The 133,846-nt window shown below is 44.0% G+C and overlaps 10 protein-coding genes, 4 non-coding genes and 1 pseudogene across 19 annotated transcripts; 12 read left to right on the plus strand and 3 right to left on the minus strand.

The window, feature by feature from the left end:
• Positions 1-8,527: 8,527 nt before the first annotated feature.
• LOC133912448 (eukaryotic translation initiation factor 2 subunit beta-like) lies at positions 8,528-12,999 on the plus strand. 4 transcript variants are annotated; one of them, XM_062355177.1, is made up of 10 exons: positions 8,561-8,700; positions 8,881-8,986; positions 9,297-9,402; positions 9,483-9,538; positions 9,632-9,683; positions 9,766-9,866; positions 10,215-10,360; positions 10,475-10,617; positions 11,474-11,559; positions 12,767-12,999. In XM_062355177.1, exons 2-10 carry the CDS (start codon positions 8,975-8,977, stop codon positions 12,842-12,844), a joined length of 780 nt encoding a protein of 259 aa, XP_062211161.1. In that variant the 5' UTR covers positions 8,561-8,700; positions 8,881-8,974; the 3' UTR covers positions 12,845-12,999. The 4 variants fall into 4 exon arrangements, with proteins under 4 accessions (XP_062211160.1, XP_062211161.1, XP_062211162.1 ...); XM_062355178.1 differs by having other exon boundaries at positions 8,562-8,700; positions 8,881-8,929; XM_062355176.1 differs by lacking the exon at positions 8,881-8,986 and having other exon boundaries at positions 8,528-8,700.
• Positions 11,986-12,066, plus strand: LOC133913879 (small nucleolar RNA SNORD34). The gene has a single exon (XR_009909119.1). It is a non-coding gene; the product is annotated as a small nucleolar RNA SNORD34 (small nucleolar RNA).
• Positions 12,138-12,222, plus strand: LOC133913877 (small nucleolar RNA SNORD34). Its single transcript, XR_009909117.1, has one exon. It is a non-coding gene; the product is annotated as a small nucleolar RNA SNORD34 (small nucleolar RNA).
• Positions 12,303-12,387, plus strand: LOC133913876 (small nucleolar RNA SNORD34). Its single transcript, XR_009909116.1, has one exon. It is a non-coding gene; the product is annotated as a small nucleolar RNA SNORD34 (small nucleolar RNA).
• On the plus strand, positions 12,488-12,570 carry LOC133913878 (small nucleolar RNA SNORD34). Its single transcript, XR_009909118.1, has one exon. It is a non-coding gene; the product is annotated as a small nucleolar RNA SNORD34 (small nucleolar RNA).
• A 362-nt stretch (positions 13,000-13,361) lies between the features above and the next one.
• On the plus strand, positions 13,362-14,271 carry LOC133912450 (photosystem II repair protein PSB27-H1, chloroplastic-like). Its single transcript, XM_062355180.1, has one exon. It carries the CDS (start codon positions 13,441-13,443, stop codon positions 13,936-13,938), a length of 498 nt encoding a protein of 165 aa, XP_062211164.1. The 5' UTR covers positions 13,362-13,440; the 3' UTR covers positions 13,939-14,271.
• A 9,269-nt stretch (positions 14,272-23,540) lies between these two features.
• LOC133912451 (serine/threonine-protein kinase AtPK2/AtPK19-like) lies at positions 23,541-27,834 on the minus strand. The gene is made up of 7 exons (XM_062355181.1): positions 27,680-27,834; positions 25,261-26,262; positions 25,076-25,158; positions 24,878-24,998; positions 24,583-24,756; positions 24,361-24,468; positions 23,541-24,042 (listed from the first exon to the last, which is right to left on the minus strand). Exons 2-7 carry the CDS (start codon positions 25,918-25,920, stop codon positions 23,743-23,745), a joined length of 1,446 nt encoding a protein of 481 aa, XP_062211165.1. The 5' UTR covers positions 25,921-26,262; positions 27,680-27,834; the 3' UTR covers positions 23,541-23,742.
• A 3,325-nt stretch (positions 27,835-31,159) lies between these two features.
• On the plus strand, positions 31,160-35,817 carry LOC133912452 (uncharacterized). Its single transcript, XM_062355182.1, has 7 exons — positions 31,160-31,644; positions 34,375-34,455; positions 34,601-34,675; positions 34,823-34,867; positions 34,982-35,071; positions 35,166-35,267; positions 35,382-35,817. Exons 1-7 carry the CDS (start codon positions 31,213-31,215, stop codon positions 35,547-35,549), a joined length of 993 nt encoding a protein of 330 aa, XP_062211166.1. The 5' UTR covers positions 31,160-31,212; the 3' UTR covers positions 35,550-35,817.
• A 1,243-nt stretch (positions 35,818-37,060) lies between these two features.
• LOC133912453 (protein ENHANCED DISEASE RESISTANCE 4-like) lies at positions 37,061-41,105 on the plus strand. 3 transcript variants are annotated; one of them, XM_062355186.1, is made up of 4 exons: positions 37,061-37,499; positions 37,628-37,751; positions 38,379-38,624; positions 38,982-41,105. In XM_062355186.1, exons 3-4 carry the CDS (start codon positions 38,504-38,506, stop codon positions 40,763-40,765), a joined length of 1,905 nt encoding a protein of 634 aa, XP_062211170.1. In that variant the 5' UTR covers positions 37,061-37,499; positions 37,628-37,751; positions 38,379-38,503; the 3' UTR covers positions 40,766-41,105. The 3 variants fall into 3 exon arrangements, with proteins under 3 accessions (XP_062211170.1, XP_062211169.1, XP_062211168.1); XM_062355185.1 differs by having other exon boundaries at positions 37,648-37,751; XM_062355184.1 differs by lacking the exon at positions 37,628-37,751.
• Positions 41,106-50,080: 8,975 nt separating this feature from the next.
• Positions 50,081-51,034, minus strand: LOC133911023 (uncharacterized). The gene has a single exon (XM_062353251.1). It carries the CDS (start codon positions 50,912-50,914, stop codon positions 50,465-50,467), a length of 450 nt encoding a protein of 149 aa, XP_062209235.1. The 5' UTR covers positions 50,915-51,034; the 3' UTR covers positions 50,081-50,464.
• A 10,645-nt stretch (positions 51,035-61,679) lies between these two features.
• Positions 61,680-69,678, plus strand: LOC133912454 (phospholipid-transporting ATPase 1-like). The gene is made up of 9 exons (XM_062355187.1): positions 61,680-62,079; positions 62,568-64,483; positions 65,460-65,787; positions 65,929-66,784; positions 66,993-67,116; positions 67,737-67,956; positions 68,428-68,886; positions 68,963-69,250; positions 69,378-69,678. Exons 2-8 carry the CDS (start codon positions 62,737-62,739, stop codon positions 69,162-69,164), a joined length of 3,936 nt encoding a protein of 1,311 aa, XP_062211171.1. The 5' UTR covers positions 61,680-62,079; positions 62,568-62,736; the 3' UTR covers positions 69,165-69,250; positions 69,378-69,678.
• A 21,236-nt stretch (positions 69,679-90,914) lies between these two features.
• LOC133912456 (uncharacterized) lies at positions 90,915-95,284 on the minus strand. Its single transcript, XM_062355190.1, has 6 exons — positions 94,924-95,284; positions 93,147-94,080; positions 92,693-92,788; positions 92,249-92,385; positions 91,594-91,766; positions 90,915-91,212 (listed from the first exon to the last, which is right to left on the minus strand). Exons 1-5 carry the CDS (start codon positions 95,121-95,123, stop codon positions 91,640-91,642), a joined length of 1,494 nt encoding a protein of 497 aa, XP_062211174.1. The 5' UTR covers positions 95,124-95,284; the 3' UTR covers positions 90,915-91,212; positions 91,594-91,639.
• A 6,097-nt stretch (positions 95,285-101,381) lies between these two features.
• On the plus strand, positions 101,382-103,051 carry LOC133911024 (transcription factor WRKY45-1-like; annotated as a pseudogene).
• A 2,640-nt stretch (positions 103,052-105,691) lies between these two features.
• LOC133912457 (vacuolar-sorting receptor 1-like) lies at positions 105,692-112,253 on the plus strand. Its single transcript, XM_062355191.1, has 12 exons — positions 105,692-106,433; positions 108,133-108,816; positions 108,958-109,046; positions 109,141-109,210; positions 109,278-109,361; positions 109,452-109,528; positions 109,636-109,717; positions 110,139-110,221; positions 110,304-110,370; positions 110,631-110,762; positions 111,621-111,730; positions 111,852-112,253. The coding sequence occupies exons 1-12, from the start codon at positions 106,130-106,132 to the stop codon at positions 111,954-111,956; spliced, it is 1,887 nt and encodes a 628-aa protein (XP_062211175.1). The 5' UTR covers positions 105,692-106,129; the 3' UTR covers positions 111,957-112,253.
• Positions 112,254-115,559: 3,306 nt separating this feature from the next.
• LOC133912458 (probable LRR receptor-like serine/threonine-protein kinase IRK) lies at positions 115,560-119,403 on the plus strand. The gene is made up of 3 exons (XM_062355192.1): positions 115,560-115,773; positions 115,874-117,511; positions 117,613-119,403. The coding sequence occupies exons 2-3, from the start codon at positions 116,070-116,072 to the stop codon at positions 119,072-119,074; spliced, it is 2,904 nt and encodes a 967-aa protein (XP_062211176.1). The 5' UTR covers positions 115,560-115,773; positions 115,874-116,069; the 3' UTR covers positions 119,075-119,403.
• The last annotated feature ends 14,443 nt before the right edge of the window (positions 119,404-133,846 follow it).

Consider the following 133,846-nt stretch of genomic DNA (forward strand, 5'->3'; position numbering starts at 1 on the left):
GTGTTCACCGACACAGAGCGTGGACCCGGTTCACCGTGAATTCTTTGCCATTTGTCATGAGCCAGCATTGGATGACCTACCTCCTCTGATATGGGGGTGGCTCGATCTTCTTAACATAGAATCCTTGATAACAGATGCGCTTCGACGAACACATTAGCTGAACACCATGTGCCAATACACGGACCTTCAACTCTTTGGAATTTGCCCAAACACACCAGAAAATAATTGTAACGAGACCACGAGCGTCGTTGCCAAGACACCAATTCCCAGCGGAATGACACCTTGACCTTGTATTGCAAAACGATAAACAGTGATTGCCTAATTCTCTCTTAGCTCTCCTCGCATGAATGCTAGTATGAAAGAACAAGTGATAGCTATGTTTCAATCTTATGCATAATGTGGTCTAACTTATATGGACGCACACCTCTAACTTATATAGACTCCTAAGACATCTAAAACAGGAAACTAACTCATTATACAACTTGGACTCAAATAATGAAAGACTAAACTTCTATCATCGCTTTCTTTTTGATATTGTGGTGCAAACGAAAGTAAACAGAGGCTAGCACTAGATCCATTGTGTGGGCCATCAAATAAGCTTTCCAACGGGTACTCACATGTCCGAATTGGACTTCATACATGAGAGATATGGACTTCTTAATCCAGGTCTGCTGCTTGTAACGAGATCAATCCAAATTGAATTCAAACATTCCTAATATTCAAACTCCATGTTAGAAACGACTTGAATCTGTGTCAATATGAAAATAAAGTATGCTAAATATTTGTAAGCCCATAGAATAGCCAGATATCATCCAATAATGCCTTATAAGCCTTAGACTTTTCATGTTTAGCAATCCCCATGTATTGTCTTGATAACCTGCGCAACATCCTATGAAACCGCCATAACTCTTGATAGTGTAGCGAAAATTGTCTTATTAGGCTATGATTGTGATTTTGGTGATTAATGACAATATAGTCATTAGGCTTAACATATTTATCAAGAATATATGTTAGTAGGTCTTATAGATGCAATACATCAAGAAACCATCGCAGCCAGGACAAAGTTTTATTGAATTGGAGTCCCATGAGAATTGACCTCACTAGATGGTCCGATGTTCAGGGGTTGAACTCTCCAGAGTATTTTGTCCAGAGGCAAAGTGAAGGCTGATGACTTCATCAAATGGTCTGGTGCTTTATGTGTTAAACTCACCGGAGTATTTCTAACAAAGGGAGAGAAGACTAAGGACCTCACTGGATAGTCTAGTGATCAATCCACCGGATGGTCCGATGCCTAGTCTGTGCACACCGGAGCATTTCTTGCAGAGGTGACTGCAAATGTTGAAAAAATGGAGAACAATCCACCGGAAGGTCCGGTGCTCTAAAGATGAATGCATCGGATCATTTTACACATAGAGGCTGCAAAGGCTCGTATGGCTCAAGATAACTCACCGGAAGGTCTGGTGATGGATTTGAAAGCACACAGAAGTGTTCGGTGTTCACAGAGCCATTGAATGGAGTTCCAACAGCTAGTTCATGAAGATATACTCATCGGATGATCCGGTTTTAGTACTACTGTTCTGACCATGTCATTCGGTGTTAATAACTTTTTTGAGCCAGTGGAAAAATGGCTAGTTAGCGAGTTTGAGGTTGTAGCATACTGCTGGAGTCTAGAGGAAGCTCATACACACTTGAGAAGACATCTATACTTAAACTGATCATCCAAGATGATTAAGCACAAGATTAGAGAGTGTTTCGTGCTTATAGACCTAGAGTGAGTTGTAGCTAGGTGTCATAACTTGAAGAAGGGATCAATGAGTGATCCTAGCTTGTACCGAGAGGTACTCCAGCGCCTTGGAGTCTTGGTGACTCGTCGGCATCTTAGACCTTGGTGGCTCAAGCTTGTTGACCCTCCAACTTGGTGTGGAGCGATGGTAAGACACGTGTACGAGGACGCAGAGACCCTTGCCTTGGTGGCTCAAGCTCCGAAGTGATCACAACGGCAAGTGACCGGAAGAGAGGCTAGTGGTGAGACCTTACCTTAGTGACTTGGTGGCTCATCAGACTTAAGGCCTTGGCTTGGTGGCTTGGTGCCTCAAGAATCATGGCCGGGTGCCGATCAGAAGCATATCCATGGAGCACATGGAGTAAGGGTGGCATTCATGCCATTGATACCACATGACAAAAATCCTTTGTGCCGAGTTTATCTCTCTACCTTATTTACATTTTCGCATTTACATACTTGCAATTTACCTTACTAGAGTAGGTTACATACTTCTTGAGTGGTATAGTAGACACACTAGATAAACCTAGAACGCATTTAGATAGCAATTATGATAGATTTATCTTGTGAAGCTTTTTGAAGCTATTTTGGTTTAGGTTTCTAAGTGTCCTAATTCACCCCTCTCTTAGGATGTCACCTTTCCTCACAATAGGTATCAGAGCCTCGTGCTCTTAATAGGTTTAATCGCTTAGAGTTGTGACGTCCGAGGTTGAGATGGATACCCATAGTGCTCCACATTTTGATGGCATAAATTTCTCCCGTTGAAAAATTCTAATATCTTATTATTTGCAAGCCAAGCGTTTACATGTTTGGAGAGTCACCGAGGAAGGGATGAGACATCGCATCACCAACAAGGAGAGGCAATTAGATGCATTAGTAAAGAGTATCATTTTATCATATTTAAATGTTGATGCATTTAATCGTGTTTATTCTTTCACCGATGCATATGATATTTGTACTAGTTTTATTGAAATACATGAAGGTACAAAGGATGTGCGCAATGAGAAATATAATGTGCTTGTTACTAAGCTCAATAACATTAAACAATTTGCCCATAAAAGTACTAATGACATGTACTCACGTTTCAATATTCTTATCAATGAGATCAATGAGCTAGGTTTAACGCTAATTGACAATGATCAAATGGTGAGAAGAATACTTCAAGCTCTTCTTCCAAAGTACAAGTTGATAGTCTTCATCTTCTACGATAACAAAGATATCAAAAAGATGACTCCAAGTCAAGTGCTCGATAAGATCATCACCCATAAGATAATCATGAACATGGAGGGTGAAAGCCTCTTCCTCATTCAACACTAAGAACATTACTTCCACAAGCAAGCAAGCACCATACCCACACATGAAGGCGAATATGAGGAAGCAAGAGCAAGAGTCAAGCTCAAGCGAAGATGATGGAGATGAAGATGAAGATGATGAGAGCAATGAAGATGATGAGAAAAACACATCAAGTGATGAAGAAATGGACCATGAAGTTACCAAGCTCATCTCTCAAGTGGAAAAAAACACCAACAAGATCATTACCAAGATTAATCATCGAATCTTTATAAAAGACTTGATCAAAACAATTGATCGCATCAAAAAGAAGAAGAAGGCTAAGAGAAAGAGGGAGACAAAGAGCAGAGCTTAAGAATTTATAAGCATGGAAAGATGGGTGAGTAAAGATTAAGCTCTTACTCAATGTCATCATCACGCAAGTCATCATCGTGCAAGTCATCACATAAGTTTCTTTTGGCCAAAGGTATGGATAGCGATGTAAGTGATGATGAATCCGATGAGGATTCTCTTTTATATGATGAACTCCTTCATTTGATCAATGAGAAACAAAAGGCCCTTAAGATATAATCTAAAGAACTTAAGAAATTCAATACCCTCAATGACATTCATTATTGAGCAAATTTAATTTGCTAAACAAAGAGTATGAAAAGCTTAAGACAAAAATTGAGTGCATTGAATCTCAATCTAAGGCCCCTTTGGAGCAATCTACCTCTTTATTTAATTTTAGTCCTAAGGTATATGCTTGCACTTCTTGTGATGGTTTAATTGATTTATCTATATCATCCCTTTACAATGAGATATGTGTTGAGAATATTTTTTAGAACCATCTAATGAACTCATTGCATAAGAAAATGATGAGTTTAAGCAAGAAGTGGAAAAGCTCAAGAAAGACTTGGCAAGATTAAAGGGAAAGAACCATATCCAACCTCCTCAAGAGAACCATGCTACCATGGTGAAGAAAATTACGGAGGGGTCCACCGTGACATGCTTCAAATGTCATCAAGAATGTCACAAATCCTTCCAATGCAAGCAAGTCAAAAAGGAGACTAATGAGAAGAAGAAAGCAATAAACCTCTCCAACAACATCTCCAACACCTACAGCAACCCTAACTACAAGATCAAGGCTAAAAAACCACTACAAGCTCAAGAAGAAGAACAATGGTAATGTGGATGCACACATAATTGGGAGAAAGAATTGGAGGTGGGAACCAACCCATTTTGGTGTCAAGGAAGTCATCACCAATATGAAGGGGTCTTAATTGGTTTGGGTTCAAAGAAGACTTGAAGCACTAGGCGGCTATGAGGATTTGGAGACTTGACTCACAAAATGAAGTGAAGATTCAAGCAAAAAAGTCAAATGTATAAAATTGGGCGCTTTGATGAAGATCATGATCATCATATACCTAAATCCACATCCATAGGTAATGAGGTAATGGTAGCTAGACTTTTGTTCATGTTTTTTGAACTATTGCCTTATCTAGGATTGCATGTGTATATTTTAATTTATTGCAATTTCTAGTGTAGATTTTCATATGGTAGCTTGCTTGTGTTTATCTCTTTTTTATGAGTAACCTACATGGTTTATTAGTTATAAATTTCTTTTATGGCACTAGTTTCACAATTGGTATTTTTCATGTGTCATGATCCAATCTATAGGATAAATCCTCATTGTTATTAATAATAAGTGCATATGTCTCGTAAGTATTCAACACTTGTATGTACACATTTAGGAGAGTATATCCTATGGGTTGTGAGTTTAAGACTAACATGTGTTGCTAGATGTATCTTTTGTTCTCTTGAAGAAATCAACAAGTCCTTAAAGGTATACAATGCTTAGAAGCTCCAATTGGTATTATTGTCAATTCATTTCTATATTTAAGCTACCTCCATGCATGATATGACTTAAACCTCCTACCTCTACTTATTGTCTAGATGTGCATATATTGCTATATTCCTACAAGTAGTATTCACAAGTGAATTTCATTGTATGTATGCACACATAAAGAGGGAGTTTAGATTATATCATGTTAGTTTCATGAATTATTATCCTTGTTTGTCTTTTTAATTGATATCAATGTCTTCTATCCTTACAATTGGTATTTTTCATTGGATCATGATTTATGAAAGATCTCTCCAATGTGCTCTAATGCTTTTCCTCGAGTTCAACATATGTTTGTAGCCCTTTTTGAGATTGTTGACCAAGGGAGAGAAGTTTGATAATCAAAGAAAGAAGCAAGATATAAGATGTTTAGGAATGTCAAAGTTGACAAATAAGGAGAAGAAGAATATATAAGAAGGAACATGAGACACCTAGGTTAACAAAGGGGAGAAGTTCTTGCGTGGGTCGATAAAGGGAGATAGTGACAATGTAGAAAGAGGGAGCTACAACAAATGGGGACTAAATGGTAAGAACATGCATCTAAGTAATGTGGTAAGGCTTTGTGATCTTTATACTTGATATCATTTATTATTTGACACTTGCTTTGGTTGTGTTATCATCAATCACCAAAAAGGAGGAGATTGTAGCAAAAATGACCCTATTAGGTTATAATTGTGATTTTTGTGATTAATGAAAATATAGTCATTGGGACTAACATGTTTATCAAGAATATATGTTAGTAGGTCTCATGGATGCAATACACTAAGAAGCCACCGCAGTTGGAACAAAGTTTGATTGAATTGGAGAAGTCATAGGAGAATTGACCTCACCGGATGGTCCGGTGTTCAGGAGTTAAACTCACTGGAGTATTTTATCCAGAGGCAAAGTGAAGACTGATAACTTCACCGAATGGTCCGGTCCTCTGTGTGTTGAACTCACTGGAATACTTCTGACAAAGGTGGAGAAAGCTAAGGACCTCACCGGATAGTCCGGTGATCCGCACTGGGCAACACATGAGTATTTTCTGCAGAGAAGAATGCAAGTGCAGAAGACTAAAGATCAATCCACCAGATGGTTCGGTGCTTGGTTTGTGCACACCAGATTATAGCACCGGAGCATTTCTTGCAGAGGCAACTGCAAGTGTTGAAGAATGAAGAACAACCCACCGAAAGGTCCGGTGCTCTAAAGATGAATGCACCAGAGCATTTTACATAGAGAGGTTGCAAAGTCTCGCATGGCTCAAGATAACTCAATGAAAGGTCCGATGATGGATTTGAAGGCACACCGAAGTGTCCAGTGTTCACAGAGACATTGAGTGGAGTTTCAATGGCTAGTTTCTGAAGATGTACTCACCGGATGATCCGGTGTTAGTACTACTATTCTCAACGAATTATTCGGTGTTAACAGCTTTTTTTGAGCTATTGGAAAAGTGGCTAGTTGGTAGGTGTGAGGCTATAAATACCCCTCCACATAGTGATTTGAAGGTGTGGCATGCTGCTGGAGTCTAGAGAAAGCTCATACACACTTGAGAAGACATCCAAGCCACCAAAATACTTAAAGTGATCATCAAATGTGATTAAGCATAAGATTAGAGAGTGTTTAGTGTTTATAGGCCTAGAGTGAGTTGTAGCTATGTGATATAACTTGAAAAAGGGATCAAGAAGTGATCCTAGCTTGTACAGAGAGGTACGCCGGCACTTTGGAGTCTTGGTGACTCGCCGGCATCTTACGCCTTGGTGGCTCAAACTTGTTGACCCTCTGACTTGTGTGGATGAGCGGTGGCAAGATACGTGTATGGGGACGCGAAGACTCTTGTCTTGGTGGCTCAAGCTTCTAAATGATCACGACGGCAAATGACCGGAAGAAAGGCTAGTAGTGAGATCTTGTCTTGGTGACTTGGTGGCTCATCCGGCTTGAGGCCTTGCCTTAGTGGCTTGATGGCTCAAGAGTCATGACCGGATGCCGACTGAGAGCATATCCTTAGTGAAGCTAAACTTGGACTAGGGGTGACATTCACGTCATCGATACCACAGGATAAAAATCTCTTATGCCGAGTTTATCTCTCTATCTTATTTACGTTTCCGCATTTACATACTTGTAATTTACCTTGCTAAAGTAGGTTGCAATCCTTTTAAGCGGTAGAGTAAACACACTAAATAAACCTAGAGCACATTTAGATAGAAATTGAGATATGTTTATCTTATGAAGTTTTTTAGCTATTTTAGTTTAGAATTTCTAAGTATCCTAATTCACCCTCCTCTTAGGATGTCATCGTTCTTCATAGATAGGATTCTCCAAATCATATGATGTTTGATCCATTAGAAAGTAGACTTGATATGCTTTCCAAATAACAAACTTTTGTAGCTTGGAACCCTCGGAAAATGCGCACACAACTTCGGCAAATTGACGAACAGAACTGTAACCCATCTAACAAAAATTTAGTCACCTATTCCTCATCATTCTCCCTTTCTTCAAATCAAGTCATCCTCGACTCGTGCTGGTGGTTGAAGCTTTGGTAGATGATGAAGTTGACGACAACAATGACAAACTCAAAATTGTGACTAATTGATACGATGTAATCCGATCTTCTAGATAATGTGAAGTAGACGATATCGCTAGCTGAACACTCGCGCCAATGCACGAATCCTCAACTCTTCGGAATACGTCCAATACACATTAGTAGATGATCGTCACGAGAAACTAAAAATAACAGTAAAATAATTCTACCAATTGGCCCTGGAATCTAATACCATATGATACGAAGGCGTCCTGATCTTATATCTTGATCATTAGGTGATGGTGAAGAATGTGTCATAAGGTTGTCCGCACACCCTCCTTTTGTGTGTGTTCATGTATTGGTGTGTGTGAAAGAGGAACCAACCAGTTTTCCTTAGCTGGGAGGGGATGTTGCCTTGAGATGAACAAATTGGGTTGTCCCGTAGCCTCACAAGCCTAACAGTGAAGTTACAACCACCAGGCTATATTATATTGTATTTTTATCAAACCCTATGAAATGTCAACTCAAATGGCTTGTGAGATCGGCATACCTCCTTTGAGATAGCAGATATTTCAACTCACATAAAAAAACTTTGAACTTCAACATTGCCACTTGGAACTTGAGAAGAAAATTAACTTCAAACATTTGAGATAGCAGATCCACAATCATCCATGTCACAAGATGAGTAGGTAGATCTTGTGAGATCGGCACACCTCTTTGCTATCTATGGCTTGGATTGTAGATAGCGACCATGCGATTGGAAGGTGCTACGTGGGTAGAGGTATAAGTGGGTAGTTTCAAGTCATCCTTTTAGTTTATTTTTTTCTCAGTTTAAGTAAGTGGAATTATAGAAATACATCTTTAGTTTAACTTAGCAAGTTTTGGGTCGACTCAATGGGAAAAAAATAAAATTTAAATCCCTATGTGCGGCAAACGAAAAGAGACGGACAAAGCAGAGGAACACAATCATGTGTGACAAAGCAGTTCGAGTTGAAGCAATGACTCCTGAAACGCATTACAGCCGTTGGATGACAGCGAAAATCTAAAAACTCTTTCTCCGAGCGTTGGATCTTAGCCCTCCCCCAACATCGGCTTCTTCACTTGCTTGCCGACCCCGCCGCCGCGCCCTGTCGTCTGCTGCTCTCGCGCGTGCCGTCTAGGTTTCCAGCCGCCTGTGCCAGGAGGAAAGGAAGGCTAGCCGCGCCCATGGCGGATGACGAGCAGGCGGAGAGGAAGGGGGAGGTCGCCGAGGTGAGGGAACCTCTTGCCCTTATCTTATGCATAGCGCATCCGGTTAGGTTCGGTTCCGATTGGGCGGGTGTCGTGCTTGGTGTCTGCGTGAGTTCGTCGGGATTTGGCGTGAATCTACAGCCACCGGATGGCAGGTTTGGTTTACGCCCTGTGCTTGAGCTGTATATGTGGAATCTGCAGGAGCGGATTAAGCTGCTGAATCGGAAGGATATGGTTGTTTTGAAGTTGGGTGAGTAGCGAGATGTGATGGACTGCGCTGTTCGTTCTACTGAGCATGATTAAAAATGTACGTGTACTCGATGTCTTGTGGTTTGTTTCATGGGTGTGAAACGTACTTATACACTCATCTACTTTTGAAGCCACGATGCTAGAGGTCTTTTATTCTCTGAATACTCTGTAGAGCCTTCCTGCGTTGTTCTATACTTGACGTATTGGGATTATGTGTCGTGCAAACGTAAGGATGCAAAAAATTTGTAGGTGGGCCACAAGTAGTGTTTATCGCTATACTCCCTTACCAACATTTCATAAATCTGACTATCCGGGTTTCTTTTTTATCATGAGCATTTATATTGATAATGTTTGTAACCATTTTGCAGCTTACTCCTTTTGATCCGACCAAGAAAAAGAAGAAGAAGAAGATTGTGATCCAAGATCCGTCTGATGAAGTGGATAAGTTGGCAGAGATCACAGAGAGCTTGGCAGGTGTGCCTATTATCTGTAGAAAGGAATTACGAGTTCACAATGGCATCTTTTAATGATATGTTTTTTTTTTGTTTCTGCAGTCACCGAGTCTGGTGAGCCAAGCTTTGCTGGCATGAAAAAGAAGAAGAAGAAACATGTGAGTTTATTGTTCTATCATTATTTTCTCCAAATAGTTTGACTAGTAATTCTTTTCTGCTATGCTTCAGTTTATTAACTGTGGGAATTTCAGGTCGAACTTGATTCTTCTCTTACTGAAACTGGAGATGGTGACGACACTGTAGGTAAATATACTGCTCACTCAATTATTGTGTTTTTGTTTACCTTTATTCCATTCTTTGCTGTAGTTGAATATCTGTGCTCCAGATGATCAAGTTGAAGAGAATGAAGAACTAGAAGGGATTGTGCTTGGTGGTGCCACCAGATACCCTTGGGAGGGTACTGACAGAGATTACAAGTATGAAGAGGTACTTGACGTATCCCTGTTCAAAATTGCTCATTAACCTATAATTGACAGATCATGAATAATACTGAATATTAACATAATTAGTAATATATTGTGTCTTATCAAGGGTCTAAGGTAGAGCCTTCCTCCTATGTCATGAATTGGTTGTCTCTAGAAGTCATGTTATTTATGCTGCGGTGTTGATTCAGAAGCATTAAAATGTCCTTTTTATGTGTTTCTTCATTTAGCTTTTACTTCATTATTTTCCTTGATGCTATCAGTACAGAACTGGTATCTAGTATACTTTTAAGTTTTAACCAGTATTCAATTATGTTTTTTCTTGGTGGATCTTCAATCTGTTTGGTCACAGCTGCTTGGAAGAGTGTTTAATATTCTGCGTGAGAACAATCCAGATCTTGCCGGTGATAGACGAAGAACTGTTATGAGGCCCCCTCAAGTTCTTAGGGAAGGAACAAAGAAGACAGTTTTCGTGAACTTCATGGATTTGTGCAAAATGTATGATCCCACTTTCATTCGGTTATCCCCATCTGTTTGTTTTTTTTTTTCTCGGAAAATTTGAAAAGAATAAAATAACCATGAGCTAAAAGCAAATGATTTATCTCTTTCCAGAATGCATAGGCAACCCGAACACGTGATGATGTTTTTACTTGCTGAGATGGGAACAAGTGGATCCCTTGATGGGCAACAAAGGTTGGTTATCAAAGGAAGATTTGCTCCGAAAAACTTTGAGGCAATACTAAGGAGATATATCAGTAAGTTACTGATATTTCGTGACTCTCTGACTTATGTTCATTTTTCATTTGTAATAGATGAGTTTCTACTATATCAAGAGAGGTCGAGGTAGACCAAATTTGACATGGGAGGAGTCTGTAAAGAGGGATCTGAAAGACTGGAATATCACCAAAGAACTAGCCATGGACAGGGGGGCGTGGAAGTTAGCTATCCACGTGCTAGAGTCATGACTAGACTTGCAAGATCTTATGGGTTTCATCTCTAGCCTACCCCAACTTGTTTGGGACTGAAAGGCTTTGTTGTTGTTGTTGTAACCTATAGGGCCAGCCTACTGTCTTTGTGATTCCTTATCCACTTATGCTGTGCTGTTGTGTTTTGCTACTCAACGGAATCCTTCCAATATTTGTGAACTTTTCTGTGCTGCCTCTAAGTAGAGGATCTTAATTGATTAATTACTATAAAAAGATGCATTGTATTTTGAAAAGACGGTGCAGTGACAAAGAAGTATTAGTTTCTGATATATTTCTCTAGGATGTGTGAACTTACCATGGTTGTTGAGTCATAACTAGGTCAGCACCCAATTATGAACCTATTTCGAGACTTTGGCACAAGGATTAAGTGAAAAGGATGGCTTAAAATGACCTCAGCAATCCTATTTCTTTCTTCTACCCCATATATACATTATTTTTTGCAATGAAAGAGGAACAGGACAGAAGGTTAGGAACATTTGTATCTGGGAACGGAGGATTAGTTTATTGTCCCCTTTCAACTGTGGAGATTCGACGCAAAGTTTTCCCATTTTCTAAGATATGTTGGATTTTTAATTATCTAAAGTAACTGAACTGTCTCTATCCCGTGCAAATTAACTCTTTTTAGACGAATATGTCATATGCAATGGATGCAAGAGTCCGGACACCATTCTTTCTAAGGAGAACCGTTTATTCTTCCTTCGTTGTGAACAGGTAAACTGTTACTTATAGATTTGCATGCCCAATTGTGTCTAGTTCCAGCTTGTGAAAAAGTTTGTCGCTGAACATCATTATTCTTTTATCTGGAATTTTGTCTCTACATTTCTTGCTGCACACACCCTATTGTCCTAGTCAAAACCTTGCCTTGCTTCACTAAGCAATTGGAAATTGGAATCACTCTGAGCATAGTCTGTCCAAAGGCATCTAGTGCCCCCACAAGAGCATTGTTTCTGTGTCTTACACAGTTTAACCTACTTTTTTTTGGAGAGGGGGGGGGGGCGCTCCAAGGAATAATATTATGTACTTCTACAGTAGGGGAGGCATTTACTGCAAACCATGGGCTGGCTATGATTGTGGAAAACATTGCATTAGCGATGCCATACCCTGCATCATAAATTACTGCAGGATGATTATTAACAATTTTGCCTATGATGACTTGCGAATTGCCTACATTATCTGATGAATACCTTTGTGATGATAGTTGCAAGATCTGAGGCTTGTAATGGTGTCACCTTGCATATTACGAATCATAATAGCATTGGTCTCTATTGTTGTGTGGTGTTTGTTGTCTACTTTGCCTGTGATGACTTGCAAGATTAATGCCTACATTGTCTGATAAGTATCTTTGTGATAATAATTGCAAGAGCTGAGGCTTGGAACATGGTCATAATTTAGCTTCTTGCATTGCATTTTTTCGTCCAAAGTGATTGGTACTATATTCGTTTTGCACTTTCTGGAGTTGCCTGTGATGAGTTGCAGAATCATTGCCTACATTGTTTGACAAGTATCCCTATGATAATAATTGCAACAGCTGAGGCATATACAGCAGACTCATTAGATTTCTTTTGTCCCATATTTGTTGTTTCTAGCTTAAAAAATGCTACGTTGTTTTACTTTTAGCATTCCGCTACTTGTTCCAGGCTTTACCTATGATGAGTTGCAAAATTCATTGCCTACATTGTTTGACCAACCCTGTGAGAAAATTGTGCAACGTCTGAGGATGAAGTAACACCATGTTAGTATTTTTCTTGCTATAAAGTTGACAATCTATGCGATATAAGGTTGATTGGTGTCGGTTAACACCAGTCAAAACACAATATGAAACTATGAAACTATGAATAAGTGGTTGTAAATTGCATCATATTGGCTATATCCAAATTTTGTAATCATACTAACTGCTGAATCTGTTTACCTTGCACAGTGTGGTTCGTCGAGGTCAGTTGCTCCCATCAAGGCTGGATTTGTCGCCCAGGTTGGCCGTCGGAAGGCCGGAGCCTAATTTACCTTGTACTGCTCGGATACTCTTTCCCCGATCAACACAACGCAAACTAGTTTGCCGGTCGACGACAATTACTGTCCATTTCACTGTACCCACCGTTTAGTGGATTTTCTGCTGTTCAATATATTTCTATTGCTGTTGTGAATTTTAATTTACTCGATGAGAGGATTTATGTCGCTCTGGTGCTTGATCTTTTTAGACGATGGAATAGCATTCTGGCCTCTGCATCATGGGATGCGCAGTCAACCCTGGTTTTCTTGGTGTTTGCTGTTGTTTTCGTCGAAAGCATATGCAGATCTATTTTTTACGTTCGTGTTATTAGAGCCTGTCAGTCTGTCACAATTATTAGCCGTGGAATGCACCGTCAGATGCTTTGGGGGTTGGAACGTGCAGCTGCCATGTACCATGGCTGCCCTATCCAAAATCCTGGGAGCCCATACACAGCCTCCCAAGAAAACAGGTCGGGGATAAGAGGATAAGCCGACGTGTCGCCCCCTTCCCGCCCTCCTGGCTTTCGCCCTTCCTACCTAATCCGTCACACAGCTCACTGGCCCACCCTTTGCTTCTGTGCCACGACGAGCTCACATCGGGAGAGAATGAGGGCCGCGTCGTCCCCCGTCCTCGCCGCCCCCTCTGCCGCCGTCGTCGTAAAGCCACTGCCTCGTGCCGCAGCGACGGCCGCGAGTGGCGGCAGCACCGGCAGGCGCGACGTGCTCGCGGGGACCGGCCTGGGCGCGGCGCTGGCGCTGGTCCTTGCTGCGGCGCCGGCGCGCGCGGCGGACGAGGAGTACGTCAGCGAGACGAAGGAGGTGATCGGGAAGGTACGGTCGACGATCAGCATGGACAAGGCGGACCCGAACGTGGCGGACGCGGTGGCGGAGCTCCGGGAGCTGTCCAACTCGTGGGTGGCCAAGTACCGGCGGGAGAAGTCGCTGCTGGGGCGGCCGTCGTTCCGGGAGATGTACTCGGCGCTCAACGCCGTGTCGGGCCACTACATCAGCTTCGGCCCCACGGCGCCCATCCCGGCCAAGCGCCGCGCCCGCATCCTCGAGGAGATGGACACCGCCGAGAAGGCGCTCCTCCGCGGCAGGTGAGGTGAAATCCGTCCAGTGAAGCGAGACCCAGCGCCGCGCGCGGTGAATTTCTGGCAGGAACGCGCGTGCGCTGTTGCAAAACCGATGCCTCTTTTTTTGTAACTATCGCCATGCATGTATATCGACCGGATGGAGCGTGTCATGTCATGTGTGTCGAATTGCTCGGAGTTTGAGGCTGAGCTTTGTGACTTTATTTCACTCACTTCTTGTATCGATCCTGTAAGACTTTGTCCATCGGCTACCTTGCTGGCATCGTGAGAATACTATTTGGACCGGGACTTGTCCATCGGCTGTCCCGGCGGCTGCCATTCTCGGTTCTTATTTTCGTTTTCAGCTTCGTCGCGTCCCCTTGTCCCTTTTTGGCCTAGACAATGCCCGAAACTTCACAGGAATGGATCGACGCTGGCATTTTGGCAACCGGCATGAGGCAGGGTTCGTGAGGTGCCCTTGCCGTAAGGGTCACACAGCGCTGCACACAGGGCAAGGCGCAGAGGAAGTGCCGCGTGTTGTGTACTTGTTGGTTCGCTCCCTCTACATCAGGGTACTCGGCTCTGGATTCCGGCCGATCTTTTCTTTGGTTCTTTACATCAACAAGCATTCTGTACGCAGGCCGAACAGAGAAGTTGCGACTTCGAGTTCGTTTCATAACGCCAAGCCTGGAAATCTTCTCGTCGAGCCGCGCTCAAAGCGATGTTTCTGATAGCTTGCAAGGCCATCCGAAAGAAGAATACATCGGTCAACCGTTTTATGGAGGTGTGATCATTCAGCTCACAGGCTGGAATCGAGAGTCGCCGAGGCGGATCACTGAACTTTTTGCCGGCTCGTGCAGCGCATTGCCTGCTGATGTCAACAAGAGATGCAATTTGGCTTTGTGGTGGCAAAACCCTGATGCACTTAGACTGATCACTTATACTCTTACTTCTGTACTATAGAAAAAGAGCGATGAATCGAATAATGTATCGGTTGCGATAAAAGTTACTAGAATTTAGAACAGAATACAGTTACAGAGACTGCATGTGGTTTAAGCGACCAAATGCTATTACATACATAATAAACATTCTGCTTCTGGTGCAAATGCGGTTCTTTCAGCAATCTACCAACTACTACATCGTGCTGAAAAAGAAAGCTTCTGAACACTGGGAACCATCACTGAGCCACTGACTCGATCAGAAACACCAGCTTCAGCTTCTCGTGTCACACGGGGCCCACTGATCTGCTTCCACACCTCCTCTTGAAACCAGCCTCCTCACGTCTCCAGTCATCCGCAACCGCCGTCCTCTTCCTCACATGGCGTCCGTCGAGGTAGCCATCCAGCACATGCATTCCTCCGATGGCATTGACACCGTACGGGCCAACCGGCGCCGGGGCAGGAAGCGGAGTGGTGGTGGCCACCCTTCCGAGGTCAAATCTTGGGTCGCCGTTGGTGGGGCAGTTCTGGATGAAGTGCCCAGGGATGTGGCACACGTACCCGGCCAGCGGCGTCCTCCCGTCGCTTGCGCCACGGCGGCCGTAGCGACGCTACCCTTGAGACGGGTGGTCGCCCCACTTGAGCTCTGCGGCTTCGATCACCGCGCCGATGGCCCTGGCCTCGTAGTCCTCGGAGCTCGAATTCGACGTCACGGGCGAACTCGACGAAGCACAATCGCGCGTCCTTTAGGAGATGGCGGCGGCGACGAGGCGACTGTGATTGTCTCGGCGGGAGGCCCGGCGACCCAGCGCACCAACACCGTGGAGCTGCGCCGTACCAGCGCGCTGTCGTCCGCGTACTCCTGCGCACGTCGGCGATCGCGACGCCCTCCCTGGGTCCGCTGCCGCGCGTCCGGCCTCGGCCGTGGCGGGCGGTCCCCATGATGAGTCGCTTCAGGTCGGCGACGGAGATGGAGGCACTGATAAAAAACTAGATTTAGGGGTGGGTTATAACTTATTTGTATATGCGTTTAACTAATCTTTCTGTGTTCGAAATTTTGTAGAAATAGTTGATTTTTATAGACGTAAAAGAGATTATCTGTGAAAAATTATTATTATAGATAGTTTTTTAAGTGAATTGTCTGTGATAATAGATTTTTACAGATGACTTTTTTTAATTGCTTATAGAAAGGTAGATTTTCATAGGTATGCGATATAAGGATCTGTCTGTGGTATATATTTTATTTAAAAAATAATGAGTATATATTTTATTCTCTCCGGATTTCAACATATTTTTCAGATAAATTTTAACATCACAGATTTCAACAGTATTTGAATCAATACAAGTCTAATATTTAACACAAATATAAAATTATTCACAAGTATAATATTTTACATCACAAGCCAAATATTCAACACAAGTATTCTTTCATCTCTCACTCACAAAGCCTTAGATGGCTAACTAATTCACCTCCGAGATCGAAGAATCTGCCACTCTTATGGATGACTTCATACATGATGAATCGGCACATATCACGTTGGACGTTTTGGATATCTTCGTCTTTGAGAGAGGTGTGGGTAGGTTCGATCATCCGTGCCTGAAATGAAAACACAAATTAAAGAGCTAAAACACTACTGATAACTGAAACAGAACCAAATAAGAATGTGAAAGCATAATAATGACTTACGTCCTCGGGGTTCGTTGTGTACCTCCCATTTACCCTAAGAAACTGGTAAACACAATATCCACAAAGAACGGTGTCGAAATCTTGCTTGTGGTACTTCAAATAAAAACTCAACGTATTCGTTAGTTCAATAAAACTCTTCATCATAAATAGTGAGATACAAGCATTAGAGGTGTGTAATTACCGAAAAATATGTACGAACTGCCATCGTATCTGGCTTGGCCGCATCGTGTATCCCACCTTTCATTACGTACCACTTGTAGGCCCTATTCGAATGCCAATAAGTAATTATCAATTTATAAATGATTTATAAGAATTTTATATATGGTGATTTTCTTTACCTCTGTATAACATCGATGAGATCTTGTTACGATTTTTGGGGAGATCGGCTGAGTCAAGGACTACGAGTTTGCTCGACTTCGGTATTAACATTATACAAATAAAGTGATCGCTATATGAATCTTTATGTTAGATTCTTGATCGACCAATTAAATTGAATACTTATGTTAGGTTCTGTACGTATCACATTTAAAGTTGTAGGAAGCCATGATGTAGTTCTTGTCTTGCATTTCTAGCATAGCCCTTCCTACGTAGGTTAACATATCAAGCCTGCATGATTTGGTTATTTATCTTATGATCCTTGCTTTCTCCTTGTTACTCTTCCCTTTAATCCGGGGGTCATCTGTCCTCAACTTCATGACCAAGTTAGGCTGAAAAATTCATTGTGGATCAATGAATCCGACCAGTATATTCAACTTTTCTGTATTGTTAAATTGCATTCTATAGAACAAGTCACTAGTCATTAGTTTCCATAGCATATATTGGTAGATATATGAACATAGGGATAGATTGTATACACTTACAGCCTACAGGCACCCAACGCTTATGAGATTGATGTCTAGTTTCTTGCGGCAGAACAAAGCGTGTATGTCCTTAAAATTCAGCATGACATAGGAGTCTTCGCTTAGAAAAATGTTAGCGGGGACAGAAGTAGTGATTATGGAGAACCCCGCACGACATACCCACTTGTACCATTCGTGGAATCTCCTTATCTTCCATGAATCTTCTTGGAGTTGAAACAATGGCATAAATGGCTTGTCATTCTCATATTGATCAGGAACATCTAGTGTAGGCAAGAAATCCAGCTAACGAGTACTTAATATTTTGCCGGTCTCTTTCGCGAGATTGCCCTTCGCTGGAGATTCTGGAGCGGATGATGCCTTTACTTTGGAGGACAGAAGCCAGCTCTTCACCGGAGATGTTAGAGTCTTTTCATATGGGGTAACCATAATAGGGACTCTTCGATGGTCAGGTGAAGAATCCGGAGGCATAGACGCTAGAGGCGGAGATGCCGGAGTCGCAGACACTGGAGGCGGAGGTGCCGGAGTCACAGACGATGAAGCAGGATGTGAAGATGCCTGAGGCGGAGATAATGGGCGTAGGGGGTGAAGGTGCCTGAGGCAGAGATAATGGGCGCGAGGGCAAAAGTGCCTGAGGCAGAGAGACTTGGCTCTAGAGCGGAGGTGCCTGGGGTGGAGAGGCTTGGTTTTGGGGCGAAGGTGCCTCAGGCAGAGATGCTGGGTGCAGAGAGGCTTGGCTCTAGGGTGGAGGTGTCTGAGGCAGAGATGCTAGGCACGGGGGCAACCGTGACGTTGGCGATTGTGACTTCAAACGGCTGAAGATGATATCCCGTCTGGGCCACAGAATGAAGTTGCCAATAGCCTCATCGAGAATCTTGATACCCTTAGGTGTGCTGATGTCTAGCTTGTACTTTATGAAAAGTGGTTGTATTGAGTCCACTTGTATCTTAGCGTAACCGGCCAGAAACGCACGATCTGGAATGGCCTGGCCCGTGGCAGCCTCAACAGTGAAGTCTCCCTTGCCGTCCGGAACATGTAGCATGCAAGGGGTAGCCTCTGTGATATCATCCACAGGGCGCCGGCACGAACACAGAGAAGGTCTCCACGGTGCTCCTGTACCGGTAGTACACGCCATCCTCGTCGGCCGCTGGCAGGGGCTTCACTGCGGTCACCAGGGAGCGGATGGACGAAGCAGGGAATGAAGCGATGCGAGAGAGAGAGAGAGAGAGAGAGAGAGAGAATGCGAGATGATGCGAGGAGTGGGGCGGAGGGGTGCACCCGTCCAGCTTTTATACAGGTCGACACGAAACCAAGTCGGAGTCAAGTTCGTGTGCCTGTGTTGCGTTCGGAGCTCAAAATTGGACAATTCGCGTTGTTCTCCCTATGGTGGAAATGATTTGAGCAAATTTAGAGAATACCATTGTAAAACTCATAGAGTTGGAAGCTATCATTATAAAGTTTTTGAGCCACAAAATACCATCCCAAAGCTATTTAATTGGAAGATGCTCTTGCCATTAATTTTTTCATCAAATCTGAATGGAACGTGAGTTTAGCAATTGGAATTTTTCTGTAATGATCAAATTGTCCTTCCAAAGCTAAACGCAGCATGCCACCACCCATCACCTAGGTCGCCCTGTCGCCATGCCCCTGCGCCCATGCCTCCCTGCCTAGCCAGGGCACCCCTAGCCCATGCCTCCCCACCACCACACAGCCACGTACCCGCCCCTCCCCTCCGCGCCTTGCCACACCCATCCTACCGTGCCTTGCCACACCCAATCGCCAACTCCCGCCATCAATGCAGTGGCAAGGAGGATGTGATGAGGTCAAAGTTCTGACTCGGCCCCTAAGCCCACGGCTCCCTGCCTAGCTGTGACGCTCCTAGCCAACTCCTCCCCACCTAGCCGTGACGCCCCTAGCCAACTCCTCCACGCCTCCACACAGCTTCCTACCGCCCCTCCCCACCGTGCCCTACCCCAATCGTCAGTGCCTGTCATCGATACAGTGGTGAGGAGGACGTGATGAGGTCGAAGTTCTTCACTCCTAGCTCCACCCGAAGTGCGGCTGGTAGCTTGAATGAGACCGGCCCTATGAGTCTAGCAAATTCCTCCGATGGGGATTTGTTGGAGTGCTACAAGCTACAAGACTCCAATTCGTCGTTGAATGCCTCAAATGTCTGGGTTCCAGAAGGGTAAGCACATTGCTCTTGTTATTTTTTGTAGCTTTCACGGTAGAGTAGACTGACAAATTGTGGTAGGATGCTAACTCGTGCACCGATTTGAACTTGTTGTAGGATGGATCCTACAAAGGCGTACAAACTAACGATTAGAATGGGTTTGCACATGTCGAGGGAGGATGATTGTAGGGTTCAGTATAACAAAGCCAAGATAATCAAAGAGGTGGTTGACAAAGATGAGGTTTCTTTAGTAGTAATTGTTGACTTGTTGAATTAGAAGTTCAAATGGGGCACTAAGCAATATCTATCTTGTTTCTTCCGAGACAAATGCATTGCCAATCTGAGAGGTATAAGGACTGATGCTGAACATGATGCCTTTGATATGTAATTTGTTGAACGTGCTACTCAAATAAACGTGAATGTGATGGACATTGGGCCAAACTAGAAGGGGGAGAGGCTGCTTGGCATGTCTTTTGTAAATGCAGTGTCATCTCAATTAACCATATCCTAACAAGTCAATAGTGGTGTTGAGAACCCCTCGGATGAGGCAATGTAACTTATCCTAGACACCCAACAGATTGACCAATGTGATACTGGTCCATCCAAAGGTGTTCTTAAGAAGAAGATCTCTAAGAAGGCAGCCCCTAAAAAGGATGAGAAGAAAGATGAGAAGAGTGGTCCATTCATGAATGATGAGGATTATGTGGGAGTAGATGATGAGGAGATGTATAGTGTAGCTAATGAACAAGTGGTCGATGACTCTGGAGATCCAAGTAGGAAGGAGGGAAATGAAGTTGATGTGCAACCATGTCTTGTTGTTGATGTAAAGGAACCAACTATTAAAGTTGAACAAACATTCCATGATCAACTCTCCATTAAGAGAGCTATTAGGTATTAAGCAATATTGAGCGAGTTTGAATTTAATATTAACTATAGTGACAGCACAAAATTTGGAGCTAGCTACAGTGTCGATGATTGCAAGTGGAGAATTCATGCTTCTAAACTACAAGATGGGCATAGTTTCCAGGTATATTCATATAATGCTTCTAAGCTATAAGTTGATAGTATATATATTGAGATCTCATATATATTTGCTTCTTGTGTGCAGGTTAAGGTACTAAAAGAATGTCATAGGACACAAGATGGCCTCCTACAGTTGGGTTGCTGCTCATGTCAAGGATTGGTTGGTTGAAAATCCTACACTTGGTACAAAGGAATTGCAGAGGAGGATCAAAGAGAAGTATAAAATAGAATTATCATATTTCAAGGTCTGGGCTAGAAAAGCGGTTGCACTTGAAAAAATTCATCGGACATGGGTGGAAAGTTTTAATAAGTTGTACAACTTCAAGGCGGAGCTTGAGAAGAGATATCCAGGAAGCACAGTGGAGATTAACTACAAGGTTGTCAAGAGAAAGTATATGTTTAGCAAAGTGTTTGTGGCACTCAAGCCTTGTATAGATGGATTTTTGCATGGGTGTAGGCCTTATTTCAGTGTTGACTCAACATTCTTGATAGAAAGTATAAAGGATAGCTAGCTTCTACAACTGCAATAGATGGCCACAACTGGATGTACCCAGTTACATATGGCGTATTTGGTTAGAAGCTAAAGAGAACTGGGAATGGTTCTTGAGTAAGTTGAAGCTTGCAATTGGGTCCCCTCGTGGTTTGGCTATTCATACTGACACCGGCCATGGTGTAACATCAGATGTTTCTAAGGTCTTCCCAGAGGCAGAGCATAGAGAATGTATGATGCATATGTGGAATAATCGGATCAAGAAGTACCATGGAGATGTAATTGATAAGAATTTATGGCCAACAGCTAGAGCCTTTGAAGAGAATGTCTATGATTGGCATATGTCGATGATCTAGGAGGCCAATTTGCAAGTAATTTCATGATTGCGAACCAATCATCCTCATTTGTGGGCAAGGTGCAAATTCAATGGCATATGCAAGGTGGACTACATAAACAACAATATCTCTGAATCATTAAACAACAAGATCAACTCTTGTAAGGGTCTCCCAATTACTGAGATAGTTGATAAACTTCAACGGTTGTTAATTGGGAAGTTAGAATTGAGAAGAAAGATAGTGCACTTGCAACAAGTGGCAGCTCATTAGCAAGCTTTGTAGTCATGCTATAGCTGTGATATGCTCCAAGAGGACCAAGTTTGAAGACTATGTTGATGAATGTTACTCAAGAGATAAGTTCAAAGCGGCTTACACCCATACCATACGACATATACCTGGCAAGTCCAAGTGGGCCAAGAGCAATCATGAATTCAAGTTGCAACTTCCTAAGTTGAAGAGGCCAGATGGTAGGCCTAGGATACAAAGGTTCAAAGAAGGATTGCAATTTAAGAAAAAGCACAAATACAAGAGGTGTCACAAGCTTGGCCACCAGCAAAGGACTTGCAAAGAAAATGTTCTAGATGGTCATGAGGCAGCAACAATTCTTGCTATTACTAATGGCCAAACTACCAATAAGAGGTATAATATCTATACATCAGTCTTCCTAATAAGAGGACTACAATATCTACACATCATTCTTCCTAACACATGTTTTCTCTTCTCCAATTTTTGCTTCACAGGAAGAGAGCAACTAAGGGAGCAGAGGAGAACAAAACTATCAAGGTCAAGAAAAAGAAGGCACCCAAGAAAGCAAAACTTGATGCAACTAGCCGCCCTACTTCCCCAAGGTAAATCAATGTGCTTATGCATTTTTTTTTTCTCTTTAAAACCAAATGTGAAATTTTTCTGTTTTACATGTGTGCAGAACAAGAGCAAGTATGAGCAAGGAGGTGGTAGCAGTGGCAGCAATGACTTCCTCACCTTGCACTCCTAATACAGCTCAGACGCAAGCTAGTGCTAGTCCAGGTGCACTCGGAGTAGGAAGAGGGCCCTTAGTGGAGAATTTGCTACTATTTCACCATGACCATCTTTTGTTGTTCAACTGTTGTGTTCATCTTGAATGCGTGTGAGACTATGCTCTAGTTTATTGTGTGTGAGAATTTGTGAGACTATGTTCAGCTGCTATGTTTCAGGTTACATGTATGTGATTATGTGGTTACATTCAGCTATTATGTATGTGATTATGTGGTTACATTCAGCTATTATGTATGTGATTATGTGGTTATATTCAGTTATTATGTGTGTGGCTAAGTCATGTGTTTAAATATTATTTTCAGTATTATTCTCATATCAAATTTGCTACTACATATATGTTCACATTGAGATATTGCCATGTTGAACCCATGTTGTATAATTCGTGCCAAAATTTCTCAAAACTATAGCACATCACACACATTCTAAATAGAGGTACTTTGATCTTTTCCTTCCTATTTAACCCTAAAACTGACGGGAGAAGTAGTTTTCAACTCCAAAATCAAATTGATGGTATTTTGCCGCCCAAAGACTTTGTAATAGTAGTTTCAACTCTGTGAGTTTTACGATGGTGTTCTCCAAATTTGCCCAAACGATTTTTTCGAAACAAGCTAAGCGTAACAGGCTCCCCAGACGCGAGCGCCGAGGCGCCACGCTTCTAAACCTGAAGGAAAGAAGCCGCCATCCTCTATCTGGCCGGCGCTGTGGAGAAGACGACAGCTCTTAGCTCGGCTTGCCGGGGAGTGGCTTCGTGCTACAGTAGTACTAACAGAGGGCATCTGGCGCCAGTGCAAGTGCATCAACTTATCAATGTTCAGGCCTTCGTGGTCACATGTCTCGCACATACCATGGTGCTGCTTGACCTGGCTTCATAGCTTTCGTCTTCTTTTTCCATTTTACGTAATCCATGAGAGATCATATATGTCCGCGCACATGTTCCAGGATATTTTGCAATAGTGAAGATGCACAAGCTTTGTAGCCTGTAGGCAAAGAACTAGAACAAGGAAAAAGAACAATTAAGAGTTGATATTATGCAGGTTCAATTTGATTTTCTTTTGGCAAACATTACACATTGTCACATTCCCAGCCGTTCTTGCGGAACAGATAAAATGTGCCTCCCAATAACACAACAATAAGGTTACACTTACATCCTTAACGTCTTGAACAAAGATATAAGGGGTTCCACATACAAACAGAAACTACAGAAGTAGAAAGTTTCACGCGATCCTCGTACATAGAAATTGATCAAGACAATTCTTAAAACTCTGGATTAGCATCTTGCAATCACTGAAGTACTGTTTCAGCCTAGAGGACTCGGCTTCTGAAAGAATGGCGCCGGCCTCACGTAACTGAACCCCACGAAATTGCTGTCTACGGCGACGGGGCTGGCCACTGGAGAGTCCAGCACGGGCATGCTCGTCCAGCACTCATCAAAGTTCGCGATGCAGGTCTTGCCAGCAACATTCGGACGGAAGCTTGGCTGGATTTGTCGGGCCTCCAGCTTCTTCCAGTTTACTGATTTGAACCACTTATGGTTCTTTATTTCGTCACTGCCGCCTCGTCCGCTGCCCAGCCGTCTGCCGGCTTCTTTGTGCAGTAACTGAAAGAAATAACACAGGGTTTAAGAAATTTGAAATGGTGATGTTAAGATGAATCTCTCAAGAGAAACATGTTGCAAGACGAGTAGCACAAAGGAAATCTAAATTTCAATCCAACTAACAAGGCGGCAGTTATATCCTAACAAAAATCTGGGGCTCCACAAGCAATGCATGTTGGCATTCTTTTTCTAGGACTTGAGATGTTTTATTTTACCAGCTTCACATTCTGGTCAGAAGCTCAAAGCTGTTGACTTTGAACACAAACACTAAGCTGACTAAACAAAAAACATGGGGGCAAGGTGAACATAGCAGCAACTTACGCCTTTCAACAGAGAGTGAACTTCGCTAGACAAATACGTTGGCAGCTTTATCTTATCCTTCACTATTTTCTGCTGAACTTTATCTCTGTTTCCACCAACAAACGGGGGCTGCCAAATATTGCAGAAGAATAAGCATAAAATAAATAAAATGATATATCAAACAGATAAGTCATCTACGAAGCAAGCACTCCTAGTCAGAAGCTTCCTGCACAAACAACTCACCTTGCCCGTAAGCATTTCAAAAAGAAGGATTCCTACACTCCACCAGTCTGCAGCCTTATCATGACCTCGGCCCTGAATAATCTCTGGGGCCATATACTCAACAGTACCACACATTGAGTTTGATCTAGTATTTTCATCAAATTCCTTTGCCACGCCAAAGTCCGTTAGCATGGCCTAAAAACATAGACATGACAGAAAAAAAAATCAAAACTCTAATTAGTACATGAAGGAAGAAGGTGATATAGGAGGGACAGAGGATATATTATCAGCAGAGGATATATTATCAGATCCTTACATGGCCATCAGCATCCAATAAGATATTCTCAGGCTTCAAATCCCTATGCATAATACCATTGGCATGGAGGTGGGCTACAGCAGATACAATTTCAGCAGTATAGATGCGTGCAAGCTCCTCCCTACCAGATAAAAGTAGCTTAATTAAAAGCTAGTACAACTTGATAGGCACAAAAGTGGAACTATGAAATTAAATTACCTAAACAAACCCTGTTGGTAAAGCTGGAAGAAGAGATGTCCCCCATTTATGAAGTCCAGGACAAGGTAAAGTCGGTACTTTGTCTGCCAAAAAGTGTAATGCTTAGTATGGCAACAGGATACTAATAAAAGTATAACATCCAAGTTTGGCACCAAAGAATGAGCACACAAATGGCAATTGCCTACCTGAAAGGAGTACCTCAACTGCACTACGAAAGGATGATCAACTTTTGTCAGTATATCTCTCTCGGCTTTCATGTACTCTGCATGATTCTTCTCCAAAATCTTGTCCTTCCTCATAACTTTCATTGCATATATTTCTGAAGTGCCTTTCTTTCTCACCTGATAGACTTTGCCAAATGCCCCTTGACCAACAAGCTTCAAGACTTCAAAGTCATCAAGTCCAACACCCTCATTCTCCTTTTTTGCATCATCAAGCTCTTCATCACTAAGCGGCCCTTGGTTAATTTGCTTTTCTTTGGTAGAGCACTCCGAAAGTTCCAATGAGCTCTCTGTCTCGCGCAGTGTAAGCTTGCTAAATGGCAAAGACTGGCTAACAAGAGATGATGGACCGACAAGAGAATGAGATCGCTTGACAATGACCACAGGGTCATTGTAAACCTCATCGTTGGACTCAGCAACAGGTGCTGGGCTGTCTGGAGTGAGAATACTCACTTCGGTGGGAGTCTGGACTGCAGTAGGTCCAAAAACATCAGAAAAATCGAACTCAACATTTTCAGAAGGGACAACATCTGGAGGCCCCCCTGGCAGAAGTACCTTCCCTCTAAAGAGCTTGGGGCCCTGAACACGAGCTGCTGTAACAGAGGTTACCTCAGAGGAAACCATGTTCAAGAGCCCAGGATTCAGCAGTCTAGAGTTGTGATGCCTAGAAAGTCTTGGGCCACAATTTCTGCTAGGGAGGCTCCCCACAACCACTTCCCAGATTGACAAGGATAACACCTTACAGGGCAGCTGTCTAAGGGAGGCTCCCTCCACCAAACCCCAGGACAACGGAAGATGCAGGGCTGCGAACAATGGCCTTGAACAAATGGAAATTATCAAAGACAACTGGGAACCCAAGGAATCCTGGAAGGAGGCAGGGTGGGAAGCTGCCGTTGTTTCCCGTTGAACAGGAAACTTTGGATGCCACTGTTCTTCCTGAATTCATGAGATCAACTTGTCTATTGGCTGCAGGTAGAATGAAAATATAGTTAGTTTCACAGAACGGGCAGCTTGCTTGATGAACATTGAGAAGGGAAAAATAGAAAAGAACTTCAGGCTAGGATGGTTGAACTAGCATGAAGTTGGTCACAGCTTTCAGTACAGAACGCATGAACTATCAACCACGAGATTACAGCAGACAGTAAAAAGATGGTAAAAGCTCATACTGTGAACCTAAAATTCATGATTTACTGGAAGCAAAATGCACTCTCGGAATAAATATACCTCGCTATACTTTTATTGCTACATTATGATTTTGGGCAAGCTATGATAAGTATATGCATGAGCAAAAAGCAGGAAAAAAACAGTGATTATATGGTCAAGCGTGTTCGTAAGAAGATTCGCCAGATTTCAAACATGTACACAAGAAGAAATGCCAATCCTGTATCGCTTTTTTAAATAAGGACGAAAGAGCACAAAACTAACAAGCAACAAAGAATCAGATTCTATACAGGGAAATAAATCGGAACAAATCCTTCTGGAAACAACGAAAAGATAAGGAAGTCAGCCAATTAACTGTTCAAATTTACGAACTATCTAACAACTAAAGTGCAATAAAGGGGCCCTTTGAGACTTTCAGTGTCGATCCCTTTACAGTAAACCGGTAACACACCAGGTTACATTGATCAAAGACTGAAACTGTGAAATGGCTTCGTCAAAGCAATTTGCTATCAGCCAAACCAGATTGGGCAGGTGTCAAGCTCTAAAAACAGCATTCCAAAATTAGCCACCAAAACAACCAATCCAAGGCCAACAGCTCAGATCAACCAGTAATAGGAACTCGCCCAACCCAAGTCAGCTCTGGAAAACGACCAACTCCACTCCCAGTGCCTAATCAAAGCCGGCGTCCATCAAAACAGGCGTTCCTAACCATGCACCGTTGTTCCAAGCGAACTCGAGAGTCGAGAGCTCAAAATTAACCACCTGGTAAAGCACATCCGAACCTTCCTAGAGGTTACACACAAAATTAACCTATGAAACCTAAGTTCCCTAGTGGAGATGCACAAAGATCAATCACCAAGCCGCACCGAAATGAAAAATCCATACCCACCGGCTAAGTCCCCAAATCCATAACCATCCTCCCCGGCCGCCGGGGAGCCACAGGTCCAAAGAACAGCAATCCCTACAGATCTAATCACACACGCGACTCCCGTGCCCAAACAAGCACAAAGACAACCCCCGAGAGACCTAACGCGCACCACACGGACGAGCACCTTCAGATCGGCCAACCACAATTGCGCCAAAAAAAAATTGGGGGAAAAAACAGACAACGTTTACAAGTCGGATTCGCGCCTGGGGAAGGGGAAGCGGGAACCTGGACAAGGGGAAAGGAAACGGCGGCGGGGGAAGGAAAGGATGGGCGCGGGTAAACGCGAAGACGAACCTTTGCAGAAGGAAGCAGGCGGCGAGGGGAAGCGGCGGCTAGCGGTCGGCGAACTCCTGCGACCACGCGGCGAGGGCTGTAATATAGCAGCGGCGCGAGGGATGCGGGGCTCCGATAGCGGGGAGGGGACGCGTGGCCGGCCCTCATTGGGTGGGTTCCTAGAGCGCAGATCTTGAAAAAAAAATACCGGCGAATATGCGGAGGGTCGGCGGCCACTTGTATTGGATGGGGCCCACTGTCAGAGAGGCGGCACGCTGCCACGCCTTGTAGCCGTGCAGTCCGTTTTCCTCGCGGCGTCGTCTCTCTTTTGTGTTTGGCGCCAATACTGTTTTGCTTTTTTCGATTTGGTCCCTAGTCGCTCCCGTGCTTTCAAGCCCTAAAACACCACGTAAATAGTCATAAACATTCTGGGAAAAAAGGAAATGTGATATAGAGTGTGCTAGCATCAAGCACAAAAAAAAAGTGAAAAAGTACATCGACTAGGAGAAACAAAATACAAATGTTGGCAATTGGAAAAGGATAATAGCCGTTTGATCATGGTGGGTAGGTAGCCGTTTGAGCAGTTCACCAAACGTCTCCCTCGTCAAAATGGATCCAGATTACAAAAACTCTACGTGGAAGAGGTCGTTTTCTTGTAGTAATCCACAAAATTCCAACGGATCATGCCATCTCTCCTCCTAGCTTTGCTTCTTTGCAGTTCAGTGTTACTACTTGTTAGGCCGTGGCGGCGAAGGAAGCTGCGCGGAGAGGGAGAGCCGTGGGAGCTTTTTTTTTTATCTGGAGCCGTGGGAGTCGGGACTCTAGGGAACATGAGAACAGAGGGAAACGAAGTATATTAACCGTTAGGGACCAGCAAACCTTCCATCCCCTTTACTTTGCGGTGACATTTTTTTTTCTAATTTAGACTGTTTTTAAAATATAAGTCGAACACACATAACTTTATACATAATCTTACGTTGCGCGAGCACATATTTTTATCACTAGACGCACCCAACTATATATATATTTAATTTAAAAAAATGCATGGTCTAAAACTTAAACCTAATTGGATAGTTCCAAAAAAAAACTCTAACGGTTGCTCACTTGAACGATTTGTTCACGGGTGATTTGGACTTTGATGGTGCTTCTAGGTTGCACTTTGAACGAGTTGCTCACTTGTTTTATTATATCCTGATTTCGTTTCCGATTCCTTTCGGATTTGGATGGATAACGGGGATATCTTGTGGCCACGAGCTCACGCCAATGCGATGTGGGTCCACCGGCCAACACGAAGTATTGGAGCCGCCCATCTGTTAAACGTCTTTTCTTTGCTTTGAAAATTGCATAAATAAAAAGGCCTAATTCCCCTAACGGTTGCGTGAAGCAGCTAGAAACTAGAATGCTTTGTTAGCACACTATTTTGTATAGAAGCAGTGTATGTCGCCATGGATAAAAGATTAATATACTTCAGTGGAGAGATATTGTGGTAATGCTAGGTGCATATCAGCTACAAATGGTCAGGTGTTTTTTTTAAATGGTGCAAATTCACTATAAATTTATTTTGTTGACTCTAGCTAGATGTTGGACCACCATTGGGTAGTTGAAATTTTTGATACGTGATACGTGTAACAAGACGGAGAAAAATTATACGGCATCGCTGCCACCTCGGATTATACGGCATCGTCTCTAGAAAGAACACACGTGTCACACACAAATCTTCAAGCAACTAGCCCTCAAGATCCCACTCGGTCCTACGTTTCCCTTCCCAGGTTGGCCATTTCCTCTCGCGCACGAGCAAACGTCCTGGCCGCTGCGGCGGCAACCGAAGGGCGGCGCGAGCGGGGTTACGTCGTCTTGGTCTCGTCGGCCGGCCGGCCAGCCAGATGTCTATTCTCAGCGCTTCACCTGCTGTGTGAGAACCACGTTCCATTTCGACTCATGCAAACGCCAGATTCTTGTGATTAGATGAACGAAGAGATGCTAACTAAATGCAGCAAGTGATGCTAATTAAATGTATGCAGTTTGTTGGTTCAATTACAAGTCCATGTCCAAAAATGCGAACGTCCTTCTCGCCATCTGCTCTTGCTACTCCAAGAGCTTGCCCTTCTCTGTTCGTTGCCGCTGCCGGCGACCGGCGGAGGGCCTTTGTACTCAAGCACTCAGGCGACCTCTCGTAGGAAGCGCGTGCGGCATGGGCTAGGCATGCAGCTCGGTGGCGAACCACTTTTTACCTCGCTGACCTCCTTCTTGGCAGAACAGAGCAGAGATGACTAAATGGACGGTCTAGCCTGATACGATATGGATCTATTGAGGTACGGTTCGTTTAGACCCGTTAGTTAAACGGGTCGTGTCGTGTCGGTCTACGTGCAGCGACTTCAACCTAAGTACGGCCCATTTAAAGCCGGGTTGTACCGTGTCGGCCTGCGGCACGGTAGACTCAATGATTTTTTTTTTCCGTCAGTCTGCAGAAAATTAGAAAAAAATCACAAGAACTTGTTTTCACTCGGAATCGAACACATAACATTCTACTTAGAAGTCAAACACACTATCATTGCACCACATATCCTATATGGTATTAGATCTAAACAAATTATATAAAATACTATAAAAATATGAACAGTTAAACGGGTCGTACCGTGCCGGTCCATCATGCCGCGGCTCTGACCCAGGAACGACTCAAGTCGTCGTGCTATGCCAATCCGGGCCGTTAGTCATCGTGCTGTGTCGTACCTGAGCCGTGCCAGCAGTATCATACCTCGGACCAGCTCATGTTATATGGCCCATTTAGACATCTTTAAAACAGAGACACGATGCATGTGACTGGATTGAGTGAGACGAGAGGGGAAATGTGGGAAGAAAAAAGATAGATGTATTTGTAACTGCTTCTCTGATTTTTTATTTTTTATAAAAATATCACTCGAATAAGAGTTTTATAATTTTACAATAATATTTCGAGGAGTGGTTTCTTTACCATTATCAAATAGATACGGCGGCGAGAGAGATTGAGGCTGGAATATTATTGCTTGCCACGTGGAGTCATTCTAGGGGCGGTGCCATAGAGGCTAGTGGCACCAGTGCCGTATAATTTTTCTCCGTAACGAGACCGTAAGAAAAAAAAATGTCGGCACAAAGTTGTACCGAGAAGAAGTATTTTGAAATAAAAGATAAATTTGTAGAACTAAAATTCTTTTTCAAAGTGGCGTAAAGCCAGGACTCAAATTAGTGATATAAACAACCGAAGTGATTACCATTCAAAAGTGGTTCAAGATTTGTTTTACGGAACCCGGAATGATTCAAATCATGCACGATCTTCTTATCCTCCTTGTTCGAACAAAAAAGACGCGTCCTGTCACGAGAAGCGTATTCTCATCTGCCACAACAACGCCTCCGTGCTTCTACTGAGAAAGCATGTCCTATATCCGTTTGCGCATGCAAGGACACGCTTCTATGTTAAACCCGTTTCCATTCAAGGACACGCCTATGTGTAAAATCCGTTTCCCCATCCTCTCGTCTGATCGTCTCCACTATCCACCAATCAACCAACCGTTCCAGAGATGTGCTCCTGCGCCGGCGCGCGCCTCCCCCGCCTGCTCTTCAAGCCCGTACCAAGCTCGAAGCCCAGGCCCGCGCCCCCGCACGGCCCTACCCCAGCCCGGCACGCCCTCGTCGCCGCGCGCGCGGCTGCCCGGGACGACGCGCCCGCGCCGCCGTCCAGCTTCGACTTCCTCGCGCTGAAGCGGGAGCTCGAGGCGGAGGAGGAAGAAGCGGTGGCGGTAGCTGTGGAGATGAAGGATGTAGGAGAGAGAGACGGAGATGTGAGCGAGGTCGATGGTGAGAGGGAGGCGGAGAGGAGTGGGGGCATGAGGAGGAGGCGGCGGCGGATGCAGATGGCGAGGCGGTCGGCGCTGCTCGCGAAGCAGGTAGTAAGCGTGCGCTCAGCGCGGAGCCTCGGGTTCGTGTCGCAGCTCTGGGTCGACCCCGCCTCGGTACGCCGTTGCTCCTTTCTACTATGGATGCATTTGTTTCGTTTGGGCAACAATGCAAGCTCCTTGCTGTCGGTCTGGCTCTGGGCAGTTTTTGAGACGCGATTACCATTTACGTTTTACAATATCGTGTTGGCATGTTGCTTGAGTTGTTTCCTTATCTTGTACGAATGCCAGGGTTTACGATCACAGGGTTATGTGCCTACCCGAGACAAATCTTATGATGTTTGGATTGGCCTTAACTCTGATATCTTTAGTGCAGTTGGTAATGTTCTCTGTACATATTTGTTCTGGATTAGTTGGCATTTGCTGACTGCTAAGCTCAGTGTCCTTTTTTCGTACATTAGTTTGGTTTCTTTCATTTATCGTGTATTCGTGTCAACTAGCAGGGATTTTGCATATAATGGTGTAAGTTGTCATGTGTCTTTGCTCAGGGGGTGGGAGATGTTCAAACGGTCTAAGTAGTACTACAATTAGAGCTTAAACAGTTTTGGTTCCTAATGGAATAGGATAGAACATAGGTATAATATGTCAATAACGGTTGAACAAAAATGTTGTAAAGAATATATATGTCTTGATGTAAATTCTAATGTGGTGTTCCACTGCAAGTAAGTGGTTCTCTTCTGGATAGTCCACAGGATTGGGAACGAGATCAGCCTCTCTTGCTAGGTTGAGAGGATGTAAGAAATGGATGGCGCCAGTTGGGGATAGGCGTTGGCAAGCAATGGTTTAGGTTTTTCCCTAGTGTCTCTTACAAGTGTTCACCACTTATCGGTCTCTAATAGACCATAATTTTTATTATAGGAATATCCCTAGCTTGGTATAAACTGAAAAGCAGTGGTTTTGTTATTCGCAACTTACACAGACCCACGAACCAGCTAGGGTCCTGATTGTAACTTACACAAAGAAAAAAAAGAACATCTACAACAAAGCAAAGATGATGATAGAGTATAACACTGAAATTCATGCTAGGACTATAGCTGTATAGCATCTTCAGGTTAACACACCTCAGTCAGTTGCAAAGCTTAGCTAGCCGATTCATCAGTATCGATCATTAGTGCTACGTGTTTTTTCGGGTTCACCATCTCTTAAAGCTCTTCTGTAGGGATGGCAACGGATCGGGTCGGGGTCGGGTGAAGCAAAACCACGTCCGACCCGAAACCCATCAGTCTAAACCCGACCCGAGCCCGAAATGACACACGGGTGAAAATTTAGCATCTGAACCCGCACCCGTCAGGTGCTCGCCAGGTTTTGGGTGCCTGTCGGGTTAGGATTCTAATCTATGCCACGGGCGCCATAACGGGGACCACAGGGTCCTTGGGTGGCGCCTGCATCTTCTCCAACATCTCCGACGGGAGAGTCTCGATGATCTGCTATAGCACGGCCTTAATGCCCTACACCGCGCCTGCTCCTGCTGCCGCTCGCCACGCCAGCGTCTTCACGTGACCGTACATCGAGTTGGAGATCTTCTGTGGCGGCCAACTCCTCCTCGGGCGCCTCGCGCTGTCGCTGCGAACGATGACGAGGGTGACGTGCCTGCGGTTGCCGACGGCTGGCACTTCTTGCTAGGGACGCAGCCGCCGCCCTTGCATCTCTGGAGGCCGTGCTAGTCAACTGTCGACTCTGCCTCTCTCCCTCTTCCTCGATCCAGCTCCCGGCGTAGATGAAGGGGGCGGCATGAAGGCCGACGCAGAGGGGGCCGTCCAGAGGGGGGCCGGCACACAGGGGGGTCAGCCGGCCGGCGTGGCATGGAGGTGGCCAGAGGGGCAGGTGGGTAACATGGTCGCGTGGTGGTGAGGCTGAAGGGGCGAATGAATAAGGTGATGCCGAAGGGTCAAATGGATAAGGTGGGTGAGAGCGAGAGAAGTTGATCTGCTGTCGCGCCTATCTCGGCCTCTCGGGTGCCCACGGGTTACCCGCGGGGGAAATACTAAATCCACACTTGCTACAGATCGGGTACCCGACCTGCCAGACCCGTGGGTAGGATTTAGAACCCACGGGGACCCGAACCCACGAGTTTGGCTACCATCCCTACTCTTCTGATATCCCTGAGTTTATCATTTGTGTGTATATTGGAGAAAATAACTAACAAGTAGTTGAAGTAACTCGGCAAAAAATATAATGACGGTGAATATTTGTAAAAAAAAAACTCGATCAACCTAGGAAGAACTAGGTAGCATTATAAATAAGAAGAAATAAGCACATAAATTCGCGTTGAAGAGAACTCGAACTTGGGTGGTCTAGACGTACATCTACACCCTCAATCAACTGAGCTAGGTTCAGGTCCTTACGGTGAAGATTTGAAATTTCACTGTTACTAAAAATTACGCTATTACTCCAAGTCTAATAGATCCATAGTAACTCTGCAATGCAGACATCCCAACCTTTGATGTTGTTATCCTAGTTTACAATAATAGAATAAATTTTGGAGGGAATCTAGTAGCTGTGGTTAAGATCCCCACAACTAAATTGATGAACCCTAGTTTACTGTACAGAGCACAGGCTGCACTTCACCTTCCCCCTTTTTGAGATATTTCTAAGGATCAGCTGGTTCAGATAAAACCTTTTCCTTGCAGCGACCACAGAGTCATGCAACCGTTGCATTTGGGATGATTCAGGCATTATCATACAGTATGACAATACTGTGCAAGAAGTAGTAGATTTCATTCTTACATTCAATTTTTAAGACAATGCCACCTTTTCTTTATTTTAACCCATCCTTTTTTTCTTCAGTGGGTTGTTGCGTTGGTTGATGTGAGGCCAAGCTTGCTTTCAGGAGAAGCAGAGAAATTCCTTTTTGAGGACATATATCAGGTGAGATAATAATGCACGCTCGATTGCTTTTCCAATATAGATTTATTCTTGTTATCCTATAAACATATGGAAAAATTTATTCTTGTGACTAGTGCAGCAGAGATCCCTATCTAACTGATGTGCAAGGTATGGATCCATTTTGTAGGTTGGAGATGTGGTGCTTGTTGAGGATGAGTCTGTGATCGAGAACGAACTTAAACTGGCTGGACTGCACAGCTTGGTAAGCTAGCTTTCTAAACAAGATTTAGTTACCATATTCCATCAAACTATATTTTGTTTAGCTAATAAATCAGTAATACTTAGTTCAACCCCTGCAGACTAATCATATTCTATCGTTATTTAACATGACAATAATTTTACTTGTTAGGTGGGCTACAATGTTGTAACTTCCAGGCGGCGCAATGTTGGTAAGGTGAGTCCATGTGATCTTTAAAGAGAGGTAATCTGCGTGGATTTCATTTCCAGTTTGCATTGGAAGAGTCTGCTTAAATACGGACGTTTTTAAGCTCCCTTTTCCATTCCATAGGTGCGTGGCTTCACATTTGACATCAACTCAGGCGCTATGGAGTCTCTTGAGCTTGACTCATTCGGGCTCTCTATTGTCCCTTCTAGTCTGGTAATTTGATTTGTAACCTAATCTCATCCTACATATAAGCTTGCTGAATACTATTCTGCTGCTGTCTCAATACAACACTTGCTTTTGTTTGCAGGTAAGCACATACTGTTTATTTGTGGAAGATGTGCTAGATATAGTCTCTGATACAATCGTGGTGCATGAAGACGCGGTCTCTCGGGTTCAACGGTTAACACAGGTATGCGTTACTGACTGCTTCTGATACAATCAAAATCTTAATAAGCCTTGAAATGTGTTTCTAATTGAAGAAAAAAACATTGTTGAGTGAAAGTGTTCGTTAATTGAATGTTAGGGCATTTGGGGCGCTCAAAACATCCGCGGATCTGGTCGTGAGATCGACGAGTACAGTAAATTTGTGAACAGGAGAAGACGAAATAGTCAGGGAAAGTTCGGTGGCCGAAAACTCCGTAGGAAAACGAGGGATCCGGAGGATGAGTGGGAGCTGCCAATGGATTATTGACACATCGTACTAGCTGCAGCTTTGCAGGACGAGAAGAATTTCCCCTGCTACTATTCTAGTTAGTGCCATTTTTCTTGCTGCAATAGTCAATACTAGGATATGGTTTGAGGATCACGATTCACGAAAGGGTGGCCCTTTCTACCTGGTCATCTTTTAGTCGCTTTGGTCCAGTGGGTTAGTGAAAAGCGGAGTTCATTTGTCATGTAATATGATGGAGCCCCGTTTGACTTCGTCGACGCTGAAATGCATAACTGTAATCATTTAGTGATGCAGTGGTATACTGCCGCCTACGTTTTTTTAGAAGGTACTGCTGCCGACTGGTACTGGTAGTATCTTGTCTCTCTTTCTGTTGCCTCTTGTTCTTTAGCTAGTGGAGGCCCATACGGACTGGTGGAGTCCGCGCTTGCGCGTGACTACCGACCTCAGTTTAACTGGGCCCTGCATTTTTGGCAGTAGTGCAACAACCAACCAGATTAGTCCTGGTGTGAAAGCATTCTTGGGTTTGAACTTTGAACTGTGGGACCTGGTGAGCGAATGACAGCGTCGCCTCCTTTACTCGCACCAGATTCCGCTGGCCAATCGATGGCAGTATGGCACCGACCGTTGTTCGCCAAAGTCAATTCTGACGGCGTGCAGCAAAGATCACCATCGTTCAACAGTGCTCGGTGCTTGCTGCTGCTGATGATGATCGAGCGGAGAGCAGAACGGGGACTATCGTCGTGGAACCATGGAACTGTAGGTGCACTAGAGCTGCCTCTACTCCTGGCGTTTGTCCGTCTCATTATCTTCCCATAGTACTTTTCCTTTCACGTGACGTCAATGCCGATCTGAGATTACTGTAGCTGAACTGAAGGCGAGCAGATGCAGTTGTCGCCGATAGATCATAGATCCCATGGATAAGACAGCGGTGGTGCCGGGAAGTTGTTGCCGGCGATAGGATCCCAGCCTCCATGATCGTGCGTGCACATGGGCGTGCCCTGCCAGTGCGAGGGCGTGAGGTCTCCCTCTCACCAACATTGCACGCCTGATTTATGATCGCGTTCTACAAACTCCCAGGCTCCCAGCTACCTCCTCTGCTTGCAGCTTCTAGTAGAAAAATACTCGAGCAGCAGCTCGACAACACCGGGACGCTATAGGAAGGGTTCTTTCCTGCGGCACACCGTCTGTTCTCTCCCTTTGATATTTTGGAGAGCGGGCGGCAGAAATCGGTTACCGCCATCATTGCCTCTAGTGGAGAGACTACAGAGCGCCCGTGTCCCATGTGAAGCCACCTACGTTTGACTTTCGCGAGACCTGCACTGGTATTGCTGTACCAACGACCACGGGGCAGATGGACGAAGAAGAGGAAGGCGACGAAAGGTGAAAGCTGAGCCGTGTTCGCAGTCGGGCAAAACCGTGGGTCAACTCTCGGTCTCCCTCTACCTCTCGCCCGCCTACCCGGCGCAAACCGTGGGTCAACTCGCCCCAACCGGTCCGGCCACCCCTCCCCCCCCCCCCCCCCCGGCCGGAGTCGTCGCCCATCCCCTCCTGTTATTTTACCGCGCACAAGTTTGACCATGGACGGAGGCTGCCTAGCTCCCACTTCATTCTCCTGGTCCCCTTCGCTGGTTCGCCTTCACACGCGGAAAAAGTCTCCCTCTCCCCACCCTGTAGCTCCGTTCACATTTCACGCCGGTGACGGGGCTCTAAAGCTTCCTCCACCCCCAGTCAACTACTCTAACCTGACCGCGCCAAAGGGAGAGTCGTTTTTCTTTAGTGTTTCGGTCGTTTTGCGCGGTGAGTGCGGCATAACTTCCAAGAACTGGGGTTTGGAGAGGGGAGGGAGAAACAAGGGGGAGAAGACAACAGGTCGTACCGATTGATTGGGGCTGGAAAGTAGGAAGAGACTGAAGAAGAGTAGAGGAAAGAACGAGGAGGAAACATCCAGGAGCTAGAGACGCCAGAGGAAAGGTGAGTTCTTGGCCTCTCTCTCTCTCTCTCTCTCTCTCTCTCTCTCTCTCTCTCTCTCTCTCAGGTTGTTGTCTTTCCGAGTGAGGGTTCTTCTCAGTCAGGTGTATCTTGATTCGTTGAGAACTCAGAAACTTCAATTTGGAGGCAGGAGTTCGCGCGACAGAGTTTCTCTGTTATTCTCCTCTTTCTTAAGGCGAGCTCAAGATTTTGCGAAAGGAGAAGTACTGAGGATTCGGGAGTTCATAATGCTAGGTAGATGATTCCTTTGTTGTTTCCGCTCGCTTCTCTCTGCACATGAGATCGCATGTTCTTTCTTCTTCCACCCTGGAGATCCTACTTGGAGTTTTCTGAGTGTTTTGTGCTACCAACCAACCATCATGGCCACGTTAGTTCAAGATGATCATTGCTACGTCTCTGTTCAAGTAATTTGTTAGTGGGAGGCTACGTGTTCCGGTGAATTAGGTACTCTGACCGGTCTCATGAACAGAAGAGGCCAAAGTGGTTAGGACAGTCAGTAGCTTTTGAAGTCTAAAAATTCAGTACCTTATGATTTATTGTTTTCCTAACCACTGAAGTTCTCGATAATGATTCCTGTTATGTCTTTCTAATAGGCCAAAACGATTAGTTGCGTACTGATTTCAACTTTCAAAGCCAAACGCAGTGGCTGGCATATGCGTAGAATCTTTGTTGTGGCAATCTTAACCTTACATTTCTTTTCTTCTTCGGAAGCTAATCCTATTTGCAATTTTGCATACGGTGCTGCGTTTCTTACATCTTATTTTCTGTTGTAAAGAGCAAGCAAATTTCCATGCTACATATCCATCCAACCAAGACTGCTAACCTGCTACTATTTTTCCCTCGAAAATTTTGCCATTGCAGGTGAGGTGGCAACTGGTGTTCGAGCTTGGAAGACATCCTTGACAGGCATAGCAGTCTTCCGGTAACTGCTATCTACAACCCGATAGCTGTGTGCTGTGGGTGATGCTCTGGATCTTTCTTGATCGATGGCAAGTGCAAACACAGAAGGTTTTCGCCTTGTGAGATGTCCCAAGTGTTTTAATGTTCTCCCAGAACCGCCCAATGTTACGGTCTACAGGTGCGGTGGGTGTAGCACCACTCTTCGAGGTAAATTCGAGGATTCACTGGACTAATAAGAACTACTCTCTCCGTTCAGAAATAATAGGTGCATTTTATTTTGAAAAAGTTAAATTTTATGTACTTTGATTAATATTGAATCAAATTATAAGAATATATAGCGTATAAAAATTACATAACTAGGTTCACAATTAAAAATGAATTCACACTATATAGGTTTTATAGCTGTAAATGATATACTTTGTAAGAAAATCTTAGTCAAAATCTAACTTCAAAGACTAAGCCAAAAAAATACATCTACTATTTCTGAATAGTGGGAGTAGCTAGTTTCTATCATCTGGTTGCTCATTAGTTTCTGAAGTGCCCCTTCTTGTTGTGCTCATGCAGCTAAAATCCGTGCCGGCAATGGACAACAAGCGGCCACGAAACAAGTTCGGCAAGACTCCGACAATTATTCGGTCGCCACCTCTGTGAGCAATGGGGTGCCCCCTCAAAACAAAGACCAGGCATCCAGTGGTGCTGCCATGGCCAATTCCTGCATTGCCGATGCTCCAAGCGCCGAGCATGACAGCAATGGCATAAAGAGCAATGAGAATGGTGATGTTTTGCTGGCTGAGAGGAATGCTGTGGAGGTTGAAAATACTGAGAACAAGGATTCTCACAATTTTGACGACCAGTATACCAATTCAAGGATGGAAGGTCCTGCTGAACTGACACACCCCAATCCAAATGGCACATGTTTAGATCCCGGTGAAGCAGAAAACCACACAGTGGAACAATCTGCAGATAATTCAGAGTCTTGCACAGCAAGAGAAGATGATGATACGGAATGCCGCTTAAATGCCTCTGAAAACAATATGCTCTCTCCTGAGAGGAGCAAAGTAGCAGCCGTCAGTATGCAAGATTCTGAGCAGAAGGGAACAGGCGAAACCGAAGATGCGGCAAACACGAAGAATTATCTTGTAAGGGTACAATCTCGATCTTGTGATCTCCGAGCATCAGGTAACTCACTTGATTTCCATTCTGCACGGACTTCCCTTCAGTCAAAGAGCTTCAGGGCAAGTGAACCTCTTCAATCAAAGATCATGAACACAGTAGATGAACTGAAAGGTGACCTTTCTGAATTGTTCAGTAAACCTCCAGATTGCAAGCCAAGGGCGTATCCTCCACGTCATTCCAAACAAGATGGCTACAAGTCACGTGCAACCATCACATCCAGTGCACCTCTTGCAGCATATCATCCTGCTGCTAAGCATTCTAGCCATGCATCTCGCCTAAGCAGGTCCGGCCAGGTTGCTCCTCGTGGACTACCCTCACTGCGATATCGCCGGCACAGGGCTTACTCATACCATCACAGTGTTCAAATGGAAATGAGACCCTGCCGTCATGAATGCTGCCATAGCTGCCGACCACCGTGTTACAGATCCTGCAAACAAGAACCTGAAATGCACGGGCCACCGGTCAAGGAGATCAAGCGGCGGCCTCCCCCCAGACATCACTGCCGGCCAGTCCTACGAGGTGCTCCATTCGTCATTTGCTCTAACTGTCTCAATCTACTCCAGCTGCCCACTGATTTCGCCGTCCCAGGCAAAGGGGCGCGCAGGGTCAAGTGTGGCTCCTGCTCTGAAGTTCTCTCCTACTCCTACAGGGACCCCAGTAGGAAGAAACTGCAGTCACCATTCGGGGGTGATGAGTACAGCACAGATGGCTATGAAATTCACCAGGCTGCTGATGGACAACATAATACCGGTTTCCATCAATCAGAAGCAAAACCGGTGTCCTACTCTGAAGAATATGGTCTCTCGTTCGGCGTCAGCTACTCTACCAGCACCGAGGACGGACAGCCTCTGCATGTGTCAAGGAACTCATCTTTCAACACCAATGATGAAACAAGGGCCAAAGATGGTAAACTTCACCGGCTGATGGGGTACTCTTCGGCCAGTGAGCTGCTTCGGCACTCCCCTGACCTGTACGAAAGCTTTGACAGGCGAACACCTGATGCAAGAACACATGTCGACAGGAAGGGCAAAGGCATTTGCATGGCCAACGATGATTCAGGTGAGCAGGACAGTGCAGTGAAGAGATCAAAGGCGAGGAGTGTTGGCTTGCCACTCCAGGGAATTCTGAAGAAGGGGATCCATGGACTGGAATCCCTGAAACTCAGGTCGTAGTTAACACGGATTGGTTCGCCATGATTTCGACGAATTTAGGAAAAGGATAGCATACACGACAGGTTTAGATTTTAGAAAGAGGTCCAGCTGTTGGCCTTCTGATGGGTATTTTTAGTAGCTCGCATTCTGATCTGTGCGTGCGTGTTATCTGCAATTCATTTGTGTGTAAAGATGTTTTGTTTGCAATTTTGTGTGTTCTTTAATGTGTGTAAGGTTTGCACCCGTGCAAGTAGTCGATGTTGAGGATGTACATATATTAACGATTTTTTGCACGGTTAATTCGTGATTTGTTTGGTTCGATCTTGACAGAGGAGATTGTTGCCTTTGGCCTTTTGGGATTTGTGACGCTGGCCTCTTGTATGATCATTCCCCATTCTTATGATTCGTCTTGCTCAGTGTTCTGTAATCTCTGATCTGTATATTTCTCCACCTGTTCTTTCATTTCCAAACGGCGTTTATCCCAGAGAGCGTCTGGAAGTCCAACCTCTGCCGGAGAAAATTTGCACAAGGTACACGCACGAAATACTGTTCCAGACAGCAGCCGCGCCGACGTCGGCCTGGTGGACGACACCGGCTCCTCATGCCAGTCATCGGCGGCTGCCGGTTGGCGCCACCAGCATGCTGCACAACCGCAACGCGAGCGTCCTCGTGCCCAAAAACTTAACCTGTGCTAGATGAACGCCGGAAAGGCCACAAGCTAAGACTCGCAACTCTTCCGGCTCGTGACTCGTGAGGTTGCAAATTTGCAGGCAGCTGAAGTCCGAACACCGCCGAACTGCTGGTTGTCGGTCGAGGCTGCATCACGTGGACGCAGGGGCGGCGACACAAGCCCCACGGTGGCCGAGGCTTTGGCTCGCGAGCAGAGGGAGACTGGTGGGAGTAGGCAGGGATGATGGTGCACTCGTGCTTGACTTGGGCGGCCGGCGGCCCCCTTTTCCGGCGGGAACTTAGCCTGAACATGCGACGGTTAGTGTTCGTGTTGCGGCAGTTGGTGCTGTCAGCGCGTAGTGTTCTCTTTCTAGTGTAGGCATCCTGATCCTACTCGTGGAGAAAATTTTGGGCAATGTGTTGAGAACTATTGTAATGTAAATGTAAAGGATAGAGATGAAATCGAGATTGGATTTCATCTGTATATTTAATTGTATTGATGTTACAGATTTATACAAATCCAAAGGACACGTTCGTGTCCATTTGGGAGGTATCTTTCCTGAACAAGTGTCTGTTCGCGACATGTAATTGATCACTAGGTATTGCTTCATAATACTTCTCCTTGATCAATTTTGTCATTTATAAACATTACACAAAAACTCTTTAAAAAAATATGAGGCGAAATATAATAATATGCCATTAAAAACTCCTTTAAAATCTAGTGAGAAAAATATTAGAGAAAAATGATATGACATATATGTACACTTGTATTGATATTGCCTCATTAAAAATCTTATATGATAAACTATTTGAAAAAATTCATAAAAAAGGAGTGCAGTTATTCATGATCTAATGATGATTAACATGTTGTAAATTAGGATTTTACTCCCTCTGAACTTTGCAATTCTAGTCGTCTCATACCAATTCCACGAACATTCTTCTAGAATGTAGATATTGGTAAGGACTTTGTGAATAAATCTGCTAGATTTTCACAAGACTTTGTTTACAAATATTTATCTCTCCACTTTTTTTTAATTCATGGGAATAAAATAATTTAAGAGCAATGAGTTTTATGATATTACTTTTTATATAACATGTATATATTTGAGCAATACAAGCTGCATTATCTTCATAGATAATTATATGGAATGCTGATGAGCTTATACCACATGATCCTTAAATATGGTTAATCATTTTACAAAGTCATACATATTCATGTGATACTTCATATAAAGCAAATATTTTAGAATCATTAGTGGAAGTAGCCACCAAAGTTTGCTTTGATGACTTCCATTAGAAGGTTGTGACACCATGTAGGAAAACGAAACCGGTTTGTGATATGACATTGTGAGGATCAGATAAATAGCCAGCATCGATATATCCTATAATGGTCATATGTTGATTTTTCTGATAGAAAAAGCAAAAATCTCTTGTACTTGAGAGATATACGAGGATATTCCTTAAGGCAATCATATCTTTTTGTTGGGTATGCGTTGTATCTAGCCAATAAGTTGACTACAAATGTAATATCAGGTCTGGTGCAATCTACAATATATATTAGTACTCCGATGATACTTAGATATGGAACTTTAGGTTTCAATATTTCTTCATTATCACCTCTAGGTCTTAATTGATCTTTATCCATATCAAGGAATCGAACTATCATAGGTTTTTTAGATGAGTATGATTTATCCATATTGATTTTTTTAATTTTTTTAAGATATATGTAGACTGATGTACAAGTATTCCTGATGGAAGGTGCCCATTGTAGACCTAAGCAAAGCTTGGTTTTACCAAAGTCCTTCATCTCAAACTCCGTATTAAGATGATTGATCATCTCTTTTATATCTTGTGTAGTTCGAATAATGTTGAGATTATCAACATATACTGAGATGATACAAAATTCAGTTTAGAATTTTCTTTATGAACACACAAGGGCAATCATCATTATTTGAGTAATCATTATGTAGAAAGAACGCACTTAGTTGGTTATACCATATTTTACCTGACTGATTTAAGTCATATACAGTGGCTTGTTAGTTTTTCACAATATATGCTCCAATTTGACTTTGGATTCAGAATTTTAAGCTCTTCAGGGACTTTTATATAAATATCCAAATTGAGTGAAACATATAAGTATACAATCACCACATCCATCAGTTGCATGGATAAATTTATTTGTACTGCCAATAAAGATATCGGAATGTAATTCACCTCATAACATGAGAGTATGTTACATCAGAATCGATATCGGGTCTTTTGCATAAACTCTTGTGCTACCAGCCTCGTTTTGTATCTCACCACCTCATTATTTTCATTCTTTTTTCGAACAAAAGCTCATTTTGCTCCCATAGGCAAGACATTATGATTAGTAGATATTATTGAGTCAAATACATCCTTTTTCTTAAGTGAGTGCAATTTTACCTCAATTGATTCCTTTTATTTGATCCAGTATGAGCACTTGAGGTACTCTCGGATTGTTGGAAGCCCTGCAAGAGCACGAGCCCCTGTCAATAGCTTATTTCAAATAATAAAAGTATCATATCCACAAGGAGCTGAAGGTTCCCACGAATGCAATAATCTATGCTTTTGGTATTTTATAATAATACGAAGGAAAATAATAACCAAAATGAATGTAGCAATGATATTAGAATGAGTAGAAATGCTGAAATTAAACAACTACATAGGTAAAAATGAAAGTAAGTAGATAACAACAAAAGTAAATTCATTGAAATAAAATATCAAGAGAAAATATATAGGAAAGGCGCTCTTGAGATGTTGGTTGACCCATCCATAGAGCATATGAATTCAACCATGTACCACTTTGACACTTGAATATCGTTATGAGGGTAGAGCCTTAGGTAGTGGGCCTTTTCTGGGTTATCCACTCCTTATAGTCCTCGTTCATGACCGTACCATCGTTGTGCAAATGAATTTAAGGGAAGTCCTAGACTATAGCCTTAAGTTATGGGTCTTTGTTAATCCCCTGAATTAGTGATCAAGGATGTCAAGGCTAGGGCTATAACACGTTCGTCTATCATCTCATCACACCCATCGGTGATTTTCTCCAAGTCCTCAGTTGACGTTCGCACAATCCACATGAAGAAGAATCATAATACAAACATAATCGATTCTCAAGTGGATCCTCAATCTACATCACGTTATCCTACACTGGGATCCCCTAAACTCAAGAACTAAATCAACTACTCATGCATAAAAGAACACACACTTATAGGGAAATGAAATTGAATCATGATCTGAATAAATGGAGAAATAAATAATATACATATTGTAGAGAAAACCGTTCCAATAATATTAAAGATTGCAAACTCTGGATCGAAGATGCAATCTTTATTGACAATTCCTATGGATGGATTGGTAGAGAATGGAGATGGAATGGTTATGGAGGCATGACGGGGGCTATGGTGGTGTATCCTTTGAAAAAACCTTTGAACCTCCTTTGGATATGATCTTTGTCGCTTTATATTGAGTTTGTGGCGGCGTAGAAGACTTGGATCAATCTAGGGCCATTATATGATATTGAATTTGTGGCACCAAATGATATGCAGTTGGCCTGATTTGGATAAAATCCATGGCGTGTAAAACCGCATAACCCCAGCAAGATGTTGGTAAATTATAATTCTGTAGGTGTGGCCGTGCAATTAATTTGACTCTCTTAATAAGAGATTCAGTTAGGCAATTATGAGTATGTTACATAAGTTACTTAAAGCTCCAAATAATACCTAAAGCCATACAATAATCATTAAATTCATGTGAAGGAAATTTAGCAACTTTATCCATTCTGATATATTGTTTCTTGTGATCAGGATAATTGGCTCTTAATTTGATAATTTTAAGCAATTATTTTGTCATAAGCATAGTTACTAACGATGAGTAATATAGAAATAACATATAGCCTAGAGTTTTTCATAATTCTTAGGGCATATCTTTATCTTCGAGAAGAGAATCCCTGGACAAATAAAAACCACATGCAGATACCCAGGATATCTCGTAAACAGATAAGTTTATTTCTAAAAATGGAAATGAAGACTCTAGAAACTGTATGACACCCTCTATATATGCATAGCCTGGGGACCCTATGGAGGAACAATTCGAGCCAAGTCAGAACAATTCTGCACAAACCATTACACGCCATTGAAGCTTGCAGAACCTCTACATCCACGAAGCCTTTCGTAGTTGGATCTGTACTTGCATCTCCCCTCGACTACATGCAAGGAAGGTGCTCGACTAGGTTAGATTTATCTAAGCTAGCCATGCACCTCCGTGTAATAGTCTCAAGGATCAATATAAGACAAACATGATATATAGTTATTATCCTAAGGGAGGCATGAATCTATATAAAAGCGTATCTATGTGTTCATTTGATTCATCTACTCGAAATATCCCCCATCTTTTTTACAAGCTCGTAAGATCAGCGGTTCATTAATCGTCGATAGTTCTGTATAGATAAGAGACACACATGCCACAATTTTGTAGATGTATCAGTGAGCACCATAAATACTGAAATAGTCCAGATAATGGATGAACAAGATCACAGATATCCTCTTTAATGTGTTCAAGGAAATTGAGTGGTTCATTTTTAATTTTAAAGCAAGAGGACTTCAAAATTAATTTCCATATTGCACATACGGTGCACATAAAATTTGATGATTTCGGAAATTTTACAACATTTATATTATTATTAACATAATTATCAATAATTTTTCTCGTCGTCACTAAACCAGGATGACCAAGGCAATCATGCCAAATCTTGAAATTATAAATATTCTAAAAATATTATTTTGTACGCAACATGTGGTACGCAATTGATATATGTATGATATAATTCAGATGATAATGAAGTAATTTTTCTCCTCCATCTGATTGCCTACTGGTAATTTCTATATAGAGTAAGAGAAAATTCAGTATGAATTTAACTCATATACAGAATATATATATATATAACAAATGCATTAAGTATCATGTCTGGCTATGCAGCCCCGATATGGATACGAGGATATGCCATTTTTCTAGAAAACCCGATACGTGAAAACATTTTACTATTTTTTTGAAAACATAAATAAGTTACTCCCATATCGATGGAGGTTGCATCAGCACACCGCTTGAAGTTGCCATCAAGAGTTACAAGAAGGCGGTTGCATATACAAATAAGTGAATAAGACATTTCATATGGATAGATATGCAATCAACAAGAGAAAAGACCTTAGAGGCCCATATGACCAAATGCACATATATTCAATATGTTGTAATGATGCGTACTCCATCGTTAATATAATAGATTTAGGAGCAGACAGTACCAAATGCGGGCTGCACTAACCTATATCAATTTCATTGGAGGTACATCTTCAGACAATACCAAATGCGGGCATATGTGCTACTCACCAGGGCAAGTTCGCAATCCTATAACAGATTTAGGGGTGAGTGGGCAACTCACCAGATCTGGAGGGAGGCTGCCAGCTGTAGGATCAAAGAGCCCGACCAGAGGGGGTGAATAGACGATTCTAAAAATTCTAGCAAGATATAACCGATAAAGATGCGAAATTAAAAGCAATCGGTCACAACACATATGAAACCGCTAAAATCTATGCCTCAATGAAAGTGATCGATTCTATGTCTATATCAAGGTTCGCAACCTAGGGTGACATGTAAGCAATTATAATTCTAAGAATGTAAATTGCTCAAAGTAAATAAGCTTAAGTAGGCAAACCACAAAAGAGACACTGGATTTTTTACCGTGGTCTCGAATACTTGCCGGTCTCCCCTAATTCATGTTGAGATGGGTTCAAGTCTTTAACCGCTTCTCTATCAAGTATGCAATTCTCACTACAAGAAGAGACTCACCATGAGCAACTTGACCTTGAGCCGAATTAATCTAATGAACCACTCACTACCTCGATTCCACTAGACTTGTATTTTACTACTTTGGTAAGATGTGCACAAAACCTCTCACAATTACATCGGGCCTTCTCACAAGCTTCATTGAGAAGATTATCGGATCATAACACCACCACACCATCTAGGTGTTGACAAACACCAAGAGTAACAATTCAAGACGAACTTGATTCTTACCAAGTGTCTAAAGCTCAATCACTAATACAAATGCACTTGATTATTGCCTCACAACCCTCTCTATATGCAACAAATGCACAAATATGTGGAGATGACTTCACTTAGCTTAAGTATGCTCAATGGGGCAGGAGTACTAGCCCAAGCCATTGGACACGGGGTATTTATAGGCCACAACCCAAAATGTAGTCGTTATCCAAAGTCTGACTTCTCTATGCATCTGGCGATCAGACCGCAGTTCACCTGGCGGTTGAACCGCTACTGGACTAACTACTCTAAAACTAGTCGTTACAGCTTTTTCACTTTTTCAACGGTCACATAGACCCTCTTAGCAGCCATACCGCCAAGTGACGGTCTGACCGCCATCCTCTCCAGAAAAATGGAGGTTCTCTGCAAGCTCCAGCGATCAGACTGGCCTCCTTGGTGGTCAGACCATCACCCGATCCAGAGAGATGACAGTTCTATGTTAGTTTCAGGAGTTAGACCCCCATCTTGGCGGTCAGACCGCCAACCTGACGGTCAGACCAGAATTCTTGGCAGTCGGACCGCCACTCCTAGAATAACACTGCCGACACTCAGAGGAACAATGATAACTTTTGACCCTGATGTTCGATTTAGGTGATCTTAGACTCTACGAAAAACTTATTCAGAGGGTTACACACCCTAACTGATTGCTTGATCTCAAACATATTAAATCAAACCTAAAACATAGTCCAAAGATCCACCATAATGAAAACTACATGAACATTAACCTTTTGCAAAACAAATTTGCAACCTAAATGCTACATACGATCAAGGGTTAAAGCATTCATTATGACAACTTAAAAAACACCTTTGCAAACTTACTGATATGCCACATGAAGTAGGAACATGGACTTGAGCTATTTGCAAAACCGATTTGCAAACAATAGCATCCTACCAAAGAGAGTATGCACATGCAAGATTAAGCTTATTTATCAACACATGGTAAAACTCAAGCAATCGTCTAGAATCCTCTTAATAATACAACATTTATCCTATTAATCTAGTCATTTCTCTTCTCTAATGACCATTGACCGGCAAAAGAAAATGTCTTGTATTCTATATCTTTGTCTTGAGCTAGTCATCCCGTTGGACTTGACAAACACATCATCCGAGTCCCGATGCTTCTTCTAGGCTTGTCATCAACTCTTCACTTGAACTTGATGCCGATGTTCATCATCGCTTCCTATATCGATCCTCTCTTGATCTTTCCGGAAGCTTGATGAAATTCACTTGATTGCTTCCTATGACCAAGAATGAAAGACTTCTCTCTTTTCATATCGTCTTCATCCAGTTCACCACCGAGGTGTGAATCTCAAGCATCAAGCACATAAGTTGTTCACCAAGCTTGTCTTGATCTTGCTCTTCCAACTCGGCACATTGAATATCTCAATTCAATATTTATCTTCAAATAAAACCTAACCTCAACTTACTCTCAAGCACATAGCACATGGGTTAGTCTATAAAACTCAATTGACAATTTCATACCTTTAGTTACTTGATTTCCACAAGTAGCTTTAGTCTTCACGTTTATTATCAATATTCTTAAGACCATCCTCAAACTCTGAGGTCTCTTATTTTCTAGTTTCTTCTTCTTCACATGAGCATCACTTGCAGCTCAATAACCTCGATGCATATCTTTTGGTCTTATGGCATTCCTCGATGAATCCTTGCTCAATCCTCCATGCATCACCTATGAAAATAACATACTAACAATTTTCAACACAATTGTCAGTCCATAAGTATTATCATTAATTACCAAAACTACATTTAGAGGCTAGGTGCACCTTCACTGACTGGAGCCATGGGCAAGCGGGGCGGCTTCTGGCTAGAGTTATGGGTGGGCGAGGCCGTTGCCGCCTGGAGGGTGGGGCAAATGCTAGTTAGCGGCGCGGGTGGCCACCAGCGTGGTCGCTATCGGTGATGGTGAGAGGCACTGTGTGCTGGCGAGATGAGAGAAGAGTCAAAAGGGAGGCAACTGGTGAGATGCGAGAGGGAGGAAACAAGAAAGCCGATATTTAGGGATTCGAGTGTGCCAGCACCACAACTATCGAGGTGAAAGCGATGGGGATGCCTCCGATGCTGATCCATTGGATATGCCATCGGTGGTGGCCTCTTCTCTTCGGATCCATTGTCATTGTTGAAGGAGGGATGATTGAGCCTCCTGGGGGGTTACTGCTACTAGTGTGACGATAGGGTCGACGTCGCGGTTGCTTCCTCAGATGAGGAGGATGTTGCTATTAGCGAGGGGAAGCAGTTGGTAAGCACCACCACGGTTGTGGCTACCACGGAGGGGTGTGCCATTTGCGTGCCACGGGTGCCGCCATCGGGATGGTGCACCTGTATAACCATTGTGATGAGGTCGGTGGTGCGTTGGCGTCACAGTGGGTGACGATGTTGGAGAGGAGGAAGAATGCAAAGTATGGCTTCTTCGAGTACCATGAGGGAGGTGAGTACGTTGTAGAATGGGTCGTCATCATGCTCACCCTTATATGGGCCCATTAGCGGTAGAACAACGTGGCTGGTAACAAATGCAAAGAATAGAGATGAACTCGAGATTAGATTTTATCCATGTATTTCATTGCCTTGATGTCTATTCAGAGGCATTCCTCCTCGTGAACGTGTGTCCTTTCTGGTTGATCACCCGTCATTGTTTCACTCCAAACAAAGAACCTGTAGCTACGGGTTTCCCACGCCGTGTGAACTCAACTTTGGTGTGCTTTATCCATCACAAATTTCGTAGGTTGTGTCACGAGCTTAGAGAACACTCCTCACGTGGTGTATCCGCGTACAAGTTTTCCTGTATACTGTTACGCTGTTTGAACGTTTACGGCACGACGCAGTCATTTACAAAGCCGTACGATTGCAACGCAATACACATACACGTTATGTATTGCGTTCACGCAGAACACAGGACCGTACAACATGCGGGATCAACTCTTTTCACCCTAGCTGCTGCTGCTGTTCGCGCGCCGTTGCTTCAGCCGGCGCGGCACCACCCTTCACACCGTCATGATCGCCACTGTCGCCGTCGCGGCGCTGCTTGAGCGCCCGAAAGACCCGTGAGCTCTCCTCGAAGATGCGCGCGCGGCAGTCGTAGTCCGTGGGCCTGTGCCCCTCGTCCTTCCCCGCAATGGCCTCCTCCTCCAACACCTCCAGCTCCTCCGGCGCCAGCCCAGCCTCGACCTCCATCTCCCCGTCCTTCCGCGCCTCCACGGGCTCCGTCCCGCCTCCAACGCACGCACGGGCACGCAGCGCGAGAGCCACGCACCCGGCAGCGCCACGGCTCGTCGTCGTCGCCCAGACCTGGCACGTCCCCGGGCGGGGCGCGCGCGGGCCGATCGGCGCCTGCGCCTGTGGCCGCGTGGGCGCCAAGCCGGAGCCGGGCCGCATGTCTCGTGCGGAGAACGGTTGGCCTAGCACGTACTAGTGACGTAGGCACTCGCACCGTGCCGTGGACGTGCGACGGTCGGTTGGCTTCGGCGGATGCGTACGTCTGGGTTGGGCCGTTGGGGCGGGAGAGCCCGGGGGATGCTGCTGCAGTGCTGCTTTATCCGGGGGGGGGGGGGGTGCAAAGAACCGAAGATTCCGGGCGCCTCGCACGCGTGGCGGGGCCGGGAGACGCGTGGAGCGACCACGCGTTGGGTCGGGGGAGCTGGCGGGGTGACTCGCGCCGAACGGGCGGATGGGTCGGCAGTTCGGCGTGGGGCGCACTGTGGGACAGTGGGACGGCGTTTAGCTGTGCTGTCGGGAGGGCGGCGGACCGTCGCATGGTGGCGTCGGCGGCGAAGCGTGGCACTGGAAGATTTCGCTTCTGCGGTGCGCCCGCACGGATGGAACGGGACTTTTGGGGTTGGGTGATGCGCGGGTGTCAGCGCCTGTACGCTTTTCTTTGCATCCTCACGATTTCCGCCAGGGGTCTTCCCACCTTTCGTGGCCTAATCGCGCGGCGATCAGGTGGCCTTTTCGCTTGCTAGACACAAACCAGCTCGTGGTTGATGTGCTACACTTTTCACAACGAAAAAAAAAATCATATATAATACCAGTTCAAAATTTTCAAGCACAGAACTTCTACTCGAAAACGCTGCACTCCGTCGTTCGCGAGTGCACGGCAATCCATTATGCTTTGACTTTTAAGGGAACAAAAAGCACCGATTCGCAGAAAGATACGTGCAGGTCGCTGGGGCTGGAAGAATCCACATTCTGGAACATTCAGCTAGTGCTACATGAGTATTTCGAGAAGCAATGCAGGAGAAAGAAGATGGTCCCAACCAAGCGACGACGACGCGGTCGAAAAGGATCCACGTCGGCCAACGTGCACGCACGGGTTCCCGGATCTTCTGTAACCTGTCTACTGTAGTACTCTAGTAGTCTACTCCCCACTTTGCCCCCGCAGAAATTCCACTCATACTTACTGTATTTGCAGGAAACAAGTGCGCACGAAATTCAGAGACCAAAGCAGATAATGTGGAAAAAAATCATCCTTGATCGAGCCTTTCAGTAAAACTCCCTTCGCATTTGAATATTGCAAAGTTGAGCTTGAGCTAGACAACCATGAGGCTGGACTGAATCTAGACAACAGTCGACCTCTATCGTGTATTAGAAATCTCTCTAAAAGGACTGAACCTAGACAACAAATTACTAGCGTATCAGAAACTCCGTTTGGGATCCAGGTTGGAGCCTTGGAGGACCTCCGGGCATTGGCTACCTGCACCCAACTCGTGGAGCCGAGTTTGGTCGGGGACGGAGACGGTGGTGGCCCCACGGATCAACTTGCGGAAACCTCTCTTCACGTCGCCTCCAACCATGGAAACGCGAAAAAAAAAGAAGTTAACAAATCTGAAGTTTGCAATAGAATATGCATCCATCTAGATCTTTTAAAAAATTTGATTATATCTCTTAATGATTTTTTTAATTATATACGAGATATAATCCCTCATTATATAAACAGATAAATAAAAAATAATTAGTTTTTTCTCCAATATTGTGTCTCCTTTGTAATTATTCTTTCGAGAGATCACTGAACTACACTTGGTAGCAGCAGTTTCTTAATACATTATCAGCACGAAGCTCTAACAGAGACCAAGCTAGCTGAACGAATCTACCTGCGACCGATCTGCATTGCATCAACATCGTTGTCAAGCAGACAGCTCATAGCCTAGGCTATATGCCCTACGACACGAATCTGTTTCGCAAGAATTGAAAGATACGATTGATTCTATACGTGTTCTTGCAATTATTGTTTTTGCTTTGGATCCGTAGATCTACATGAATCGTATAAACAGTACCACGTATTGTATGAACAGTAGCATGTATGTATGAACAGTAGCATAGGATAGATATGTATGACGTAGTACATCTGGTGGGGCCCGCAACCGCTAGCTGCCCTCAAGCATAGAACACGGCGGCCCGAAGACCATCGCCAAAGATCGAAAAAGGAAAGAGAAAAAATGGGAGGAAATCAGCGGCCTTCTCGTCAATGCTTGCCGCGTCGACCGCAACCTCTACAGGACCGTGTCGCCGCCCGCAAGTGACCGAGCCGCCTCCTGCTGTGTGAACAAAGCTGCCATGAAGCCGCCACAGGCCGTCGGCACCGCTCCGCACCAGCCACGCTGCATTCTTGGGCTGACAGCGCTGTCCGGCCACTTCCATTCGTTGCCGCCCCTATCGCATCACCGCATGAAGCGTGCACCACCGCACTGGCCGTGCATCGACCGATGGTCTCACTGGAGCCACCTTGCACCAACCACACCGTCACACACCGCCTGAAGCAGCGGCGCCCTGCGTCTGCATTCACCTGTACGAAAGTCACCGTCACGCACTCTCCTCTCCGCGCGTTGTGCCCTATGCCACCCGCATGCGACCGAGCCGCCGCCAACTATGCATCGAGCCTTGCGCTAGGACGTCGTGCGTCGTCTACCGCCAGTCTGAATGGCAGCTAGGGTTTCCAAACCCTAGCCACCCCTTGAATAGAAGGCATGTGGACCAAATGGGCCAGGCCAGGCCAGCTAGCAGGCCGGCCTAATGAAGGAAGGAAAACTGAGAAAATAGAGAAATAAAAGAAAATTCTAAAATTCTGCTTTTAGCCCCTCGATTTTTCTTTAATTGAGTGCACCCCTTGTATTTTTTGCATTTGGGCCTCTGGTTCTCCAGACCGCCAGGAAAAGCATGAAAAAAGGCTTGAATGGTACGATGCCTCCGTCACCCCAGAATGAAAGGGGTGATCTCGTAGTTCTTGGTCTATGAAGGTAGATCGGCAGCTACTCCTCCGATGCGAAAGCCAATTTCTCGATTCAATAGAATCCCAAAGAGGTGCATATGGTACCCAAATAAGGATAGGATAGATATATCAAAAGCAGATCTAATTACACCTATTCCTAATCCTAAATAGAATGTCATAGAAATAGGAGATATAATTTATATGGATATAGAGGCTAATTTTTCGGGAATTTTAGACCAAGGTTATGATAAACTAAGATTTTCAGCTAACCCATCACTAACTCTTCGACATATTTCTTACTGAAAGTATCCCTGATCCCACTGATAACGAGTAGGCCGTTCCAATTTCATTCCAATCAAATGATCTGAAGCGGCCAATACATCTCGTGGTAATAAGAATCCAAATTCAAACTTCCGTCGAAATTGTCCATCCCATTTTGAGGACTCACAGAAATACCTCGGATACTACCACAATCTCTTCTAAAAATTATCCAGAGGCTCTGATTTTGCATATTAGACCCTGTGGTTTTTGAAAATTATATAAATCCTGAAATTTTGCGTATAAACCCTAGGACTTTGCAGAAAACCCTAAAAGTATTTTTTTTTCTTGCATAAAAGTACCTCTAAAATCTGAATTTTGTATTATTTTTTAAAAAATATGCAGTATTTATTTCTATGTTATTGTTACTATTTAAATTACCTTTTATGCATTTAAATTCAGTAAAATTCAAATAATAGCATAGAAAATATAAAAAAATTACAGTAATCCTAATTAACAACACGATGCAACCTTACTAGTAGTAATGCTTGCATCACTTAAATATGAAGATGGCTGGCATCAGGAACAAGAAGTTCGTTGAGCTTAGTGCAAATGACTGTAACTATCTCACTTGAGCGTCAGATGTCCAAATTGCACTTGGAGCGGAAAAAGCTTCGCACTGCTGTTGGCCTAGGAAAAAGTAGTGAAATGGTTCCATAGAGGATGAGAATGATCATGCACCTTATTTTCTGTGCCACCATCTTTTCCCTACTTTGAAGGATGAGTGCATGATAATGACCAGCGCTAAGGCACTATGAGACACACGGTAGGATCGTTTTGAGCGTCTTAACTACACCATCAAGCCTCTTACAGAGTAAGAATGGGTCTGGATTCATTTCTATGACTACAAGCATTTCAGAGAGCACAACTCTACGTTGCACCGCATTTGCACACTTTTGTGTCTTTGTGGTAAAGAGATCGCAGAAGAGGAGAAATTTGAGAAGACTCTCTCCACTTTCCACACGAATACGACAAAATCCACATGCAATCACCATCAATCAAAATACAAGAAGTATTCAGAACCGATTGGCGTGCTGCAACTTCATGAAGTTCATAATGAAGTCATAAACAAGAACTTCTTATCCTAGTCGCAAGGAATGAGCAGTAAACTAGAAGTCAATCACAACCCTTTCAAAATACGCAAGAATTACAATAAGAAGCGGAGGAAGGGAGGAAGGAAAGTAGTGGTAGATAAGGTCAAGCCTGATGATGATAATGACAAGACAATACAAAAAGTCAAGCCATATAGTGACCAGAATCTGCAAAGCACCCTAGTATGGTGTGAAAGCATACCAGAAGAAGGAGGAGTAACCAAAATCACACCTCACCTTTGTAGTGTGGATAGAGGTGAACAAAGTAGCTATAGTTGAATGGGATACATCTCATATGGAAGTTGATGATACTCCCACACTGGTTGTAAAAAACATCTACTTTGCCCTCCTCCACTACCATAGAAGATGCCATGAAGGATGAAGCAATAAAGAAAGCCATGAAGAACAAGTGGTTGGATTTTTCGTAGACTCTATCTAGAATTAGAATAATTAGCTATTTATTTTGTTGCTAAATTTAGAATGATTAAATGAATAAATGAAAACTCTAGAAGAGTAAGCTTGGCCGCAAACAATATTTTTTGGTATTTAATAGAATACATGTGGCACCTGAATGGATATTACTACCTAAAGTGTATTGTGTATTTTGGATGTTATAGTGAGACCACAAAAACCATTTTAAGAGAAAATGTGTATTTTTAGTTTATTAGAAAGAGCCTTGAAAATATGATGACTGTGACTGGTAGTGATAAATGCATAGTACATTTTGGAAGAGCCATAGTCATACTACCTATGAGAACTGGTTTGCTATTCATAGATGTAAAGAATTTCTCAAATCATGAAGATTTTATATGTCCTGCATATGCTACCAGAAAATTAATAATAAGACCATCTACCTTGAAGGTACAAGATGAAATCACTGCATTTGTGGACTGAATCCAGGGAATATTTGTGGTCCTATTCAGTCATTTTCTGGCTTGTTTCGATACTTTATGGTATTGATAGATGAATCCTCAAAGTGGTTGCATGTATGTCTATTATCTACTCGCAGCCACACCTTTTGGAAAGTTGATCTCGCAGATCATACAAATCAAAAATAATTTTCTGGATCATTACGTGAAATCCATTAGAATAGACAACACTGGATAATTCACTTCTAAAGCGTTTGGTGATTATTGCATTGGTATGAGAATTAAAGTTAAACATTATGTACCACATGTTCACACTCAGAATGGACTAGCTGAAACATTGATAAAAAGAATAAAATTTATTGCTAGCCCTTTGTTGCAGTATTGTGATTTGCTTGCTATATATTGGAAACATGCAATCTTACATGCGTCAGTTCTTATTAATTATAGACCATCCTCCTATAACACTCATTCACCTATACAACTAGTGCAAGTGGTAATTCTAAAGATTTTCTATTTACATAAATTTAGATGTATGGTTTATGTGTTAATATCACCGCCATAGCGAACCACTATGGAACATTTATGGAAAGTTAGAATATATGTCGGTTATGAGACTGCATCCATATTCCGATATTTAGAATCAACGACTAGAAATCTACATATGGCCTGATTCGCTGACTGCAATTTTGATGAAAATAATTTTCCGTCATTAAGGGGAAGAAATATACCTTTGGATAAAAATTGTCAGAAAATTATTTGGTAGGCCGAAGGAATTATGACACATGATCCTCGCAGTAGTGAAGCAAATGATGAAGTATAGAAAATTATCGATTTGCAAAAATTAGCAAACGATATGCCTGATCATTTTTGTGATTTGAAGAGCGTGACTAAGTTGCATGTGACTACATACAATGCATCAGAGAGGGTGGAAGTACCAAAATAAGGTACCCACATCTTATTGTAGGAGCTTCAAAAAATAATAAAATGATAAGAAATTCGGTTCCTCAAGTCCTAAATAACCAAAGATGTCTGATAAAAATGGGAAATGAGAGCTTATTATAGCCAATCATAAAAATGGCGCAAAGGAAGAAAAAGGGAGCCAGTTGAGACACGGTGATAGTATGGAACCTAAGGAAATAGGCATACCAGACTTGAATCTTCTCACTCTGGAAGAAACCAGCGAAAATGCGCGTGCTGAAATTGACGCTGAGAAAATAAAGGACCTTTTGCTTCAACAATAAGAAATTATGAAGAGCAAGATATAGAAGCACCTAAAAGTGTAACCTATGATGAAATAGCAATGAACTATGTGAATTTAGAGAAATCCGTGAATAGAGCAACTATAATATTTAACTCATACTTTACAAATAAAATTACCACAATTATAGATCATGACCCTAAGCCTGTATCGCTCATTGAATGTAGAATGAAGTTAGAATGGGAATACCAATAAAAGGTGATAACAGCTGAACTGTTGTCCTTGAACAAAAGAGAGATTTTTGGGTCAGTATGCCGCACACCTCCCCATATCAAATCTATAGGATATAAGTGAGTTTTTGTTTGTAAGAGGAATGAAAAGAATGAAATTGTGAGGTACAAAGCATGACTAGTGGTACAAGGTTTCACTCAATGATCAGACGTTGATTATGAAGAAACCTATACCCTGATGATGGATGGTATGACCTTTAGATATTTGATCTCAATGACAGTCAACCTAGAGTTCAAATGAAATTGATGGATGTTGTGACCGTATATCTTTATAAGAGCCTTCATTTGAATATTTATATGAATGTATCTCAAGGAATACCATTGCTGAATCAGGATAGAAGAAATAGACATCTTTATAGCGTATAATTAAAGAAATCACTATATGAGTTGAAATAGTCAGATCCCAGAATGGATTTTTGCATATAAAGATGACATGAATATCATTGGTACAGAAGAAGAAATTGAAGAAGCAAGCTTGTCCAGATTGATCACAGAATGGATTTTTGCATATGAAGATGACCAAAATATTATCGATACAGAAGAAGAAATTAAATAAGCAAGATTGTACTTGAAGTTTGAATTTGAAATGAAAGATTGGGTAAAACTAAGTTTTGCTTAGGCCTACAGCTAGAGCATGTGGCGGATGAAATCTTTGTATATCAGTCAAACTACACACAGAAGTTGTTAGAGCAGTTGGTTTTTGAAAAATCATTTCTCGCCAAAACCCCCATGGTCAGAAGTTCATTGAAAATAGATCAAGATCTCTATAGACCTAGAGAAGAGGGGGAAGTATTGAGACCAAAATTCTCATACTTAAGTGCAATAGGTGCGTTGATGTATTTAGCTAATTGCACTAAGCCAGACATAGTGTTTGCAGTAAACCTACTTGCATGATATAGTGCAGAGCCCACTGAAATGCATTGGAAGGGCTTGAAGGATATTCTGCGTTACTAGCAAGGTAGCAAAGATATGATTCCGTTCTACAGAAAGAATCAGGACCTAAGTCTGATTGGATACAAAGATGTTGGATATCTATCAGACCTGCATACAACAAAATCACAGATTAACTATGTTTACCTATGTGTTAGAACTGCAATTCCCTAGAAATTGTCAAGGTCTTGTATCTACTTCGACGAATCACTCAAAAATAATAGATTTATATGAAGTCATACGAAAATACGCATAGCTTAGAAGAGTGATCAATCATATCTAACAATCATATGGTTTGAACACTACTAACACATCCACTATTATCTATAAAGATAATGCTGCATGTCTTGCACCAGTGCAATCGGGATATGTGAAAATCAACTTAACAAAGCATATCAACCTCAAGTTCTTTTATGCTCTTGAATTACAGAAGATGAATGAAATATATATATTACGTATCAAGTCATGTGAGAATCTTGTATATTTATTCACTAAGTCTCTCACTAGATGTAGTCTTGAAAATATGTTCGTGACATTGGGATGATGAGACTTAGAGAGTTGGACATTTTAGGAGAAGGGTTTTCACATAATACTGATATAAAAAATTAAATCTTAGTCAAGAAGATTAAGTGTCTAAAAGTTAGTCATGAATATTATATGAAGCATTTTAAGTGGATTGATTTTTTTTTCCTTAGATGAATTTTCCTGAAGTTTCTCATCTTAAGGTTTTTAACGAAGTAATTCGTGTGACCATGTCACGAGCTATGTATTCTTTCTCCTAATTTTTTTCACTAGGTTTTTATGGAGTTTTAATGAGATATATGCATTTCATGAGAAGTGTCTAAGGGGATGTTAGGAAACAAAGTTTACAACTGAACGTCAGTCCATCTCGATCTTTTGAAAGATTCGATCCTATTTCTTAGGGGTTTTTTTTAACACTATATATATATGAAGCAGAATCCCTACATCGTGTCTCCTTTGCAATTGTTCTCTCGAGAAATCGTTGAACTACACCCGATAGCAGCGGTTTCTTAAAAAAAAAACACGTGCACTATCAATTGCCCACTTAATTAAAGAAAACTTTTTGCTCATAAAAGTAATATGGCTAATTTATACATGGTGGTTCACTACTCTGAAAAAGTAAGAAATAGAATGTGAGCTTAAGTTTGGTAGACTTCAATTTGTCTTCGGGTTGTGTACTTCAATCATCTCACATGTATTATGTATTTATGTATAATAAAATATTTTGCATTTAAAATTTCATTATAAAATAACCTAGCAAGTATAGTCAAACATAGCACGCAACACGTTTGTTCCCCGAGTAAGTAGCAGCTGAATATTTCCTCCAAAATGTAGAGTCCTATCTGGGAAGTAATATCCAAAAGAGGGGAGATTATGGAAATATAGCATAACTTTAACAATTTCTTTCATGGCAAGTTGAGTTAAAGCTAGAGAATACTTCGAAAGTGAAAAGTGCTTTTTACCTAAATGCATACATTATTCCCATGTAAGTAGAGGAGACAAATACGAGAAAGAAACCAATAAAGTTTTTTTGGGGTTTCGCCTAATCGCATCAGGAAGCTATCCTAAAATTCATTTCCAATTATTTCAGAGGGCACTATCCTAAAATTCATTTCCAACTATGCTACTTTATTTTTGAACCGGGATAGTTACCCCTTTGAACTAACAACAGTGCTTTCAAATGACATTACTTGGCCGATTTCTCTGGACTAAAACGTATAAAAAAACCAAAATCTAGTAGATCATGAGTTGGCTCAATATGCTAAGAAGACATGGCCACGCAATGATGCATGCCGGTGAACTTTCACTCATCACCGTGCCAAAATGGGGATAACTTAGGAACAAAACCAACAATAATTTCTTAAGAACTAGTTCAATTCTCCTATGAGTCAAGACTTACGAGTTGCATAGGGGTTGACTGGTTGTCTGCATCCATGATTTTGTAGTTTGGCTTGGCGGATGTAGAATCCTGTATCGGCTTATACAAGTGGGTCTATTTATCGGTGTTAAAAAATCATCTTTATACGAGTAATCAATCATAATATTAACTCTTGCATCTGCTCATACGATTTTAAATTCAGTCAACCAAATATAAACTTAGCTAAACCTGTCCAGACAGATATAACCAATCAAATATTTTTTTAATAAATATAACTCTATTTAGTCTACTTTTATATATATATATATATATATATATATATATATATATATATATATATATTCTATATGAGCAACCAATCACATGGACTAAAAACCATCAATAATATATCATAGAAATCAAGGTCTTCCCTCGCGTAGGGGAGTCCAGGGTTTCCCCAAGTTTTAACCGAAGACGTTGAAGGTTGTTGAGCAGGTAGCTCGTGTAGTTTTTTAAAGGCAGAACGCCCAAGGAAGGGGCTAAAATTGGTATTTCATTAACTGATGTTTACAGAAGTTGGTACAGAAGAAGCACAAGGGCAGAGGGGACGCACACCGGGGAGGAATCTGGAGGCGCAAGCAAAAAGGCATCACACCTACACCCGCAAGGAGACTATAAGGAGACAATCTTATTGACACCGGAGAAGTACAAATCGCCTTAGCTGGAAGTGAAGGTGATAAACGGCGGACCTAGAGAGGGCTCCAAGAAAACTAGAAAAAGAAAAATAAACCTAGACTACTGCTATACAAAGGAGGGACCTTTGCCCTACACGACGCTGGTGACGAGCTGAAGAAGGAGGGGATGGGCCAGATCTGGTCCTACATGAGACGCTAAGGAGAGGGAAGGTTTCGGGAGGCGAGTAGAACATGATATTCTCTTTAGCTCGAGTAGTTAAGATTTGAACCGCCAAAACTAAATCTGTTAGTATTTCTCTTTTAGAGACAGTTGATCCTATAAATAACCCTAGGGTCAGAGCAAAATTGGAATAACCAAAAATACAACGTAGTGCTAGTGTGTAGCAATGTACAAATCACACAAGAACGGGCATGTAGCTTAGTAGTAACGTTGCCAGTGAGGCACATTGCTCGTCTGGTTCCCGTATACCTCACCGGATTTGTCCCTAAAATAATTTTTGGTCGACTTTCAATGCCTTTGGATCATAATAGGATAATAGTGTGCTTGTCGTTTGCAGAGTCTAGAGCTTCATAAATCTCTTCAATAAACATATGCATGTATATAGGTGTAGGTCTGACATAGTATGAGAAGTGTGAGCTAGTGTGTTAAGGTGTACCATTAGATTACCGCAAGAGTGGAGGTCTCGAAAACGTACAAATCACACGCACGCACACGTCGAAAGGGTGAATACTTCGCGCTCCACCACCCGTCCACCACCGCCTCCCCTCTCCCCGATCTCGCGGGCGCGGAAAAAAGAAGGAAAACGAGTGTATCGCGCACCACACACCTCCACCGCCCGCCGCCCCCTCTCCCCCCGCCACGTCGCCGTCGCCGACGCCCGTCGCCCAGGCGGAACCCTAGGCGGAGCGCGCGGCGCCGCCGGATCCGACACCGGTAGCGCCCCGCCGCCGCCTCCACCGCCGCGCGCCCAGATCCGCGGGAGGCGCGCCGCTGGATCCGCCGCACCGCGACGACGCGCGCCCGCCCAGCTTGGCATTGGATTGGCTCGATCCTGAGGCGTCCTGCTGGTGCGTGTCCTGATCCTGTCCTGCCCCCGGTTGTCTCCGTTTGACGCGATCTGGGAAATGTTTTTGGAATTTTTTGGGGGGTTTTCTCGGCTGTTTTTTTGGGTGAAAGTGGTGTTTGGTCCAGCTCACAGACGCAGCTCAGCTGTTAGAAAGTTTGTATTTTTTTTGTATTTAATTGTGGTACGCGATCGATCGATAAAACTTTTGGTTTGTCTCTGTGGCAGAAATATGTTGTAGTCTATCCAGAGAAATATGTTGTAGAGGTAGGAGTAATGCTGTTTCCCTTTTGGGCATTTATGAAGTTGAATAGTTGCTAATTCAGCTGATTTACTTCAAGTTACTTGCATTGGAATTCAATAGAAGCTTGTGGAAATAGCTTTGAGTGATAGCTCGTTGAATTGTGTTGCAGTCTCTTGTTAGACATTGTTCTTACAGTAATACATGAACTGATGAAACTAAAGCTTTTAGTATCTGTTTCCTTTCAATAGGTTGGAGTAATCTGTAGTTGTGGAGCTGTGCATGGTGCTAAATCGTGCAAGGATGAGATGGATTCGGCACATGATGTGCTGGAATCATGTATTGTGCCACTGAACTCATCCTTCTTGCAACTAGACTGCTTATTGGGATGATGCATGGGTTGGGAGGCGGCAATTATATATGACTACCGGTGAGCCCTTGCTCCGGTCATCATCTGGAAGTGCAGATTCGCCTTCAAAGCAGCAGGCTCCTGCTCGGTCTTCGGTAGGCTCATTGGGCTGCCTTTGCCGTACCGATTCGTTCTCTTCATCACTGTACGAGGATTGTGACGCCACTTCTGTCAACCTCGCGGATGAAGGGGAGGCCGTGCCAATACATCACTGTGAGGAATCTGATGTGAGCAGGGTGGCAGACCGTTTCCAGTCTGCTGATTCACACTTCTTCAATCGTCTCTCGGTGGAATGCTCTCAGAAGGAGAGGCAGCGAAAGGTATCTTGGGGTGGTGTAATGGAGATGCAACGTTCCCCATCATCCCTAGAGATTGGAGTGGTATCTTCCTCTCAGGAGAAGCCAAATCGCTCCCAGAGATTCAGGCCCAAGAGCACGCAGTTTGAAGATCCGTTTTCATCTGAGCATGAGCCAAGGTTAATTTACATTAATGACCCTAACAGGACAAATGATCGATATGAATTCACAGGGAATGAGATCAGGACGAGCAAGTATACATTGATTACTTTCCTGCCTAAGAACCTCTTCATACAGTTTCACAGGCTTGCTTATGTATACTTCCTCGTTATTGCTGCTCTTAACCAACTCCCTCCTTTAGCTGTGTTTGGACGAACTGCTTCTCTTTTCCCACTACTTTTTGTGTTGTTTGTGACTGCTATAAAAGATGGCTACGAAGACTGGCGACGTCACAGATCTGACAGGAATGAAAATAACCGAGAGGCACTTGTCCTTCAGTATGGTGATTTTCGGTTAAAAAAATGGAAAAACATTTGTGCAGGGGAGGTTGTCAAAATTCTTTCCAATGAAACAATGCCGTGCGATATGGTCCTGCTAGGTACAAGTGATCCAAATGGTATAGCTTATATCCAAACAATGAATTTAGACGGTGAGTCAAACCTAAAAACAAGGTATGCTCGCCAAGAAACTACTTCCATGATATGTGATGGCTCATATTCAGGCCTGATCAAATGTGAACAGCCCAACAGAAATATCTATGAGTTTACAGCTACCATGGAGTTGAACAGTCAGAGGATTCCACTTGGACAATCAAACATTGTATTGCGTGGGTGCCAGCTCAAAAACACAGAGTGGATTATCGGGGTAGTCGTCTATGCTGGTCAGGAGACAAAAGCTATGTTGAACAGTACAATATCTCCTTCAAAGAGCAGCAACCTAGAGAGTTACATGAACAGGGAAACCCTTTGGTTATCAGCTTTTCTCTTGATCACATGTTCAGTTGTGGCTACTGGGATGGGGGTATGGCTATTTAAAAATTCCAAAAACCTCGACGCGCTACCATACTACAGGAGAAAATACTTCACCTTTGGCCGGGAAAACAGAAAAGATTTCAAGTTCTATGGCATTGCTTTGGAGATATTTTTCTCCTTCCTGAGTTCTGTGATAATCTTTCAGATAATGATACCGATATCTCTGTACATCACCATGGAGCTAGTCAGAGTGGGGCAGTCATACTTCATGATTGGAGATACAAGAATGTACGACAGTAGTTCAGGTTCAAGATTTCAATGCCGGTCCTTGAATATCAATGAGGACCTAGGTCAAATACGGTACATATTTTCTGACAAAACAGGTACCTTGACACAAAACAAGATGGAATTTCAGCAAGCTAGCATCTATGGGAAGAACTATGGCAGCTCCTTACAAGTCACTAGCGACTCATCTCATGAAATAAGCACAGGCAAGGTCACTGAACTCTGTTTTTAACTTTGCTATCACTCTGATTTTGTTTTGAATCAGCCTTTTTATTTCAAATTGTGAGAACAAGAACATTGAGGGATATTGTAAAATATGGTTTGTTTTCTAGGAGATATGAAAAGCAACTGTAGTTTAGCCCCATATCCCAGCCATTAATGTTATGTATAGCTTGAACTGAAAGTGTCAAGTTTCTTGATCAGCCGCATAATTTCACGCTCCCATATTCAAATAGAGGAATACTGAAGAACATCGTAGAAACAAATGAATGCATCACCAACCTTGTTGTTGGAGTTTTTGTATTTGCAGCTGGTTGCATAAACATTTCAATAACTACTCATTACACCATGTAACTTGTTAATTTCCCTCTTGATCCTTGCTTGACCAAATTTCAAAGGAAACCATAAGTATGCTACTTAAAAAAGTCTATGTTCCAATCAGAAAGAAATAATATTGACAAGCACAGCCAAAGCCTATATCCGCCTGTTTGAGTGATTGGTACTAGGATACAGGACTGACTATATCATAGTCTACGCCAGGGTTCGATGTCTCTGCTAGAAACTGAAAACTTCAGTGGGTACCTGGAGCACTGTAGCTCTTGTGAGAGTATGCCATTTTGATGTTCTGTTTGTTGTTTTCAACTCTACTTGTTATAAGACCTTATTCGAAGGTAAAAAATGTTGAAAGTTTGAAACAAAAGAAAGAAAGAAAAAGTTAAATAAATGGCAGTTAACTTGGCTCCTGGGTGAAGTCTAGGAATTTTTTGAAAAATGTTTTCTTAGTGCTGGTCCTAACTACATGCAAAATTCATGAATAGTCAGATTTCTTATTCCTGTGACCTTAAATGTAATGCTCCTTCACGGAAACAGTAGAAGTCTAGTTGTGGCCTTTATTCAATCTCTTTGACCTGCTTAGCCTTTGATAATTTACCTATCCATACTTAAGCTTGTCTCATTTTGCAGAGTCATTGAGACAAAATAGCAGGAAGCCCAAGTCGGTGATCAATGTTGATTCGGCACTCATGGCACTTCTGAATCAACCATTAGTTGGGGAGGAAAGAATTGCCGCCCATGATTTTTTCCTTACTCTGGCTGCATGCAATACAGTAATTCCAGTCAGCAGAGAGAGTTTCGATTTGACAAACGTAGTAAATGAGATAGGTGCAATTGATTACCAAGGCGAGTCACCTGATGAACAGGCCTTAGTAATTGCAGCTTCTGCTTACGGATATACTCTTGTGGAAAGGACAACCGGCCACATTGTTATAGATGTTCAGGGGGAGAGGATAAGGTAAGTCCTACAGTATCCTGAATTCTCTATGATAACATTGTAGCTACCACCAATATCTGTCCCAATTGACCATCAATGAATTTTTTACCTGTTCAAAATCTGCACCCTGTATTTACAAAACAATCTTGTTGTCATAATCAGGTTGGATGTTCTTGGTCTGCATGAATTTGACAGTGTGAGAAAAAGAATGTCTGTTGTTGTAAGGTTTCCGGACAACAATGTGAAGGTTCTTGTTAAAGGTGCCGATACATCAATGCTAAGCATTTTGAAGCAAGGGATTGATGATGGGCTTTATAATTCATTGCATGCTAAAATTAGAGAAGCTACAGAAAACCATTTGTCCAGTTATTCATCAGAGGGTCTACGAACCTTAGTGATCAGTTCAAAGAACCTGATGGATGCAGAATTCAGTGAATGGCAGGAAAAGTATGAAGAAGCTAGCACTTCCATGCATGAGAGATCAGCAAAGCTCCGGCAGGCGGCAGGTCTGGTAGAGTGCAATCTGACTCTTCTTGGTGCAACTGGAATTGAAGATAAGTTGCAGGATGGTGTTCCTGAGGCCATTGAGTCCCTCCGACAGGCTGGAATCAAGGTTTGGGTTCTCACAGGAGATAAGCAAGAAACTGCTATATCAATTGGTTTGTCATGTCGACTCTTGACTCAAAGCATGCATCAGATTATCATAAATGGTTCCTCGGAGTTTGAATGCAGGCGTCTTCTAGCTGATGCTAAAACCAAATTTGGGATAAAGTCAGATGATTTTGGAAGGGATTCTCAAGGTATAGAAGATTTGAACAGTGGTGATGTTTCTAAACTGAGGTCCTATAATGGTCACATATCTGAAAGTGCCATACAAAATTTCCAATTAACTGGTGTTATTGCTGGTGACAAGCCAGAGCACAGCGAGAAAGTGACAAATTTTGATGACACTGAGCTAGCACTGATTATTGACGGGAGCTCCCTAGTGTATATTCTAGAAAAAGATCTTGAATCAGAGGTTGATATCATCTCTTGTTCTTTATAATGATTGCATCTTTTTGTTATATCGGTTGGTTAAATACATAATCACTTGCCACATTTCAGCGACCCTGGTTACTAGCTTATTCCTTAATGCATATACAATAGCTGCATGTATGAACATCAAGTTTGCTCGCGATTGTCGTGCCCTCATTCTTAAATTATTTTTGCTACTTTTTATTTCACAGTTATTTGACTTGGCAACTTCCTGTAAAGTCGTCATCTGCTGCCGTGTTGCTCCGCTGCAAAAGGCTGGAATTGTTGATTTGATTAAAAGCAGAACGAGTGACATGACCCTGGCAATTGGTGATGGTGAGATACTGCTTCCGACACTTGTTGCATATAGCTCGTCTATTTTTCTTGTCCTTTTCTTGTCTATCCCAATGTTGGAAATTTTATATGCAAATGGTTAGTGATGATAACCTGCTGCTTGAACTAGAATTGGAACTCTGCAGTAATCATTGTCTAATTTAGTTTCCTGCTGTAACTGAATTGCATTATCAGCAATTGGTGCTAAATAGTTTATAATTGCATCACCAGATAAATGATATTCTGAATGTTGGTGTTATATGGTTGCGCCTACATTTTAATATCATAGCATCCTTAAATATTGGGTGTTTTGTTTGATGTATCCTGTCTATCATCTGATAATTGCATTTCATACTAGTCCAGTTTGATTATATATTGGTAAGAGTTCATATGACAAGCAGTACCCTATTATGTTGAACCAAACAATTAGCACAGAGCATTTCTTTCAGTGGCACATAGCAAATCAGATAATTTAATTGCCCAGTATTGAAATCAATACTAGCTTTTTACTGCATCGATGTTTTCACTTTGCTTTGTGTCACCTTAGTTTTGTGGTCCTACATATATTTTTTCAATCCTTTACATTCTTTTAAATTTCATGATCCTGTTTCATCTTTTGGCAGGGGCAAATGATGTTTCAATGATACAGATGGCAGACGTTGGTGTTGGAATATGCGGTCAAGAAGGTCGTCAAGCAGTGATGGCTTCAGATTTTGCTATGGGACAGTTCCGTTTTCTGAAGAGATTACTTCTTGTACACGGGCACTGGAATTACCAGCGTATGGCATACATGATTCTCTACAACTTCTATCGGAATGCTGTCTTTGTGCTAATGCTTTTCTGGTACTAACTCCCCCCTCTATCCTTTTCTTGTTGCCTTTTGAACCTGTGTGTTCTCTGCAGAACATGTTTTTTGGTGTTTGGGCATTCAAATTTCAAAATACATCTGCTTTTTACAACTGCACAGTATCATGCTGTTTTGGAGCAAAAAAAATTAATCTCAAAATTTAAATTGAGGGAAAGAGGCAAAAGAAGAAAAAAGGCTAGAGACTCAGCTAAAAGAAAACACATCCATGTACAGAAGTGGAATTGATGAAAATCATTTTTTCAATTTGTATTGAAGCAGTTGGATAGGCTAGAGATGAAACCCAATTGTTGGGTTTCATCTCTAGCCTACCCCAACTTGCTTGGGATTAAAAGGCTTTGTTGCTGTTGTACTGAAGCATTTGGAACATCGCTTTCTTTTGCCTTCCCATCCATTCTTTCTCCTTTATCATGTAGATTGATCAAAATGTTGTTTCATGATTTGTGCAGGTATATCCTATATACAGCGTATTCTGCAACTCTCGCATTAACAGATTGGAGTAGTGTTTTCTATTCCCTTATATACACATCAGTTCCCACAGTAGTTGTTGGTATTCTGGACAAGGACTTAAGCCATAATACCCTTCTTTATTACCCGAGACTATATGAGGCAGGGCTTCGAAATGAGGGCTACAACTTGACTCTCTTCTGGATCACAATGCTAGATACCTTGTGGCAAAGCCTTGTCCTTTTCTATGTTCCTTTCTTCACATACAATACCAGTACGATGGACATATGGAGTATGGGAAGTTTGTGGACAATTGCTGTGGTTATAATTGTCAATATCCATTTGGCCATGGACATTCAACGTTGGGTGCTTATAACCCATCTTGCCGTATGGGGTTCTATAGCTGCTACATTTTTGTGCATGGTGTTAATAGATTCTATACCGATTTTCCCTAACTACGGGTAAGTTCTGACCGACTAGTTCCCTCTTTATTGCATAAGGCAACAGGCTGAGATTCTTATTTCTTATTCTTGGCAGGACAATATACAACATGGCTGCTTCAAAGACCTATTGGCTTAGTATTTGTCTTATAATAGTCCTTGGGTTGCTTCCTCGGTTCCTTTGGAAAGTAATACATCAGACCTTTTGGCCATCTGATATTCAAATAGCAAGAGAAGCCGAGTTATTAAAAAAGCTGCCTCAACAGTTGGGTTCAAGGCCTGAAAGGGACATCAGCTAACGATAATGGTTTCACGCAGTCACTTTGTCAATCCAGTTTGGGGCTGTGTTAATTCATTTGTTGAGCTGATTTTTGTCAAAATTTTGGTAAGTTCTAGTTGTTATATTTTATATGATTTGTTTTTATTCTTTAGAGAAACACTTGGCTAAGTGGACACCAGTGCTGATCTTTTAGCTACGACTAATTTCTTGTTTTGACAAACCATGGCCCTAGATTATACGCGGGGACAAAAAATGGTATGGTGTACAAATTCAGGTCGCAGAAGTATCGGAATGTCATGGAGCGGCTGATAAAGGGAACTGACTGTACTGGTAGGCACCAAACAGCTTCGGTCTTGGGGGCTAGTAATCAACCAAATGACAAATGTACAGATATGGGGAAAATGATATATACACTCTGTATTTTCAGGTAGAGTTTGTGGTTAGGAAATAAAGACGTATATATACAAATTCTTTTCACACTTTGCCAATCTTTTGTACCATCTGACTATATGTTAACCATTCTCATTTCCTTCCGGCCGTTGAGTTCTTAGGTTTCCTTCCAGCCAATCTTTTGTAGTGCCTTGTCCGGTTAGAACTTCTACGTTTTACAACAAATACAAGGTCCAATCTGCTGTGGTGAATGGTTCCAGAGCACATTGAGCGGTGGTGGATATTTAATTCGTCATGTATCTGTGTATGTCTAGGATAACGTAGTGCTTGTTCAAGATAATTCACAAGTATCGCGTTGTGCGACGTACAATGTTAGAGCAAGAGATCGTCTTATCATGGTAAGTACATCGAGAGTTTTTTTTCTCTAAGAAGTAGACTTAAACTTAGAGACGAAGTTTGAGAGGAAGGAACATCACGAATATATTGATAATAAAAAATGGATCAGTCTAGGGGGAGTATCATAGCGCGGCTTTGTGTTTGTGTACCACTGTATCCTGTGTATTACTTTTTGTGTTGTATTAAGCGTTTTTCTTGTGATCCGTTCCTGCCCAGATGACCACGACCCCTATTTATATGGTGGTATGTAGTTTACTGTATAATTTATCATGATGTACAAATATCTAAGACCTGACCGAATTACTAGGTTTTATCTTGGATAACTACTTTTTACCCTACGTAGAAGATAAATATTTATCATGGTAATTATTATGGTGGCTGCCCCCTAAGGGGTGAGTCGGTCGCCAATTGCGGCCCCGCACTGCTCTACCGGGGGTGTTATGACAACTTTCGTCGCACTGGAGTGTCAGGATAAGCACCACTTGCACTAGCATTAATCGCCCGTCACCTCGCATCAGGTCGGTTGCAGGGTGTGCCCTTTCTTCTCTAATATTATCTCCGGATATCTGCTGCATCTTTAGGCTTCGGAAGGTCGCACAGACACAGGAGAGGTGGCTCGAAGGGGTCCGCAGCCTCTGGGGGTTAAGCCTCCTGCTGAGAGTCCGGAGGCCGAAGGCTTCGGAGAGGCTTGTTGTTGCTCTGAGTTTTGGGAAGGCCACATACGTACCGGAGAAGTGACCCAAAGGGGCCCGCAGTCTCCAGAAGTCGAGCCTCCTACTGAGGGTCCAGAGATCGAAGGCTTTGGAGGAACTTTTGATAGGAATCTTCAACCATTATCCCCAGGCTGTTTTATTTTCCCCCAACAGTACCCCTCATTCTCTGGCCTTGACATTCGGAGGGTGAGAGGATGTAGAGGAAAACTAACTCCAGCCTGGTATAGTAACAAGACTGCCCGAAGGCAATTCTCTGTCCCTGATAAATTTTTGGCGGGAACCATGGGCGTTGATGGCGAAGCACAAGGCTAATGGTGCATTGGTGGTGGTGACACACCTTGGGGTTTATGCTGAGGTCAGAGGTGCAGCCAATGTCGAAGTTGAAGACTGAAGACGTATTGGCAGAAGAGGCATGCTCCGAAGCTTGTTGGAGTTGGTATATGCGGTATCGGGACTCGAGGCCAGAGGGGCGTCGGTGGAGGTGATTCACTTCGGGGTTCGTGCCGAAACCGATTTAGATTCTTCAGACTTCTTTGGTGATGGGTCTTCTTGCCATTTGAGTTTGTCAGAGTGGAGATTATGTGTGGGATCGGGGGACTCCCCACGTTTGCCTATTTGAGGACGGTAGGATGTGATGTGTCACTGGCACGTTTTGACTGGATAATGCGTGGGTTCATTTAGGGTCTTGTGCCCACCCTTGGCATGCGCCAAAAGGAGTCTAGGTCATTATGTGATGGGACGTTCGTGCGAGAAAACGAGGCATTGCCGTGGGATGTTGCTATGTGTTGGCGGAGCGACCGGGATATGGCAATGGCCCCCCAGGAATTAATGGGGGACGCCATGGAGCGACATCGCGTTGGTTCCATTTCATCTCCTGGGCGTACGTGGTTGCTCGGCCCGGATATAAAGCTGGGGTCATCCGGCTGGATTTACCACTGCCCCACGAGCGAGCACTTAACCTTGACTTTGAATATTACATCGTATTCCTCCTCATTCTTCTCGGAGATGTCGATGATCTTGACTGCTTCTACTGGGACTGGGCTGTCTCGGCTGCCGGTGGTGGCGCCGGTGGCCGTCTTGCTTTCGTCCCTACGGGGTGGACAGCTGCCTGCTGCTCCTGCTCAACCCCCGGTTCAAGAGATCATGCTTGTCGAGATCATCGATATTTTCGACGACGATGAGGAGACTGATTGGGATCTTATGTGGAGGGAGAGCGACAAGGAGGAGCAGGTGTCTGCGGAGAAGCGGCGGCTTCGACGGTGAGGGAGGAGGCTGGGAAGAAGGGGGAGGAGGTCCTATGGTGGTTCCTTCGGTTTCTTCTTTGTCTTCTGACTGGGGGCCGGCTATTGCATTAGCTTCCGCGGCGGCAGGCCGCAGATGAGGTGCATACGCCGCTCCATGCGTGGCCCCTGCCGGGACCCGTAGGAGGCAAAGGCGGCCTTCGAGGGAGCTTTTGGTGAAGCCGTGGGACATCCCTGTCTTGCCGTTCGAATATGTTCCTGCTGTGGACCATAGTTGCCTTTTGCCACCTTGTACTCTTTCTCTCCCTGGTTTGCTCTTTCGGGGTCTGTCTCCGCTGTAGCGGCCTTTATACTATTATTTCTTTGTACGCGTCCTCCGGATGCAAGAGTTGTTAATAATATAATTTGGACTTTTGGGGGCGATTGTATCTCTTTTTGGGCCGAAGTGTAACGGGATCCTTCAAATAGGTGACCGCATGTCTATGTGCCTTCATGCCTTCGTACCGCGCTTCTTCGTCTCCTTTGTAGGCAATGGCTGGTTTTTCGGATGACTGAGGTATCGAGAATTTGCATAGATCGTAGCCGGCTTCGTTCCTTCCTGGGGAGAGGTGGCCTCGGGAATCTAGTAGCGGTAGACACGTAGGGTAACTAAGGAGGGCCGGACAAAGTTAGTGGCGACCTCGTCGTTCCCGGCCATCGTGTACTCCTCGAGTTCGGCGTTGGTAGGGCTTTCTTCCAAATTTATTCCAGATTTTTTACCCAACAAAATTCATCTAGAACCTTTGGGGACAAGCTTCGTAGGTGGTCCGCGACCCTTCGGGTTCTTAGTCGCTGCTCAGCTCCGGAGGCAACCCGTCCAAAACCTGGCGACGACATGTCAGAGGCGAGGCCGAAGGCTAGACGGGAGAGGTGGTTCTCGGCCCCCTCAGCCCTCAGTCACTGCCCGGCTCTGGAGGTAATTCGTCCGGAGACTAGCGACGGCGTGTCGAAGGTGAAGCCGAAGGCTAGACGGGAGAGGTGGTCCTCGACCCCCTCGGCCCTTAGTCGCTGCCCAGCTCCGGAGGTAATCTGTTCGGAGCCTAGCGACAGCGTGTCGGAGACGAAGCCGAAGGCTAGATGGGAGAGGTGGTCCTCGACCCCCTCGGCCCTTAGTCGTTGCCCGACTCTAGAGTTAATCCGTTCGGAACCTGGTGACGGCGTGTCGGAGGCGAAGTCGAAGGATAGATGAGGGAGGTGGTCCTTGACCACCTCGGCCCTTAGCCGCTGCCAGGCTTCGGAGGTAATCCGTTCGGAGCTGGCAATGGCGTGCTGGAAGCTGCTGGCTCTGCAATGAACAGTTGGGGATTCCATACTATTTCCCGTACCATGGAGAGTGGGCTTCTACTTAATATTAGCATAGCCTTCATAAACGACATATGAATCGTGTCTTAGATGAAACTGTAGGATAATGATTTTACCTTTTGCCATAAATGTTTGAGTTACGTGGGCTATACCTTTTCCTGCGGGGAGGGGGATTTATACCCCTTTGGTCTGTTGGCTGTGCCTCACGGAGGCTAGTGGGTTTCGCATCCCTCCGGCACGGAGGCGTTTGCCTTCAAGATGCTAGGGGATTTTGTTTGACAGATTTTTAAGAACCTCTCCGTCTGGCGGAGGTTTTTGAAAGACATCCCCATTTGCGGGGGTTTTTGAAGACTCTCCGTCTTGCGCAGGTTTTTGCAAGGCTCTTAGTCCTGCGGAGGTTTTGTATGACTCCGTCTTACGGAGGTTTTGGAAGTCTCCATTTTGGCGGAGGTTTTGTAAGACTCCGTCTTGCGAAGGTTTTGGAAGTCTTTCTGTTTTGGCGGAGGTTTTTTAGTACTCTCCGTTTTTACCAGAGTTTTGTAGGACTCTTCGTTTTGGCGGAGGTTTTGTAGGGCCCTCGGTTTTTGCCGGAGGTTTTGTAGTACTCTCTGTTTTGGTAGAGGTTTTTGTATGACTCTCTATTTTTTGCCAAAGGTTTTGTAAGTCTCTGTTTTGGTGGAGGTTTTGTAAGACTCTTCATTTTTGCCAGAGGTTTTGTAGGATTCTCCGTTTTTGTCGGAGGTTTTGTAGGACCCTCGGTTTTTGCCGGAGGTTTTGTAGTACTCTCTGTTTTGGCGGAGGTTTTGTAGGACTCTTCATTTTTTGCCAAAGGTTTTGTAAGTCTCTGTTTTGGTGGAGGTTTTGTAAGACTCTATTTTTGCTGGAGGTTTTGTAGGATTCTCCGTTTATGTCGGAGGTTTTGTAGGATTCTTCGTTTTTATCGGAGGTTTTGTAAGACTTCGTTTTTGCCGGAGGTTTTGGAAGACACTCCATTTTTCGCGGAGGTTTTGTATCCCCTTCGGTATGTTTTAATGCCGAAGGCCCTACGCACTATCGGGGCTACGCAATACCTTCCAAGAAACCTAGACAGTCTTGCCTTCCAGGTGACCTAGGCATACTACGCCCGCTGTGTGTAGGCTTGTTGTGCTTCCGAGGAAACGCCCCGGGTGCACCGCAACACTGTCCACCAAGGGTGTGTCCCGTTGCGTGGCATTTATACGACCGAAGCGATGCAATACCTTCCAGGAAACCTAGGCTTGATGTCTTCGCAGTGACCTAGGCATGCTGCACTCACGGTGTATAAGCATGTCTTGCAACGAGGATTCCTTACAACATCATTCCTCAGAGCACCGCATCCTCACATCAAGGTCATCCCTTGATATGCGGCGTCCACACTACCGAGACTGTTCAATGCCTCCCAGCACAGCTTGGCATAATTTGTTTTTTAGGTGACCTAGGCATGATGCGCTCCTGCAGGTGTGTGGGCTCCACTGCCTACCAGGGCAAAGCCTACCCTTCGGGAAATCTTTTCAGGTGACCTTAGGTATATGTAAGCAATGCTTACAGGTGTGTGGGCGTGTCATGCCTCCCGATAAAATCCTTTAGGGGGCGCCACAACTACATTACCAAGGAAGTCCCTTGGTATCAGGCATCTACAAACTATCGAGGCTATGCAACGCCTTCCAGGAAACCTAGCCTTGATGCCTTCGCGGTGACCTAGGCTTGCTGTGTCTGCGGTGTGTAGTCATGTTGTACAATGAAGATTCCTTGCGACAGCATTCCTCAGAGCACCACATCTCCACCTCTGAGGATATCCCTCGGGGCGTGGCTTCGACACTACCGAGGCTATGCAATGCCTTACAGGAACACCTTGGCAAAATCTTCCTTTTAGGTGACCTAGGTATGCGGCGCAGCTGCAGGTGTGTGGGCCTCACTATCTACTGAGACTACGCGATACCTTCCAAGAAACCTAGGCAGTCTTACCTTCCAGGTGACCTAGGCATGCTGCGTCCGCGGTATGTGGGCTTGTCACACCTCCCAAAGAAGTCCTTCAGGTGGTGCCGCAACACTATCTATCAAGAAAGTCCCTTGATACGTGGTAACTACACTACCGAGGCTACACAATACCTTCCAGGACACCTAGACAGTCTTGTCTTCCATGTGACCTAGGCATGCTGTGTGTGCAGGAGCGTAGGCATTTGCATGGTTATGTACTAGTTAAGTTTTGTTTTGCAGTCTATTGTTGGCAATAAGCAGCTAATTGTAGTATAAGACAGAGCTAGGTCAGATGACTATTCATAACTCATGCCAAGTGAAGATGTAACTTAAGTTCTGCTGCTTACTGCTAAACAGGGACATAATCTAGATTTACCATTTCTACCTAGTGGCTATCAATTATAAAACTTCTAGCAGTAAGGTTGGAGGCCTCCAACATGTTTTGATCTTACTGTATGAAAGATAGACCAACTAGGTAAACTGTCGATAGGTAATAGTGGGCGTACCTTTGCCAGAGGAAGGTCTCTATTATGAGGCTTGAAGACCTCGAAGCCTATGGCTAGGTTGGGAGAGGTGGTCCTCGACCCCCTCGGCCCTTAGCCGCTGCCCGGCTCCGGAGGTAATCCGTCCGGAGCCTAGCGACGACGTGTCGAAGGTAAAGCTGAAGGCTAGTAGGGAGAGGTGGTCCTCGACCCCCTCGGCCCTTTGTCATTGCCCAGCTCTGGAGGTAATCCATTCGGAACCTGGCGATGGCGTGTCAGAGGCGAAGCTGAAGGCTAGTCGAGAGGGGTGGTCCTCGACCCCCTCGGTCCTTAGCCGTTGCCCGGCTCCGGAGGTAATTCGTCCAGAGCCTGGTGAAAGTGCCTAGAGGGGGGGGGGGGTGAATAGGCTTTTCTGAAATTTAAAACTAAAAACAGTGGATTAAACTGCCGGATACTCCGGTGAAGTCCGGATACTCCGGTATGGTCCGGAGTATCCGGTCTAGTCCGGAGTCTCCGGCCTGATAGGAAAACTTAGAATAAATTTGCACTGAGGATCACAGCTAGATTCTATGAGATGCACTAGGTCAAGAAGATGTTACTGAGCTAGAACAACAAATAAAACTAGCAAGATTGATACTATAGCAATTTAAATGACAAATGATTAAATGTGCACGATCAAGTGAGTTTCACAAAATAGAACACGAGAATATATCCCGGAGTTCGGCCACCTCACAAAGAAGTGCCTACGTCTCCGTTGAGGAGCTCACAAAGAGCCGGGTCTTCTCCAACCCTATCCTCTTCTAGCGACCACAAAGATCAAGCTAGAAATTCTTACTCAATATGAAGGTGCTTACAAACTTCCCGAGGCACACCACAAGTTTTGGGTGCTCTTCGGGCAACTCCTTTCCTTTTAGAAACCCAAAGCTTCAAAGGAAATGATCGCAGAAAATTGCTCGATGAAAAACTCAATGCTCAAGTGGCTTGAACTCTCTCCAAAACCACACTCTCAAATTTTTGCAAATTTGGCTCTAGAGATGATTGGAGAGGTTTTGAATGCTCTTAAAGTGCTCAAGAGGTCTCAAGGAAACCAGCCACAGCAAGCTCTAAATGCTATGGAGAGAGGGGGCATTTATAGCACTCTCTCACAGACTAGCCGTTACTGTTTTTGTCAGAGCTTACCGGAGTATCCGGTGTACACCGGAGTCTCCGGTCCTAAATCCAAAAACGGCGTCAGAACGGTCACCGAACGTGTCAGAACTAGCCGTTACGGTTCTGTTTAATTGCCGGAGTCTCCGGTGAACACCGGAGTCTCCGGTCCTGACAGTCTTTCCAAAAAGATTAAGTCCGGAGACTAGCCGGACCCTCCGGCAACTTCAGGTACCGGAGTATCCGGTGAACACCGGAGACTCCGGTCTTTTCTATTAAATATCAAAAAGATTAAAAGCTAACCGAGAGCCTCTGCCGGAGTCTACCTCGGAGACTCCGACTGCAAACAAAACATTTTACCGGAGTATCCGGTGAACACCGGAGACTCCGGTCTTTTTCTTGGAAAGATTAACCCGAAGCCGAGACTCTCTGCCGGAGGCTAGCACGGAGACTCCGGCTGAGCGCTGAGTACCGGAGTATCCGGTGAACACCGGAGACTCCGGACTCAGAGAATTTTCAGAAAGAGTTTCGTGTGCGTGAGTGAATGTGTCTCTCAATTTGGTGATTCTAAAGGATCTCTTGAGCATTGAGATACTAATCAAGCAAAATAAATTCATCCATCTAGGAAAAAATCTATCCTAGACTCAATTGCAAAAGTAAAAAGAATTTAAGCCCTATTTAATATCCTTCGATGATTCTTCAATTGTTTCGACGGGCGACAAACGTTACTTGCCTTCACAACTAATGCTCATACCTGTTCAATACTTACAAAGCACGTTAGTTCTTTAATCGTTTTGTCATCAACAAGCCAAAACCCACTTAGGAGGCCTAGATGCACTTTCACCTGGCAATGACGTCTCGGAGGCTAAGCCGAAGGCTAGTCGGGAGATGTGGTCTTCGACCCCCTCTGCCCTTAGTCGTTGCCCGGCTCTAGAGGTAATCCATCCGGAGCCTGGCGACGACGGGTCGGAGGCAAAACTGAAGGCTAGTCAGGAGAGGTGATCCTTGACCCCCCTCGGCCCTTAGCTGTTGCCCGGCTCCGGAGGTAATCTGTCTGGATCCGGGCTATGGTGTTCTCTGACTCGGTCCTTGTCGCTGGGATATTGCACCGTCGGTGGCAGAGTTGGTGGTGACGGAGCGGGGTCGGAGGGTCAGGGATTTTCTCGGGAGCTTGCCCCAGGCTTCTGACCCCTGTGTCGTCCTTCGCTGGTTCCCTCTGCGGTCAGGTATCTTGCTTGTATTCCGAGGAATTGCTCCTGGAAGGTCGTGAGGGTTCGACAGTCGTCGGTGTTGTGGTCGCGCCCTGGTCCGTGCAGGATGCACCTATATGCATCCGGGGGTACCGGAGCTTGTGGTTGACGTTGAGGTCGCTGCCGGGGTCCGCGTGCCCTGGACCTCATGGTTTCCCCAGGGCCTCCTTCCCTTTGGGGAGACCATTGAGGTCGTCCGGTGAACCGGCTTTCGGAGCCAGAGTGGCTCCGACTACGCTTCCTTGGATGAGGTGGACTTGGGGTTCCCTACGCGCGGTGGGCGTCACGAGGGCTGTGTCAGGGGCGCTGGCTGGGTCTGCACGCTCCGGAGCCCTGCGCCTCCTCGGAACTGTCTTTCGCCTGATGGGCTCGAGAAGGATGCTGGGTGGACAAACTCCGCGAAGATGTTGGCTCGCCTGGGGCATACTGGAAGCTATCGAAGAAGATACTTTGGGATCAAGCCCAGGTGGGAACACCCCTGGGTTCAACGCCCAGAACCACTGGAAAGCATCCTACTTGGCTGCGACCTCTCCTGAGGCGGTGAGGTCTTCGCCATGCAGAGGCTGGAAGACCTCCGCACCGTCTAGAGTTTTCGTATCGACCCAAGGTTCTGGGTTGGTCAAGGCCGGAGGGACGCCGTCCCACATGGCAGCAGGGCTGGAGGGTGCACACGGTGTGCATGGCTGAGACAACCACACATATGGTTGCATGGTTGCAACGGTGGATATGGCGGCTAGAGCTAGCGCTTTGGTGATTTTTTCTGGTGGATTTCTACCTCTCTTTAGCACTTCTGTGTTCGAGTCCCCACAGACGGTGCACTGTTGGAGCAAGAGATCATCTTGTCCCAGTAAGTACGGTAAGAGTTTCTTCTAAGGAGGAGACTCAAGTTTGGAGACGAAGTTTGAGATAAAGGAACACAACGAATGTATTGATAGTAAAAAAATGGATCAGTCTAGGGGGAGTATCACAGCGTGACTTCATGTTTGTGCATCAATGTGTTCTGTGTGTTGCCTTTTGTGTTGTGTTGAGCATTCTCCTTGTGACCCGTTTCTGCCCAGATGATCACGACCCCCTTTTTATAGGGTGGTACATAGCTTACTGTGCAATTTATCACTATGTACAAATATTTAGGACCTGACCGAATTGTTGGATCTTATCCCGGATAACTACTTTTTACTCTACATAGAAGATAAATATCTACCGTGGTAACTATTATGGTGCCTGCCTCCTAAGGGGTGAGTCAGTCGTCAATTGCGGCCCAATGCTACTCTGGTGGGGGTGTCAAGACGACTTTCATCGCACTGGAGTGTCAGGATAAGCACCATTTGCATCAGTATTAATCGCCCGTCACCTCGCGTTAGGTCGGTTGCAGGTGGGTGTCCTTTCTTCCCTGATATTATCTCTAGAGACTTGCTGCATCTTTAGGCTTTGGAAGGACGCACAAGCACCGGAGGGGTGGCCTGAAGGGGTTCGCAGCCTCCGGGGGCCAGGCCTCCTGCTGAGAGTCCGGAGGCCAAAGGCTTCAGAGGGTCTTGCTGTAGCTTCGAGTTTTGGGAAGGCCGTGTACGTACCGGAGAGGTGACCCGAAGGGGCCCGCAGCCTATGGAAGTCGGGCCTCCTGCTGAGGGTCCAAAAACCGAAGGCTCTGAAGGGACCTTTAATAGCAATCTTCAACCATTATCCTCAGACTGATCTATTTTCCCCAACATACAATATTCTACCGCGGAGTTCTGCGAGTGTAGATTGCTCAGCAAAATGGCTCTATGAATGTTGTGTTTCGTTTGAGGAGACACTTAGTCCAATAATAGGTTGGTTAACTACTTAACTGTGCTCGAGTTTCCTGTGGATATCCTTGCGTCCTGTCGGATGTGCTTTAAGGGCAAATCTTGGCTGTTAAGCTAGTTTTAGGAGCAGTTTCGCTGTTGGAGCTAGTATGGAGTGGGTAGGAGACTGCTGAGGCTTGCAGGAGCTATATATTGTTTAAAAGATTGTATGAAATTCCACGACTTCCTACATTGCAGAAAAGGCATGAGGTAGTATGTACCCCAGAGATTTCCAAGAGGAAGCTGGTGTTCAGGATGCCATAATTTGTTTAGATTAGATAGGTAAATGCTAACCCCAACTTGTGCTTGTGACAAGTGTTTGGATAAATGAAGATGATGCTAGTTGTCGACAGTAGGATAAGATTTATTAGTAAATTAGAGTTATGAAGATATACTTTAAAATTGAAATATTTTAGACTTAGTATGCCCAAAATTGAGTATGAGGTGTGATTTTGGTGTTACTGGGTATGAGAGAGAAGATGTTAGTCTCGGTATAGATGTGGTTCCTAAGAAGGATATCTTTTGATACTTGGGATCGATGCTATAGCGGGACGGTAATATCGATGAAGATGTTAGTCATATAATCAAAGCTGGATAGATAAAATTGCGCCAAGCTTCTAACATCCGCTGTGAAAGGAGGGTGTCACAAAAGCTGAAAGGTAAGTTCGATAGGACGGCGATTCGACTTGTGATGTTGTATGACGTCGAATATTGGCCAACTAAAATACAATATGTCCAACAATTAAGTGTAGCAGAGACGCATGTGTTGCGATGGATTTGTGGTCATACAAGAAATAATTGGATCCAAAATAATGATATACGTGATAGGGTAGGGGTTACGCCAATTAAAGAATTATCCGATATTGGTTGAGATGATTTAGACGTATCCAACGGAGGCCTCTAAAGTCACCCGTATATTGTAGGATACTAAAACACGTTGATAATATAAAGAGAGATAGGGATCAACCAAATCTAACATGGAAGGAGTATGTAAATATATGCTTGAAGGAGTGAAATTGTCACGTCCCTAAATTTGTAATCACGTATTTAAACATAATTATGCTTCATAGGTGTGACACTTAATTTTGAGCCATTTTGTTCTGAGCACTACAATATTTCATTTTGAGTCAATAGGATGAGAGAAAGAATCTTAGGAGAGAAAAGAATAAAATCTACATTAAAAATATCTTGTCTCTCTAGTAAATGAGTCTCACATTGATGGGCCAATGACCCCATCTCTCAATGAGACAGCAGCCCTAACCACTCCCCCTCTCTCTCCCCCTCACTCTCTCTCGTGCTCCCTCTCCTCCCAACTGGCCAAGAGAGCTCTCCCTCCCTCTCTAGCTCTCTCTCTCTCTCTCTTTCTCCTCGGATTCCTCCCTCTAGAAGTGAAATTGAGGTACGTATGTGGTACCAATGCGATCCTTAGCTCCTAAGATTTCCATCCGTCCAAGTTGTTTGCGTATTTCTGAAGGATTCAAGTCAATTTTGACATCTTTTGGTGTTCTTGGTTGAAGAACGAGGAGCACTCGCATTTTCCTCTTCCCTGAGCTTTTTCGTTGTTTCCTCATTCCACCGATGGTCACCAGTCTCAGTAAAGCACCTTGGGTAAGCCCCCTAGGATCCCATAGCTCGAATGCACGTTTTAGCTAGTCGAAATCCAAGTTTTGGAGCTTTGTTACAAAGTGTCTCAAGTTCTTGATGATTTGGAGCAAAAGAGGAATTTGGATGAGTTTGAGCTAGGAAATCGAGTTGCTAGTTTTATGAGTGAGTTTAGAACCCTTTGTATAGTTTATATGCAGGTTTATGTGGGGTAGATTTAACATGCAAGTTGAATCGACCGAGGAAAATCATCGTGAAGCTCAAGTCTGCTCAACCCGGAGGTTCCAGTTTAGAACCCGGAAGTTCCTGATACCTTGAGTTAGGTTTAATACAGTCCCTTCGCTCGGAGCCTCACCCGAAAAAATCCGACCACCCGAAAGTTTCGGGTATAGCCCAGAAGTTCTGGGATAAATGAAGAAAAGCCAAAGAGAGAGCCCTCACCCGGAAGCTAACCCGGATATTTTGGCCTAACTCGGAACTTCCAACTAAAATTAAAAATCGTTAACCAAGAGCCCGTACCTAGACCCATACCCGAATGTTCCGGGTTCAACCCGGAACTTCTGGATTCTATCAACTTTTCGGAGTTGTTCAGATCGTAGATTTCATTGTTGGTGATTAGTGGATTCGACTACGTGTTTGATGTATCAATGTACTTGAATCTGACCAAATCTTCCACCTGTTCGGAGGCCAACTGCTGAAACAAACCGTGATCACTGGTCGTGACCACTGATCATGGTCATAAAGTACTGTTTACTAGTCAAAATACTATTTATAGTGTCGGAGCACTGTTTATAGTGGTCGGAGCACTGTTCATCGGTGGATGTACTGATGCCGGTCACCCATTAAGTTAGTCATTACTGCAATGACCACTATAAATACCAAATCTTGTCATGAACATGTTCTTTCATATATCTTGCACTTTTAGTTTGTTATTATGATGCATCATAGGTTGTTATGCATCTTGTAGCATGCATCTTGCACCTCATTCATGTTCATCACATTGCATGCATTCTTCCTTAGAGAATGAAGGTCCGGAGTGTGACACGGGCACGATCAAGGGCGGTCCATAATTCTATGAGTGTTGCGCGGGCAGTATCAGGCAGACACAAGAGCAGCAAGGCAAGCATATAAGAATACTCAACCTACTACTTTGGATCAATGGTGTTTAAATTGATAAATTATACTTTATGTATGTTTGCATGATTAGTGAGTCTTATGTCGAGTTGTATAGGTAGGACTTATGTTGATGCATTACTTCTATCTTGTATTATTGATGATCCTCACTCTTGTAAACCAGGTATGATATTGTTCATGTCTAACTGCAAAGGTTAACCGAGATGCTTAGAAATGCATAGGTCATCAGTAGAAGTTGAGCGGTGGAATGTTCCATCATTCGCGAGCTAGAGGGTTTACTTAATGTTCTTGATGATAATGACATTGGTTTGTATAAGATATGAGGATGAAACGAGATATGAGCGGTGCTAGGGGTATTGTTAGGGAATGATCTTACGCGCCCCTTTGGATCCTGAGTCGAAGTCCACTGGTGGATGTTCAATGACGAATAATATAGTTGTGTTTCAGGGAGCGCGAACGAAGCATCTAGCGGGCCTTCGCATGGAGACCGAAGGTCGACCCGTGGCGCCAAGTATCAGTGTAGGCGAATCCTCTGGCCAGCCTTCGCATGGAGACCGAAGGTCGACCTGTGGTGCCAAGTATTAGTGCAGGCGAAGCCTCTGGTGGGACTTCGCATGGAGACACTTCGGGCGAAAACCGAAGGGTGACTCGGGACGTAGCACCGAGGCTGGTCGAAGGTGCCCTGAGGGCCCATGTGGGGCTGGCTTTATGGGGACCCGAACGAAGGCGCACGTCTGTCGAAACCCGTGTAGCAGTCTGAGGTATAATTGTAAATGTGCAAATGTACTCAATGGTACCAAAATACCCCCGAATATGCTGAGAATGTGGCAGTTAGAGGGGTAACACTGTAAATTATGGCATGAAGTGGTTGAGTACAGGCTATAAATAGGCCAACACTGTAGCTGATGGGACAGAGAAAAATTGGTTTTACTCCCATAAACACGTGTTGCGTCTCGCCGCCTTCGGCTCTTTCTCTCTGGGTCGAAGGGTTCCCCTGGTTTGGTGACTTCGTAACCAACAGTTGGCACCATCCGTGGGGATCGAACCATCCGAAGAAGACGAAGCCACTTGGTATATCAGCGACATTGCCGGAGCAGCTGATCACAGCAGGGCCTTCAACCGACACACTCCCTTCGGTGCTGTCGGAGCCGGTCAACACTTCAACCGGTGGAGCTGACGGTGGCCAGCAAGGGCATGATGATGTGAATGAGGTGCCCCCAGAGGACGGAGATCATCATGAAATAGCTCTCCAAGAAGATGCAACAGCAGCAATACGAAGGGTAGAAGCTAACCTTCGCGCCCGCTTCAAGGCTTTGGTAGGAGAAAGAGGAAAGGCACATGTTGTCGAAGAATTGGATGACCTTGGTACCTTCGAAGAATATGAAGACGCAGATGAGACAGAAGAGAAAAAACAGTTAGGTTAGAAGTCAAAGAATTAGAGAGGCAGATTGCGCAGAAAAAGTGCACACTGGATAGCTTGACAGCGAGTTGTAAGGCCGCAGAGTATGCCAGCGAGTCGATGAGGCTATAAGAACACTGGAGAAAATGCAAGGAGAGATTGACATGTTGCAGCTCATAGATGAACTGACTCGCCGCATGACTCCTCCGTCAACAGTTGCAGCGCGGCCGGCGCATGACCTTTGACTAAGGTTATGCGCGGGTGATCCAGAATCACCGCTCTCCGTTGGCTTGCAGAACTGACCATGGCCTTCGGGCTTCAAGATGCCTAGGGTACTAATGTTTGACGGAGAGTCGGATCCAAAGTCGTTCATTATGAGTTTTGAGGCGGCAGTTGAATCTGCTGGAGGAGACGACACGACACTAGCGAAGACCTTTGTGTTAGTGGTCAAAGGGATAGCGGCATCGTGGTACTCCGCGATACAGCCGACACGACACGGTGTTTTCCAGTTCATGTTTTGAACGTGATACAGCTGAAGGTCCAAATCAATGAAAGACCATCAATAACTACTTTATTCAGCAAATTCATCAATGTCAGGATCTACAAAATCTTTATATCAATGGCTAAAGCCAAATTGAAAGGCTATGCCTTAGCTGTCATGAAAAGTCATCAATGGATCCAAGGGTGATCCGATATAATTAGATGAAGTGGTAGACAAAGATGTAGCCAAAGCGCTCATGCCTTCATCATGTCACACTATTTGCGATGGCCCTTGGCAGTAACAAAATTGAAACTGATGTGGTAGAAATTCATGATTATTGTCTTCCAGCTCAGGCTCTAGATCGATGAACATATGCGGAGGCTCAAAGTCTATGCGCGCAATCCTGCGAGCCTCACACTCAGCCCTTCGGGTCTCTAAAACCGAAGGGCTAAACGACTTCCAGAACGCTTTGGAGTCGGCATTCCTTACGTCATAGGACCTGCACTTCGCTCTCTAGTACCTCCCAAAATCAATAGCTTGGTGGCGACAGTGGATGGAGTCCCAGCAAGACCAAGACATAAAAAAATTATCCCGCATCACAGTGATGTAAACAACATCTTCGGCTACTTGTGCAGTGTCCGAAGCGAGGACCTGCGTAGGGAGCAAAGGCAGTCAAAACAATTGACAATAAATAAAAGCGTATATATTACAATATGTTTTGATTGGTAATAAAACGTTCAAAACCCAAAAACAACGCTTCATGCATTCTTCACACCTTCTCTTTCTCTTCGACTGCCTTGGTCATCGCTTTGGCGGAAGGATCATCCTTCGATATTGCCTGCAAAACAAAGCGTCCATGAATATGCAGGTGGCAAAATCTTGAAAGCAGAGCAAAAAAAATGGTCCTCGTTGGCAATTGATTTCCGCCTCTCAGAGGGCGAGCTCACGGCCATGCTTACACCAGTAGTTTGCGGTGAACGCTCACGCGATAGCCTTCGATGCCCTCGACACAACCGAAGTTGACATATCCGAAGGATAGCAGAAGGTTGTTTTTTGTAGTGCAGCATAATGGTCACATCTAGTCATCTCAATTGACTAGACTAAACTCCTGGCTGAGACCATGGCACAGAAGCCGCCGTACAGCTGGGCCACGGGCAAAAGGCTGCCGCGGGTTTCGTAGATCCATCCAACAAGTCCACCTAGCCCGACAAGGTCAAGCGTTAGAGGTGTAGCCGAAGCACCGATTCCATTGAAGGTATTGCTAATTGCTTCGCAGGCTGCAATGGCCTTCAGCTCCAATTCTCCTAGCATAGTGAGGGTGTCATCAGATAGCGCCTTCGTCTCGTCCAGCTCTTCGCGCAGCCACTGCGCTTTAGCTTTTAAAGTGGTGTAGAGGGCTTGCAGGTCCAAACCTGAGCTTCGGATGCCATTAGATTCTGGCTAAGATAGGTGATCTCTTTTTCCATGCTTTATTTGCCTGAGCGAAGTGAGCTCACTTCTTTTTCAAGCTGCTGCAAGCACAGATCAGCCCCCCTCGCTCATCGCACGAACTCCCTTTTTTGAGCCTCGACCTTCTCTGCCCGGGCTTGAAACATGGCCCTTTGTCCCTGCGCATTCTTCGTGCGGGCCTCGGAATGCTCTGCTTGCTTACGCTGCGCGCGCGAAATGAGCATAGCATGCAATAGCTCGTAGGTGTCAGAATGAGTAAGAAAAGAAAAGCTGAAGTCGTGATGCGAAATACCTTTGCAATGGCCATGTCAGAGGCGTTGATGAGCCCAACAGCGGGCTTTCGCGCTATAGAAATCTCAAGCTCGGGGAGAACAAAGCTGTCAAACATTTTCTTTGCATCATTGACTTCCCCCGAGCTTGGCTCAAACGAAGAAATTTTGAAAGCTTCGGCGTCAATAGCCTTCGCGTCGAGTAAGCCGTTGTGACTCATAAGCCTCTTTCCGCCACGGTGCAGCAGGGGCGGCGAGGTATTTTCCTCTTCGGTCTCTGTGGCCCTGTGGCCTCCGGACGAACTGTCCTTAGACGAAGAGCTCGAAGATGAAGAGGAAGAGGTTGATTCAGCTCCGGCTTCTTTGGCAATTTTTAACCCTTCAGCCTCCCCTCCCCCCCCCCCCCCCACTATCTCGGTGGTAGCATGTGGATCAAAAAGTTCATCCTCCTCGTCGCTAAGAATTAGCGTGGCAAGGTCCATGCGCACAGAAAAGGCGGGTTTCGGCGAGGAGGGAAGATCTTGCGTGCTCTTCGGAGGCTCCTGTCGAATGGGGATAGGTCGAATGGCCATTGAGCCTTCACGGGTCATTTCCTTGCCCAAGATGTCGAGGGCCATTTTGCGAGGTATTTTCTTCAAGGCAAGCGCCTTCTTCTTTTTACCTGCTTGTGGCGAAGGGTTGGTGATTTTCTGCTTCTTTTGGCTGCCACCAGCAGACTCTCCGCAAGCCTCGGTGTTCGGGGAAGCCTTCTCCTTTGCCTTGACTTGAAGAGAGCATAGTCACCTTCGGCTTATCTTTACAAGCAAGGCATCGTGACTCAAAAATCCGATTGAGTCACCGATCGAGCCCCTGGTCGGCGCAGAGTTGGGCTTCGCCCTGAGTAAATTTCCCAAGAAGAATCATGGCCTTAGTCTCCACTTCGACCATCGTCAAGTCTGCCACAAAGTAAACAATGTAAGGAAATAACAGAACCTAAGTGTAGTTAAGAACACGATAAAAGAGAATACCTGTGAAGCCTCGAAAGTCCGGCTAGGGACGGCAGAGTCCCTTCGGGCCCTTGTCACCAAATTTTGGGATGGTCAAGCCCCGGCTAAGGGACCACACCCTGGACGCCACAAACTCTTAATTACGAGATCGCGCGTGGTCAGATGCTTCGTGCACTTGGTGAAGGCCTCAAATGCCGCCTTCTGAGAGGCCTTCAGCTATACATTAGGGGTGCGGTTCCCCTTCACCTCTTCACACTTGGACACGAGAAACTCCTCTCGGTCCACCTTGTGGTAGAACCACCACTGCGTCCAGTCCTTCGGCCATTTGTTTTTGTATGACATGACTGGCGTGGCCAGGCTGGCGCGATAAGTGAAGTTTAGGCAGCCATAGTGGGCTTCGCTTTGCACGTTATGCATGAAAACCGGCTTCGGTTAGTGATGGAGCCTGTGCGCTATAGCGAAGGCCCTGATCGATGCTTTCATTCCTTCGGAACGCGCCGCCCAAGAGAAAAGGCTGAGCTGAACGATGGCATTCGGTGTCAGCTGGTGGAGGTAGATTTCAAAAGGCTTCAGAACCTTGGGCACCATCTCATCGCAAGGAAAGCGAAGCTCTGCTCGGAAGTAGTCGATGAAGACAATGGCTTCATCATCTTCAGGCTCTAGAGTCTCTTGGCCCTTCGAGAGTCTAACCCTCGAAACATCGCTTATCAAACCCTCCTTCACTAGTCCAACAAGGACTTCTTCATCAACCTTAGATTTCCCAATTGAATAGGTCTTCGGGCGACTTGTCTTGCCTCTCGGAGCCATTCTCACTAGGCTTCGGAAAGAAGTGTGGCTGTGAGGGTCTTCATACGGGAGCTGCAGATTTAGCAGATTCAAGCGATGAAATTGAAGCGACTGGTGGAGCACTTTTATAGCGATGAAAAAGAGTGTTAACGGCAGTTGAAACGTGGCGCGTCGGAAATTGAACTGTTGCCGTAAAAGACGATTCGGCTTGAGACGAAGACACTTAGCGTCGTGCTGCCCTGACCGTTGTTTGGGGGGCATAATGGGCATATCCTCACATATATAAAATTAGTTAAAAATAATAAAAAAATAAAAAGGATGATGAGCATGAGGCGACTATCTGCTAAAAGGTAAAATGAGCCCCCACGGGTCTTTGACGGGCCGAAGGATACGGCATTCAGTTATATTATTTTATTCACAGGTTCGGCCCATCGAAGATGAACCTTACCTGTAGGGGGCTACTGAATGATCTTATGCGCCCCTTCGGATCCTGAGGCGAAGTCCACTGGTGGTTGTTCAATGACGAATAATACAATTGTGTTTCAGGGAGTGCGGGTGAAGCATCTGGCGGGCCTTCGCATGGAGACCGAAGGTCGACCCACGGCGCCAAGTATCAGTGCAGGTGAAGTCTCTGGTGGGCCTTCGCATGGAGATCGAAGGTCGACCCTTGGCGCCAAGTATCAGTGCAGGCAAAGCCTCTGGTGGGACTTCAGGCAGAAACCGAAGGGTGACTCGGGACGCAGCGCCGAGGCTGGTCGAAGGTGCCCTGAGGGCCCGTGTGCGGCTAGCTTTATGGGGACCCGGGCGAAGGCGCGCGTCTGTCGAAGCCCGTGTAGTGGTCTGGGGTATAATTGTAAATATGCAAATGTACTCAATAGTGCCAAACCCCCGAATATATCGAGAATGTGGCAGTTAGAGGGGTAACGCTGTAAATTATGGAATGGATTGGTTGAGTATGGGCTATAAATAGGCCGACACTGTAACTGATGGGACAGAGAAAAATTGGTTTTACTCATCTCCCCATAAACATGTGTTGCATCTCGCCGCCTTCAGCTCTTCCTCTCTCTTGGCCGAAGGCTTCCCCTGGCTTGGTGACTTCGTAACCAACATGTATCTTCTATGCCGGAGGAGTTCTTTGTTGTAGTTCGGGAGAGGAATCCGGATGCTATAGACCGCTTGCATCGGTTAAGTACCGACCGTTGTTGCAGTTGGCTTTAGCACTTTTTGTGCTTACCACATGTCATATATAGGAACGATAAGCCGAATACCTCGTGTAGTTGTGATCCTTTGGCTTGAATGTCTCAAGTGTTGTCGGCATAATATACTTGTAAGGGGTATCTAATTACTTTGGAAGTAGTTCTAGATGATCCCCGCACCTGGAGGCGCATGTCCTAATCGGTCAGAGCTTACTTGGGAAAGGTTAACATGAGTACCCTTGTGTGAACCTGTGTGGTCACGCAAGCCGTATGATCCTCAAGTCTTACGGGTAAAGGAGTACCCCTACAGGGTGTAAAAACAATTTGAATTGCCGCGCACTCGACTATAAGCATGATTCTGTCCGAGTCACAAACGTGGGATGATGTGGATTGGTATGTTGGGATATGGATGGAGAGGTTTGCTGATGAGTTAGTATAGTTTCAGTTACATGTATGTTCCTGTTGGTGTTTATGGGTTAGAATGATACGTGTGATTAAGTATAGATGATTACATGATGGTGTTTAAATTTTCTTTTGCTTATGAATTTACTTAATCATATGGTCGTTTTCTTGCTAACATCTAAATGCATAACCTTTGGACTCGGGCTATTTATATGTACCTATTATGGATTAATCTTATAAGTATCTTCGTACTTACATTGCTCTTTCATGTGCTGCTGGCGAGACGAAGCTAGTGTTTGGGTACTTCACGCCCGCCGATGTTGGTGGCGGGCATAAGTAAGCAACTACTTGGATGACATTATTTTAGGGTGGAGTCTAAGGACATATAACTCCACCTATCTGTTGTTGTTCATAGCTTTTGTCTTCCGCTGTGTAGTTTCTATTGTTGTCTAGGAGTTAATATATTTTTTGTCCTCCTATCTCTCTTTTGCTGCAAATTGTTAATACTTAAGAACTTGTAATATAATGTTAACTATTTGCTCTTTATTAAGTTTTGTTATGATGGTATATATTAAAAAGACGTATATTCTGATCTTGTGTATAAAACACATACCGAAACTACCAAAATAATATTCTAGTTAATCATTGTAGTTATAATTATACAAATAACTAATTTAATGATTAATTAAAATATTATTTAGACAGTCCTCACAGAATATCCTCAAAAACTATTAATAGAGAAAAATACTGTGAAAATTAGTAATATATATAACATAACCATAACTTATACCTATCTTCTTCTACCGTTATTACTTTTAATTTTTTTACTATTATCTATACATTTATTTATTACTGTTTATCATAATTTTTTAACTGGATTTTGTGATTTCACGTTTAGCCTATCTCAACTTGTTTGAGAAAAAACTTTGTTGTTGATAGCTAAATGCTCCCAGAAGGACCACTTGATTTCTCAATTTTCAGTCTTCGCCTAGGAGGAACAGGCAGCGAGGAGTAATGCAATTCCATCCAAACCTACCTGGGTTTGGTTCAGAGGATTAGACTCGCATTCACTGTCTGGTTGTGCAGATGTTAACTCATCAAACCAACAACTCGTCAAAAAATAAAAGATCACAACCATTGAAGGTCCTCGCAAAAAAGAAAAGATGGAGAAATGGAGGCACGCTAGCTGGATTTGCGAACCTAGGGCTCAACATATTATGCGATTCAGAACAGGCATACCACCTCTCCAAAAAAAAAAAACAACAGGCATACCATGAACCCCAGAATCAACGCATGACCAATCACCCATATCATTAGGTCCATGCTAAAGTGGCGATGCAGTTCAAGTCTGACAAAGTTACGTTTCTACATGTCTACACGCTACCACAAGGATTACAACGAATAGCCCTCGTGTGCTCTCAAAGTGATAGTTTATTGCCAGCCTTCTGTATTGAGTAGTCGCAACTGGACAAGTAAAATCTCTGAGTCAAATCGTTCAACACAAGTCACCACCTGTACATCTGGAATCTTACGCAAGCTTTAGAAGATGTCAGCTAGCCGTGAATCCAGAGGAAAACGGTACTTCACTGCAATCGAGAACAAAGATTAAGAAATGAAAGGTTAGAATCTGATTAAACCTGTAAATTGAGAATAGCGTGAATGTATGCTAATAAGATGCATGCATATTATAGAAACATCACACTCCTAAAAAAATGAAATAGACTATATCCAACAAGGATGCGAAGTCAGCAAGATCCGGTGAGAGGCTTTGAGCTCAACAATACGTGTGGGGATAACAGATAAGTCAAAAGTATAGTTGGGCCCACGTCTACTCCTTACCTAGAGTCCACTAATCGCAAATTCAACGTGCACTAACATGTTAACTATACACTAAACGATATTAGCAAGATAGATGTCATCAATGCACGCGCTGACATTTACATTGGATAACACAAAAGAGCGCATACCATAGCATTCCGCCAGGAGTACAGCTGCATTCAAGGCAAAAACTTGTCATGCACGTTTATCCTCTGGAAAGGCATGCATGTTTACCATATCTCCAGTTCCTTTAACTGCACTGCCTACTAGAGAAAGTCCTTCCTCATCAGCACCATCACGTACATCCTCTGAATATGCAAATCTGTACACGACAGAAACAGCGCCAAAACCAAAGTTGAAATTTTTGTGCATAGTTCAAAATGGAAGCACAATGCTAACAACTCCATGCCGAGCCAGGAAATTTGTCATGCTTAACAAAGATCAGTTATCAGTATGAACTATATATATTTTTGAAGATGAAATGAATTAATATATTGTTTACTCATGTTACACAGTGAACATTTTGGAGGATCAAAAGAGTTGCTTTAAAGCAGTGTTCATTATCAATATCATTAGGAATGTGATTAAAGTTGTCTCTTCCAGAATATGTGCTACCGCTGATGCTAACAATAGCTTCCTCAATTTAAAATATGAACCTTCTTGACAGAAGATAAATCCAAGGCATCTTATATGACTGGCTATAATGCTAAAAATGGCAGAAATGTATTGTTTACATGAAAAAAAGAACTCAAGCAAATAATTGAACTCAAATGAGAAGGTGAAGTTTCATAGCAAACAGAGTACCCTGTTGGATTACGAGATGGAGACCAAAGGATGCATATGATAACGAGAAGGGCATAGGAGAGGGCATTCCAAAAGGCTGGGATGATCCACGCTCGTCGCCAGAGTTCACTCAATGGATCAGTTGCATTGAAATATAGCTGATTCAAGACAAAAACATGTCAGATCATACTTAACATGAGGTGCAAAAAGGTTACTGGTTTTTCTCTACAAGGCTTATCTAGCGAATCCATGACAATAATGTCTACAATAAAATGTTTATGGCCATATTCTAATCAGTTTTTATGCTCATTATATAGAAGAGGGGAAAGGACCTTAAAGCTGGCCCATCATTTGCTCCTACATTCATTTACCATTCACATGAGACAATCGTTGTTCAGTGGTTATATGATATCAACATTACATGGACCAGAAATACAAACTTTATAGTTGAAACAAGATAAATACCTCATAGCCAATCCAAGCGATCGAGATAAGCACTGACACGGCTAGAGAATTTGTAAACTTTCGATATAACTCAAGTTTTGCCATGCTTCTTCGCAGCTGTAAGGCAATTAGAGCCAGATGAGCACAGGGTATGTGACGGGGCAAAAAACTCATTACGATGTAGGCTTCAAAGTAAAACAACTGGATTGCAGTGAACATTTAAAAGTTGAAACACATGTTGACACACATGGTCATATTGCAGCATTGGAAGCTTAACATAAGTAGAAATAGCTACAGGTTCTGCTAAAATGTAAAGAAATGCTGCATGGGACCTTGCTATTCCATTCAGAAAGACTTAAAGTGCTATATGGATAATAGATCAAATGTGACATGGTTCAGGGAAAAGACTACTTCAACATAAAAGGAGGAAACAATGAAACATATTCATGGACTAGCAAGATGAAAAAAAGGCTACCTGCAGCTTCTCTAAAGTTCTAGAGAGGGATGAAAATATCCAGATGATGAAGGTTGCATCAAGTATTGCAACAGGCAACACTAGGAACAATCTTGTTTTTCCAGAGAAGTCATTGATATTTCCCAGATTTTCAACAAGTTCGAGAGCTTCTGAACCAACAAAATAGATGACACCAAGAGCAGCAACTCTAGATGTAATGCCTCCCAATGTGGGTAGAACAACCCCATAGCCCATTGAAACTACCAATAGAAGAAGACGAGATACAGTCTTCTTCACAGCAGTAAATGTAACTGCCCACAAGGTAATGCCCATAGGTCTGGTTCCGGTTGAATTGAAGTTAGCATACTCAAAATACCAGAAAGCCATTTCACACATGCCAAGAGCAATAACAGCTGTTATATGGTAGTGCAGCTGCAAAATATCCTTCCAGCATTGCACAAACTGAATGAACCATAGAAGTCCAAGTGCAAGATAGGCAAGTGACATGAAACCGTAAAATGTCATCATTGGAGCCATTTTACCAGGGAGATAACCCTGTGGATTTCGCCAAACAGTCCTGCCTGTAATCTTCAATCCCTTAAGTTGAGGATCGCAGAACATAAAATAGAGGTAGTACATCCCTGTTTTGTTTATCGATACAGTTTGAGTTACCATGGGAGTTTCTACATTTTTACCATCAAAGAATGTCTGGATCCTTTTAGGCCAGTCAGGATTATCAGGATTTGGCCGTATAATTATTTCACCTACTTTACAATACTTCTCCTTATCAAGCTCAGGGGTGCAGCATATTGCATCAGAGTGCAGGTATGAACCCCCAATTTTGTCCCTGTCCTGTATCTCAACAATTATAGCCTCCACTAATCCTGTCTTTTGCTGCATATCATCATGCCTAGATGCCGACTCCTGGGTCCGTCGAAATATGACAGAGTCAAACCTGAAAGAGTAGCCCATTAGGTAGCAGAAAAGATCTAAAGGACAACTAACCATATCATTCTTATTTCCATGGGGCTTTTATGTTAGCCCATGCAGTTTAACAATGAAATTACTGTGATGCAAATGCTTCACGACATGCATGCTCCAAAATAGCTGGTACTAATGTCCACTGATTTGCACAGTAATGACGGAGTAGTGTCACAAAGCGTGTGCCGTGGTAGGCAGACTCTGAGCAAACTTTACCGTCTTTCACATGTTGGGGGCATGCCAATCATACAGTCATTTGATAGATACATACCATACAGCTAGCGCTGACATATATATCCCCTGATTGGAGCAAAAAGGCAGTTACGCTTCCTAATCCCAGCCTCATCACACGGCAGCCAAACAAGACAAGAACTAACTGGGTAAGTTAGTCAAACTGACTGGTACACACTGGATCACAACAATTTAACTTTTAGCAGCTGTATCCAACCAAGTCAACAGATCAGTCTATGTGAGCACGAAATTGCACGAATTTCCCACTTGATTCCTCATATAATACCAAAAGCAACAGCAAAAAGCCTAAGAATCGGGGCAACCACTCAAGACGCAACCACAAGGAACGCAATCTCTCAGCGCTGCCCGTACTAACAAAACCCTCTTATACTACTCGCCGTACATGCCATTACCCCGGAACGAGACGGCCGAGATCAACGAAAAGCACAGCATTCAGCAACGCGCATCTGAGCCTCACCCCGAATACACCACCAACGCGCGCCCGATCGGGACCAGCTCGATCCCCGCAAAACCCTAGGGGTGGAAGCGAGAGGTAGGGAGGGGCCGCGCGGGAGCGGGCGCGTACCTGATGAAGGACGCGGAGGAGTTGGAGGAGGGGTCGGAGGCGTAGAGCCCCTCGCTGCCCCCGTGGAGAAAGAAGGAGTTGGCCCGCGGCGCGAACCCGCCGCCGTCGTACTCGTGGATGGACGCGTCGGCGCCCCGCGCCGCGAGGGCAGCGAGGGCGAGCGCGAGCGCGAGCGCGAGGCCCTGGCCCGGCTGCCGCATCGTTGGGAGGTTGCGAGCGGGCGCCGTCGTCGCTGCCCGCTGCTCTCCTCGTCTCGGGAGGCGAACAGGCGATGGAAGAAGAAGGTTCGAGTCTCGCCTCGCTGGAAGGCAAGTCGGAGGATGGTTAAGGTTGGTCGCTTGTGTACGAGGGTCATCAGCGTCGTCGCTTGTGTTGCCAGTTAGGTAGTGTTTGGTTCGTGGGACAGGTGGGACGGAGTGATTTTATTCTGTTTTTGAGCTGTTTGGTTGGAGTTTAGTGGGATGGGATGGTTCTGAATCAGAGAATATTTTTCAAAGATTCGGGACGGATCCGTTCAAAAAAAAGGCTGAACGCAGCCATTCCATTTGGGACGGGTCACTGACGGTGGGCCCGAAATCTAAAATTGACTCGTTCCATCTCACCCACCAAACAAACATCTGATTCCGGACCATCCCATTCCATCCCTAAATACATGAATGGAATCATCCCATCCCACCTCGCTCTCCAACCAAACACTACCTAAGGGATGGAGATGCGGACGAGCTGGCAGAGACTTTACTGAAAGATGGTGAAAGGAGTAGAGAAATTTCTACAAGTGGCTTGTAAACAAAAGGCGCAATTTTTTTAAGATCAAACAGTTCATTAAACACAGTGTATGTTACAATAGAAATCCACAAGAAATAATTACAACTGACAGTTTGCAAAGTCAAAATATACATTTGTACTCTACATATTATAGGCCTTTTTTGCTAGGATGTGAGCAACAATGTTTAAATTTCTGAGAATGTGGTGAATAAAAGTCTGTAAATCTTAATATTTTGTTTTACTTCGAGAATAAGTGGTCTAATATGCCAGTCCGTTACTTTTCCTCGAGGTTTGTTGATATATTACACTAAGAAGAAGTTATTATATGTGTGACCAGCTGGAGAGCTCGTGTTTCAGTTTGGATAGGAGAATCAGCAGTATATTTTGCTTGGATTTGCATTGACCACGGTGGAGAGGCCTCAAAGTTTGACAAAGATATACCAATGTCTACCTGTTGCCCTTGAGTAAAAGCAGTATCACACATGCAATAGACACTAGGGTACAAATTTTGTTGATCAAATTGAGCAATATAATTTGGATTACCGTGAGTTGGGCTGGCAGTGAGCTGCTTAATGTTGTAAGTTTCATATTGAACTTGTTGAGCAGCTTTTGCCTGAAAGATCATAGATTTGATTTCTTCATCTTTGTGTTTTGAATCTTTGATCATTCCTTGCTTTCCAAATATACCAAAGGATGTAACAAAATAAATCAATGTCTTCCTGCACCTGCACGCTTGAGACAATATACTATAAATGATGAAAGAGCAGAGAGCTCTGAAAACATCGGTTCCAATTCCCATAGGTGAGGAAAACCAAACTGTTTTAGCAAAAGTGCAATGAAAAAAGATATGTTTGTCATTCTCAAGAGCATTGCAATGGGTGCAATTTGGGGAAATGTTATTAATTCTTTTATGCACCTTTTGCGCATTAGGAATATTTTTTGTTAGCAACCTTTATATGAAAACCTACGCTCTAGGAAAAATTCTCTTGCTTTTCCAAATGAGGTCAATCATCTTATTTGTGTGAATAGAACGGTTTAAAGAACTTACTGCTTCATCAATCTTTTCCTTGTGTAAGAGTTTGTAAGCACTTTGAGCCGACCATTTACTTGTTTTGTTAGGCCTCTAAATGATGATGTCTTCTCTATCAACATGGGACAAAGGGATTTGCAAGATATGATACACAAAATTATCATTGAAAGTCAAACTCAAGAGATCTTGGTTCCACCTTTTAGGATTATGAAGCCAAAGCTCATTAACTTTCTTAGGAAGATGGAGATGGATTGCTTCTTCTTTCATGTTTTCATAGAGTTCCTTCCAGCGGGGACACCAAGGTTCATTTCAAATGAAAATATTGCCATCAAAAAGCTGCTAAAAAATATTGTTGCAAAGGTGGTCTTTTACCTTAATAATAGAATTATATGTCCATAATTTAGATCCTTGAGGTGTTGCTCTCTAGAAAGAAGTGTCAAAGAAATACTTACTTTTGATAATCTTTGTCCAAAGCGATTCTGGTCCGAAAATTAGTCTCCAAGCTAAGCTTGTAATCAAAGCAATATTAAGGGAATCAAGATCTCTAAACCCTAAGCCCCCAGCTCCTTTTAGGATGCAAAGTTTGTTCCAGGTTGAAAGACAAAGATGTTTTTTACAATTATTAGAAGGGTTACTTCTCCACCAAAAAGATCTAATGATGGTAGTCAACTCATCAATTAGAGATTTAGGGAGAAGAACATTAGACAAGAAATAGATAGGGATAGAGGAGAAAACAGATTTAACAAGGGCAATCCTGTCAGCATGGAAAATAGTGTCTGCCTTCAAGTCACTTAATTTATTTTTGAACTTACTTTTGAGGAAATCATAAACGTTTGATTTACCTGGAAAGGAGATGAAGAGAGGATGACCAAGGTGTATAGAAGAGGGATCCATTAGTTGGACTTGAAAGATTGATGAGATATTATTTTGTATGTCTAGAGGGGTGTTATAGCTAAAGAGAATTGAGTATTTACTCTAATTGGGTGTTTGACCTGAATCCCTACAAAAATTATTCAGAATATTTCTTATTCCTTGAGTTTCTTCCATAGTCGCCTGGCCACATATGATATCATCATCTGCAAAAAGAAGGGAATGCAAAACTAGAGATTGTGGGCTAGCTAGATTCCTGAGATTCTCCCGCTCTTTAATGCATCTTGTAGCCTGCGTGTGAGTTCATTTATGGAAATAATAAAAATATAAGGAGAGAGAGGGCATCCTTATCGTATATCTCGGCCGCTTCGAATGTTCCCATATGATTGACCATTAACGAGTATAGAGAATTCTGAGCCTTCAATACATGCTGCAACTAGAGCAATAAAGTCATCCTGGAAACCAAGGCATCTCATTGCTGATTTAATAAAATTCCACTCAAGTCTATCAAAAGCTTTAGCAAGATCAAGCTTAAGAATGAAAGCATGATGTGACTATTTTCTGGTGTTAAAAGTATGCATGATTTCATATTCAATGATAATATTATCAGTGATTTTATGACCTTTGACAAAGGCATATTGGGAATTCTTGATACAGTTAGACATATATGGTTTCATCTTAGAGGCTAGAGACTTGGCACAGATTTTATAAATAACATTGCAAAGACTGATAGGTCTATAATATGTAGGAACCATGCATTGCTTCTTTTTGAGAATAAGCACTATATTAGTCTTTTTAATAGAATTAGGAAGAGACTTACTTATGTAGAAATTTCTTACTACATTGTGAACATCATCCCCAATCCAGTTCCATGCAGAGCGATAGAAGTTGACATTGAGTCCATCTGGTCCAGGTGCTATATTACACCTTATTGAATTTAAGGTACATAAGATATCCTTTTTGGAAGGGACTTCTGTGAGACTTTGATCAATGATATGGGAGGTTTGGATTTGAAAATTCTCTTCATTTCTCTACAGGGAACACGTAAATACATCTAAAAAAATAAGAGATGAAACAATTAACAATTTGATCGTTAGTGTTTAATTCTTGTCCTGCAGAATTATAGATGTGGCTGATCCTATTTTTCCTTCTCCTCTTGATTACATTCTTGTGAAAGAAGGAAGTATTTTGATCTCCTTGCATGATCCAAGACTTCTTGCATCTCACAAAAGGCACAATTGCAAAGAGGAACTCGCTTCTATCTAACCATTTAGGGATGGTCAATATCATCCAGTACACTAGATTTGATAAGCGGGGGAATGGAGAATAATGAGTTTTTCTTTCCTACTTCGTTCCAAGGTTCCTTTGGTCAAATTCCAAATTATCTTATTGTCTGCGCAATATGGAGGAGGTTGTCCAAATTTGCATTAAGACAGAGAAAGACATTCTTTACAAACCAAACGAATAAAGACCACAAAGAGCAGAGCTACTATCAAAATAAACTGACAACAATAGAGAAAGATAGCATAAAATAGGAAGGAATTAAAGACGACCTAAAATATCTTGTTTCTCCATCAGAGTGTAGCACACAATACATCATTACCAAATCAAATGTATCAAAATTGGGTGGAACTATGGTGTCACCATCCCCTAGCATATATCAGAGTTGTGTTCCCTTTTTAAACCACAAAGTGGATGATTATCTAAACTGCACGAGTTCAAACAATTATATGCACACCTTAAAAAATATTCACAGAACAACCAACACTCTTAAGATTTGTCAACATCCAACAACTAAGATGCATTTGATGATGTTTCATTCAATCCAATGCTCGGGAATGAGTTGTTATCAACCGTTGAAAATCCTATGCCCACCCAACCAAGCATCTACGAAACTATCTGAATCCTCGGATCTAAATCCAATGGCCAAGATTGCGTTGTCCCTCCACCATTCCTTCACTCAGTTGAGAAATCATTGATTTTCATTTATTTTCTCCCTATATTTTGCTCCCATTAGTCCCAGTTGTTAATTTTTTTCCAAAAAAAGACTGTGCAATCAACTAGAGATCATATTTGTCACCCAATCCCTCCTAGACGTGGTCAATTTCCTAAAAAGAGATTATTTTTGTAAAAACACATATTCACCCTCCCTCTAAGTGACATCATTGTCCTTTCAGCTACGTGGCAACCTCTTAGCATTCCGAGTACCGACAAGTGCTACGTGTACCTTTATCGGCACTTGGAGTGCCGACAAGCCTTTGCGCCCAAACGACAACCTCTGTGGCGCCGCGCTAGTAGCTGGTCCATCACATATCGACACTTGGAATTCCGACAGTCACTACTCAAAGTATCAACATATACCTAGATATGCAATTTTAAGAACTTAAATACTATATTTGTAATTTTCTATTAAAATAATATTATCTAAAAATCCTCGATGAAATACGTTTCCACGACGTTGGTTGGAGCAGGTGGGCGCGTGGAGGTTGTTGACATAGAACCGGAGTAAGTTGTAATGCCGTATGGTCAGCATTGAGAGAGAGAGAGTTGCGCTAACAGAAAAAGTTAAGCTATCACTCTCCTCGTATTTGATGCTCTCAGCGTGGAGCGCTGCCCGCCCAGGTTCGACCCTCGTGCGCGCCTTCTAATCTAGGAGCTGGCCTGAGCCTTTTCGGTTCCTTTACCCGCTCCCAGGCTGCCAACCTTGATGGCACCGATGGGCCCCTCGGTCTGCTACTCTAAAGAAAAAGAAAAAAACACTCTCCTCGGTACTGTCGGCTCAGCTGTTGCCTGTTGGAAGGAGCCTTTCTTTTGTCGTTGAATGATCAGTGTGTTCAGATTTTGATGTTAGGTGTGAAACTTGTGTGGGAGCATAGCGACATGACTTGCTAGAAACTACTATAGTAAATTAATATAGCACCAATTAGAAAACCAATTGCATGTGAGAATTTACCGAACATGGTAAGCTATCTTGGCTAGATGCACACTCCTGATCTTCTTTTTTTTGCTAGTATTTCTTGAACAATTCTACATGGACGCCAGAAAACATACACAACACCGCAGCTAGTGGCTCCAGTTTAAAATTAAGCTGGTGTTTTTTTAGTATTTCTTGAACAATTCTACGTTTGGAGGTCAGAAAATAGACATGTCACACACCGCAGCTAGTGGACCCAGTTTACAATTAAGTTGGTGGTCGGTCGATCTCCCTGTTCACATCATCCCGTAAGCATGCCGACGACCAGTCTCTCAGTCGACGACTCGACGTGTTGTCAGCAATGACGGGTCGAAGAAATTACCTCGGCGTTGCCTGATCGCCGGACCCAGCGACCATCCAGTCAAAGGCCATGCATACGCTCATGACCTCACGCTGCCAGTGTCACCGCGATGACGGGCGGCTTTGTGTGTGTAGCAATGTTTGGTATGGTATCTTGCTTGCTCCTTTTGGGACGGTGTCTGTCTACGACCACTCGATTGGGCTCACTCCACTGACTTTAGGCAAGGTTTACAAATACGTAATCACTCGGCAGTGATAATCACACAGTAATTCAGTAAAATTCGGTAAAAACCGATCAAATTTTATTTTTTTTAAATTTCAAATTTAAGTTTGATTAGTAACTATTCAGTTTACGAATACGGTTCGGACCGAATCGTCCAATAACTATGATAACTTAATGGTTACCAACGATATTTGTAACCCTGCCCCAAGCTAGCTCAGTCCCTTCCATGCAGCTTCCTCCTCCTCCTTTTCAACCTTTTCAAACCCCTTTTTCCTCCGTGATAACCAAGAGGTAAATTAAGAACGCACGATTAGCAAGCGCCACAAGTTGGTTATATACCCGCATATTTCTACCTACCTAGCAAAGTAGCAAGGGGCCGGGGGAGGAGTGCGCGCGCATAGGTAGCATGATCTAGCTGCTAGGATGGCCGACGTGCCGGCGGAGAGGGCTGCCGCGGCCGTGAACGACCTGATCGAGGCGCGTGAGGGGGCGGCGAGGCTCAGGAGCTTGATCTTCCAGCAGGACGACCATCGTTCGCCGTGGGCAGAGCTGGTGGACGGCGTGATCAACAGGCTGTCCAGCGCGATGTCGGCGTTGGACGTCAGCGGCGCGGCGGCGGGAGCCCAGAGCCCGGCCGCTGGGTCATCAGACAGCGCGAGGCCGCAGCAGTCGGCGAGCTCGAGCGGGAACACGAGGAAACGCAGCTTCAGCAAAAGGTGAGAGGACCTGGTGGTCACCTGAGACGAACTTAGCACGCAGCTCAGTTTATACATCCACATGATTATTTTCAGTTTCTTATAATTTCTTCGTTCCATTCTGCTGTCCTGTACATGCTTTGATAGATCGCAAGGCCCCTCTGTCAAAAGAGTCACAGCTACGTTGGATGACGGCCATATATGGCGGAAATATGGGCAGAAAGAGATCCAAAACTCACCGCATCCGAGGTACATATTGTGTTGCTTTATAGACTATAGCTGTTACGACTACGATGTTTGAGGAACAGATCGCGAAACATCGGTGCGTGCAGGAGTTACTACAGGTGCACACACAAGTCCGACCAGGGCTGCAACGCCAAGAGGCACGTCCAGCTCTGCGAGACCGACCCGTCCAAGTACGCCGTCACCTACTACGGCAAGCACACGTGCAGGGACCCCTCCACGATCCCGCTCATCGTCCGCGCCGCCGGCACGGCGGCCGACGAATCCAACAACCTCATCAGCTTCGAGCCTAGCTTCGCAAACGACGGCGCCGCAACTTCTCAATATGCGAAGGAAGGGAGCACAAGTCGTCAGCAGTCCACGTCGTGGTGCACCAGCGACGACGTGTTCAGCTCGTTCATGCAGGTGGACGAGCTCGGCGCCGTCGTGGGATCGGCGGCCGGGGTGACGTTGTCGACGGTTAGATTGGTGCCGGACTGCGGCGGGATCGATGGTATAGCGGGCAGCGGAGGCGGAGGGACCGGCACGCGCAGCTTCGTTCCCGCCGTCTCTGAGCAGCCTGGGCTACGTGGTGGGATCGCTTGGGAGCATCGAAGATGACGACTTCTTTCGGCTCGACCCCAAGGCCCAAGATAGTAAGGAGTTGAAGGGCAATGGTGCGTCGCATGCTAGCTTGTAATATGGCTATATACTTGTGCCGTCGTGAACGAGAGTCGAGAGATGATGTGAGAAATCAGAACACACTTTATCCCTATCCTCCTCTATCTCCTAAACTCTTCTGTTCTTCTTCCTAAACCCTTCTGGATTCTTCTAGATCCTTCCTTCTGTTCCGTGGCATTGCTTTCGGGGATCGGCTATTAGGAGTGATGGTAGTACTTAGACTACTGGTGATAAAGACTTGTCGTCACCATCAGCACTGTAAACACTTCGATCAGTTCGATGTGAACTGTGCTTGCTTTACATGAATGCTAGCTGGCATATAATACTTCCTCTTTTTCAAATTATCCGTAGCTACAACGCTCATAGACCAAAGAAACACTGAACCAAAGAAAAATTAATGAGAAATAACAATATGAAAACAAATGAGTTAGCACACAATAAGAAAAAAAAATCAACTACTACCTCCGTTCTTTTTTACCTATCGTTTAAGACATTGACACGATCTTTTAGTAAAAGTTAATACAAACTAGATGATGTCAAAGTATTTTTCATCACAAATTTACTAGTATCATTTTCATATATCAAATTCTAATTATTTTGTGTATATTAATAGTCAAAGTTTTAAAATTTTATCTATATACACTATTTTAAAATGATACCTATTTAAGAATGGGAGGTAATAGTATAAAGAGGCGACAATTACTTGTTAGCGCACAAGGACGACGAGGACGAGCTACCTTAATCAATTGCAAGCAACAAATGGTGTAACGTGCGTGACACCCTGAAGCTTAGCGGTATCGTTTTATCACTAGTACTCCAAAGTCAAAAGATTGTTGTCCTGATCCAACGGCAACAAGCGGCACATTTCGAGGTTTCCCTTCCGTTAGAGGATCCAGTTAGAATGGACCGTAAGCCTGAGAATGGACCAAGACTGGTCGACCGGACAACAAGGCCCAATAATCCAAAGTAGCCTGGACCTTGGGCTTCCACTGGGGCCGCTGCCACGTGGGCCGTCGCTGCCATCGAGTTTTTTATTTTTATATTTTTTCTATTAAATATTTAAATAAATAAACTTTTGTTGTAAGATTTGTATAAATAGACGTCTACTGCTATCTGAAAGATCTGCAATCTCTATTTAGTTTTACAAATATCTATTTATTTAAATATTTAATAGAAAATTAAAAAAAAATCGCTGCCATCTACCTCAACCAGGTCAACTTGTTCCGTTAATATTCTATAGATGAAAAGACATAATGTGTGAACATTAACACGATAAAATGAATTTATAAGTAATCTATTGGAGAATTTATCATTAATATAGTCTATAGATGATAGGTATATTTTTATACTCTCTTTGTCATAAATACTTATCGTTTTGATTAAGATGTAGTCAAAATTTTAAAATTTTAACAGTTAATAGCTTCCAAAATATTTAGTTTAAAAATATAAAAATCACATATGTAGATTTATTTTGAAAAACACTCATAATATTTTATTTGTATTAGATATTATAGATATATTCTAATAAAAAATAATAGTCAAAATTATACAACATAAATTAAAAAAAAATAAAAAATGAAAAATATTTATAATTGAAAGGAGTAATTAGCAAGCTATTTGCACGGCGACCTATTTTTATCACTACCGTTGAGGACATTGAATGGGAAGTCTAAACACTCTAGGCCGGAGCCACGGAACTCCAAGTATGTTACTTCTCCGCGAAGCAAAGCTGTCGTAGATACTAGATACTATCGGTAATCCCTCTTGTTAGGCCGGCCCCGCCTATCTTCTTTGACCAATCAAACAGTGTTCTAAAAGCACGCAAGATCTGCAGCTCGCTGAAGAACAAGATGTGTGTAGTAAGACGGTTCGAAGTGGTATATGAGCTGAATTTACAAAAACAAGTTACGGAAATTACAGTTTTTAGCAGTACTTCATTTAAGTGGGAACAAAGTTAGTAAAGCATGTTAAACTGGTATAGCATCATGTGCAGGGGGTGAAAACTAGAACTTTAAGGATTTAATTACACACTTTAACATATCTTAGTTTTAATGGGGTATATGTTTAGGACTAAATGATACATAAGAGGTGAAATTAAATTTGTAATAACTGAGATTTTATTTTTTTCTCGGTGTACTTAAGTTAGCTATTATAGCTTCACTCTTAATCATACAGTATTTTTTATGACTAACCGACACAATCATCAACTACACGGTGTGATCTTAGTGTAAGTTCTCTGAGGTTTAATTCAGTGATCCACTTTATATTCTGAAAATCGGATAAAATAGGGCCTCTGCGTGCGTGATAGAGCAATTTTCCTTGGAAAGATTATCCCTGAACGGTTCGGTAGGGGAGCACGAGACGTTGACCTGGAGAGCTAGCAAATCTTGAAGCTCGCATGAGAAAAACCAAACCAAACCAAACCGCCCTCCTGTAGTCCTGGCCCATGCACGATGGTCACCTCGAGTACGGCGCCCTGGCCCATCATCACTGATCCAATGGCTGCCTCGTAGGGTTGTTTGTTTGGGTTGTGAAATTTTAATTAGCTGATTTTTTTAGCTTTTTATAAATTATAAAGTTCATTTTACTAAATAATTTATCAAAGTTTTTTTAAAATTCATAATTTAAAAACTTTTTATAATATATAATCTAATTTTTTACACTGTGCAATATACGAGCTTTTTTCATAATCTCTAATTAAAATAAACATGACTTTATAATTAGGACTTGTTTGTTTAGACTTTTGTTTTTAGATATTTTCTGAAAAATTATGTTTTTATTTGCTTGAAAAGCTATTTTTTAAATAGACTGTTAACTTCTATAATAAATTTTTAGTTTCTCCGTATATAACCTATAAAAAAACATAGCTTAGTAAGCTTTTTAATTTTAATTTTTTTACTTAGAAGTATGTTTTTAAAAATCACTTCTTCAAAATTTTATTTGTTTCAAATTCTGAAATCTGACTTGTGCCAACAGTAAGCGAAGCTAGAAATAAACAAGACCTTAATTTGTTTGGACTGTTTGGTTCGGCTTACTTGGGCGGAGCGAACAACCGACGACTTCCCGGCGTGCGCCCCGCGCGGAGGCGTTCCAGGACCAACTCCTCCATCCATCGGCTGATCAGCCTTGGCTAGATCTAGCCAGCCGCCTCCAATTGGTTTCTGCTCGGAGGGGTCTTTCTATAGGTCCGCAGATCTGCGCCTCCTGGAAGTCGCCGCTTCTCGCGGCCTCTTGGATCGATCTTCACAGTTCCAAGCCTCCAATCCCCCAGAAACCGTACTCTTTGATCCCGAGTCCGTCCAAAGAATCAAATTTGCCTGCCGAGCCGGCACAAAGATTCGGGCATTGTCTATCAAGAATCCCCCCGGGTGCTGAGATTTTGTAGGAGGGCGGCGTTCTCGATCAAATTAGAGTGACTCGGTGGTGCTGTGATAAGGGGGCGCGGGATGAGGGTCCCGGCGTGGTGGGCGCTGCTGGTGCTGGTGGTGCTGGCCATGACAGATGCGGCGTCGGGGAGGTTCGTGGTGGAGAAGAACAGCATACAGGTGACGTCTCCCGAGGAGCTCAAGGGCAAGTACGAGTGCGCCATCGGCAACTTCGGGGTGCCGCAGTACGGGGGCACTCTGCACGGCTGGGTCGAGTACCCGAGGTCCAACAGGAAGGCGTGCAAGAGCTTCGACCAGTCCGACATCTCTTTCAAGCCCAAGCAGGCTGGGGGCCGCCCCAACTTTGTCCTCGTCGACCGTGGAGGTCAGGATGGTTCTGTTTTTGAGTTATTACTTCTACACAGTCAGTTATGTTGCGCGCGGTAACTATTTTGGAAATTTGGTAGTTATCGAGCTGTTCTTTGGTAACCTTTGGTCGGTGAAGCAGTGAAGGGAATTAATGAAGATAATCTTCTATCGTGATTCATTCAGTCTAGTTCTTACCATTAATTATTACTTTATTAGTCTGTAAGCTTCCAGCTAGCTTCCTGAGGATGTTTTGTGAGGCTTTGTTCTAAGAGATGTTGATTTTCTTCATCTGCTTAGCGCTCTAGAAATAAGGTATACTAGTATATCACCGCACATTTCTGTGGTCTGCAGGCCGCCTGAATGATGCCTACTCACCTACAAATATTCTAAGCTATTTATAGTTTCTAAAGGGTGCTATAGAACTATGTATTTTCATTAAGAGTGTTTTTACAGTCCTTGGGAGGCACCGAAATTTGGTACCTCCCTAGTTATAATTCTTGATACCTCCCAATGATGATATAAAAAGGCTCTTTCATTAAAGGTTGCCTTCCCATGAAAATTTATATGGGGTTTCACAAACTTCCACCATTTCAACTAAAGGTGTCTAATAAAAGCATCTCATAAGTATTCAAAATCCGATGGTTGTAGTTTTAAGGATGACATGGAATAATGTGGATGCTTCATTAGGAGTCAATCTTAGAGTAGATAATCTTGTGGTGAGGTTGTAGTTATCTAAGCTATCAAGTTGTTGGTTTGGTTGAGCAGTAGTATCTGTGCCTGAGGATTAGTTTTGTTTGCACTAGCGGCAGAAGTTCGTTTGAACTATTTGTAGAATTTTGAATTGAGAATGCATGAAGTTTGATATTTTAAATATTTTAAACGAGTTATGAAAATTATGTAGTTCAATATGTTCCTAGGAGCTGCTATGACTTTTTAACTTGTTTAGTTTTTTCACTGTCTATATAGTATAGTTCTGTTCTGTGAATTTGAAGTCATGCTTGTTTTGTATGGTTAACACATATGAGTAAACATCTAAGTTGTATTTTGACCCTAAAAGGGGGGAAACATCAATTGTTGCTATACCAGGAAAGGACTGCAGCTCTGGTACAGTACCATCATCACAGAAACTGTTCATTTATCCACTTAGTATGACAGATTGGTACTATTCGAATCTTGATTTAGCTATGCTTGGTATGGTGTCAGAACTAGAATCTGCAGACATATTAAAATGTGTGTACAAAGCATATCTTCTAATGTAATGCAGTACTACAATAGCAAAATATTCATATTAGACATCGAACTTAAATAAAATTAAATTAAAAAATGGTTTCCATGTTACTGTTGAAAACTTAAAATAGGAATCCACAGGTATCATATTATAGAATGCACTTCTTTGTTTCACCATTTATTCATCTGTTTAGGAGAGCTCCAGCGTCAATATAGGGTAGAATTGATTCATGAAAATTCCTCATTATTCTCTGCTTCTTTTTTTGAAGAATCAACAGGGGGCTAAGTAAGCCCACCCGAACATTTTCATTATTATTCTCTGCTTTTTAGCTAATGAAATGGATGTTACTGCTCAGGGTGTTAAAACATCAAAGTATTTAAACATTTGGGTGCTTAATTCTCTTCAGTGCTCATTCCAGGCCTTTTCAATCATTACTAGAAAAGGTTTTTTTCTAACTCTCCAGTCCATTCTGTTTTCTTATGCACAGACTGCTTTTTCACGATCAAGGCATGGAATGCACAAAATGCTGGAGCTGCAGCGATTCTTGTTGTGGATGACAAGGAGGAACCTTTAATCACAATGGACAACCCAGAAGAAGGCAAAGAGCACCTAGAAAACATCACTATTCCCTCAGTGCTTATTACAAAGAAACTAGGCGATGACCTTAAGAAATCTGCGGAAAAAGGTGATATGCTTAGCGTTCTTCTCGACTGGAGGGAATCTCTTCCCCACCCTGATGAGCGTGTAGAATATGAATTCTGGACAAACAGTAACGATGAATGTGGTCCTAAGTGTGGCATGCAAATGGATTTCGTGAAGAGCTTTAGAGGAACTGCACAAATTCTTGAGAAGAAGGGTTACACCCGGTTTACTCCTCATTATATTACGTGGTATTGTCCAGATGCTTTTGTCTCAAGCAAGCAATGCAAATCACAGTGCATCAATCATGGGAGATATTGTGCGCCAGACCCAGAGCAGGATTTTAGTGTAGGATATGATGGAAAAGATGTCGTGATTCAAAATCTATATCAAATTTGTGTATTCAAGGTTGCTAATGAGACTCACAAGCCATGGCTGTGGTGGGATTATGTGCATGACTTTGCAATTAGGTGCCCAATGAAGGAGAAGAAATACACACACGAATGTGCCATTAATGTTATTAAGTCACTTGGTAGGTCCATGTGGCACTGATTTCATGTATCTCACTTATTAATGAGCTAATTCTCTCATATTTACTGTTCTTTAGTAACATATAACTAGTTGACTAAGTTACTGCCAAGTTAATATTTACTGTGACTCTTCCTATTTACAGGATTGGACATTGAAAAGATACACAAGTGCGTTGGAGATTCTGAAGCTGATAAGGAAAACCCAATTCTAAAGGCAGAACAAGATGCCCAAGTACGATTGTATTGATGAATAATGACACTTCTGTTCCTCTGTGATGATATTTTTATTAATTTATGGTACTTAGCTCTACGCTTTTATTATATAGATTGGTAATGGTAAAAGAGGAGATGTCACAATACTACCAACCCTTGTCATCAACAACAGGCAATACAGAGGTCTGTCTATAGTTTTGTAGCACTACTTTTTTTTGTTATTTGTTTTATAGCCTAGTTTTTTCTTCAGGTAAGCTGGACAAAGTTGCTGTCCTGAAAGCAATCTGTTCAGGTTTTGAGGAGACAAGTGAACCTGCTATTTGCTTGAGTGAAGGTCTGTATGTTTTTCCTTTTAACTGGCGAAGTGTCTTCCTAGATCTTATCCAGTGCCGCATTTAATCTTTTATTTCCTTCTATTGTATAGACATCCAGACAAATGAATGTTTGGAGAACAACGGGGGTTGCTGGCTGGACAAGGCTAACAATGTTACTGCATGCAGGGTACAATTTCAATGCCATGGATGCCGATGACATTTTCACCTTGTCTTTTGTTCCTCTTTTTTTTCATCTGGTTAGATAGTTCTAATTTACTTAATATGAGAATGCAGGATACCTTCCGTGGGCGTGTTTGTGAATGTCCTATTGTGAAAGGTGTAAAGTTTGTGGGTGATGGATATACCAATTGTGAAGGTACTCCGTGAATTTACTTCTGGAATTTATATTGGCAAAAGCTATTTCTATTTTGGCAATTATCTGATTATTTATAATTATGACTACCTTTATTCTCTTTTACTTGTCATCTTGGACAATGCACCAATTTTTCCCCATCTCTATGTCAGCAAAGACTATTGAATTGTAATGATATGAAGATGTTTTTGATGACAAATCGACAATATATTTTTTCTCGTGACAAATTGAAATGCATTTATATATATTATTGGTTAAAGTTTTACAATGTTGACTATACGCTTTTGAGGACAAGAGAACAGAGGTAATAGTAAGTTGTATGGTTCCATTATTATGTAGTGCCATACTTTTGCACAATATCTTCTTATTATCGAATTGTTGTTAATTGGTAACTAAAACTTTGATTGACACTTGTCATTGTCAGCTTCTGGCATTGGTAGATGTGAGATCAGTAATGGAGGGTGCTGGAAAGAAACTAAAAACGGGAAGACAATCTCTGCCTGCTCGGTAATTAGATGTTCTCTTGAGACATTATTTTTTTGCTTTCCAGTTTATTTACAGTGTGACAACTAAACGTGGAATTCTGCAGAACGAAGAATCTGAAGGTTGCAAATGTCCAGCAGGTTTCAAGGGCGATGGAGTAAAAAGTTGTGAAGGTATCATTTAGAAACTTAAATTTTACAGCCTTGAATGCAATATTATTCAAAGGGTAAATTGATTCTGTATATTGGTTTAGCACTTCACATACTGTATAGAGAAAATTAGCGCTCACATATTTATCCTAGACGGCTGCTTGAGCAGATAATCTTTGGAGTACTTACTGTAAAACTTCACTTACTGAGCATGGTTTTATTGATTCCAATTTTGACTAACTTGGCATTCTTTTGTGAACTATCTTTAATCTACCTATTTGCAGATATTGATGAATGCAAAGAGAAACTTTTCTGTCAGTGCAAGGGTTGCAGCTGTCAGAATACATGGGGAAGCTATGAATGCAGTTGCGGTGGTGACAATATGTTATACATGAGAGAGCATGACACTTGTATCAGTGAGTAGCCTAACCTGCACTTTTTCATAGCCATCTAGCTCCTTCTCTTCATATTTTCCTTGCAAGCACCAGTGGTTGTGATGAGCAGTAGCATGCCAGCATAATACTTTCTTTTGTTTGAGATGGTTGATCTTATGCTTCCGATTAAATGATGCAAGTAACTAGCGGCCATCTGTTAGTTTCTGAAACAACGCAGGTGTGCACTAGTTGCTTAATAAACATTGATTATCTGAAAAAGAATTTTCCTTGATGTTGCACAAGCTTATGTTGTAGCCTTATCAATGTGCTCCACCCCACCAAGCTTAGTCAGATCACTGGAACTATGTATTCCTGGGAATACCTCATTTTGTTTACAGAAGTTCCACTGCAGTTCTAAGTCGCTACCTGTGAAGCGGCAAGCGTAGCAGCTTTTATCAATGTGATACGGATTCTTGGCTCTTTACATTTTTTAATTAGATCCTTTATCTTTTGAGATTACTTTGTGTCAAATGGCATGTAATCATCACAGTTTTATTGATAAAATTTGTGGACCTACGTAAATAGATATTGTTCTGTCCTGGTCATTATCTGCTCTTAGTTCCCTTTTTTCTAGTATCACTATTGCATTGGACTTCACTTTCTGTACGATCTGAACTCAAACGACCTCAGTACATGATGCACGCGTATATAAAATAATGTATGGACATTTTAATACTCTAAGATGGTATGCACAAGTAAAAAGTGGGCTGCTATTTATTAAAATAATGTATGGACATTTTAATACTCTAAGATGGTATGCACAAGTAAAAAGTGGGCTGCTATTTATTTCACTTTTTTTATATTGTACTAGTCTCATGCTATTTTCTAAATGCTGTGCAGGCAAAGAGGCTACTACCGCAGCTGTTGGCTGGAGCTTCCTGTGGGTTATTTTCTTCGGACTTGTTTTTGCTGGGGTTGGAGCATATGCAGTGTACAAATACAGGCTAAGGGTAAAATAACTGTCCATCTCTATGTTCCCTCTCTACCCTCTTACCTTTATTTGCAAGCGGTCACATGTAGGACTTGATTTGTTACTGCCTGACTCAAATCTGCATTATCATTTGCCATCAGAGTTACATGGATTCGGAGATACGCGCCATCATGGCCCAGTACATGCCTTTGGATAGCCAAGAAGGATCAAGCCAGCATCATGTCGCGCATGCTGATGATATATGAAACGGCACTGCTTTTTCCGGAGCAACATAGGAGCGCGCAACGTTTAACCTGTACTGCAGCAGCATCAGTGGCCATCAGCTTTGCAGAGGTCAACTAGGCGCAAAGATACTCCTGATGAACGACATAAGGGATATCATCATAGTTTAGCCCCTTTAGTTTTTCCTTCAAACTCGTGGCTTGTTCCATACATGTCAACATTGTGTAAATACTGTTGTTCAGGCTATAGATTGTCTCTTGCCTTTACTCAATAAAGCTTGCGCCTGCAAGTGGTATACCAATGCTTGTGGTATTGATTTACATATCTGTACCTTTGATTACTTTCTATTACATTTTGCTATTGCTGTTCATTGCATTGCATGGTTATTGTTTAGGAAAAGCTGCAAACTTAGGCAACTGCGAGATTTTCCTTGCTCTACCCAAGAGAAGACATGAAAAGGAGCATGTTGTTCACTGCATTGCATGCTAGGATCTCAGCATACAAGTGCTCCGAAAGGGGAGAGAACCAACAAAAGAAGGGCGCGCGTGTGCAGCCTTTCCATGGCAAAGCACCTGCAGCATGATAGCGTGTGCGCGTTGTGATATTCCTTTCTTTCGAGGGAGGGAGCAGGTAGCTGCTCGATAATGGATGTCAATCAAGTACTGTGGCTATAAATAGTGTTTACTTGTGTTTGTACTTATTAGTTTTTTACTCACATGTGGTATACTCACGTTCAGCAGGTGAAGAGTTAGTTCTAAACTCGTTACCCGTGGATATAAATAGTGTTTACTTATATTTTTACCTGTTAGTTTTTTACTCACCTACGAGTACTCACGAACTTTCGCAGGTGAAGAGTCAGCCCTAAACTCGTTACCCGTGGGTATACCTGTGGAGCAGCACAGTGACAGGATGACATGGTGGCGGCGGCGAGACATGGTGGTGGAGTGGGTCAGGGCGGGGTGGGGCGATGCTGCAGAGTGGTGCAGGGATGCACGGGGTGGCAGTGGTGAGACGAGGCGGGATGGGGCGGTGCGACGGGCGGCGGCGGTATGATAAGGTGGGTTGGAGTGGGATATTTATATGATATAGAATGTTAGGGTTTGGAGGTGAGTTATTTATATGACAGATATACAAGTTTTATAGGTATGGATATGGCTTATCTATATCGTACCTAATTACCTGTCGTGTAGTATTTTTAACCTACAAACATACATGTGGATACTATTTACTATCTATATCCAGTCATATTCAGATATTTACTCAGGGATAAACGAGTAATCAAGATAAATTACCATTTCTATGCTCATCGATTCCTTCTGCTCTTTTGATACTGCTGCATCTTGCTTTGAGATGCTCGCATCTGCCATGATTCGTCAGGGTACAGCTCCCAGATCAATTCTTTCGATCTGTTCGTTTTGGCCATTTCCTACTGCTAAACCAGTAGGCTTCTTTTCAGTCTTGGTATGGCTCAAGGACCCTGAGTCCCGATACAGCCTGGTCAGATGTAGACGTATCTGATGCACAGGCAGCAGCGGCTCCCGACCTGATCATGGTTCACGGCGATATTTGTGCTGCACTCGACTAGTGCAGCTATGGCAAAGCGCCCAAATTAGTCTCTGCGTTGGTTTGTCACTTGTCACGATGTACCAACTGACCGCTCGCTCTGTTGGTGAGGTTTTTGAGCGTGCCCGTGATCATGCGAACGTGGCAATGCATCCAAGGGGCATGATCGCACAAACCTCTGAACTAGACTATCATGGAGAAAGCCTAGACTAAACTGCTTACTCCCGCTGCCATCATGTTCGTCTGCATGAACAATCATGGATAATGAACGGCTTGGAGATCTAAGCAGAGATTTTGGCTCTTGACAGAGAGAGCCATCATTCTAATGTCATCGGATGGTCGGACGTGCTTATGACAAGTGCAATAGGAAGCTTCAAGTGCAACTCCGGTCCAGTTAAGGTAAGCTCCATTTGGAGCCAAGAATCGCACCGTTATCCTTCAAGTTGAGGAGGCACGGCCGTGAAAGGTGAGATTCGATCGTCCATGGCCATGGTAGGCAGCTACAGGCCTACAAGCTAGGTGGCCCCAGGCAACAGCTTCCTTGAATTGCATTGATCCTTCCTGCCTCGTCCATGGCGGTAGGCAGGCCCCACGCTCAGGCGCTTGTCGTCGTCACAGACGATACTGCTGCGGTGCTGCAACCGTGGAGAGAGAGGCAGGGGAACGGTGCATGCGGAGGAGGCGGCGAGGGCTAGGACAATGGGGCACAGGCGCACAGCGCGCAAGGCGGAGGGCAATGAATGCGCAATTGATGGCGGCAATCAAAACGCCCGCTGCTGCTGCCTGCCTCCTGCATGCGCCCCTGTCCTGCGGGAGGGGCAGTCGAGCAGGGCAGGGCAGGGAGCCCGAGCCGCGCGCGCCTTGGGTGCGGAGCCGGACGCGGACGGGCACAAACGGCGCTGCGGCCATCAACTCCCCGCCCGCCGCGCGGTCGGACGCGCGCCATTCTGCCCGTCCTGTGCTGGGCTGCCGAGCGCCGGCCGACGATCACGGGTTTTCGCGCGGCGCGCCCGTCTGCACTCCCCTGATTCCTTCCGCAGTCCGTGCGCGCGCTACAGTGCACGGTTCGGCGGCCCCCGGGCACCCAGACGTACGGAGTGCAAACTCAGACGTAGTGACGTACAGAGTGCAAACTCGCGAAGCGATTCGTGCAACAATGATCAATGGACATGGCAGATGGGCTCCCGCGACCAAAATAAGTTTGTTGTGTGCGTGGGAATAACGTTAGGCCATGGGAGGTCTTGAGCGTGTGCATTTTAGGGTCTAGTCTACTTCTAGGTCCAATATATTGTAAAATGCTTGCATTTCAAACAGGATATTTAGGATTAGAGCGTTATAGGATGTCTATGAATCTATATGTAGTCCCACTCCACAACAGTATACATCCTATCCTGATCTTCACTCAATTTCAACTACAAATACATCACTTTGGAGTCCAATTTCAGACTCTAAATTTGGACCACTTGCAATTTCGATAAAAGACTTTCAATAGTAAATTCAACCCACCGTCAATCTCACCTTCACGTTCAAACCCGCCTTCTGAACTTTTGGTTGCAAATCCTAACCACTTTCGTCTCTGATTCAACACAAATCTACCGCCCTAGCCAAGACTGAGCACCTGAAAGAACGAGTTGTCAGTGTCACAGAAATTTAACATGCAACCCATCCGTAGATCACCCAGGCTCCACAGCGGCCGTGGATCGGAGCCACGGCAACATGGTCGCAGCGACGGACGTATCGCCAGACGCAGAATCGCCGTGCGGCGGTGCCTGCACCAAGCACGAACGCGACGCAGGCAATGCAGTGCGAGGGCTGGCGCCTGGCAGGCCGCCTCAAAAGCACCGACGAGTCCGCGGTCGGTCTTGCTCGGCCGGGCCGGTCCACCGCAGCCTCGAACCGAGCAGACCCCGTGACGCGGGTTTCGAGGAGGAACCAACGCACGGACGCCCGGGGTCCATGCACCCGGCCCATCCCGTGCGCCGCGCTGCCCCCGCCCTTTTACCCCGAGCCACCGCGCGCCCCATCGGAGCCCTCGGTCGTGCGGTGTCACCCTGCTCCCTGCCGTCCGATCAAGAGCTTTTCTTTCCTCCTGCCCTGGAGCAGCTTCTTTTTTTAGCTCGCTCTGCGCTTCTCTCTCTCTAGCGACCAGCGGCAGCGAGCATATACCAACGTCGTTACACCTTTCACACTCGTCACTCCGCTCTCTTCCTCTCCCTCCGCGATAGCGTGCTCCGGCGACGTATATGGCGGCGTGCGCCCACCGTCCAGGCTCTGCAAGTGCTTACCTTCTACTTCTCATGGTGCTAAAAGGCTGTTCTTGGAGTAAATTTTTAGAGCTTAATCACTTACATTTGCGTTCCTCCTCTTTGATTTGCAGGATAGAAGAAGGTGCCATTTGAAGTTTGGAGGCCGTCTCCCGCAGATTGAAGCAAACCCCATCTCCGATAGCTTCTTTCCTCCCTGCGAATCGCCTTCTTGCGGCGTTTCTCTGAGCATTTGGGCCGCCGCCTTGCGCTTACGGGACCAAAAATCCCTCCCTCTCTTGCTGCTGTTTGTGGCGTCGAGTCGCAGCAATGTGGCCAGTAGTACTGCTAGTTCTTGCCCACCTCGTACTCCTGGCGGACGCCAAGGGCGGCGGGGCGGGGTTGGACGACGACGTGCTGGGGCTGATCGTGTTCAAGGCCGACGTGGTGGACCCGGAGGGCCGCCTCGCTACGTGGAGTGAGGACGACGAGCGGCCCTGCGCCTGGGCCGGAGTCACCTGCGAGCCGCACACTGGCCGCGTCTCGGGCATCTCCCTCGCCGGCTTCGGCCTCTCCGGCAAGCTCGGCCGGGGCCTCCTCCACCTCGAGGCGCTGCAGTCGCTCTCCCTCGCCCGCAACAACCTCTCCGGAGACGTCCCCATCGAGCTCGCCCGCCTCCCGGCGCTCCAGTCGCTGGACCTCAGCGCCAACGCCTTCGCGGGCGCCATACCGAAGGGGCTCTTTGGTCGGTGCCGCTCCCTCCGCGACGTCTCGCTCGCCGGCAACGCCTTCTCCGGCGACATCCCGCGGGACGTCGGTGCATGCGCCACGCTCGCGTCGCTGAACCTGTCCTCCAACCGCCTGGCCGGCCCGCTGCCCAGCGACATTTGGTCCCTGAACGCGCTGCGCACGCTGGACCTCTCCGGCAATGCCGTCACCGGCGACCTACCGGTCGGCATCAGCAGGATGATCAACCTGCAGGCCCTGAACCTGCGCGGCAACCGCCTCACTGGCAGCCTCCCAGACGACATTGGGGACTGCCCGCTGCTGAGGTCAGTCGATCTTGGGTCCAACTCGCTGTCCGGCAATTTACCGGAGTCCCTGCGGAGGCTCTCCACCTGCGCATACCTTGACTTGAGTTCAAACGAGTTTACTGGTAGTGTTCCAACATGGGTTGGAGAAATGGCGAGCCTGGAGATACTGGATTTGTCGGGGAACAAGTTCACCGGGGAGATTCCGGGGTCTATTGGTGGGTTGATATCATTGAAGGAGTTGAAATTGTCAGGGAATGGGTTCACAGGCGGCTTGCCGGAGGCAATTGGTAGATGCAAGAGCCTAATGCACGTTGATGTGAGCTGGAATTCTCTAACGGGTGGACTGCCTAGCTGGGTCTTTGTGTCTGGCGTGCAATGGGTGTCAGTGTCGGAGAACACATTGAGTGGGGAGGTATCGGTCCCTAAGAATGCATCTTCTGTGGTCCGAGGTGTGGACTTGTCGAGCAATGCCTTTTCTGGATTTATCCCATCGGAAATCTCGAAGCTGCAAAACTTGCAGTCGTTGAACATGTCGTGGAACTCAATGTCCGGAAGTATTCCGCCTGGCATTTTGGAGATGAAGTCACTGGAGGTTCTTGATTTGACTGCGAACCGGCTAAATGGGAGCATTCCAGCTGCCATTGGAGGAGAGTCATTGAAGGAGTTGATGCTGGGGAAGAACTCCCTCACTGGTGAAATCCCGGCTCAGATTGGCAATTGTTCTGCCCTTGCATCACTGTAAGAACCTCTTTCTGATTCAATTCAGTGACTAGGCAAATGTTTGGAGCTTTGCATGTTAAGCATTTTTGTTGTCTGATACTCACTTGACTACTTTGCAGGGATCTTTCACATAACAATCTAACAGGAGCCATTCCGGAAACAATAGCAAACCTTACCAATCTTCAGATCGTTGATCTTTCTGGGAACAAGCTCACTGGTGGTCTACCAAAGCAGTTATCTAACCTCCCCCACCTCCTGCACTTCAATATTTCACATAACCAGCTCTCTGGGGATCTCCCTCCTGGTAGCTTTTTTGACACAATCCCCCTATCATCTGTGTCGGATAACCCTGGACTTTGTGGTGCAAAGCTCAACTCTTCTTGTCCTGGTGTGCTACCAAAACCAATTGTGCTGAACCCAAACTCTTCTTCCGATCCACTATCACCGATTGAGCCTGTGCCTGATGGTGGCTACCATCACAAGAAAACCATACTGAGCATCTCAGCCCTTGTTGCAATTGGTGCTGCTGCTCTAATTGCTGTTGGTGTCATTACCATCACAGTTCTTAACCTTCGAGTGCGTTCCCCTGGATCTCATTCTGCTGCTGCCCTGGAACTCTCAGATGGATATCTCAGCCAGTCACCCACAACTGATATGAACACCGGCAAGCTTGTCATGTTTGGAGGAGGAAATCCAGAATTCAGTGCCAGTACCCATGCTCTTCTGAACAAGGACTGTGAGCTTGGGCGTGGTGGTTTTGGCACTGTTTACAAGACCACTCTTCGAGATGGGCAATCTGTTGCCATCAAGAAGCTCACTGTGTCAAGCTTGGTTAAATCTCAAGTTGAATTTGAGAGAGAAGTGAAGATGCTGGGCAAGCTGCGCCATCGCAACCTTGTTGCACTAAAGGGGTATTATTGGACAGCATCACTTCAGCTTCTTATTTATGAGTTTATCTCTGGGGGTAACTTGCATAAACAATTGCACGAGTCATCCACAACAAATTGCCTCTCGTGGAAGGAAAGATTTGATATAATTCTTGGTGTAGCAAGAAGCCTGGCTCATCTCCACAGGCATGATATTATCCACTACAATCTGAAATCCAGCAACATTCTGCTTGATGGATCAGGTGAGGCTAAGGTGGGAGATTATGGGTTGGCAAAGCTACTTCCAATGCTGGATCGGTATGTTCTAAGTAGCAAGGTACAGAGTGCACTTGGTTACATGGCTCCAGAGTTTGCATGCAGAACGGTGAAGATCACAGCAAAATGCGACGTGTACGGATTCGGTGTTCTTATCCTTGAGATCCTGACAGGGAGGACACCAGTGGAGTACATGGAAGATGATGTTATTGTGCTTTGTGATGCAGTGAGAGCTGCTTTGGATGAAGGGAAGGTGGAAGAGTGTGTTGATGAGAGGCTTTGTGGAAAATTTCCACTGGAGGAGGCTGTTCCGATCATGAAACTTGGTCTGGTCTGTACCTCTCAGGTTCCTTCTAACAGGCCAGACATGTGCGAGGTAGTGAACATCTTGGAGTTGATCAGATGCCCCCAGGATAGCCCGGAAACTGAATTAGGTTAAGCTCTATCTACTTTGTCAACCTTTTGTTGGGTTTTTAGATCCTTCTTTGCTTGGTAACCGATCAAATGGTGAAAGATGAAGGGAGTTCCATCTGCTGTGGTTTAGATAATAGTAGCGAGTTGTGAAGTGTCTAGCTAGTCTTTTGGTGGTTAAGGAATTATGTTATGCATGCGATAGTTTCATGGCCTCCCGGGGTGTTGATGTGTTTGACTTAGATCCTCAAGTTAGGTGTATGTTGTGGATCCTTTCACGTCAGTCCTGGTTTGCTTCTTTGCAAGATCACTGTAATTTCAGTTTCAGTTATGCAATTGGGTGCAACTTGCCTGTTCTCTCTCATATTGTTATGGAAACTTGCCACATTTTTCAGACTCTGAAAAAACTTACCACATTTTGGACCTTTGCTATCTAATCTAACCAACAGCCTCTGACCAGATCACAAGTACAGCTAAACCAAACAAACTCACAAGTACTAAGTACGTACTCCACGTACTAACAAGTACCAGCCAGAAAAAAAGTTTGCTGTTTGTTTGTTTATCTACACTGATAACATACAGTGGCCCCACCCTGATGACTAACTGTAACATGTGTGTGCATAAAGAAATGATAATATTACGTTGTTCATTTGTCCCTCTATCACATACTTCTTCCTTCCTGCATGTCGCGGCGTTGCCGCAACAGTATCTTTATTTTTTAGTCTCCTTCCCGAGGTAGAAGACGCCCTGTCACTACAGAGGTTTGTCCTTTTGTAAATTTTAATCATGCTGCTACATTACATGGGATCGAAGTTTGTTGATCTGAATGAGCCTTGGACCGTGTCCGGTATTGATGGTCAAAGTTTCAGGTATCAGTTTGTCAGTGCAGTGTTATTGCTGTAGAGCCTAATAACAACGACATAATCATAGCAAGGCATGGCATTGTGCAGAAACAAACAACGAAGGTACCTTGAAGTGCAGGAAGAAATCTTACAGTGTGAAGAGTCTGTTGGCACTGCGTCTGTAGCTGTTTTGCAGCGAGCATAATCTTCGTATTTGCTGGTCCCTACAAACTGTTATGTAACTATCCCATCACCCAACCACAGGGCGTTTTCTTTTTATAATTAGGCATTTGTGGCTGATGCAATCAGCTGCTTTTTGACTGTCAAATCTAGAGCCCGTGTAATTCACGCAATGGCCAATGTAACCGTGCAGAGTTCTCTTCCACCGTCCCACCGATTCCCGTCAGCGTCTAGGATCTTTTCACAAAAAAAATTTCGTTTCTTTCAGTATTTCAACAATTTTCTTTCATAATTTTTGTTATAAATAGATTTCTAAGATCATTCCTTTCAGAATGAGATTATTTCTCATTTTTCTTCACGAATCCCTTCGAAGTGAAGCTATTGAAGATGAGAGAAAATAAAAGTAACAAGAATGATAAAAAAAATCAGAAAAGAAACGAAATAAATGAAATATTGTTGGGATGGTCTTACGTTGGAGCTTAGCCAACTTCCTGTCGTGCTAGCTGTCCTGGAAGCGTTTGCCTGCTTGCTGCTTGGAAGCACGGTGTCTTCCATTGGTATTCCCAATTTCCCATTTTATCCCTTGCTTCGTCTGAATGACTATCAGTGAAGAAGCACAAGATGGTGGCATCTTTGGCTTCTGGAGTCAGGACTAGACTCTGAAAGTCTGAAGCCGTTGCCATTTCATCCAAGTTGGTGGCATATGTGTTAAATTGCTAATGACGCCGAGTGGAAGACAGTTCACAAAAGAGCAGCTTTGGCACCACACTTTGGCCCTGTTCTTCTGTCCTTGTGTTCACTGAAAACTTTTGAAGCAAAAGACCAGGGCGGGAGAGGCAGAGAGTGAAGGTAAGGGCGGGGCCATCACTCTCCTGGGGTTACTTTTTGAACGTGCACCTGGTAGGCGTAGGTCCAACAAAGTGCTGAGGAGAATCTTGCATGTTGCCTTTGCTCAATGAGAATCCAATGCGTCTGGTGCTTCTTCAGACAACGGCGTCCCGCGTCCATGAACACTGCGCAGAACATCTCTTAGGATTTAGGACTGGGCCAAACGTGGCAAGTGCTAATATGGCCGTTACCTGTGATTCTCCAGCTTCTGTTTATTTATCTACATATTATCCAGAATACAGTTATACGCGTGACTCTCTACCACTATCATCTGGGATACATTTTCAGAACGAACAATATCTCCAGTTCTTCAAACTGTCTAGCTTGTTACTACTCCAGTAGTTCTCAAATGGGAAACGATGGTTTATGCGAAAGAGAAGACAACAAAATCAGCAAAATTGCATTTGCCGCTTTCATTGGTGGTGGGCCAAAAGGACGTGGTTCATGATTAGCAGCAGGGAGAACAAAGCATGAAAGTGAGAAAGAGCAAATTAAAGCTTGGTTGGTGCCGCCGGCCGGGCCGAGCGCTTTTGAAGGCTAGGACAGAGGAGGTAGGGTTTTTTTTTTTTTTTTTTTTGCGTGAGAAAGAATTTCTGCTGAGGAAGTAAATTTTATAGACCTAAAGATTCTTCTTTTATGGTGATATATTCTTCTTCTCTCTTTTTTAGTTTAGTTGTTGGATAAGAAATCTTACAGGAATTTTTTTTGACAGTGTTTTATAAAATTTGTTTCCCGCTGCGGATGGTGACAGACGGGTCGCATCCTTTCGGCAGACAGTGCCACTGTGCGCATTGTTGTGCAGCTGAATTTGGCAAGGAAAAGACATTTCTTTCTTCCCTCGACTCATAGTGTTGCTTTTGTTACCTATCGACTATCATAGCTCAGACGCTGCATGTTAACTGATATGAGAAAATTGAGCTCGGTAATAATCTACGTACAGAAAAGTTACATATCTATTATATTATGAATTGACCAACGAAAAAAAAATTCTCTTCCGCTCCTAGAAATTGCCAAGCTAATCAGATAAAAAAAGCAAAATATCCTTATACATATTTATAAATTACTCATCTTTGCCATTACGAAAAATTAAACCAACAATACCCCTATACCTATTTCTCTATTACCAACCCTAACATTATTAAAAAAAATAGAGCCAAATGCACGTAAAAAGACAACATAGTTTGATTAATACATAAGTTTGTTGCACCCAGCATTTAAGAGTTTAAAGTTACAATTTAAATGAACTTTTGATGTAAGCAAACATGGCCAAATGGGCCATTCGTGCTGGTCCGGCACGGGCCCGACTCGGCACGGCCCGGTTACGGCACGGCCCAAACGGCCCATCTACAGTAACGGACCATGCCGTGCCGGCTCGCGTGCCTTCCCCTTGGCCCACGGTACGGTCCGTCGGTGATCGTGCCGTGCCGGACCGGCCCGAGCATGATTTCGGCCTGACGGCCCGACGGGCCGAAATAGATAAAAATAAATAAAATAAAATATATATATAAAATAGATAAAAATATAAAAAATAGATAAAAAATATTAAAAATAGTTAAAAAAAATTAAAAATATATATAAAAAATAGAAAATACGTGCCGGCCCGGGCTGGGCCGTGCCCGTGCCGACCTGACTTGGCCGGGCCGTGCCGTGCCGGCCTGTCGTGCCGCACGCTCGTACCAGGCACGGCCCGTGGCCTCGTGCCGTACCGGCCCGGCCCGGCCCGTCGGTGATCGGGCCGTGCCGTGCTTGGGCCGTGCCTACAGTGCCGTACCTCAGGCTGGCCCAGTAGGCACGGCCTATTTGAACGTCTTTAGATGTAAGATGTAATAAAAAAGAAAGGAAAAAAATAGAGACATAGCTCAATACAAAAGGTGTATAAGGAAAGAAAATGAGATAAAACCATGTAATCTGCAGACCACGCAGATGATGGAGTGTGAGTTCCTAACAAAAACAAAAGTTATTCAACCGAAATAGGAAAAAAAAAACAAATGTGTACGGAGTAGAATCAACGTGAAATGGAGCAAATAAATGACAATATAGTGTTCAAGAATGTTTTGAAAAAATGTCATATCATTAATTAATGTGAGTTCCCACCATATGCTTATGAGTGAGAATTGTTTTGAAATGGTTAGGAATCCCAAAACCATTTAGGAAGTAAAAGGAGAAGAATTGGTAGAAAAGAGGTAAATAATATAAAGAAACGAGAAAAGAAAGGAGATTTTCAGCACGTGGGCCCTGCCCCTTCAGTCTGATCGGGCCTCCTCACGGTCTGACCACCAGGGCTCAGAGCAGCCACTTAAGACCCATTAACCACCTCTTACTCCCTCACTCTTTCATTTCTTTCCCACCCGAGAGAGGGGGGAGAGGAGCTCCCTCACCATTCCTCTACATCGAGCTCAACGAAAGCCAGAGATTGAAGGAGGAGGTCACCCACGAGTTCCCCACGTCATCCTCGAGCTCATACTCAAGCATCTCCTTGACAAAGCAAACCCTAAGCTCAGAGAGAGAGAGAGAGAGAGAGAGAGAGAGAGCACCACGATGATCAGAGATCAACGAAGACGACTTCCCCGAGCTTCTCCCCGCCGTCCTCTCACTAGAGAAGCTTCGCACATTATCTTCCACCTCTAGGCTGGTTAGTACATCCCAGAGCTGATCTCCACACCAGAGCTTCTCCGGAGCTGGCCAACCCTCATAAAGCCTCTCCACACCAAGGTGAAGCTCCCTAACCCCTTTCCTCTCGTTTTACCCGAGTTCCCCCATTCCCTATAGCCATAGGACCGAGCTCTACCTAGCCATGAATGTCGATCCATGGGGCCTAAGCTTTTGGCCTCATGAATATCGCTCAAACCATCTAAAATGGACCCCTCTAGTTTCATAGAGAATTTAGGTGCCAGCCTTGGCTAAATGTGTCATCGGAATTATCGTCGGCGAGCTCGTCAAGTGTCACTGGCCGAGCACAACAGTTTGACCGCGTCTCATAGTAGTCTGACCGCCGGGTATCAAACTGACATACTTCCTAGGAGTCTGACCGCCCTTTCCCATGGTCCAACCGATCAAATAACGGTCAACTCAGACAGACCCGTTTTAGTGCAGTTTACTAATACATCAAAAATTGTAAAATTTATAATAAATTCTTTATAGCTCCAAAAATTATGAAACAAATTTTGTTAGTTTTATAATAATGCCCTATACCTATTAAAAATATCAACATCCATTAAATAGTTAATTAATTTTCTGAGATAAATTAATTGTGTTAAGCTTCATTAATTCACCATTAATTCATTACAAGTCCAAAATTAGTGAAACTAATTTTTCTAGTCTTATTATGATATGTGCTAAGTAGGAAAAATATTTTCATGACATGTCACATTGCATCTTATTCACGATCATGCATCATAAAGTTTATTACCATGTCATTTCATCATGCTTATTGCGATGCATTTTTCTCTTTTAGGATTGACAAATTGGAGAGTGATGGGTTTTCTTAAGAAGTTTTTGTGGTTGATATTGATTTGATACAGAGCACCAAGGCAATCATCTATTACATTTCTACCATACTTAATGAATTATTGGTCAAGATGTTAAATATTGCTATGTGTCGTTTATACATGTTTAGCTAATCAATGTCGGAAATCGGGTAAAACCTATCTTATTGCATTTTATCCATATCTTATTATTGTTGATCCCAATCCTTTTAACCTGGGGATAAGCATGTTAATGTCTAACGTAAATTTATACAAAATACTTAACAATGCATATGTAACAGGTAGAAGTCAAACGGTGGAACGTTCTATCGTTCGCGAGCTATAGAGTTAATTAGTTTCATGATGATAATGATGTTGGAATGAAGAGTTGATGAAAATGAGACAAAATGTGAATGGTGCTAGGGATAGGTCAGGAGAGAAATCTGAATACCATAGACCGCTTGCATCGTTTAAGCACCGTTCGTTGGCGCTATTACTTAAGCACTTTTCCGTACTACCACATATTTGAATAGGGTAAAGATGAGCCAAGTATCGTAAGTCACAGTGTTCATTTGACTCATGTGTCCAGGATGTGAGCGATGGGGCTTGTAGAGTCATTTGAGATTGCTCTGGGAGTAGATCTAAGTGGCCTCCGCATACTCAGGTATGGTAACAAATGTTTGAGGTGGGTATGTGAATGTTTATCACATGAATCATTGCTTGCAACCAATAAGTTGTATGAAGGGTGATTTCATGTCATGTGGATAAAGATGTACTCCCATATAAGATGTAAAATCAATTCGAATTGCCTTGCTCTCGATTATAAGCGAGCTTAATGTTCATTAGATATCACCGTAGAGTCTCATTTGGTATTGGTGGTGTGGAGGTTATGTGGGATGAGATGATATTGTTTGGTTATATTCTATGTTGAGATAATCGTATTCACCTGTTGTATATGATTATGTTCTTATAGTTATTATAGGATAACTTAAGTGTTAAGTTATGTAGATGCTCACATATTGAGTTGTAGGTTAAATTGCATTTCACATAATTCAATTTAGCATTGTGCCATATTCCTTGCTAATTCATCCAAATGCATCATCTTTGGAGTCGAGAATATATATACCTATATGTGTAAGTCTTACGAGCACCTTCATATTCACTGTGTTTTATTGATTATTTTGCAGGTAAAGTTAGGTGTCGGCTACTTGTACCTCACCGAAAAATGTGTGGTGATAAGTAGTCACTACTCTACCACTAACCTCGGTCGGTTGTCTTGTGGGCAACTGGCGTCACCTGCCTTCGTTTTCCTTTAGATGTTTATTCCGCTGCGATTTATATATATTCATGCTAGATGATACTTATCTTTTATTTATTTTGTCGACTTGTAATCACTTGTATCCTTGTTTAATCATGCTGTTATGATATACATATTGGTAGAGATATGTATAGATAATTGCTATTTTGAGAATTATCAAAACACACCTATTGAGGCTGTCGAAATTGGATTCGTTTTAATCATTTAGTGACTGTAATTGTTGTGGTGAGATATAGATTAGCATGTGACATATCGAGAGACGACCATGTGCTACTCTCATCTTATTAAATAATTATCTAATTTAATTAATTTAAATATAATTTGAACGGATCTTCCCAACATCAGTACTAGTCAAAAGCCAGTTTTTTCTGACCGGCTGGGTCTGTACTCTGAAGAATCTTAACCTAGCGCTGAGTAACGATTAACCGCGCCATGCAGCCATGGTGCAAACTGTGCAGAGGACCTGGCCACAGTCCTACAGATTCTTTTTACTTTTATATTTCAAAAATAAAAAATTGTAAAATCAGGTGTGTATTTATCGCTCATTACAAAGGAGATAATAAAATGTCACACTTTCAATGGATGATAGGTTTAAAAAATAAAGATGTCATTTTTCTAATAGATGATGGGTTAAAAAACAAAAAACATTACGTTCTATTACTCTTAAAATTCAAAACACTATCAAAATAATCAAGAAAAATTCTAAAAAATATATATTATAGAGGATCATATGATCTAGATCTAAAAAATTCAAACAAAAATATGATTTGTATAAAGAGAAACAAAGTATACAATGAAATTTGTCCTAGTTGTAAAAGTAATTTTTTGAGTTGATTTTTTAAGATATATTATAGCATCCTTTACAACATAATTGTTTTTCAGAATTTATATAACTATTTCAATAGTATTTTGAATTTTGAGAGCAATGAGCATAATATTTTTATTTTTTAACTTGTCTCCCGTTGAAAGGATTACATCATTATTTTTTAAAAACATATTGCCCATTGGAAGGAAGGACGATACCTTGTTGTCACCCTTTCAATAGGCGATAATAGTCTATTATTATAATTTTTTTAAATAGAAGAAGACATATTTTACAATTTTTTATTTTCGAAATATAAAAATAAAAAGCTCCATTCATACACACTATCCAGCGCCCGGCCACGGCCCTCTCCTTTAAGCAAGGAGAACTTAGAAAAGGCCGGACTGCGACTCGAATGGGCTGACCTTGTACGATGGCCAGTCTGGGGACGCTCCAAATCTATGAGGCCGTCATGGCCCATTGACATTTCCACCTTAACAAAAAAAATGAACGTCTGACAGGGCGAGATATTCTTAAACGGGCTCACTTCTCCCTCTAGCCCACACGTGAAATGGGCCTCAAATTGAAAGAACAAAAAAAGTCTCCCACATTTGGAATTTTTGTTTATATATTTCTTTTCTTTAATATTCGCAAGAATACAAGCCCGTTTAGAAAAATCGTAGAAGTAGGCTATTGTCGCTCGTCCATCGAACAAGATCAAGTTCTCGCTTGATGAACGAGTGATACCTTGTGGGTCCTACTTATCAAATAATAACAAACCGGTGGACATACGAGACCCACAAGGTCTCGCCTGTTTAGTGGGCAAGACCTTGATCTCGCCTGCTGAACGGATGGAGCGCTCCGGGTTATCGTCAGTGCTTAAAACTATTATTATACTAGTTCCTAGATCAGTCGCTGGTAAATAAGAGTCTTACAACAGATAATATCTCAGTCATACACGTGGGGAGTGGTGATTAAGACCCACTATCCCAGAAATACAAAAAGGATTTCAGCGATCAACCGAATCAATGTTATCAGAAAGCATAGCAGGAACATCATGGTGACTCGTTACTCTACAGGCAACTCGGGTGCGGATGTGATCGAGACCTATTCGTCAGCCTTACCGTCTGCTTCGGTGAAGTCCGAATTGTCATCTAAAAGCATAAGTAAGGGTGAGTACAAAAGTACTCAGCAAGTCTCAACCCTTGCCTTATGGTAAGGGTGGAAGATGCATGCCTATGATATCGCCAAGAAATAAGCTGTAAGGTTAACTTTGCTGAAATGCCAAGTATACATATATAAGGGTTCATTTTCATAAGACAAGTTTGTGAAAACAACATATTATTGTTAGTAAATAAAGAGAGTTTCAGTCATGGTGGAAGGTCACAAGGGCCCAAATTTTATGGTTGCTGGACACCCCGTCCACGGTAACTCACGGCACACTTGTAGGATCTAGGATACCGACTAGATGGGGGTGAATAGATAGTTTTAAAAACTAATTGCTAAGAGATCAAGAAAACTTGCGGAAATAAACTAAAGATCACTAGAGAAATATGAAAGCAACTAAAAGCTAAGTCAAGGTTTGCAAACCTATGGTGACAAGCAAAAATTTATATTCTATAAAGATAAATTGCATAAAGTAAATTTGCTCAAAGTAAATTACTCAAAGTATGACACAAGAAATTTATCCCGTGGTATCGGTGATTCGCCGATCACCCATAATCCACGTTGAGGTGAGTTCAAGCTTCTAACCGCTTCTCTATCAAGTGTTCAATTCTCACAAGAGAAATGGCTCACACCGAGTAGCTTGATCTTAAGCCGGAATAGAACAAGAACTATTCAATACCTTGATTCCACTAGCGTATCACTTCGCTGCTCAAGGCATGCTCAAGCCTATCACAACCATCGCCGTGGCTCCTTCACAATCTTCCTTGAAGGTCTCAATAGCGCAACAACCTCCAAGCCGTCTAGGAGACGGCAACCTCTAAGAGTAACAAATCGATGACGCTTTCTTGAAGGATCACTAGTGCCTTAATGCTCAAAATTTTCAAAGTTATGCACTAGATGTTCTCACACTTTCAAGAATGCAATCACTAAGCCAAGAGAGGGATAGAAGGAAGGCAAGAGCTCAAAAGGGTTGTAATGAAATGCTTGCTTCCATCCTTGAACTAGCCAAGTCTCTATTTATAGCCCACAATCCAAAATGTGACCGTTGCTATTGACAAGACAGCTCTACGACTCTGGCGATCTGACCGCAGGTCACATGGTGGTCAGACCGCTGCTTTTACAATAGCTACAGAAAGTGTCATGATGACCCTGACACACGCCAGCGGTCAGACCGCGACTACTCACGGTCAGATCGTGAGCAGGGAACAGAGTGCCAAAACTCTCTATTCCCCAGGCGGTCAGACCAGCCAAGCCAGTGGTCAGACCGCCAGCCAGACCAGAGGACCCAAATCTCTCTGTATGATTGGCGGTCAGACCGGCACACCCTTCGGTCAGATCGGGACTGGGTTCTACTCAGCATCGATGAGGTTTTATATAGCGGTCAGACCGCCAGAACTCAGAAACACCCCAAAGATGAGTTTTTCTTGGGTTCTCCCAAACTAAAATTTTCACTCTATTTGAAATGCTAGTTTGAGCAATTTTGGCACTATAGATACCTCAAGTAGACGTACATCAACCCCTCTTTATAGTACGACACTTATCCTATCAATCTTGTCAATTTCTCTTCTCTAATCTCTGTTGACCGGTAAAAGAAAATGCCCCACAATTATACCTTTTCCTTGAGCTTGCCATTCTTCATGTTTTCCACTCATGCATCTTCTAGCTCCGCAACATCTTTGTGACTAATTGTCGAAGGATTAACTCTAGTCGCAGGGATCCCGAGAGACCCCTTTTTAGAGATTCGGCCGGAGGGATGATCCTGAATATGTTCGTCGGAGAAATAAATGGAAATGAATGCAACTGCCGGTGGTGGTGGAGTGACCTAGTGCAAGAAGAAGTAAATGCACCGGAATTTAGACAGGTTCGGGCCGCACGGGGGCGTAATACCCTACTCCTGTATGGATACTATAACTGTCCTGAGGAAGTCCCTTAAGGATGTTGCTGGTTACAAGAATCTTGATCTATCTAAGAGCCTGGGGCTCCTTGTTCTTCGGCCTATCTCGTACTGCTTGCCTCTCAGCCGTATTTTTCTTGCGCTGTGTTCTTCTGAGCTTAAGGATCTATTCCAGATGTATTCAGCTATGTGTTCCGCTCTTTTTTCCCTCTTCTCTGCGGATGCATACAGCTTCGCCTCCCTTTTCCTTTTGTGCCGCCGGCTGCTTTAAGTACCAGCCGACCGCAACGTGCCCCGAACGGGAGGGGGAGCACGAGTTTCAAGACACCATAAATGGAAAGGGCGTCATCATTTCCTTTGGGCGAAGTGACCGGGGGTGGAAAATGCGTCGCACGCCCGGTCATCCGTCACAATAAATGCCCTGGCAACGGGCGCTGTGGAGAGAGCCCACCGAGCAGCTGCAGAGCGACCTGGCGTGCCCGCCCTGTCTTGTTCCCCTGCCACAGCAGCGCGGCAGACGGAACGCCTTGGTCCTTACGACGTTATCCTGAGGCAGGCCGGATGGCACGGGACGGGACTCGTGCAATTAATAACCCCACGCCTCTCTGCCAGAACGTGACAGGAGCTGACGCTAAGCGCGGTGGGAGCAGTTGGAGGTGACAGGCCATGCACGCTCTTTAAATGCGGCCTCGGGCCTTTGACTGGTTGACACCGCATCGGTGGGCCCCTAGGGGGCCTCCACCAGGGGACTTTCTAGGTCGTCGGGGTACCGAGTGCTCGGGGGTACTGTTCACCTCCCCGAGCACTCTCTCCCGAGAACGCCCTTTCTTGTCCTCGGGGGACCGAATGCTCGGGGGTACTGTTCACCTCTCCGAGCACTCTCTCCCGAGAACGCCCTTTCTTGCCCTCGGGGGACCGAGTGCTCGGGAGTAATGCTCACCTCCCCGAGCACTCTCTCCCGGGCACGTTTGTACGGATCCTCGGGGAACCGAGTGCTCGGGGGCTCCTGCACGCAGCCCCGAGCACTCTCCCCCGAAACTTCCTTCGGTGAGTCCTCGGGATACTTGGGTGCCCAGAGGCCACCGCCGGCGGCCCCGTGCATGTTTCTCCCGGTACTTAGCTCTCCTGGTCGTCGGGGGACTGGGGTGCTCGAGAGCCATCGTACACCTTTCCGAGCACTTTCTTCCCGGTACTTAGATTTTGTGGATCATCGGGGAACTGGGGTACTCGGGGGCCACCGACTGCGGCCCCGAGCGCCCTCTCCCGGGACTCGCTCCTTCTCACCTCGCGGGAGAGACTCCGCAGGATGGTGCCATGTGGCGGATGGCTGGCCTGGCCTCGGGATTCGGGGACCCCCGGTTCCTGATACACCGACACTAACCTTTTCATAACTCATTCAAACATGTTAGTCCGCAAAAGACATATTGTCATTAATTACCAAAACACGAATTATGGACCTAGATGCTTCAACACTGCTAGTCCTATTTTCGAAAACGGGCATACCTTGCTCACTCATTCTCTAAGGAAACGCATACAACCCATGCTAGTTGCTGTGATCGAACCATAGTTTATCCATGACCGCGGACACGACTATTTGAATAGTTTATCCTCTGCAGAATGGTACACTTTACCAACAAGCTGAATTTAGCAACATACCACTATCGTGGCAATGCGACTCAACAAAGCCATTACCCACCACAACATCATCTCACTAGCCACCTACTGGAGCTGACCAGGGGTTCCTGACATTTAACTAGGCCTCCAACCGGGTTGCCAAGCCTGCACCGCTTGCACCTACTGTGGTTTCCCATTGCACATTTGCCACTGGACAACAATAGACTAGCTGGCGGGGTTTAGGCTAAGTCCTGCCCATACAGAGTCATATGGCTGCACTGTGAAGACTAGGTAGGATGTCACATCAACTCGGTCCTTATGCGAACCAAGGCAAACATCTCCACATGGAGCCTACCACACAGGCAGCACTCCTCACGAAGCCTGCCACACAGGCATCACTCAAACTCCCAAGGTGTCCCCAACGGAACCCTGATTTGCCCCAGCTCTAACTAGTTCTCATTTGTTATTATCATCTGACAAGTTATTCCATCCCACAACTCACGCAACCCAATCACCAAGTTTTACATAGTTCGCAAAACTATACTTGTTTAAGCATGAAATAAAAGTAGTGATTACCATCCTAAGCATACTAGTAACAAGGTAATCGTCTTAGCATAATTACCATAGCCGAGACGAAAATCCTAGGGTTACCAAGATTGTATTCAAGGTATTCACAAGCAGGCCGGCTAATCTATAATAGGACATAACTAACTTCAACAGTTTAAATTATGCCTTTAAGTAATATATCATGCAATTGAATATGTGGAAAATGGTGGCTACGAGAGATGGTGATAAAACTGGGTTCAACATGATTAAAGGGAAACAAATTAAGACTTGCCTCCGCTGAAGTCCTCGAGAGGGTCCTGCTCGAAGCCTTGCGTTCCCGGCTCCTCCTCCTCCTCGAACTCTTCGGTTACTAAAGCGCGGTGCACAAACACCAGAACAACATACAAATAAATACAAATAAAATATAAATAAATTTGGAATAAATATGAAACTAGTATGAATAGATAGGATTTGAATTAATATGAATATCTGTGGAAGAATCGTCGAAATCAAAGTTGAAACGGAGGGGTTATGAGCTTCGAAAGTTGGTCGGGAGTTTAATTCGGGAAAATGAAAAGGGGAGAATATTCCCAGAATATTATCTGAAAATCAGGCTTTCGGGAAATTGGGAAATGGTACTGTTCATTTGGGATGTTTACTATGTAACTGGGCTTTTATTATGTGAATAGGCTATCGGGCTTTACTGGGCTAGGCTATTGGGCTGCGTGGATAGCTTGGACTGGCCGGCCATTGGCCATGGCGATCCAGCCTGGCCCAGCACGACGCTCAGTCGAATGAGCATCGAGGGACGCCGTTGCTCGTTCGCCAGCTCACGGTGGTGGGTTCGCCAGAGACTCGTTGGAACGGGTCTCCCGGCCACCATTTGCGACGACGAATGCACAACAAGAGAGAGGAGAGCACGGGGATCTCATTTTTGTGGGAAACCTGAGCGAGGGTGTGGCTGGAGGGGGCTGACGGCGAGTCAGCAAGGCTGCGGTCTGCCGAGCTCGTGGAGAGCTCGGTATGGGGCGATGGAGAGGGAGAGAAGTGAGGGAGATGGCACAGGAGGTGGCTGGGGACCTCTAGGCAATGTGGTGGTGGCGGATTTGGACCGGTGAGGGAAAGCGATGGAGATGCGGAAAGCTCGGCTTGGTGATATATATATATATATATATATATATATATATATATATAGAGAGAGAGAGAGAGAGAGAGAGAGAGAGAGAGAGAGAGAGAGAGAGAGAGAGAGAGAGAGGGAGAGAGAGAGAGGGAGAGAGAGAGAGGGAGAGAGAGAGAGAGAGAGAGAGAGAGAGAGAGAGAGAGAGAGAGAGAGAGAGAGAGAGAGAGTGGTGAGAGCGATGGAAGGAAGCGGCGCTTGCCTTGGTGAGCTCGTCGAGCAATGGTGAGAGGTGAGGGAGGGGTAGGCTGGCTTTTATAGGCAGCGGAAGAATGGTAAAGCCGGCATCCGGGTCTATGGCGGAGCTCGCGCGTGCGGTACGGTCCGGCGATTCTTCAAAGGGGCGTTAATGCCAGCGGTGTAGAAGTTTTGACGTGCGTGGCGTGCGGTGAGGAAGAAGTCTAGCTCGCCAGTCGAGGTGGCGCTCGATTTCTTTGAATGTGCGCTCGGCCGGCGGGGTTCATGGTGCTCGGCGGCTACGAGAGAGGGTCGACGCAGGATTGCGGTGTGAACCGGCGACTCGGGAGTTGTACGGTGAGGTGGTGACGGAGTGATGTGGCCGGTGGTTGGCGGTCGGGTGGGTGGCAGATTCTGGCAGCAGTGGCTCGGGCGAGAGCGGCGGGTGCGGCGCGACGCGTGAGGAAGGAGAAAGAGGGAGGGCGCCGGGCTGACGCGCGAGAGAGAAAGGGAAGATGGGTCGGGGAGAGCTGGGTCACCAAAGGAAATGAAGGAGAGGGAAAGAGAGTAGGCCGGTGGAAGAGAAAGAGAAAAGAAGAATGGGTTGGGCTGAAAGAGAGTGCGTTGAAATGAGCTCAAGGAGAGAGAGGGAGAGAAAAGATTTGAACATTTTTTGTTTGGATTTTGAAATTGTTTTGCACTGATTTTGAAATAAATTTGAATTCAAATTT

This window comes from Phragmites australis, chromosome 3, assembly GCF_958298935.1.
Source record: "Phragmites australis chromosome 3, lpPhrAust1.1, whole genome shotgun sequence".
NCBI lineage: Eukaryota > Viridiplantae > Streptophyta > Magnoliopsida > Poales > Poaceae > Phragmites > Phragmites australis.

Excerpts from the sequence above, each read along its gene's own strand:
- LOC133912448 (XM_062355176.1), top strand. The coding sequence starts at position 8,656 with ATGGCGGATGACGAGCAGGCGGAGAGGAAGGGGGAGGTCGCCGAG. Across the intron at positions 9,539-9,631 it reads AAAAGAAGAAGAAGAAACAT|GTCGAACTTGATTCTTCTCT; the intron begins GTGAGTTTATTG and ends TGGGAATTTCAG. Across the intron at positions 10,618-11,473 it reads AATACTAAGGAGATATATCA|ACGAATATGTCATATGCAAT; the intron begins GTAAGTTACTGA and ends AACTCTTTTTAG.
- LOC133912450 (XM_062355180.1), top strand. The coding sequence starts at position 13,441 with ATGAGGGCCGCGTCGTCCCCCGTCCTCGCCGCCCCCTCTGCCGCCGTC.
- LOC133912451 (XM_062355181.1), bottom strand. The coding sequence starts at position 25,920 with ATGGTTTCCTCTGAGGTAACCTCTGTTACAGCAGCTCGTGTTCAGGGC. Across the intron at positions 25,159-25,260 it reads AGTTGAGGTACTCCTTTCAG|ACAAAGTACCGACTTTACCT; the intron begins GTAGGCAATTGC and ends ACTTTTTGGCAG. Across the intron at positions 24,469-24,582 it reads TTGAAATGCTTACGGGCAAG|CCCCCGTTTGTTGGTGGAAA; the intron begins GTGAGTTGTTTG and ends AATATTTGGCAG.
- LOC133912452 (XM_062355182.1), top strand. The coding sequence starts at position 31,213 with ATGTGCTCCTGCGCCGGCGCGCGCCTCCCCCGCCTGCTCTTCAAGCCC. Across the intron at positions 34,456-34,600 it reads TTTTTGAGGACATATATCAG|GTTGGAGATGTGGTGCTTGT; the intron begins GTGAGATAATAA and ends TCCATTTTGTAG. Across the intron at positions 35,268-35,381 it reads GGGTTCAACGGTTAACACAG|GGCATTTGGGGCGCTCAAAA; the intron begins GTATGCGTTACT and ends ATTGAATGTTAG.
- LOC133912453 (XM_062355186.1), top strand. The coding sequence starts at position 38,504 with ATGGCAAGTGCAAACACAGAAGGTTTTCGCCTTGTGAGATGTCCCAAG. Across the intron at positions 38,625-38,981 it reads GTGTAGCACCACTCTTCGAG|CTAAAATCCGTGCCGGCAAT; the intron begins GTAAATTCGAGG and ends GTGCTCATGCAG.
- LOC133911023 (XM_062353251.1), bottom strand. The coding sequence starts at position 50,914 with ATGCGGCCCGGCTCCGGCTTGGCGCCCACGCGGCCACAGGCGCAGGCG.
- LOC133912454 (XM_062355187.1), top strand. The coding sequence starts at position 62,737 with ATGACTACCGGTGAGCCCTTGCTCCGGTCATCATCTGGAAGTGCAGAT. Across the intron at positions 66,785-66,992 it reads AAAAAGATCTTGAATCAGAG|TTATTTGACTTGGCAACTTC; the intron begins GTTGATATCATC and ends TTTATTTCACAG. Across the intron at positions 68,887-68,962 it reads CCGATTTTCCCTAACTACGG|GACAATATACAACATGGCTG; the intron begins GTAAGTTCTGAC and ends TATTCTTGGCAG.
- LOC133912456 (XM_062355190.1), bottom strand. The coding sequence starts at position 95,123 with ATGCGGCAGCCGGGCCAGGGCCTCGCGCTCGCGCTCGCGCTCGCCCTC. Across the intron at positions 92,789-93,146 it reads GAACTTTAGAGAAGCTGCAG|CTGCGAAGAAGCATGGCAAA; the intron begins GTAGCCTTTTTT and ends ATTGCCTTACAG. Across the intron at positions 91,767-92,248 it reads CCATCTCGTAATCCAACAGG|ATTTGCATATTCAGAGGATG; the intron begins GTACTCTGTTTG and ends TGTCGTGTACAG.
- LOC133912457 (XM_062355191.1), top strand. The coding sequence starts at position 106,130 with ATGAGGGTCCCGGCGTGGTGGGCGCTGCTGGTGCTGGTGGTGCTGGCC. Across the intron at positions 108,817-108,957 it reads TAATGTTATTAAGTCACTTG|GATTGGACATTGAAAAGATA; the intron begins GTAGGTCCATGT and ends TCCTATTTACAG. Across the intron at positions 109,529-109,635 it reads ACAATGTTACTGCATGCAGG|GATACCTTCCGTGGGCGTGT; the intron begins GTACAATTTCAA and ends ATGAGAATGCAG.
- LOC133912458 (XM_062355192.1), top strand. The coding sequence starts at position 116,070 with ATGTGGCCAGTAGTACTGCTAGTTCTTGCCCACCTCGTACTCCTGGCG. Across the intron at positions 117,512-117,612 it reads TGTTCTGCCCTTGCATCACT|GGATCTTTCACATAACAATC; the intron begins GTAAGAACCTCT and ends ACTACTTTGCAG.